The sequence below is a fragment of the Leiobunum rupestre genome, chromosome 6 (genome assembly GCF_980474605.1).
Source record: "Leiobunum rupestre chromosome 6, qqLeiRupe1.1.hap1, whole genome shotgun sequence".
NCBI lineage: Eukaryota > Metazoa > Arthropoda > Arachnida > Opiliones > Sclerosomatidae > Leiobunum > Leiobunum rupestre.
The window spans coordinates 37,100,713-37,244,891 of record NC_143389.1 but is presented as its reverse complement, the minus strand read 5'-3'; the positions used below and the strand labels follow the sequence as shown (position 1 = coordinate 37,244,891).

At 37.8% G+C, this 144,179-nt stretch overlaps 4 protein-coding genes across 5 annotated transcripts in view; 2 read left to right on the top strand and 2 right to left on the bottom strand.

Moving 5' to 3' along the window:
* The window catches only part of Uqcc1 (Ubiquinol-cytochrome c reductase complex assembly factor 1), a 2,945-nt gene extending 1,676 nt beyond the window's left edge, over positions 1–1,269 (top strand). For both annotated transcript variants that reach the window (XM_090178356.1, XM_090178357.1), the window contains exons 4-9: positions 35–107; positions 194–251; positions 326–434; positions 509–589; positions 707–820; positions 1,131–1,269. In XM_090178356.1, the coding sequence (XP_090034482.1) occupies positions 35–107; positions 194–251; positions 326–434; positions 509–589; positions 707–820; positions 1,131–1,220 (525 nt within the window). In that variant the 3' untranslated portion in view covers positions 1,221–1,269. The remainder of the gene's footprint in view (positions 1–34; positions 108–193; positions 252–325; positions 435–508; positions 590–706; positions 821–1,130) is intronic.
* A 1,138-nt stretch (positions 1,270–2,407) lies between these two features.
* On the bottom strand, positions 2,408–8,078 carry eIF2Bdelta (eukaryotic translation initiation factor 2B subunit delta). Its single transcript, XM_090178190.1, has 11 exons — positions 7,971–8,078; positions 6,865–7,578; positions 6,713–6,752; positions 6,011–6,187; positions 5,801–5,933; positions 5,437–5,731; positions 5,239–5,366; positions 4,051–4,142; positions 3,187–3,272; positions 2,917–3,097; positions 2,408–2,793 (listed from the first exon to the last, which is right to left on the bottom strand). Exons 1-11 carry the CDS (start codon positions 7,980–7,982, stop codon positions 2,555–2,557), a joined length of 2,097 nt encoding a protein of 698 aa, XP_090034316.1. The 5' UTR covers positions 7,983–8,078; the 3' UTR covers positions 2,408–2,554.
* A 19,440-nt stretch (positions 8,079–27,518) lies between these two features.
* LOC149940800 (cell adhesion molecule Dscam1-like) lies at positions 27,519–91,320 on the bottom strand. The gene is made up of 24 exons (XM_090179372.1): positions 91,317–91,320; positions 90,637–90,699; positions 78,809–79,141; positions 46,789–46,947; positions 43,766–43,933; positions 39,569–39,862; positions 37,939–38,208; positions 36,799–37,206; positions 35,779–35,940; positions 35,415–35,696; positions 35,224–35,343; positions 34,932–35,105; positions 34,585–34,729; positions 34,374–34,522; positions 34,006–34,140; positions 33,780–33,935; positions 33,596–33,666; positions 33,270–33,510; positions 33,087–33,185; positions 32,763–32,948; positions 32,412–32,705; positions 31,043–31,375; positions 28,290–28,513; positions 27,519–28,140 (listed from the first exon to the last, which is right to left on the bottom strand). The coding sequence occupies exons 1-24, from the start codon at positions 91,318–91,320 to the stop codon at positions 28,042–28,044; spliced, it is 4,569 nt and encodes a 1,522-aa protein (XP_090035498.1). The 3' UTR covers positions 27,519–28,041.
* A 45,904-nt stretch (positions 91,321–137,224) lies between these two features.
* LOC149940799 (alpha-mannosidase 2C1-like) overlaps positions 137,225–144,179 on the top strand; it is a 7,530-nt gene continuing 575 nt past the window's right edge. The window contains exons 1-15 of the mRNA XM_090178704.1: positions 137,225–137,605; positions 139,910–140,024; positions 140,108–140,295; positions 140,364–140,494; positions 140,733–140,949; positions 141,011–141,138; positions 141,556–141,684; positions 141,754–141,913; positions 141,978–142,123; positions 142,300–142,694; positions 142,971–143,195; positions 143,299–143,525; positions 143,591–143,764; positions 143,837–143,947; positions 144,052–144,179. The exon at positions 144,052–144,179 is cut by the window's right edge and continues 62 nt beyond it. Coding sequence (XP_090034830.1) covers positions 137,336–137,605; positions 139,910–140,024; positions 140,108–140,295; positions 140,364–140,494; positions 140,733–140,949; positions 141,011–141,138; positions 141,556–141,684; positions 141,754–141,913; positions 141,978–142,123; positions 142,300–142,694; positions 142,971–143,195; positions 143,299–143,525; positions 143,591–143,764; positions 143,837–143,947; positions 144,052–144,179 — 2,744 coding nt within the window. The 5' untranslated portion in view covers positions 137,225–137,335. The remainder of the gene's footprint in view (positions 137,606–139,909; positions 140,025–140,107; positions 140,296–140,363; positions 140,495–140,732; positions 140,950–141,010; positions 141,139–141,555; positions 141,685–141,753; positions 141,914–141,977; positions 142,124–142,299; positions 142,695–142,970; positions 143,196–143,298; positions 143,526–143,590; positions 143,765–143,836; positions 143,948–144,051) is intronic.

Sequence of the window (144,179 nt, the reverse complement as noted above, 5' to 3'; positions counted from 1 at the left end):
AGAATTTTCTTTGAAATTTAATTTTTACTTGTAGAAAATGCTTAGAGCTTCATATTTACTTTACTCTGACTGCACTGATTCAGTTGATACTATACAATTTTTTAAAGGTGAGATGGAAGTTAATATTAATCTCCACCCTTGTGCTATATAGCTTTATTACTTCACATGATGTATTTGTGTTTTTAAATTATAGAGTTTAATCTACCAGATACATTTTTTTCATGGTTTCTTGTAACCGAGTTACATATTTGGTGAGTCAAACTTTGTACGACATCAGTAACTAATAAAACTTCTGCATAAAAATCAAAGTATTTTTGGATAAAAGGATGTGCCAAGTGCGTTTGGCTAAGGAAGGTGATGGGGGTCGTTTCATGAGAAACAGAATGATGGATGCCTTATGGAAAGATGTGGAGTTCAGATTAAAAAAACTTGGGGTGTATATTTTTTATTCTACCCCTGAATAGTAGTTTTTATTGAATCATTTGTTTAAAAATGTATGTTCTACTAGGAAATTTCAGCCAGTGTCAAGAAAGAAGGGGTAAATCAACTCTTAGAACATTATCAAGGAGCTCTGTTTTCTTATGATGAGGTAAAATTTGACATTTTGAACTGAGCTACTAGCTGATTGAATTTCGGTTTTTCTCAAATCTCTCGGTTGACTCATATTTTACCATAATGAAGAATATAATTTATATATTATATTTAGGGCCTTCTGTCTGATGACAGAACCCTGGCTGGTGCTGTGTGGCGCACATTTTTTTGTTACCAATGTGACAAAGCATGTGATATTGAAAGGCTCGTTCATTACATCAGAGCTCAGGTAATTGAATTTTAATACAACAAATTTAGCCAATATTTATCACATTTCCCACAACAAAATTAAAAACTAGAGATATAATTAATGGGCTACATTCTCTCTTAAACATTAAATGCCTTCCGAACCTAATCTTTAAAGCAACATTAGTATAGAATTTCAAATGAATCACATCTACAGTTTGGTCTTGTCGTTTCAATCTCCATAGCAGTATGATACGACTAATCTAGAGAAACCAATTACATTGTCTATCTGTAGATGGAGAAAAAATCAAATGCTAATCTGAAAAATTTACTAATTATAGAAAATTTTTCAGATTTCAAATTTGGAGTCAACGTCAACGAATCAAATTACAATTAACGGAAAAATTGAGTGGGTACCGCTCAATAAAATTTCAATTTCGTGAATGTATATTGTAGTTATGTTCAAAATGTAGGAAAAATATATAGTATCAGAAAGGGTAAATTTTTTTGAAAAAACATTTTATTAATAAAACTGACACCTAGTTTGTACAGGCAGTAATTATTTTTTTTTAGTTGAAAAACTCAAATTGTTTGAGCCTCAAATCGAGGCCTAGGCTTATCTTTCGAGTACTCGAAACTATTACTCATATCAAGGCACTACTTAAAAATGGCGGGAAAAGCTACTAAAAAATTCCCTTTGGTACCACCGTAAGATCTCTTATTGGGTGAGGTACAAAATCTAGTGGTTTCTGATTGCTCACTGATTTTAAATACAGAAAATGAAACCAAAACCTTAAGTTACATAACGTAGGGTACCCTAGCTGTTTTTTGTCAGTTGTTTGGTGGTTCATCAGTCAACAATTTTTTTATTGTAATCCCTTGTATGGCCAGTTATTAATTTAAACTTCACAAATATGGCTTCAAAGAAACGTAAAAGTAGCTCTGGAAGTAAATATTCTTTTAATGAAAAAATAGTAGCGCCTAGTGATGAAAGTGAAGATTCTAGTTTAAATGATTCCTCATCTGATGAAAGTACAAGTTCTGATGAAATACAGCCCAGTGGCTAATTATTCCAGTACTTGAAACCACTTTTTAATCTAAGCCTAAAAGCTCGATAAAATTTTAAAGCTCGGCTTGAAACCCAAATCATAATTAAAATTATTAAATGGATTAGAACATGATTAACTGCATGAAAAGCTTAACCAGCACAATCCCTTAACTTATCAATTCCGAAAAGTTTAGCCAGCATGTATCGACTTAGCCGGGAGTAGTGGCGTACTCCTGTAATCCCAAGCGTCTGGGAGGCAGAGTTTGTGGATGGCCGTTTGAGGAAGACCACCAATCCCCCAACGGGTGGTCGGAATACTTCCGCCACGGGTGTCCTCACCCCTGTCCCCACGTATCCCCCCATTGGCGTGACCTTTACACATATCTCGCCCTGATTATTCAAATGGACGAGAGGACTGAATTGTCCCACACGTTACAATCAACTAAAAAAAAAAATCTATCGACTTAAGTTTGTGGATAATTTCAATTGTCATTATAATTAGACTCCACCCAAAGTATTGTGACCCATTTTTCTCAGTGAAAACACATGAAACACGAGTAATAAATAATTGTAGGGCCATACTTAAGCATATGGAAGAAACATTTTATTAGAGCTTACAAATATTAGTTTTTCAACAAGCCTTTTTTGTATAATGTACTGATCCAGAACTATAATTCCTACAAAATAACAACTTATGAAATTGGAACATACCATGTTATTTTCACAACATTATCCACGGACAATTCGTTGCTTTTCATTAATTTCGTGAGTCGTAACGTGTTTAACTCTTAACACCACAGGAACCGAAGTACAAGGCAACATTTCCAGCTCAGTGATTACTGATGTCACTAAATGCGCAGGCATAACATCGTAAGTCAAGCTAACAACGCTCAATGAAGAAATGTCTTTCCAATTTCCCAGACAAGACTTGCGAGATGGTGTACTAGTAACCAACTTTTCGGGATCCCCTATTGAACGTAAAATATTGAATTTTTATTACTTAAGTTTTTCTAGATAGGGTTAGACTCTACCATAGAGTTCCATTGTTTACAGCGGGTCTAATAAATTTAAAGGAAAAATAAATATCTTACCTAATTCATTACATATGAACGAATCAGTGTGAACTCTTTCACAAAACTTGTACGTTTCGCAGCAAACTAAAACAGGAACATTATTGGAATGTGCGACAAGAGCTACTTGCGAGCTTCCAACACGCGACATCACATATCCATTAGCTTGCAGAGAATGACATCCCAAAATAACCTTTGTCACCTACAAAATGAAACAAATATAAACTCAAAAATGTTCCACAGAATTTGAAAAATATTGGCCAGCACTCTAATAATATGAAACGTTCATACCTCTTTAATTACATATGAAACGGCATTTATCCAAACATAAGTGCAACAAACTCCGTGATTTGCCAAAAACCTCAACATTTCGCAGCCTAAATAACATAAAGAAATAAAAAATAGGGTTATGTTGCGAATAAAAGTAATATGTACACTCCGTATCTGTCTGTAGACCAGAGTTAAAGGTTAAACAGTCATCAGCAGAGTATTTTTACTTAATTTAGGGAATTTTGTGAAGATAGCTCTATTTCTTGCGAAGCTATCTTGTATTCAATCCCCATTATTATGGAGAAAAGAAAATTTGAGTCGTATAAACATATTCATAGCTTTCCCTTGCAATCAACATATCATTTAAGTTTGTAACATTGAACTAAAGGTGCTAAACAAGGTCGAAAGATAAATAATGACAGGGGGCTGCGGGTGGCGTAAGCTTGTCATGCTTTTTTGCCCAATTTATACAACAGCTTCAGGCACCTATTAAAAAAAATATTTGGCATACAGATAGTTTTATAATGAAACATTTCCCTTTTTTAAAGATAATTAATAGTGTTTCCATATCTTCAGATTTTTTGATTTATGCAATTCTCTGTTTTGACGTTACACGAAACACAACATGGTTGAAACAGACTGACCTCACTCATAATCCCCCCGAAAATACTCCCCAAAAATTGAAAAAACCCACAAATATATCTTAAAGAAAATAACACATGTAGATAATATGGTTAGGTTAGGTTTCGATAGCAAAAACCCAGTTTCTTCCTCGTCGTCATAATACCCATTTTCACCTAAATGTAACTGACCTAACCCATCAAAAATATTTTTAAATTCTAATGCTAATATTTAATAGTAACAAATGAAGAAGCCTTAGAATACCTTCTAATCCTGGCCTAGAATCAACTACAATGACTCTGAATCTCTTTCCACTAGCATGGGCATCGTAAAGAACTTGTTTCACAAGAGAAGAACTGCAAAACATAATTAAAAGTAAACTAAAAACTAAGGCTGGGTGAATAACCAAATTAACTAAATAATTCGACCAAATAAACTTCTCGATATGAGTTTCACGCCTCTTTTGGTATTTGATCGAATTAGTGATCCTACAGGGACCCGGACCCCAACCCGGTAAGTCAGGGATCCCCGGGTTTTCAACCGAGACTGACACAAGAGTCAGGTCAGGTTGTTAAGTTTTCTGGTTAGGGTTTCCAAATCCAAAAAAAATATGGCAGAGCTAGCGCTTAGCCACAATAAAAACGGGGAAGGAGGTTACGAACCAGCCTATTCTCTCAGCAACTTATCTCGTTCGAAGATATATGGTCGCGTCACACTCTCCTTTCATTCGTCGTGGTTTTCTTTTACATTTTACTTTTATATAGTCAGCTGTTGAAGCGACTACTCTCGTAGAAATTTCTATGGTGGAGCTTTCACTTGGAGGTTGTTGAGTAAAATTCAAATAAAATAATCTATAGGGCAATTCTATATAAAAGAATGTATGTCTTTGGTCAGTTGGCTATCAGCAGATACTTTTATAGTTTTGTTTTTTATTTACGTCAAAGGTCACGTATAACGTCATTAAATAATTCAGTTCTACCATTTAGACATTTAAATTGAAAATATTTAGACTATTACACCCTTTATTAATCAACTAATATTTGGGCCTGTTATTCGACTAATATTTGGGATTGTTTTTCGACTAATTTTAGGTCTGTTTTTCGACTAATATTTAGGCCTGTTATTCGACTAATATTTAGGCCTGTTATTCGACTAATATTTAGGCCTGTTTTTCAAATAATATTTAGGGCTGTTTTTCAACTAATATTTAGGGCTGTTTTTCAACAAATATTTAGGGCTGTTTTTTTTACTAACATTCGGGCCTATTATTTGATGAATATTCCATAAGGTATTTTCATTAAGCCTAACTATTTGGTATTTGATTCGAAAACTACTATTCGATTAGAAAATGTTTGGGTATTCGATATTCATTTCGATAGGCTAAAAGTGCTATTCAGCTAGCCTTACTAATAACTCACTATCTCCAAATTAATTTTTTTTAAATCTGTTTACCAAGCGTATGTCAAAATGACATCACCGTCCATAATTTTTTTCCCAGCAATCTGAGAAATGGCTTGTTTGGCTAAGAGAATATCTTCCTCGATGAAAGTGTCAATGACTTGATTTAATTTAGTTTTAGCCTAAAATGGGAAAAAGTTCTTATAGCAATAGACATATGGATATTAATAATATAAAATAACCAAAACTTACTTTTAAATCGCTGAAAGAACTGTCTAACTGAGTAACTTCCCATTTCAATCTTTTAACAGCATTGGCTGTGCTTGCAGCCAATGGACGGCATTTTTTCAAAAACCCAACATGAATAGTTATGATTGCATCTAATTCCCTCGACAATTCTTTTTGAGGTGGTGTTGAGTAGTCTTGAATTACATTTTTCAATGCAGCTAATGATGCAACGCAACGAGCGTTTGACCCAATAACTAAACCTTGGGCCATTTGAAGGCCAACTCTTATCACGGATGGATGAATTTTAATACCAGACATTCTGGAAAAAAAGGTCTCATTGTAGATATATCACAGACATGTCACATGAAAAGTGGTTACAATGGCATACCCAAGAGTTGATGTTGTTTTAGAGCTCCAAACATGTTGAGGCAAGTGTGAAAACAACCTCAATTTTCGTTGAATGACTTTAGTCACTTTGTCCAGAGAAACAGTTTTGGCTTTTTGAGATATTCCTGATTTATCTGATTTTCCAAAGAAATAAATTAACAAAAACATTTGGCTAAATATTTTTTTAAATGCAATGCTTGCATCAACTGACCAATATTTACAGTTAACTTTTCCTTTAAGACATTGGTATTTTTTACACCGGTACCATCATTTAAACTTTCGTCTGTTTTTGTTGGCATTGGCTCTTGGGGATTTTTCTTAGCTCTTTGAGCTTCTTGTAGAATTCTTCTTTCCGCTCTTAGCTCAGCTTTGCTCTTCCCTTGTTTATCTTCAAGAACAAGAAATTTATTTCAACAACATCAGCTATCATTCAATTGAATGGTAACTTTAGGTGGGGTGGTGGAATGGTTAGCACTTTCGCCTCGCAAGAAGAGCTGGGTTCAATCCCAGCTTGTGGCACTGAGTGAAAACTCGGAACAACTCCTTGTGCGTTGAGTTTGCAAGTTCTTTCCCTACTGGTCTAGGGGTTTCCACCCCCCCCCCCCCACCCAAGCTCTTTGGTTTCTCCTTCCATAAAAACTTGTTGAGCTTAACGTTAATAGTTAGTGTAGGGAGTTGTTGGCTCGCGTGGCATGAACAGCTTGCCACCATAACCCTCCTACTCCTTGTAACCCAGCCACCTGTTTAAGGCCTAAGGTGGTGCATTGGGTATTAGCCTAGCTGATTATTATTTCTTAAATTTTGAATCATAAAGATTAGAGTACTTTTTCAGACCCAAAATATTACTATTAAGTGTAATAAATTTTTAAACTGAAAAGTTATACAAAACAATTTTCAAGAATTAAATACTAACCTTGCTCATTGCCAGCAAGTTGAGAAGCTCTTTCAGTTTCCTATTAAAAAAAATAATTATATTTTATTTAACATAAACAGAAAAATTAGGCTACCAGTAAAAAAATATATCTTAGCATTAGATATGTAATGAAAAATGAACTTTGAACTTACAAAGGCAGCTTTTCTCTCTGCTTTAAGTTGAGCTTTGGTTTTTCCTTGAGATGGTGGAGCTTTTTCTCCCACTTTCATATTAGTATTGGGTACTACCTCACCTTTATTATCACCAGACAACTTTGATACAAACTTTACACCACTCTCTTTATCTACACTATTTGTAACAGGGCATTGGTTTCTATTAACTAAGTCCGATGTATTATTCTGAACTGCGCGATTGGTATTTCTATCAAAATGTTGAGAGGTAGTTTCTACTATTAAATTATTATGATTTTCTTCCACAGCCAAATTTAAATTATTCTCTTTTCGAGACCACTGAAATAGAGGAGTTGCTACATGCACAGTATTTTGCTGGGATCTTGATGATTGAGTTTTATCAACATCAGGGAAGCTTCGTTCATTTGAAGTACATTTATCTCGCAAAACTGGTTTATTTTTGCTTGTAGCACCATTATTCGACATATTCAGAGATGCATTCGTTGAAATACTGGCGATGGTATCTGTGACTGTATTTATTCCCTTTTGTAAAGGCGAAGTACCAGTAGAAGGAACATCAGCATTGGCTTTACAGGAATCGGAGCTGCTTTTTAAATTTTCTGTCTCTTTCTTTCCCTGATCACTTGATGCAGCTCCAGAATCTGGCTGTTGACTGTTGGTAGTGTTCTTTTTCTTTCGACGCCTTTTTTTAGAATGATCCAATGAATGTTCCTTCTGAAAAAATATTAATATTATTATTTATTACAGCTAATATGATTATTTCGAGTTAGATCAATAATTAAAACTTTCAGTTTAACCTGTCGCACAGAGTTTAGAGACAATAAAGAAACTACCTTTAAAAATATTTTTAAAACACTGAGTCATTTACTAAGAGAATATTTGGCTAGATCACAACTTTAGCACGTTATTAAATAAACTATAATTTTGGAGTGACATGAATGCAGTTATTCAGGATTTGTAACAACGCAAAAAACGTCACGATGGATGAAGTGATCATAATGACCAGACCAAGGCTAAATAATCAGAAACTATTAACTAAATATATAAATGCAGGCATAGAAACGGTAAAAAGTAAAAGAATGAATTTAGATAATATATAAACTTACAGAATTGTCCATCTTGATTTTTTGAAATACCAGTAACTAAAATTTTTAAAAGAACAGATATTGTTCTTTCCCCAAATTCGTCGGACAAATTAATTTGCAATATGTCACTTAACCGTTGTACTAGTTTCCCAACCAAAATGGTACATAGATATAATCACTAATTTGTGTATGTCATAACCATAGAAATCTCATAGGTAACTAGAATGCTGCCGTGTAACCACGGACTGTAAATTTTAGAGGACCGGTATTCCAGAGGTATTTTACGCCCCGTTCACCGATCAGGCTGACGGGAGTCGCTCAAGGTCATAAAAAAAAACTAAAGCGCGTGTCTTTCGGTCGGCCAGATCAAAGAATATAGACCCCAGGAATCGAAGAAAAACCGTTAATGTCTCACCTCTCAAGTTGACGGGAGAGCTTCCGGCTAGGCGAATCAATAGAACCGGAAATAAGCCCGTCAACCTAGGTTTGCCTTTGGAGGCTAGGGACAATTAAATTATACTAGATAGAGCTGCAGTTTCCATTCCTGGGGTCTAAATTCTTTGGCCAGATTTCCAGATAACATGCGGGGGGGGGGGGGGGGTCTATCTCTATGCGTGGTACAAATGACCTTGACGGACTCTCTCTCTCTAGTTCGCAGTGATTGATGCTCGGGGAAAATAAAATTCTACAGGGGAAGGCTACGCTTTACTCGTCCTCTAAAATTTACAGTCCATGGTGTAACTGGCAAATGGACCAAACGCCGTGGCAGAATATAGCCAGATCTCAGCCAATCAGAGCTCAAATAGTGGTTCTCCTATCTCTCACGATAGTAGCGGAACCAAAGAGGATTATTATCCTCCTTGGCGGAATCACTCTACGGCCTCTCATTGGCTGAAGGTTCAAAATGAACTGGCGACAAGCTCGGCCGTAGCTTTCTTTTTGGTTAGTGTTTTGGTCATTGTATCTCGCAAGGCATTGGTAAAATCCTCGTAGGAACTTAGACCAGAGCTAGCCTTGTTTTCCATAATATCCCTCAATAATTTTAATCCATCAGGATCGTCAAAATTCCAGAAGACCTTAGGCTGTGTCGTTGAGTCAGATGTTGATTGTACCGCATTTAGTGGCTGTTGGGCCGTAGTTGGAGGTGAGAGCTCAAGAAATATAGCATTGTGGTCACTATCTACACTGGAAGTACCTTGCTCATCAATAATCATACTAGTACGAAAGTCATTTCCGAAATTTCTGAGATGTGACTGGTTTTCAGCTTACGGACTTTCTCTAAAATTCTTGATCGACTCTCAATCGTACTGAAAGTCAGTTATACTGGCCTTTCCCTCAGAGTTGTCCTGTTCCCTTTCTACTTTGGTAATCGAAACATCAGCTTTTGGCCCCAGCATTTGTTGGAACCACTTTTCCGCTGAGTCAGTTATGTCAAATATGTCTGAGGTCACACCAAAGGCAATAATATTCAACTGTGAGTCGCCGTCATCGATATCATTTCGACTGGGGGCCTCAGATTTATCATTTATATTGTCCAACATCATGGCCTTGGTTGTAATTTTGTCATTCAGTCGTTGGACCTCCGCCCTCAACTCTAATAAGGCTGCCTTATCCGGTGCAGTGAGTCGGTTTTCTAAATCACCAATCTCATCTTTATACGTCTGAACATGCGTCTGTAGACTGGTCACCGCTTTATCAATATTTGACAAACGGGACGACATGGCCAAGTTTTCTGATCGAATTTGGTCTTGTTCTGTCTTAACATCCTCATGGCTTTATGAATAACCTTTTTACCCCGGGAGCTTGATGCCAACTCCCACAGGGTAGGAGAGTGGGGGCTGACAAAAAAGGGGATCAGCATCCGTCAACTCTCACGGCCTGGCTGCGCGTTCTCTAGTTGGCTCCCTCTATTTTTGTTGAAATTGTTGCCCGTTGTGAAATTACACCGAGTACGCCTAAACACTAAAAGAGGGCGCCAAATAGGGAACGCGTGAGACGACACGAAAACCGACGGATGCTGATCCCCTTTTTTGTCAGCCCCCACTCTCCTACCCTGTGGGAGTTGGCATCAAGCTCCCGGGGTAAAAAGGTTATTCATAAAGCCTCCTCTCTCTCTTCCTCCATGCTACGGCCGAGCTTGTCGCCAGTTAGTAGAGCCTTTAGGAGATACGGTGAAAAAAACTTGGAAGTGCAGTGTTTGTAATACCCAACCTAAGGAGAGCTCTCAAGATGAAAAGAAAATATTCGGGCTGCGTAGTCAAAAAAATTTTACATTGGGTTCAAACACGGGGCTGGATATTATCGCCAAACACGAAATTCAAGGGGTAGAGGTAGATGGGATAATGGAAAATTTGGCTCAGTTATGCAAACCCAAATGGCCAAGTTTTCTGATCGAATTTGGTCTTGTTCTGTCTTAACATCCTGGATCTTACTGGCAGTGGTTATTTCCCGTAGATCAATCTCTCGGAGTAAATCGGTGCGGATAGTATCAAATTTCTTATCCATTTGAGTTGACATAGAGTTGAAAAACATTGCCATTTGGGTTTGCATAACTGAGCCAAATTTTTCCATTATCCCATCTACCTCTACCCCTTGAATTTCGTGTTTGGCGATAATATCCAGCCCCGTGTTTGAACCCAATGTAAAATTTTTTTGACTACGCAGCCCGAATATTTTCTTTTCATCTTGAGAGCTCTCCTTAGGTTGGGTATTACAAACACTGCACTTCCAAGTTTTTTTCACCGTATCTCCTAAAGGCTCCACTAACTGGCGACAAGCTCGGCCGTAGCATGGAGGAAGAGAGAGAGGAAGCTTTATGAATAACCTTTTTACCCCGGGAGCTTGATGCCAACTCCCACAAGGTAGGAGAGTGGGGGCTGACAAAAAAGGGGATCAGCATCCGTCGGTTTTCGTGTCGTCTCACGCGTTCGCTATTTGGCGCCCTCTTTTAGTGTTTAGGCGTACTCGGTGTAATTTCACAACGGGCAACAATTTCAACAAAAATAGAGGGAGCCAACTAGAGAACGCGCAGCCAGGCCGTGAGAGTTGACGGATGCTGATCCCCTTTTTTGTCAGCCCCCACTCTCCTACCCTGTGGGAGTTGGCATCAAGCTCCCGGGGTAAAAAGGTTATTCATAAAGCCATGAGGATGTTAAGACAGAACAAGACCAAATTCGATCAGAAAACTTGGCCATGTCGTCCCGTTTGTCAAATATTGATAAAGCGGTGACCAGTCTACAGACGCATGTTCAGACGTATAAAGATGAGATTGGTGATTTAGAAAACAGACTCACTGCACCGGATAAGGCAGCCTTATTAGAGTTGAGGGCGGAGGTCCAACGACTGAATGACAAAATTACAACCAAGGCCATGATGTTGGACAATATAAATGATAAATCTGAGGCCCCCAGTCGAAATGATATCGATGACGGCGACTCACAGTTGAATATTATTGCCTTTGGTGTGACCTCAGACATATTTGACACAACTAACTCAGCGGAAAAGTGGTTCCAACAAATGCTGGGGCCAAAAGCTGATGTTTCGATTACCAAAGTAGAAAGGGAACAGGACAACTCTGAGGGAAAGGCCAGTATAACTGACTTTCAGTACGATTGAGAGTCGATCAAGAATTTTAGAGAAAGTCCGTAAGCTGAAAACCAGTCACATCTCAGAAATTTCGGAAATGACTTTCGTACTAGTATGATTATTGATGAGCAAGGTACTTCCAGTGTAGATAGTGACCACAATGCTATATTTCTTGAGCTCTCACCTCCAACTACGGCCCAACAGCCACTAAATGCGGTACAATCAACATCTGACTCAACGACACAGCCTAAGGTCTTCTGGAATTTTGACGATCCTGATGGATTAAAATTATTGAGGGATATTATGGAAAACAAGGCTAGCTCTGGTCTAAGTTCCTACGAGGATTTTACCAATGCCTCGCGAGATACAATGACCAAAACACTAACCAAAAAGAAAGCGTCCAAAACCAAAATAAATGGCTATAGCCCAAAGAGGTGGTGGGACAAGAAGGTCTCCCACGCTGTAACCCAACGTAAGATAGCAAACAAAGCACACCGAGAGGCGTTGCGCTCTAAACAAAAACCTGAAGTAATAAAAATAAAATGGATTACCTACCAAAAAACTAAGATGACAGCTAAGGCCATTGTAGATAAAAAGATAAATTTGTAAATAAAAAAATAGAACTAGACATACAATCAGCTGGTAAAGAAAAAGGGAAAAAGTTCTGGAGATATGTCCCCAGGTAGCAAAAGCACGTGTTAAACACGAGTAATATGATAGTGCGGTACACGTGTGGAGTTCACGTGGGGAAAACGGCGAGCCTGTCACCCTCAAACACGTGTTTCAGCACGATTTTATAACGTTTTTCGCATGTGTGCATACACCGACCGTCCACGTGTATATACACCGACCGTCCACGTGTATATACACCGACCGTCCACGTGTGCATACACCGACCGTCCACGTGTGTATAAACCAACCGTCCACGTGTATATTCATCAATAGCTACGTGTGTAAATACGTACCATGCACGTGTTTAAAATCGAACCATGCACGTGCTTACACACCCATTTTTACGTGTTTAAACACGAATCGTTCACGTGATCATATACTGAATTAAAATCTCGTGGATCAATAGCATGTCAGGTTAATGGCCACCATAGACTTGACGTAAGACAGCCTACGACAATACCCGGCTAAGGAAAAACCAGCTCCGGAGATGTTTTATGACGGAACAAAGAGCAGCAGTTTGCTGTTACAGGCCCGATCTGGGTCACTGTTGACAGCGGGGCGTCAGAGTCAGCTGACAGACTGCTCACCTGAATGTCCTTTGTGCGGGTGGTATTATGAAGATATTGAACATGTTTTGGCGGAGTGTCCTACTGTGGGTACGAGTACCACGAGTAATGACTGGAGGGCTGAATGGTTTGACTCGTCTCTCAAAGATATGGTTGGCTTTGGGCGCTCTGATTGGAACCCTGTAGGAGTTAAATGAATCTTGTTGGAATGGCACAATGCCAGGGAGCAATGGCGCCGCGATAAGATGCACTGACCCTTTTACGTTTCTTGTTTTTGTCAGAGGATGCTAGGGATGATAGGAATTAAGTTATAAAAGACATTGGTCAACTTGAAGTAAGGGTGGCTGAGATGTGTAAAGGAAAAGAAGTTGAGCCGCCTAATAAGGCTAATAAGACTAATAAGACTAATAAGACTTTTAATACGACTTATATTTGTATTTTATTTTTTATTGTTTTGCGTTTGTAGAGTGTTTATGGTATGAGGACGTTATAGTTTTAAATGTTGTTATAATTTTCGTAACTTTAAAACGCTAAAATTGTAGGCTGTGCTCCGGCCCTGTATCGGAGCCGCCCTGTTATAAAAGGGTGTATAACTACGGCTACCAATAAACCTGTAAATTAGAAACAGAGAGGTATTATCTGCACACGTTGATGTCATAATTTTATGTTCTCAACAAGATTTAGCACTTCAGGGGAATACATCTGCCGATAAAAATGGAAACAAAGGAAATTTTATTGAAATTTTAGAACTTCTGAAAAGAAAATGTCCTGATTTGAAAGCCAAATGCGAGAGTATGCCCAATAATGCAAAATATATTCACAGCACTGTACAAAATGAAATAATTGACATTTGTGCAAATTTAGTAAGGAAAATGATTGTCGAAGAGGTCATCGAATCCGGTGGGCTTTACTCTGTAATTGCCGATGAAACCCGAGACAATGCAGGGGTGGAGCAGCTAAGCGTTTGTATTCGATATACTAGAATAGAAATAGGTGTCGTAGAAAGATTTCTAGGTTTCACTGATTTACATAAGTTCGATTCTGAGAATATCAGCTTGGCAATTATAAATCTTTTGACAGAGGGTGGTTTAAAACTGGAGAATTGCGTTGGACACACATATGACGGGGCAAGTGTAATGAGCGGACATGTAAAAGGAGTGAGGGTGAAAGTAGAAGAGGCAGTAGGCGGATATTGTCCGTACGTGCATTGCTACGCGCACCGCTTAAATTTAGTTTTAGTTGACTGTTGCTCCAAAATATTGGCAGTTAGGGAACTACTTGGTTTGGTTCAGGCCATATACAATTTTCAAAGCAATTCGGTTATTAGAAGCGAATATTTTGAAAACTCCCAAAAAGATCGGGGCTATGAGATACTTAAAATGCCACAAAGCTGCGACACTCGGTGGTGAAGTAAAAAAAGTGTTAGTTATTTTAGAAATAGACTCGATTCCGTAGTTTTAATTGAAAACGGAAAACCAGAGAAAGCTGCTGAGTGTCGTGGGTATATATCCCAATTACATAACTTTAACAACTTAATATTAATTGTCGCACTAGACGAAGTATTAGGCGTAACGAATTCCCTGTCGGAATACTTGCAAAGTTCGAAAGTTATTTTAACGGAAGCCGTTGCCATTTGCCAAGCTACCGTTAAGACCTTAGAAGAATGTAGGAACTCGGAACGTTTTTATTTAATTTGGGTAGAAGCTACTAAAATCGCAGAATCTGCTTTTATTGCAATACCTGATCGTAACAGCGAACCGATAGCTTTACGGAAACGTAAAATAATCCCTAACAAGAGATTAAAACATAGTGTGGTAACGAGTACAACGGGTAGCAGGGAAACGGAAGCAAAAACCCTGATTGACCAGTTGAGGTCCACCTATTTCGAATTAGTTGATAAATTTATTTCAGAAATGAAAATTCGACTATTGGAAAACTCTGGCTTATTCAAAGGTATAATGGCGTCTGACCCTAACTCGGAAAACTTTCTTAACGAAAACGATATCGTAACCCATTGTAACTCTTATAATCGGTTTCAATTCGACCTGAATTCGTTAAAAAGCCAAATTAAAAAAGCCAGAAATTTAATTATCCCCAAGAAATTTACCAGCGTAATCGGCTGCTTCCACTATTTAATTAAAATGGCAGATGGGTTCCCCGACCTAGTGAAATACTACAAAATTGTTTCTTGCATTCCTGTGGCAAATACAATCTCAGAAAGAAGTTTCAGTTCACAACTATGGGAGAATTTAGGCTTTCAAATCTGGCTACACTGTCGATAAATCGTGATTTGTCGAATTGTTTAAAAGCAAACCCAAAGTTAGTAGTCGACGAATTTGGAAAAAACAAGTTGGCAAGCCAAAATATACCTCTCCTCGGTAGAATTGTCCCTAGTGGTATTAATTTCTCGAGATAACCCTTAAAGATATATCTCCGCAATTTAGAGTTATTTGTTAAAAATATTAACCCATTTCTATCCCGCCCGGTATAAAATTTTAATTATAATTAAAATAATTGAGACGAAACGACCAATTTTAATTTATTCAGAATATCATAAGTTAAGTAGTTACAACAGTACGTTAGACGTACTATAACAATGCACAATTGAATTAAACCCTTTTACAGAACAAGTTTATCAGTTAAATATAATACGACGCAAATTTTAATGAAAGAAATATCTACAGAGGCTTTTTGGAATTACTCGCTTACGAAATACTTGCCGCATCTTTAACGCTCATTTTATTTCAACACTCGCCCTTGATGAAGATACCGTAGATATCTGGTAGTGGACGACTCGTTCACTTCCTGTTGACGTTGTGACGCATACCACATGAAAAAGACCAATGCCGTCCAATTTCCAATATCATATAATGACTCGCACACCCAAGAAATCGTAGATATCCAAATATCCACACCAAATGTATTTACAAGAAGCAAAAACCTTACCATCAACAAAGCACAGAGAGCCACTTGACTAACCGCCAGCTTTTAAAGCAATTAACGTTAAATTATCTCCTTTGAATTAACAGAACTATATATAGGTCGTTAAGAAAGTGGACTACCCACAGGGTCTACCCTTTAACCCTCTAATCTCGGCTGACTGCGCTAAAACAAGATTTAACCTTTAAAAAATACCAGATTAGGCCTTCATAAATTCATTAATAAAAAAAGACTTTATTACCTATTATGCTTACGATGCCTGTCTTAATTTCAGTGAATCTAAGCAGCTATCGGTGGTTCTGTGGTAGAGCGCTCGACTGCCAAGCCGAATGGTCTGGGTTCGAAACCTGGGTGGCGCATTTGTTTTTAATCAATAGAGAAACGCTAAATTAGAATTTCTTCGATGCAATAATTTCAATTTCAATTCTATTTCAATTAAACCAAAATTTCGTACTCTATTAAATACGCTTCCGATAAAGCTGAAGGTCTAATTTTTAATAAGGCGTAACAAGTGTCGGTGGTTCTGTGGTAGAACGTCCGCCTGTCAATCAGGAGGTCTCGGGTTCAAATCCCGCCCGATGCGATCGCAAATTGATACTAAGACGAATACCGTGTACAACTGGTGGAAACCCTGCCATTGAACGTTGAGAGGTAGCATTACACTCAGCACTCGGTCCGTCCCAAAGTCATTAAGAAGAAGTTGGAGAGAAAACGCCCATATAAACACAACAGACTCAACATGCACATCCATCAGAACACAAACACAACAAATTCAACACTCACAACCTACGCATAAACATTACAAAAACGTAATACACCAAACCGTCACGACGGTGAGCGAAAAAACACCATCCAAACCAAACCGCAAATGCATCCGTTAACGCTCACCGTCGCACGGTGGTTTTGCCAACCCTTTGAGAAACTGCGTACGCAGTGATTACACTTTGCACCGAAAATGCGAACGCGTTCGCAGTCCTGACAGACAGACACACCCACAGACCCACCCACAGACCCACCCACAGACCCACAGACAGACACGGTCGTTGTATAACCCCTCCTAGGGGACTTTGTCCCCTCGGAGAGGTAAAAACTAATCGAAGAGTGTCATTCCTTGATTAAAATGCCTTTAAAAAATGCAATGGGAAAATAGAAATCATGTCAAAATTTAAAACATTTAAATAAAAAAAATTCTTGAAACTCGGGAATTTTTTAAATAAACATTATAGATGGGGCCTCTAATTCAGGCTGGGCCTACGTGCATAAAATCCCTGTCGGGGCTACTGAAACCTGTGTTCACTATTCAACGATATCCGTAGGGGTAAATGTATTCCGAACGACTGGTATGAAACCCGAGTTACCTTAATTTTCAAGGGCAAGGGTAAAGATGAAACTGACCTAAGTGCCTATAGACCAATCGCTATAACATCAGTTCTTTATAAGGTTTATGCAATTCTATTGAAACTAATGGCGCATTAAGTGAAGCACAAGCGGGTTTTAGGAATGATCGGCGTATCGCGGACAATTTGTTTATTTTAACTAGTTGAATTGAACTATCACGAAATTATAACAAACCACTATTGCTAGCGTTTCTAGATTTGAAAAAGGCATACGGTAGCGTTAACCGAGAACTGTTGTGACAATCGCTATTAAATAAGGGCCTTCCAAAACAATTTATTCTTCTGATCCCAAATCTATACTCTTCTTGTAATTATGTATATAGTTTAAGAGATTTTTATTCTGACTCCGTTCCCAGTAGAATTGGCCTTCGCCAAGGCTGCCCTCTGTCCTCTATACTTTTTGTGATATTTATTGATGACCTACCACGTAATATTGAAAAGCTTCACCTATAGGTGCCAGTTTACCAGGAACCCAACTACCAATGTCTAACCTAAATCTCTTGTGTCTGCTGTACGCAGATGACATTATCATCTTAGTAAATTCTTCCAAAGATCTACAAAGCATATTAGATGCATGCTCGCAGTTTGCAATTTCCAAAGGTATGACTTTTAGTATGGAAAAATCCAACGCGATGATTCTCAATGGCTCTTTCCCAACTAATGAGGAGTATGATTTTAAACTTTGCGGGGAAGCGGTGTCTGTTGTTGATAAGTACACTTATTTAGGTATTGTAATAATATCTAAAGGGGAGCACTTTCTCAGTGAAATGTGGAGAATAGTTAAGGGCAAGAGTAGTGGGCTACGTTGGGCAATCAGCAATATGGCCTCGTTTTCCTACAATAGATACTCGGTGGGTCGGACGCTGTGGAAGACTGTAGCTGTACCAGCCCTCACGTATGCTAATGAGGTACTTTGCCTTGCAGGGGATACGAATGCGTGTCTAGAGAGGGCTCAGAAAGATGTGGGTAAAATGCTGTTAAATGGTGGCCCTTTCGCCGCTAATGCGGCTATACAAGAGGAAATGGGCTGGTCTTCCGTGGCCTTCCGGGAGTGTAGAAGTAAAGTCAAATACCTGGGACGTCTAAAGTTCTTGGACCAAAACCGTCTAGTCAAACAGGTATATGACTTTATCAGAAATAATGGTCACGACACCGATTGGACTAAAAGGGTGGCTCAGTTAGATAGGATATATAGTGTTGGAACTAGTAGGGGCACATGCTCAAACTACAGGGAGTGGTTAAGGTGTACTGAGACTGAAATGCAAGATGCAGCGGAGGTATTTTGGAGGGGCCAGGTCAAAGCCAAATCCAGTCTAAAAACGTATATGTCTAAAGGCAAACCCCGTGTAGAGAACTGCTATAACAACAGCTATAGCAGTGGGCTCCTTTTCCAAGCTAGGACAGGGTCGCTGCTGACTGGAGAAAGGCAGGCCGAACTCGGCCCATATAGTCCGGTATGCAAACTATGTGAGGCAGACAAGGAAAATATATGGCATGTGTTGATAGAATGTTGACAGAGGCAGATGAGGATATTCGCATCTGGAGGGTCAAAAATAAAGGAAAACCCCTGGAATCTCCACTCGGTTTAAAGGAGGACCCTTGGGACCATGGTGTAGTCTCCCATATACTGTGCTCCTGGAACAGACTAAAACTAGCTTGGCGAAGGACAAACTTGAGTTGCAATGCTAGTCAGTAACCCCCCTACTACAGTACAGTGCTATATTTGTGATTTTTTAAAAGTTTATTTACATGTGTTTTTTATTTTGTTGTTTTAATTCTCGCTGAGCTCCGCAAGGAGCCGCTCTGTTCAAAAAGAGTGTAGTTCAACTACGCCAATAAAAACCTTTAAACCTTTAAACCTTTATTAGCCTATTAGGTGTTTCCATAAAATAAAACAATAAAAAATAAAAGTTTAAAACGTTTTCTCTGCGCCACGAGCTTAAGCTTTTAAGCACTTTATTTGCACACGCGAAATCACACGTGTACTTCAAATTCAAAAAAAAAATCTAACTCCAGATCTCCAGCGCGCGCTCTCTATCTTCAATAACAGGAATCCATACCCAGTCATCTACTTGGAATGCTTAATATCCTGCCGTATCACGTATGGTAAGGTCACTCTGACCGATTTGACCCCGCCTACGAGAGAAAAAATCCCCTCTGTGCACGCTCCTTTCTCACGTAGTTGTTTATTAAGTTAACATGGTGACGTCAAAAAACCATCAGCCACATCGAGACGAAAATCTGCCGCGATAAACATTTCAAGTAGAGGCATGGATTCCTGTCAATAATAATAGAAACACCTATTTGTAGATCCTATAAAATACGGGAGGTCACCTGTTTATGTTAGTTTTATTATATTGTTAAAAATAAGTGCGTGCTATTTTTAATTTTATAAACATCGTGCAAAATTGCGTGGGTCAAGCTTCCACTATTGTGAAGTCGGTTTTTGAAAAACTCGAGACTGTTCTTCAACAAAGAGAACTGAACTATTTTAATAAGATTGAAGAATCCTTTTGCTCCTCTGCTAAAGTTGAAGAACTTCTCCCTGCAACAAAATCTTCTATTACCGCCAATATTGAGACTGCCTGTGCAGAATCTCTCTCTATCTCTTGGCGTAACAATGTACTACTATTTTGACTTGAAGAATCTTCTACCGAGGACGAGCATAAAGCTGTTTCAAACTTTCTTTCTGCAAGTGGCATTCTCACCTTCGTTATTCTCTCGTTTGGGCACAGTTTTACCTCCTAGTTGGTGCTCACCAACGGCCCATCAAAATCTTAATGCAATTTCCCCATCACAAATCAAAACTTTTCAACTTATCCGGCAACAACGCCTCATAGATCACGACTTTCCCTCCTCCGCACGTGATTACTGAACTACTTTGCAACGTGATCGTTTTGCCAAAGCTAAAGAGGAACTTAACGCTAAAATCAATTCTGGTGACCATGATTGGGTTATTCACAACTTTCAAGTCGTAAAAAAAACGGAAACCACCGCCTTCACACAGTGCTCATCCGCCTTTGGTGAATACTTTCCATCCTCCATTCTCCACACAGCATCTTCTCTCTCCTCTGGAGATGCTCGTGTTAATAATCCGGACCGCCGTCATATTCCTTCTCCGGCCTTGTCTTCAAAATCGTTGAATTTCAACGGTGCCATCGGTGCCATCTCCAAGACTTTTGCTCCCCTTACGCCTCGCTTTCGTGGCCCCCCACCTCGTTTGAACTCTAGTGCTCCAGACCTTTCTCATCACTACCGTTTTCCCTCTCTGGACATTTGCACCTTAACACTCATGGAGCCAACTATACTCCCCGGTGCTAATACTCTTCCCGATTCAGCCTTTCGTGATCCTCCCAACAACTCTAACCATTTGAACTTTCCTCTCAACTCTACCATCATCCGCCCTTTCAATAGTGATCACTCTTTTAACGTGCTTTTCAAACATTTTCGTCCATCTCGTGCCATCTATACTCGCTCTGTTATCGCGAAACTTTTTCCTAGTTCCCTCACGACTGCTATTCCAGACACTCAACCACCTACTGTATTATTGGTATAGATTGTCTGGCCGGATCCGACCTTCATGCTATTGAATCTGTCACAGTAAAAATTACTACCCCAAAAACCCTAAGTACAATTGTCAGTGTATTAACCTGCTCCAACAATGTCAACTATACAAACAATCCTTATGTTATCTCCTTAATGCTCTTTGCTCCCACTGTGATATTCAACGCCTTGCCCTCCTGCTCCTCGGCGATTTTAATTACCCATTTATTGACTGGTTTAACTCCTCTCGGAAGTCGGTGCCAATACTCAAACCCACCGTTTTCTTGACTGTATTAATGAAAATTTCATCTCTCAAGTTATCTTATATCCCACTAGAAATGGCAGTACAATGTGTCGCGACTTAATGTGGACTTAATATTCTCATATCAGACCCTAATCTTGTCTCTAATTTGAAAACCCTGCCCCCTGTAGGCTCTGGTGACCATGTTATTCTTAGTTTTTCCTTTGCCCTTGCTTGTGACTCCCCAATTTGTCACCCTAAGCTGAATTTTTTTAAACGTGATTACTCTTCACTAATTAATTAATGCATTTTTCTCTGAAATTGACTTGCCACTCGTGATATCAAATAATTCTATAAATATTGGACCTCTTTTATCTCTTTTCTCCAAACTGCCATTTGTTCCTTTAGCCCGGTTACCAGTCCCAATTGTAGGCCCATTCTCCCGCGTGGTACCGCTTTAAGCCTTAGGACTAAAACCCAAGCTTGGAATCGTTTATCTCTATCAAAAAAACGCTAAGCTACCCTTCCTGTTATCTCTCTTCACCTCGACACATATCGCCAAGCCCCCAATGGTCATTCAAATCATTTGCGCACTCTAAGACGGAAGTCTGACTCTGTCTGAGGCGGCTCTGTCCAATCTCATCGCTAGCAACCCCAAGCCATTTTTATCCCGCATAAATAAATTCCGTGTGACACGTTATAAACTTTTTGAGGTCCAAAAACCTGACGGTTCCTTTACAGTTACTCCTAAGGAGGCTGCTATTGTTCTTAATAACTGCTTGGCGTCAGCAGTTCAAACCCAACTGTTCGTCCCTAGCCCCAATCCCATTTCCCTTTCGCGTCACCTTCGATAAATTTAGTTGTGAGCCGTCGGATATCCTTTATCTATTAAACAAACTTAAAACTGATAAATCTCCCGGCTCTGATGCTGTCCATCCACTCTTCCTTCGCAACTCTACTGAATATCTCTAACTTCCCCCTTTACCTACTTATCTCCCTTTCCTTCTCGTGTTGTACCCGGCCCCCTTCCTGGAAGGATGCCAATGTGACGCCTATTCAAAAAAAGGTTCACGTTCTCTTCCCTCTAACTTTCGCCTATAGTGTCCTGAACCATGTGCCTAAACTTTCTGAATCTCTAGCCCACGACCAGTTAAGTACTTTTTGCAATCCTTCAACTTCTTTTCCACTGCCCAACATGGCTTTCTCCCGAAACGCTCTTGCCTTACCAACCTCTTGTCCGCCACTAATCATCAGTCGATCTGGCTGGACCAAGGCTTTAGCGTTGACGATATTTTTCTGGACTTCGCCAAGGCCTTTGATTCCCTCTCCCACCCTGCTATTCTCTCCACCCTTCGTGATGCTGGTGTTTGTGGCGACGCGCTTGCTTGGCTTACTTCCTACCTCTCCCACGGCTAACAGCGCATTGTTGTTCATGGCGAGGAATCTGACTGGTCTGACGTTCTATCCGGGGTCCCTCCGGGGTTCTATTCTTGCGCCCCTTCTCTTCAATGTTTTAATAAACTCGCTCCCTGATGCCATTCGTGAGGCCTTTGCTGCACTTTGTTGATGACACCAATTATACCTTTGTATTAAAACTACTGCTGATTGCCTTAGGCTACAGTCTGATCTTGTCGCCGTAGTTTCCTGGGCTTCCTCTAAGGGTCTCTCTTTCAACTCTGACAAATGTTCTGTCCTGCACCTTGGTAATAAAAACCCTAACCATATCTACACCATTGCCGACGTCCCCATTAAAACCACGTTATCTGAACGGGACCTTGGTGTACTGGTCAACCCTGCTCTAAAATTCTCTAGCCATGTCAATAAAGTGTCTAAAAAGATTCGCTCAACCACTGGTATTATCCGACGCAACCTCCTTTTTCGTTCCCTCAAAATAATCCAAACTCTCTACAACTCCCTTATTCTTCCCCACTTAGATTATTGCTCTCCAAACTGGAAAACCTCCCTTCTATCTGACATCACTGCCTCCAAAATGCTCAAAATTCTTTCACAAATTATCTCATTAGCCTGCCCCCACCCGCTTACGCCTTCTTCATATCGACCCTGTCCACCTTCGTCTTCGCGTTAACAACCTCTACTTACTCTATGATTTTTCCATAACAATTAAACCCTTAACTTTTATGATTTTTTTCTCCATCAATAACTCCTCTACTCATGGTCACTCCCTAAAATTAGCTAAACCAAGGGTCTCCTCTGCCCAGCGCCAAAACCCCTTTTCTTCCGGGGTCATTAATGACTGGAATTATCTCCCACAGGACAGTTTCAATTGCCAATCCCCACACATTTCACCGCCATATGCATCGGATTATCTACATAGCAAATGTCCCCCTTAGTTTGCTTTTAACTTGTATTCTTTATTCCTTCATTGCATTAAACACTCCTTAATCGCCACCAGACTGGTATTAGCGGCAGTCCAGCACATATAAATCTTATACTCCTACCTAGAATGCTCCGGTCTACGGGAGAACCTGACGCCAAGACATTTTGTAGCAACGACTAATGATTATATAGTCTTTGCTTAAGCTTCAGCCAATCAGCGGCCATTCATTGACTACGGAAATCCGCTAGCGCCATAACATATCGGTTAAAAATAGTAGAAGCTCAGACCAGGGGCGGCTCCAGACAAATATTAGGGGGGGGGGGGGGTAGATTTTTTCAAGACATAAAAAACAGACTCTTGTGGATTTGTATACCCATGCACCGTAATACTGCTTACAGTACTAGAAAAGTGGTGTAGGGGAAAGAGGAATACTGGGCCTTGATTTAGGTCAAGAGATTCCACTCATGGAACTGTAGGTATTAGTGCGCCATAGGCATTCTATAAAACCATAAAACTATAAAGCTTTTTAGACATTTTTAGAATGTTTTTTATAAGAAAGCACTTGCATTTGATATTCCAAAGTTCCCATAAAACTTATCGTTTGTCCCTTATATATACTAGGTTTAGTTTCGACGAAAATTACGACGCCATCGTTGAACGGTTGCACTATAACCGTAATTTCATAAATAGTCTTACTAAAATAATTTTATCACTAAGATACTTGTGACTTACCATAATCGCATACGTGCACCCAAACAAGTTGAAGCAGCGACAAAAACGAGGTTTTTGTGTAGTTATAAATTGTAATTATAAAGTAACAATAACATTTCCTGAAGTTTAATAAAAAAAAACACCATGTATCGACAGTATCGTACATTTTCCATTGGCCTGGCTCGCGCCCTTGCCTCCTCTAGAACATGGGCCAAATAACGATAAATCCTTATTTGGCCCATGTCTAGAAGAAGGAACGGAAACCAGTGTTGCCAATGTTCGAAAGTTAAAAATCCCACAGTTTTGGTGGAAAACCGCCCAAAAGCCACAACCCCTATATATTCACGAAAACTCCTCGGAAAACAGGTACAATTTTTTGGTACCGAATTAAATAAGTTTTTTTTTGTTTTGTATTTTATTTATTTTTGTTTTTTGGAAAAATTATTAATGTCATATTTAAAGAACTAGTTTACTTTATCCTCCTTGCTTATCCATAGGTAGCAACTTTACCATTTTATTCATTATACATTTTTGAATTGTGAAGATTGAAATGTCGGGGTTCTGGCTTAAAGTTATAGCGATTTCCACTGGGAAGCTCCGAGAGCGCCCTGAAATCGATTTCGACGTCACAGCTCGTGTCGAGATTTCCAAGGATCGCGGTCGAGCGAGTTTCCCAGTGAAATACAACCTCGTTTTAAAAGCAACTCTCGGGGCGAGCATTTTCCAGTGAAATACGCGGAAAGTCATGGCGGACAATAATATTGTATTCGATACACTTTATTAATCATCCATGGTTAGGCCTAGGCGTAAAGGAGAACTTACTTCATTTTCGGAGTAGGAATATACCACATCCTCTATATATCTTATTATTTTAGGCCTTTATACTATTTCCGGCGTTTGCCTTAATAGAATTGCCTTTATTTCTTCGTCGGAACTATCCGAAGACGATTCTATAAACAAATAAGCAGCCCGAATATTTATTGTCCTATCTAGTTCCGCCATTTTTAAAAATCACGAAAACCGCTCGAAATCTGTCGATCCGTCGAATTTCTCGGATCAAAATTTTCGCTTTCAGAGCGCTCGCTGTGAGAGCGAGATTGCCAGTGGAAGACACGGATCTCGTCACGAGCTGCTCTCGATTTCCCAGTGGAGGACGAAATCTCATCACGAGCGCTCCCGGAGCGCCCGAAATCCCCCAGTGGAAATCGCTATTAGTGCAATTGATATAATTAGCCTTTTCAGTTGACATAGATCTATGAGCCACGTAGTGGCAAATGCGAGAAGCTCATGAACTGCTGCTGGATTTTCAATAAAGCGTCTCCACTCTTCCGGGGAAAAGAGAAGAGCGCGAGCGCGAGCTCCACTCTTCGGGAAAAAAGAGAAGAGTGCGAGCGCGAGCTCCACTCTTCCGGAGAAAAGAGAAAAGCGCGAGCGCGAGCTCCACTCTTCGGGGAAAAAGAGAAGAGCGCGAGCGCGAGCTCCATCCTTTGGGAAAAAAGAGAAGAGCGCGAAATCAGCCTCTGAAAAAAAAAAGAGAAGACCACGAGCTTCAGCTTCTGAGATAAAAGAGAAGAGCGCCGCCCTTAGAGAGCGAAATTTAAAACAATTGATTCCCGCCTTTCTTCACGAATCACATCACGTGGTGCTTTTTCTGAATGTGAATTTCCCAGAATCTATCGGCCTCTGAGAGAGGGCGCTTCTCATTACGAGCAGACCGTGAGCTCTAGCTCTTCCTCTTAAAAGAGCGCGAGCGTGGGCTACCCCTCTTGTACTAAAAGAGATGAGCGTGAGCGTGGGCTCGCCCTCTTGTACTAAAAGAGATGAGCGCGAGCGCGGGCTTGCCCTCTTGTACTAAAAGAGATGAGCGTGAGCGTGGGCTCGCCCTCTTGTACTAAAAGAGATGAGCGCGAGCGCGGGCTTGCCCTCTTGTACTAAAAGAGATGAGCGCGAGCGCGGGCTCGCCCTCTTGTAGTAAAAGAGATGAGCGCGAGCGTGGGCTCGCCCTCTTGTAGTAAAAGAGATGAGCGCGAGCGCGGGCTCGCCCTCTTGTAGTAAAAGAGATGAGCGCGAGCGCGGGCTCGCCCTCTTGTAGTAAAAGAGATGAGCGTGAGCGCGGGCTCGCCCTCTTGTACTAAAAGAGATGAGCGCGAGCGCGGGCTCGCCCTCTTGTACTAAAAGAGATGAGCGCGAGCGCGGGCTTGGCCTCTTGTACTAAAAGAGATGAGCGCGAGCGCGGGCTCGCCCTCTTGTAGTAAAAGAGATGAGCGCGAGCGTGGGCTCGCCCTCTTGTAGTAAAAGAGATGAGCGCGAGCGCGGGCTCGCCCTCTTGTAGTAAAAGAGATGAGCGCGAGCGCGGGCTCGCCCTCTTGTACTAAAAGAGATGAGCGCGAGCGTGGGCTCGCCCTCTTGTAGTAAAAGAGATGAGCGCGAGCGCGGGCTCGCCCTCTTGTAGTAAAAGAGATGAGCGCGAGCGCGGGCTCGCCCTCTTGTACTAAAAGAGATGAGCGCGAGCGTGGGCTCGAACTACTCACTGTGAAAAAGAAGAGCGCGACCTCGGAAATTTAGTTTTTGCCTATCTCTGCTCCCAAGTTGTTTAGGAGATAAGACTGTGGACGAATTCCAAGAAATGCGAAGGCCAGCATCAGACTTTTGGATATGTCAGATTCGGCTGCGGCGGCTACGTGGTACGTGATCTTAGTACTGTAAAGCCCGCATTTGCATCCGCAAATGTAGGCTTTGTCCCTAACAGCCCTTCCCTTTACTTCAGAGAGTTATCTCGTTGTTTTGGGCCATCGCTGCTGGGGAAGGTAGGGATGACTCATCCTCGCTCGCGCCGTCCACCTTTGGAATTCTCCGAAAGTGGCGACCTCTGACCCGAAGGGTTAAGAGCGGGGTAAAGTTACCGGTGACGCTTACTATTGCACCACAGTGAGTCCGCTAAGATTTCTTGGCGGGCTTTCTTCTCCAGCCAATTAGGTTGGAGACCGGTAGCGTCATCCGAGGGGCCCGCTATATAAGGGACGTCGGGACAATGGATTAACTCTCTCTTGGTTACGGACTCCGACCTAACCAGTCATATCTTTTGTATTCTCTCTTCTAGAGAAAGTTTAGTTGTTTGCCATGCCTTGTAATATTTGGTAAATATATATATATATATATATATATATATATATATATATATATATATATATATATATATTATTAATAATAAAGAGTATTCTATAGTTTGACTCTCGTACATGGTTTAAACATAAGCCGACAATTTTCAGGCTTCACAGTACACACAAATCCCCTGGCGATTGTATGAAAAAACGGGACCCCAAAATAAAATACTGACACAGAACCTGTGAAAATCTGGTTACGCCACTGTCTCGATGTTTTGATGTAATTATTATTATTACTCAACCACAGTGTTTAATTAATGTTCTTTGACGAAGGAAAAATATATCAAACACGTTAATAATTTTCAAATTTTATTTTAACATGACGTGAAACTCAATTAAAATGTTTTAAACATTTGGGTAACTTTATTTATAAAATTTTGCGTTTCTTTACAATAATTTTAACGTGATTTTTCGTTCATAAGCAGTATTATTACGTTACGTTAACAGCTACATTAACATCCTCAAATTTTACGCTGAAATAGCGTAAGTAACACAAACGGCTGTTACTTATGACAATAAAAAAAAGACAAAAAATAAACAGTAAAAAACTGGAAAATAATTAGTCATTCTATCAAGTATTATATACTTTTTACAATAAATAATGAAACATCATGGAAACATGAATCAGATTGTTCAATGTAACGAGACAGAACAGATGTTTGTCGAAACGTCGTTGACTCCGCGTTTCCGCGACAGTCGTAATTTCTTTTGACGCGTTTTGTTGACAACTAGACTTGCCTTCAAAATTGAACTCGAAAGGATTTCGCTGAAGTAATTCATAAGACAATCTCATAGATTAATTCTTTCTGGTAGTAGATATTATAAGATATTATAATTCTTTCGATAAGACTTTGTTTTCGAGCAAATTTTTGCGTTTCTATAAACACGAAACCACGATAGTTCAAATTCAACGATTCGTGCCAGTTTCAGGTTTGTCACCTTCTCTGAAGTGGCTCGAAAACGGAGTATGACAAGCTTCCAGACCTACTATGACTGGGCTTCAGCGCTTCGTAGGACTGCTCCGGACGGAAAGTCTAACAAAAATTAACGCGAATCATCGCAGAACGTTATTATCATTTGAATGAGCCGATCTTTTTTTGTACATCTTTTCAAATTTTATAAAGTGTATACATTTTCCATTAAAAATACCCGCCTTGTTTTAAGAAGTGTCAATTGGAAATACCTCTTTATTACTGACGTATATGTGTTCCCCGTCGAACGAGTCCTTTATGTGTTTCCGCCTGTTGAGAGTTGACTGGTGCAATCCTTGGTGCTGTTTGTAAGCTCGAGACGCGGGTGAATTGAACGAACTGTCTAATTCGTTGGGTATGCCTATTTTAGGCTCTTTATTGTCCGCGGTGTCATACGGTGTCGAGTAATGAGTCACATCTTCACTCGCTCTCCTAGCTGCGGGAAATTGGAACTGATTAGCAGGATCTGTTTATGGAGAGGTCAGCGTACTCTCGTTTTTTTATTTGCGCAATTCGTTCGTCAGTTTCAGGCCAGGAAAAAATCCCATTGCGCCGTTTTGCGACACATATACTGGTACCCCAAACTCCATAAGACATTATTTAAACAAATTATTTTATAATAAAATTTGGTCGTCTATACCAGTGTTGGGCACCGCTCATCTCATTGTGAGCGGATTTGTTATTATGAGCGAAAATGAGCGGTAAAATATCTTTTTAAAAGAGCGCAAAACAAAAATGAGAGGAGCGAAAATTTTACCGCTCAAAAAAGAGCGGAAAAAAAGAGCGACAATTTTACCGCTCAAAAAAGAGCGGGGAAAAAAGAGCGAAAATTTTACCGCTCAAAAGAGAGCGAAAAAAAAGAGTGAAAATTTTACCCCTCAAAAAAAGAGCGAAAAGAGAGGAGCGAAAATTTTACCCCTCAAAAAAAAGAGCGAAAATTTTACCCCTCAAAAAAAAGAGCGAAAATTTTACCCCTAAAAAAAAGAGCGAAAAGAGAGGAGCGAAAATTTTACCCTAAAAAAAAGAGCGAAAAGAGAGGAGCGAAAATTTTACCGCTCAAAAAAGAGCGAAAAGAGAGGAGCGAAAATTTTACCCCTCAAAAAAAGAGCGGAAAGAGAGGAGCGCCGATTTAACCGCTCAAAAAAAGAGCGGAAAAATGAGAGTGAAAATTTTACCGCTCAAAAAAGAGCGGAAAGAGAGGAGCGAAAATTTTCCGCTTAAACTTCTGTCTTCTGAGTGTCCGATTTCAAAATAATTAGCAATGGCGACGAGGGTTTTCGATACAATCGCTATACAGTGGCGTAACTAAACTTACGGTCACCCGGGGCGGAAAACAAAACCTTAGCCCCCTCTCATACAATTAATATTAATTAATTAATAATAATTTGAATGACTTCAAGTATTGATTAATTAATTGACGAATTAATTAATTATTATGGCAAATGAACTACAAATATTATTTGCTTTGGTAATAAACATTGAAATTAAACTTAAGACTTTACTGAAAGTCTGAAATACAAGGAATAAAAATGTACACGTGAAAATCTGCGACCGACCATTCAAAACGCGCCCTCCGCTCTTATTAGTTTGCACCTGGGGCCCCTTTCGCCCTCCTGGTAGATACGCTACTGCCCCTACATACCTAGGGATTGTGTGTAGAAAGTAGATGAAGATGTAGTTATAGCTTCATAAGTTAATTGTATGCTAGAAATGAGCGCAATTATTATCGCTCAAAAAGAGCGAAGAGAGGAGCGAAAATTTTACCGCTCAAAAAAGAGCGGAAAGAGAGGAGCGAAAATTTTACCCCTCAAAAAAGAGCGGAAAGAGAGGAGCGAAAATTTTACCGCTCAAAAAAGAGCGGAAAAAAAAGAGCGAAAATTTTACCGCTCAAAAAAGAGCGAAAATTTTACCCCTCAAAAAAGAGCGAAAAGAGAGGAGCGAAAATTTTACCCCTCAAAAAAAGAGCGAAAAGAGAGGAGCGAAAATTTTACCCCTCAAAAAAAGAGCGAAAAGAGAGGAGCGAAAATTTTACCCCTCAAAAAAAGAGCGAAAAGAGAGGAGCGAAAATTTTACCGCTCAAAAAAGAGCGAAAAGAGAGGAGCGAAAATTTTACCGCTCAAAAAAGAGCGAAAAGAGAGGAGCGAAAATTTTACCGCTCAATAAGACGTGAGCGTGAGCGGCTCTTTGACGAAAATGCCCAACACTGGTCTATACTAATATTTAATATTATATAATATATTAAAATTATATACATGGTGTTTCAAAGGATTATGCAAAAAAAGTAAGGAGTTGTAGGGGGTGAGTTGCGAAGTATGCCTGTTTTTTTTTCATTTTCCTACGATGAGTTAAAAGAGCGCCGTAGAGCTTCAAAGTGTGGACTACAGTAACTATCTCCTGGAAGTAGGCTGCAACAAGCGCAAAACCAAGCAGCAGGGAAATATTAAGGTTTCGGTTCGTGTGATAGGTAAAAAGTACTTTGTAAACAAATCGAGGTAACTAACGTAAAAAAGTAAACTTAAACAGTATTTAAAGTCACTGCTGCTTGGTTTTGAGCTTGTTGCAGCCTACTTCCAGGGGCTAGTAGGTCACACTTTGAAGCTCTCTGGCGCTTTTTTAACTAATCGTAGGAAAATGGGAGAAACAGGCATACTTCTCAACTCACCCCTACAACTCCTTCAAATATGTGCATAACCTTTTGAAACATCCTGTATATTATATATAGTGTATCGAGTGTAGAGTATTTATTCTGTCTACTATGTTTTTTAAGTAATAAAAATAATATTACTTCCACTAGCGGCCATTAGATGGCGTGAAGAGACACTGATATTGTTCCCTCTACACCTATAGGAATAATAAGCTTAATTTGTGACGAACGATTGTGAATTCGTTATACGGCGGAGATAGACCCCCGCGCTTACTTCTCCATAAATGACCAAGTTATTAGTCCTAGTTTCGCGTATCATACCTCTGGAATGACTGAATCTCCTCGTATCGTCGTCATTGTTGATTTCGCACGAAAGGTGTTGCAAAAGCTGACTATCCATTTCTTTCATCGGCATCGTTTCGAACAAGTACCTCCCTTTCGCGTTCAGGTCACTTTCCAACTGTGATGGGACGTCAGTCATGTCTTGATTCGTGACACCATTAGGGTTAACCCTTTTTTGGCACAAGTAGCACCCAACAATCACGATAACCAGAATAATCACTAGAGTAGTGATTACGGGAATGAGAACGGTAACCTCCAGCAGCGAGCCATTCCATTGCTCGTGAGCGATGCTAGGGTTGCTCAGTCGAACTTCTAATTTGAAATAAACATCGTTTATTCAACCATTTCAATCTTAACATAAAGAATTTGATATTGGGAATATAAATAACATTTAAAATATAATTTATAATTGATATGTTAAAATGTTTCAGCTGAATTTGGTTTTCGATAGGGACTATTGTAAATTTATGCTTAATCTATCCTTAATTTTAAGTGGTGCCTAGGGTGAAGTTAACTTTCAGGAGTTATCGATGGTTTTACAATAATCAAGGTAATTTAAAAGAATTGTTACCGGCTCGCTTGTACATACAATTAAAATAGTTTCCACTATTGTACAATTAAAAATATTTATTTACAAACACTACAACCGTTTCGAGACGACCCTCGCGTCTCTTCGTCAGGTGTATACTAAAAACGGTCTTAGAAATCGCAGCGACAAACAATATTTTTCAAACTTTAAACAAACCCGACAACAAATGCATATTGAAAAAATATATACAAAGGCACTCGATCAATGTAGATGTCTAAAAAACAGATTTATATGGTATTATTTGATGGTGTAGAGGGCCCTCTTCCCGATTAATTAGTAGATCGTTGTTTTTTAACTTAATTATATCTATTGATTCCCTTAGGTTGAGTTTAATACGATTTTTTAGGCTTCTCATAAGCTCGACCTCTTCTGTTTTTATGTCAAGGTGTACAATATTATTGAACGATCTCAAAATAGGCTATTGATTCCAAATCACCGAATTAAAGGCTGGTTTACACTAGAGCAAAAACGCCACAACGATGACAGTCGACGCAAAAATATTGCATTAGGCCTAACGGGAAATTTTCGCGTCGAGGTTCACCGTCGTGGTGTTTTTGCCCTAGTGTAAACCAGCCTTTACGCGCATCACCTAGAAAATTAACCAACAATAGGTTTACAACTATGCATTGTTTTAATTCTGTAAATAAAGCTCGCAGCGACTGACTCTCTCTACAGTTGTTAAAATAATGAGTTACCTTTACTGAGTTCGTAGATAATATTTAAGTTTACTAATTTAAGGAAATAAATAAAATCGGTTACCTTCACTGATGTTGAGCGTTAGAAATTCGTACTGAGACTCCGTGGAACCGGCCGAGCTGAGAGCGATAACTTGAATCTCGTGCCACTGTCCCGGAGTAAGTCCTTGCAAGACGTGGCTAGTTTGATTTGCGGAAATATTGTCGCTGATTGTCGACCAATACGAACGATGCTTCCTCCGCCATTTTACGGAAAACGTTAAAATAGGACAACCACCATTTTGCCAAGCCAAGAAATTCAACGTAACGGAAGTCGATTCCACCGTCAAGAAATCTTCCTTGGACGGCGACAGAGGGGCTAGCAAAGGGAAAAAGTTGGACAACCAAGGATGGTCGTTGGGGAAAAATGTCTTACCAGCTCCGTTGGTGCGAACATTGATAATTTCACTGGGTTCACTTCTGCCGACGCTGTTGAAAGACACCATGTACAATTGATATCTCGTCCCACAAGCCAGGCTTCGTAGGATGTAAGAGTTGTTCGTAGAAGCTATTTTCGTCTCTTTCCAGTCGCCGTACTCTTGACGATGATATAAATAACATTCTGAAAGACAGATACGTACGTAACTAAACTATTTGAACTTTAATATCGAGAAATCAAAGAATAGCGAGAAAAAGGCGGAGCTGAATGGGATTCTGTTGAAGACGATGGAAGACATTTAGAGCATTAGGTTGTACCTACCTATTGCCGGACTTCCGAATGGCCTATTTTGCGTCCATTGTATGGTTACTGACATAGCGGTGACCGATACGATACTTAAACTTGGTACCGTTGGAGGAACTAAATAAGAAAAACTAATTAAATAAAGGGTTGAACTACAGTATATCCACGTCAAAGCTAGATTTGAAAAGAATTATCGCTTACCATCTTCCAAAGTTTGAATGATTATTTCGGACGATTTGGGACCGGCTCCTTGACTATTGAAGGCTTGAACTGTGACTTCGTAGAAGGTGGACCTCTTCAAGTTGGTCAAATGCACTTCCGTTTCGTTGCGATCGAAGATCTCCACAGTTTTGAATACTAAACTGTCGTCGGTGGACGATGATGGCTTGAAACCCACGTAATAGCCTTTGATATCTCCGTGCAAGTATTTCCGTTGAGGGGCCTATACGGATCACACAAAATATACCTCGTAAGTACTTGTAAGTAGTCGAGAATTCATTTAAATAACCAAATCTAATAATACGTACTTTCCAAGATACTTTAATAGAATTGGGTCCCGTAGCGACGGCCTTCACGTTCGACGGAGGGCCATCTGGAGCTACGAAAAAAAAAAGTCCACTCATCACTAAACCATAAACGTGACTGCGCGTTTGAAAATAGACATTGGCGTTACCGCTTTCATAATTCTTAATGCAATGGAAATAAAGTTACCTTCTTCTAGCGTTCGTGACAAAATTTCATCCGTGAAGGGGCTGAGACCCACCGCGTTCGTCGCTGCTAAGCGGAAAGAATACTCCGTAGCGGGGGAGAGATCTTTTACTTCGAACATTTTGAACGTTGACGGAAAGCTGAGGTTTGTCCACGTTCCTATAAACGTCAATAGTATTAAATCCGACCGAACAACGTTTGAAGCTACATAAAGGTGGCTCGTACGTACCGTAGTCCTTGGACGTGACTTGCATGACGTACGATACAATTGGACTGTGTCCGTCGAAATTGTCCTTCCACTTGAGAGTAATGGATCGGCTTCCGAAATCTTCGACTTCCAAGTTCTTGGGCGTCCATGGCGCTTCTACCAAAACACTGTCATTTCGATCACGGTATTGATCTTTAAGCCTAATATGCGAATAATCTAATTCGCGTAATATATTCGACAATCACTTCTAACATTTTTTTAAGCCTACGTGTTTGAATATAGTAGCCAAAATGCTAATTTGGCGTAATTAAAGGGGCGTGGTACGGTTTTTATCCGCGTTTTGAATTTGGAAGTACTTTGCGCTACGAAATTGGTTTCAACGAAATTACCTTGAACATACACTTTCATCGTTACTTCCGAAAACCCGTAAGAATTGGAAACTCGACACGTGAAGAATGAACTGTCGTTCCGGGTCAACTCGTTTACCGTTAACGTGGACATAATGCCTCTCATTTCCGGAATTGACTTTATAGAAAACCTGGCCAAAGAATGTTCATCAATTTAATTTTAAAACGGTGGTAAATTCAAAGAATGGATTACCTAAGATGGTGCGGTTCGATGGCTTTACTCTCCACGTACCAAGAGACGTCTAATGGCGAGTCCCCCTTCGCTCTGCAGCTGAGCTTCACGTTGGAACCCATTTGCACGTTATGTACCTTTTCGTCAGTTTCAACAAAAGGAGGTGCTGTAATATTGTTTTACATTTTAAATTTAGAGTTTAAATAATGCTTTTATTTCAACTCGAGAATTATCAACGTCGCGGCGTTTAAAACAAATTGTTCAATTAGGCTTTTTATAATATTTAAACATTATCAAATATAAACATTCATTTAGAATCGCGTATATATGCTTAATATATTTTAACGCGAAGAAGAGTATTCGCTTACCATGGACTGTTAAATAAATTAGTTTATTTAAGCCTGCTCCAACGTTGTTCTGAGCTTCGCAAAGATAGAAACCAGACGTCGCTTCATCGGCATCTCTGATCACGAGCGTCCCATTTGCGTATATGACGTAATTGAAGCTGTTGTACACAGGCACAAAGTCTCGAGGAGATTTACCTGGAAAGGATAAGTAAAGTTATTGCGAGTAGAATCCGGATCACCTTAAGAATAAATGTTGCTACCCATTCCCTGTCGAAAATAAATTAAGAGAAGGAGCTACAACGTGAATACGAACCTTCGGACTTTTTCCAGTTAATCATGGGAGTCGGGGACCCTTCCGCGGAGCAGTGAATCGAAACTGAGCTTCCCATCACGACGGAAGAGTTAGTTGGCTCCTGGAACCACCGTGGTGGCACTGAAACATATCGCGGCGTATATAGATAGAATTTGTAGGCTTACAATTTGGCGCGAGTCACTTGAACTCACCTTCGACGGTGAGTATCGAGCTGTGGCTGGATATACCGCCGGAGTTGGTCACTTTACAGGTATAATTTCCCGAATGCCTATACCGAACGGAGGAAATGACCAGTATTGAGAAGCTATCGTGGACTTGAATGGTCACTCCGGTGTCGGACGTAAATGGCTTTCCGTTTTTTAGCCACTGAATACTAAAAGGAGAATCACCTTGACTGACAGAACAGGTAATAACGGCAGTGGTTCGTTCTCTTACTCGGCTTGGAAAGTCAAACGGAATTATTTTTGGCGGAGCTAAAAATGTAAAATTATCCCACCTGAAAACATATTCGGAGTATAAGCTCGAAAACCTGCTCGTCAAAATCTTCGGACTTACTGCTGACCAGAACAAAAAGGCTCTGCCGACCGCTGGCCTCTCTGCCGTTGGACACGCTGCACAAGTACCGGCCTTCGTCGTTATCGCGGTGGACATTTTCGATTACTAGCGTGCCGTTTTGAAAGACGTTTTGGCGTCTGCTGATTGGTAACTGAATGCCGCCTAAAAATTATTTGTCGCCTTTAAGAACGATATATCTAAGGAACTCTCACGGGGAATCTTCGGTGGAAAGGGACTGGGTGCGGGTCAGACCAGGAGTTCTATGTCCAACTGCGCCTCATTTCCGCTACTTACAAGGAGACGACCCAAGGTGTTACACACCGATTTCGTTCAAACTCGGGGGATTGGTAGACCTTCATATAACTTGAGAGGAATTTATTCAATGGGCGACGGCTTTGCCATGGCAACGAAAAATGTTTTTGACAACATAAAATTGAAATTTTTCCTAATTAAGCCATATTGGTTCATTTTCACCCATTTGGTTCAAATTGATCCAAATGTGATCAATTTAGATTTTTTCCGTCAATTTTTTATTTTTTTTTTATAATTTTGGTATTTTAAATCTTTTTTCAATTTTTTAAAATCTTTCTTGGAATCGGTCAAAATCCCATGTTATTTTCAATGGCAAAATTTCCTTTTATGTTGTCAAAAACATTTTTCGTTGCCATGGTAAAACCGTTGCCCATTGAATAAATTCCCTTTAGGATTTTTCAAGTTACATGAAGGTCTACCAATCCCCCGAGTTTGGTCAAAATCGGTGTGTAACACCTCGGTTCGTCTCCTTTGTTAGTAAAGCGGAAAATGTAACGTCGTTATGACTAAATTTCCAATGGTGTTGACCGTATTAAATTAAGCTGAATTTGAAAGTTTAACCTATTATTTTAAATCGAAAATGTGGATTGTTTTATCACAAAGAGATAAGATAAGTAGAATCCTCAAATACAACCCGTAAGTGATAAATTCCCTTTAGAATACCGAAGGCGAAAAGGCTAAAAGACGAATATTTGAAGGCGTACCAACCTTTTTCCCAAGTGGGCGTTTCGACGGGATAGCCTCCGTAAGGACACGAAACTGAAAGGCGCTCGCCTTCGACTACAGTCACATTTTCCATGGCTCTAATGAACGGAGGCCCGTAAACGTTCAGTCTCGCGTAATGATCCACTTTGCCGACGTTATTCTCGGCCGAGCACCCGTAAACGCCGCTGTCTTCTTCCTTGATATTCGATATGTTGAGTCCGCTGTAGAAACGGCCGTTGCGCGAGTCCGAATGCTCCAAGAAGATTCGGCTGCTTTTTCTTACCGCGTAGCCGTCAATCGTCCATCGGAAAACCGGAAGCGGATGCCCGGAAAAGATGCAGACGAACGACACCGAACTTCCGGGCTTCACCGTCTTGTCAGGGAACCATTCGTGAATGCTAGGAGCGACATCTATAACAATGGAACGCGAATAATCTCTTCAAAATCGCTAAACTCGCGATTTGGTCTAATACATTTATTTTTTAATACTAGAAAATCTATTTTGGATCGTTTCTTGTTCATTTGTGTCAGGAGCCGTTCACAAATTGCGTAACGCACTATTTTTTTCGATGTAGAACAATAACAAGTTGGCAAGCCAAAATATACCTATCCTCGGAAGAGTTTTTAATTTTCCGTGAGGCGCAACTGTATCCGTGGTTCTGCGGTAGAACGCTCACCTGTCGTTCAAGAGGGCTCGGGTTCGAATCCCAGCCGATTAAAAAATTATACTTCACCCAATGACAAAAAGAGGGCGCTTTTGGAAAAACCTTTTCCCTGATTCTAAGAAACTGCGTACGCAGTGATTACCCTTTGCCCCGAAAATGCGAACGCGTTCGCAGGCCTGACCCACAGACAGACTCGGTGGTTGTATAACCCCTCCTAGGATACAAAGTCCCCTCGGAGAGGTAAAAAAGAGACAATTTTTAATGTAATTTAATAATATTAATAACAATGCTATTATAATTGAGATGAGTCAGAGTATTTTCTGATCAATTGTTACTCTTTGATACGAGGAGCGGATTCAAAAAAGTATTTTTTTTTGCGTTAAGTAATTTGTGAACGACCACCTTATCAGTTTTACAAAAATGGGTGAAATTATTTATTAATATTATTTTATTTATTATTATTACTGATCATCCTTACCGGCCACCGTTATTTGAGCGTAGGCTTGGGCGGACTCCAATCCTCGATGTACCAAACACTGGTACATCCCTTGGTCTTCCCTGTACACGGGCGATATTTGTATGGTTTTGGAATTATCTATTTCAATCCGCTGACTATTCTGAAGCATTTGGAAATCTTTCATCCACGTTATACTGTCGACCGGAAGTCCTTGCACCACGCAATTCAACCTGGCTTCACCACCGGTCAGAACGACTAACAGATGCGGTTCTATGAGGACGTCTAATTGGCCTATACGTACAAATATACGCGATCCTTACTATTAGCGTAAATAACATGTTAGACAGACATTGATTTATGCTCATGATAGTCTGTCACAGAGTGATCACGTAATCTCGAAGTTTTCATTGGCAAAAATACTGTCAGGTTAGTTTGGTAGCGATAACTAACAAGGAGACATCCCGAAGTGTAACCCACCGATTTTGTTCAAACTCGGGGGATTGGTAGACCTTCATGTATAATGAAAAATCCTAAAGGGAATTTATTAAATGGGCAACCGTTTTGCCATGGCGACGAAAAATGTTTTTGACAACATCAAATGGAAATTTTCCCATTGAAAATAACATGGGATTTTGACCGATTCCTAGGGCCCCCCCTGTGAAACATTTCAACAAATTTTAAAATTTCGAAAATGCCAAAAAAAGAAAAAAGAAATGAAAATTGACAATAAAAACATCAAAATTGATCAACTTTTGATCAATTTGGGATCAAAATCCCATGTTATTTTCAATGGGAAAATTTAATATTTTGTATTGTCAAAAACATTTTTCGTTGCCATGGCAAAACGGTTGCCCATTGAATAAATTCCCTTTAGGATTTTTCAAGTTACATGAACGTCTACCAAAACCCCGAGTTTGAACCAAATCGGTGGGTTACACTTCGGGATGTCTCCTTTAAGAGCGAAAACGTGTTAATACCTCAAATTCGGGAACAGCTAATTATAAAAACAAACTGGGTGTTTACAATAGTCATTTTACGTCAAAAATTCATAATTAAATTTTCACTTTTGAAGACGTTGCAATTTTTGATAGGCCTTGGCTGATCTGTAAAAAAAGGTTGGCGGCAACGTTGTATGACAGTTTCAAAGACTAGTAACGACTATTGGAAAGTTGCCAGCTAGGAGCAACAAACACAAGGAGAACGCAGCTAGCCTTTAAACACGCTAACGAAGGGTTGTGTACGAATTTCATTGGACGAGCGTCACGAGCCTTTATGCTGAACGTTTTACGGGCGGGGGGGGGGAAGACAATTTCCGAATTTTCCCCTTCCGACGACAGCATTTGCTAAAGCGTCTAGCCAATGAAAAACGTACACAAGAAAATCCACGACTTTTGACGGGTTGCGTTCTCCTTGTGTGGGGTGTTGTGTTTGTTGCTCCTAGTTGCCAGTCACTCGCCAAGCTATAATTTAAAAGGTCATTGGCGAAACAGACTATAATTAAAATAATTTGCGTTGGCAGAATAGTAGTTACGTTTGGAGAATAGGAAGTGCCATATTAATTATTATTATACTACTTATGCTATTAGCGCTTTTAATTAGTATGCCTTACTCCGCGGCGCTACGGTTCAAATTTCTTGTAATAAGAGCTTACTTTTGATAATTAACTCTGACTCGAATCTGTCTTTGCCTTCGGTATTTTGGGCGGCGCATTCGAATTTCCCGGCGTCATCCGGGGTGACATTTCGGATGACTAATATCCCTTGAATCTGTCCGAATCGAGATGACTTCTTAATCGATCTGGATTTATCCTTCCCGATCTTGTGCCACGTTATCGACGGTGGCGGTTTCCCTTGCGCGGCGCAGGGCAAAATCACCGTATTCCCCACAAATTCCGTCACTTTGGTTCGAGCGTCTATTACTTTTGGCAATATTCTTCCCGGAGGATCTAAACAAAGTAATTCAAAATTAATTATTAGGGTTAACATCATCTATTTCAAAATTAATTATTAGGGTTAACATCATCTATTTCAAAATTAATTATTAGGGTTAACATCATCTATTTCAAAATTAATTATTAGGGTTAACATCATCTATTTCAAAATTAATTATTAGGGTTAACATCATCTATTTCAAAATTAATTATTAGGGTTAACATCATCTATTTCAAAATTAATTATTAGGGTTAACATCATCTATTTCAAAATTAATTATTAGGGTTAACATCATCTATTTCAAAATTAATTATTAGGGTTAACATCATCTATTTCAAAATTAATTATTAGGGTTAACATCATCTATTTCAAAATTAATTATTAGGGTTAACATCATCTATTTCAAAATTAATTATTAGGGTTAACATCATCTATTTCAAAATTAATTATTAGGGTTAACATCATCTATTTCAAAATTAATTATTAGGATTAACATCATCTATTTAAAAATTAATTATTAGGGTTAACATCATCTATTTCAAATTTAATTATTAGGGTTAACATCATCTATTTCAAATTTAATTATTAGGGTTAACATCTTCTCTTTCAAAATTAAATAAATACGTATCATCTCTTTCAAAATTAAATAAATACGTATCATCTCTTTCAAAATTAAATAAATACGTATCATCTCTTTCAAAATTAAATAAATACGTATCATCTCTTTCAAAATTAAATAAATACGTATCATCGCTTTCAAAATTAAATAAATACGTATCATCGCTTTCAAAATTAAATAAATACGTATCATCGCTTTCAAAATTAAATAAATACGTATCATCTCTTACTCATCAATTAACTCGAGTCGAAAATTAACTCGAGTCGAAAATTAACTCGAGTCGAAAATTAACTCGAGTCGAAAATTAACTCGAGTCGAAAATTAACTCGAGTCGAAAATTAACTCGAGTCGAAAATTAACTCGAGTCGAAAATTAACTCGAGTCGAAAATTAACTCGAGTCGAAAATTAACTCGAGTCGAAAATTAACTCGAGTCGAAAATTAACTCGAGTCGAAAATTAACTCGAGTCGAAAATTAACTCGAGTCGAAAATTAACTCGAGTCGAAAATTAACTCGAGTCGAAAATTAACTCGAGTCGAAAATTAACTCGAGTCGAAAATTAACTCGAGTCGAAAATTAACTCGAGTCGAAAATTAACTCGAGTCGAAAATTAACTCGAGTCGAAAATTAACTCGAGTCGAAAATTAACTCGAGTCGAAAATTAACTCGAGTCGAAAATTAACTCGAGTCGAAAATTAACTCGAGTCGAAAATTAACTCGAGTCGAAAATTAACTCGAGTCGAAAATTAACTCGAGTCGAAAATTAACTCGAGTCGAAAATTAACTCGAGTCGAAAATTAACTCGAGTCGAAAATTAACTCGAGTCGAAAATTAACTCGAGTCGAAAATTAACTCGAGTCGAAAATTAACTCGAGTCGAAAATTAACTCGAGTCGAAAATTAACTCGAGTCGAAAATTAACTCGAGTCGAAAATTAACTCGAGTCGAAAATTAACTCGAGTCGAAAATTAACTCGAGTCGAAAATTAACTCGAGTCGAAAATTAACTCGAGTCGAAAATTAACTCGAGTCGAAAATTAACTCGAGTCGAAAATTAACTCGAGTCGAAAATTAACTCGAGTCGAAAATTAACTCGAGTCGAAAATTAACTCGAGTCGAAAATTAACTCGAGTCGAAAATTAACTCGAGTCGAAAATTAACTCGAGTCGAAAATTAACTCGAGTCGAAAATTAACTCGAGTCGAAAATTAACTCGAGTCGAAAATTAACTCGAGTCGAAAATTAACTCGAGTCGAAAATTAACTCGAGTCGAAAATTAACTCGAGTCGAAAATTAACTCGAGTCGAAAATTAACTCGAGTCGAAAATTAACTCGAGTCGAAAATTAACTCGAGTCGAAAAATAACTCGAGTCGAAAATTAACTCGAGTCGAAAATTAACTCGAGTCGAAAATTAACTCGAGTCGAAAATTAACTCGAGTCGAAAATTAACTCGAGTCGAAAATTAACTCGAGTCGAAAATTAACTCGAGTCGAAAATTAACTCGAGTCGAAAATTAACTCGAGTCGAAAATTAACTCGAGTCGAAAATTAACTCGAGTCGAAAATTAACTCGAGTCGAAAATTAACTCGAGTCGAAAATTAACTCGAGTCGAAAATTAACTCGAGTCGAAAATTAACTCGAGTCGAAAATTAACTCGAGTCGAAAATTAACTCGAGTCGAAAATTAACTCGAGTCGAAAATTAACTCGAGTCGAAAATTAACTCGAGTCGAAAATTAACTCGAGTCGAAAATTAACTCGAGTCGAAAATTAACTCGAGTCGAAAATTAACTCGAGTCGAAAATTAACTCGAGTCGAAAATTAACTCGAGTCGAAAATTAACTCGAGTCGAAAATTAACTCGAGTCGAAAATTAACTCGAGTCGAAAATTAACTCGAGTCGAAAATTAACTCGAGTCGAAAATTAACTCGAGTCGAAAATTAACTCGAGTCGAAAAATAACTCGAGTCGAAAAATAAATTAATTTTATTGATATTCACTCTTTTAAACGAATTAAATGAAATACCATCTTTTAACATCGAATCGTCTTTCCGAAAATATGAAACTGAAACTAAATATTCAGGAAAATTCATTTCAATTTGCAATTTTGCAGACGTCAGTGATATATTAATTTTCGTCAAAATACAAAATAAAGTGGATTAATTTAAACTTTACATAGGAGCGATACGATTTTTTTTTGGGAATATAATGGCATTCATAATAGATTTGCATCAGACACGCTGTTTCTCGAAGAAAAAGAAGGCGCGCTAATTAAAATCTCCTTTTTTGAACAGGGTTAAATTGATAGGTCAGAAAAAGATTTCGCACCAAAAGAAAGGAAAGCAAAAAAAGCGGGTGGAAAAGGGCGCGACAAAGGAAGGATATTAATAATTTTCGATCTTAAAATCCATGAAGGGTAATTGCCATGCCAGCAAAGCCCTTCGCGCGGCACAGCTGCCCGTGACAAGTTGCACTTCGCCTTTTGAAAAGAGAAAGTTGGAGCCTGGCTAGCCAGAACCAAACTCCAAGATTTCGACGGAGCTTCGTAACTTTAAACGTTTAAAGTAAAAATCAATAAAACTAACGCCACATACAAATCATTAGCAGTACGGAATAAGGCCGCGGCTTATCTTATGGTACAAACGCGGGTCACATTTGCAGAAATTCATTTGTTAAAGAAGCTTATTTTTCCTCCCCAAAAACTATTTTAGAGAGAAAAAAGACTTTACGAAATTTCGCGTTTTCTTTCACGGAGAAAATTCAAGATAATAATTATTAAAGAATTCTTTAAATTTTTTATTTCGTATAAAGCGAGTCTAAATTTATAATTAATTTTCATTTCTTTCGTTTAGCTTTCCTTTAATTATGACAAACTTCTTTGAAAGTTTCACGTGGAGTATCACGTTTTATTATATTATAGCTGACAAACTGAAATTTCTACTCCAACTTTAAGGAGGTATGTTTTGCAACGAGCTTTAAAGGCGGTGAACTAGTTTCTATAAATACGTTTCGCTCGACTGGTTTACGCTTATGGATTTTAGTACAGAGAAACAGAGGTAATTTGGACCAAAACACTTTTTTTAATATATAAAATATTAAAATGGCTAAAGTTTATTTATGGGGAAATTTTAGAGGTTTGGAACATTTATCTTCTCCAACAAGATATAAATTGATAAAATATTTTAAACCAGTAGTTTCCTCGCGGCCTTATACGCTAAATGATCCAGAGTATGTACATTATTGATATTCCTGCCGAAACATTTTGTAAACTTCCCCTTTGAAAATATATACGTAATCATTTACCAGTCAGTATGATTTTGCCTGCCGTCGAACTCTGTCGTTCCTCGGCGCTCAATCGGTGCCTGGTCCGGCAGTGGAAGGTCCTTTTCGAGTCTTCGATGGAAACGTCAAACACGTACAATTCTCCCGTTGATAAAGCCAAATATTTATCTTTCCGTTTATAATCCAAAACTGCAACGAAAAGTGAGACACGAGTGGTTGAAAGTCAGCCCCGACGAGGTAAGGCTGTTTTCGTTAGTACAATAATGCCACAGCGTAGACGAAAATTATTCGTGTACAGCTTGGTTTCCACTAGCGTGCTTAATAAAGTATTTTTCTTTACGAGCGTAAAAACTTTTGTACTTGCCAAATTTGAGTGACGCGCCTTTACGCGCTGATGGAAACTTCGACTAATACATTTTTTGGAATCTACGCCCAAAATTTCCGTTAGGCCTAAAACTTTTTTTTCTGTGCCTACGCCCAAAATTTCCGTTAGGCCTAAAACATTTTTCTGTGCCTACGCCCAAAATTTCCGTTAGGCCTAGTATATTTTTTATTCGTTGACGCCAAAAAATTCCGTTAGACCCAATGAGGTAGAATAAATAGAGATCCAAACAAATCTGGGATTCACGGGACACGATTTATTTGAGTAGGAGAATTAGGGTTAAATTTCAACTTTATCCAATCGCGTTGGCACCAACTGTTTGTATAAGCAGACACTTTTGCAACATATATTAAGGTTTAGTTTTTTAATAACACGATAGATGGCGCCAACACGATTTGATTAAGTTCATTTACTAGGCCTAACTCTCCAACTCAACAAATTGACGGATTTTGAAATGACGTTTTAGCGCGCGACACTACATGTCTTGGGCACACAGCCTTCTTTGCGTGCTTTTTTGACCATAACATATAGAGGTATTTTCACGCGCAAAATTAATATTAAAATCCGTCAATTGACGTATGTGTGCAATGTCTCTTTGATTTGCTGCAATATCAACCGCCACAGTTATGTTGTGGGAGCTGCTTCTACCAAGTCGGTATTGATCAAGTGTTTCTACGTATATAACCCATTTTTATTTCGTGGATCAAATGATTCAAATCTGGAAAATAACCATAAGCTGTATAGCCCTTTGATACCTTGATAATTGATATTCTAAACATTTGATAATCTTGAAAACTGGATTGCACTTTAAAATATCTTGAAATTTGAAATGAACTAAATTTTGTGGCGCCAAATGTTTTAAGCACGCCTTTAATTGTTCTGGAAGCGGGCCTTGGTCGCCACGCTGCTGCGTATCTTGAGTTTGTGATTTGACTTCTCCTTCCTTTCAGTGTCTTTTCACTCGGGGATATTACTTTTTAGCGTCCACCATATCCGTCGCCATTTGTTGGGGTTTGTGTTGGGTAAATCATGACGCTTTGTTGGTTAACTAACTAACTGTTTAATGAGTGATAACAATAGAGTAATGGCAGTGCTGCGTCACACGACGTCACCCATGCATTTTCCTATTAATAAAGAATTCGCGACCACAATGGCGGCCATGGCCAAAGCTACGGAGTGCTACTACTCTATAAACTAGGTGCTATTTCTCAACTAATTTTAGATCAAAACACCCAAATAATGTAATAGAGCTGCCAGTAGTTTAAATTTAAAGTATTTAAAATGAAAAATCTAATATTCTGAATCAAAAAGTTTTGAACATTAAAATGTGTTCAAAACCTTAACACGTTATGCCTGTGTAATATGAAAAACTAGAGACATCTCAAGATCACTTTGAAAGAATAGTGTTCTTGATATGCGAACCAAACGTTCTTGAAATGTAAAGTGTTCTGAAAATTTTAATTCTACAATTTTAGAACACTTGAACACTTTAATAACACCATGGTTTACAAGAAGAACACATAATGATTTTTAAGAACATTTTAAGTTCACATAGACACATTACAAGATCACATGGGAGCACATAAGTGTTCTCGACATGTTCTCTAAATGTACCTCAAATTTGCAGTGTAGGATCTTTACATAATAGCCATCCTCTGAGAAGTGCCTCCTGCGCCCCCAGCTGGCTTATACAATGTTTACTATCTGTTGCACCCCCGTGTGGGAAATATGTAAACTAACATGCAAATATCTTACTCCCTAACCAGGGTTAACACAATTTTGCCAATGGTGGAAAAAACTAGATTTTTCCGCGGTTTTTTCCACCTACTGTTTTCCTGTTAAAAACCGCGTAGAAAATCGTACTTCCGTGGTTTTTTCCACCTCTAGTGGCAAAATTCAATAAAAAAAAATAATAAAAGCAGTATATTCTTCTATTCTATTCACTCTTTTTTCATCTCTCCTATTTGCAATGACCAAATTAGTCACTTAATAGATATATCAATGATCAATTTAGCATGAAAAGAGTTTTTTCCACTTTTTCCCACACGTTTCGGCAATAACAGGTTTTTGCCAAACCGGTCCCTAACAGATGGTTTCTTTCTTCTGAACCGGTTTTTGTACAATCAACGGGAGCCTGCTCAAGTACATGTTTCAAGCGAATAACATTAGCAAGATAGGTTTAAAATTACTTCTCTCGTACGAGATTTATTATACGCTTCTGATATAACATATCATGGTTGAAAGCACTAAACGGGGACAATGGATTGTTGAAAACGCTATTCGGATGAATCAGATGTGCGTGACTAAATATTTATTTGAGCGTAAAAGTTGAATTTAAAAGATTCAGACAATTTGACCTTTCTGATTTCAAGATTCAAATTGTAATATTCGTTTTACGATCGTTTTCAAAAACAATATTTTTGTTTCGCACCCGGTGGAAAATTCAGGGCTTCAAGTTAAACGACAGCGGTCAAAAGGAAACTTCCGCCAAGTTTGAAAGAAAATGTAATTCTAAAAATAAAAAAACTTCCCTGAATCGCGTCGGAATAAAAACTAAATAGGAAGAATGGTTTTTAAATATTCGGAATTATAGCTAAACCAATTCGAAGCATTGTTTAATATGAAACTGAAACAGGATCTAAAAGAACTTATTTAGACTTACCATTGTTTTGTACGAGAATGATTATCGTTTCATCCATAACCCAAGAAATGACTTTGACAAATTCTCTGGCGGACATGGAAACGTGACAACGAAAGACTGCTTGGTTCCCAAATATGGCGTACTGATCTTGAGCCTTCACCTCGTAGTTCTGTTCCAATACTGAACAATAATAGAAAAATAATAATTAGAAAAATATTTGGTTCGTATCTCCACTAAAACAGGAAAAATAAAACAGTAAAGGCCTTTTCACACGAGCCAGCTTTTTGATCCAACTAGATTAGTCAACTTGAGTTGAGTCAACTAGTTGGTTCGTGTGAATAAAAGTTCGATGAGTTGATCCACCAAAAATGTACGCGAGAAAAAAATGGATCACTGATCCATTTTTGCTGACTCAACATTTTGATTTAAAAAGTTGGCTCGTGTGAAAAGGTCTTCAAAATATATAATATTATATTAGCGGGTGTAGTAGATTGAGAAACTGAGGTTACCGAAATTTCGGGTTCAAAAACCAATTTTTTGCGAAGCTACTTCTTTATTTTTTAGGTAATTTTGATTTAAAAAAATTAATTTGGTGATTCTCCCATATCTTGGGTTTTCTTCAAGATAAATCGATGAAATAGTACATTAAATCGGTGAATATAGTGCTGAATCCGAATTTAAAGTAGAAATTGCGCTAGCTTTAGGGTTTAAAAAATATTTTATTATTTGAGGGGTCACAAAAAGTGCCAAATTAAAACATGATCATCGGCTTTGAAATTTTTAAAAAATTTTAATTTTGATCCCAACAGTCTAGTTACCTTACGTTGTAAATGGCATAAATGATGAATGATTTTAAAGCAAAAATTAAAAACAAATTTGAAAACTTTTAGTTACATAGAAAGGAAATTATTTACTGATTAAGCGTGTGTATTATACTTTGGAAATACTATTTAAAGAAAAATTACCCTTTTTGCGAATTTTTATTTATTTAGAAACAAAAATTGGTACCCAAGCGTTTATGGTAGAAACGTAGATCTGAACAATGCTTTGATTTAACGGTGTAAATTGGGTGACTTATTGATATTAGTAAATTATTAAACATAAAATCAAGGTCACACTTACCTGGACATTAAAAATGTTTCCGCGCGAGATTAATAACCTCTACGCGTATAACCATATTTTCTTCGTGAGAAAAGTAACAGCTTTAGTTAGTTATGCGCTGTCATGTTTGATCATTTCGTTAGAAAATAAAGGTATAGCTTAAATTTTCATATAACATTTTCTTGTAATTTATTTAAGTGAGTCCTATGCAAAGAATATGTATTAACTGCCATATATGTCTCAGTAATAATCATTTATTTATAACGTATTTATAATGTTTTTGTATATATAACAAAATAGATTTAAACCAGAAATTAAAATATGTTCTACCCAAGTTCTTTTCGCTGATGGAAAAATAATAATCAGCTAGGCTAATACCCAAGGCACCACCATAGGCCTAAGTCATCAAGCGACTTTTGGCAAGCCCTGCATGCCACGCGATCGAGCCAACAGCTCCCTACACTAACTATTACCGTTAACCTCAACAAGTTTTTATGGAAGGGGAAACCGAAGAACTCGGGGAAAAACTCCTTAAACCAGTGAGAAGCAAACTCAACGCAGAAGGAGTTTTTCTGAGTTTTCACCCAGTGCCACAAGTTGGGATCGAACCCGGCTCCTCTTGCTGCGAGGCGAAAGTGCTAACCACTCCGCCACCCCACCATTGAAGCCCACTGTGACTTTCCCTTTAGAAATTTTCAAGTATTATATTATTCCTATATTCCTTTATTTTGTAACGAACTGACTAAAACATAATAGCACATAACTTTCAATTAACTTCAGCTGTTATTTTTCTCACGAAGAAAATAGAATTAACGTAAATGTTTGGGGCTGAGCATTTATAGAAGGACAACTGTATCAAATATTTTCATAGTTATTAATAGTCTAGAATAAACATTAAAATTTTAAAAATTGAAATTATCTAAAACTAAAAATAAAATGTAACTTCGCAAATAAATTGTTTTTGAGCCCGGAATTTCAGTCATCTAACGGAAATATTTAGGCTATTTCCATGAGCGCACCCAGAGCGTCCTTTCGGTGTCGACGCATCTGAACGGTCATGGACGCGATATCCCCGCCTGTTTCCATTGTCGAATCCAACCCCCGCTGATGAGTAGATCGCTCCATTTGGCCCTTTGAAGCATTTATCCTAATATCGTTTTTCTGGCCCAATGCGGTGGCTTAAGTCAAACTCGACTTTCACCCAAACTAATCTGACTTACGCTTACGCCACAAATTTATACGTTCATATAAATGTAAATTTGACGATGAAATTAGTGAAGCAGTTTAGAAATATAATTCAGATTGTACCTGATCATGTAAATTAAGGAGCAGGTAACCAGATATATCCATTTTTATGTCCGATTATCATTTCATTGCGAGAAAAAGATAATGGATTGATCTATTCAGATAGAAATTAGAAGCACTAGATTTACCAGTTGTTTTTAAATTCGGAAATTGGCTAAGAGGCACACCGTGAATAGAAGGAATAAAGAGAGAAACACCCAAAATGTAGTGAGGCGATGACTGTTTCCAAGAAACAAAAAGGAGCGATCTTTTGACCCCGGAACACCTCTTTTGTCGTGCCAAGAAAGTCGACCACTGTTATCGCACTAACCCGTTTCTATGATCGTGCAAGTGCGTCGATACCGAAAGATCGCTCAGAGTGCGTTCATGGAATGAGGCTCATTCTAGAATAACCAAATTAAAATGTTAAAATCTAATTAAACAAAAATTTTAAAAATGTATCTTTGCAAATAATTTGTTTTTGAGCCCGAAATTTCGGTAATCTCTCTACTACGCCCGTTAAAAAATATAATATAAAAATTAAAAATAAGTATTTTTTCGTCAATTAGATTTCGCATAGAATGACGCAAACATGAATATTTTTATTTAAAGCGGTTTAATACCAAGAAGTATAGAGGTAGAGATTTCTTTTCCTGGGAATATTTTTTGTTGTTAATTGCGCTACCTTTAATGGCGCGAACCTTTTCATTTCGCGGGAGAAGGTTTTATTACGGACTCTTAATTATTTTCTCGACGCCATTCTTTATTGCGGGGAGGAGTGGCTCGAGAACATCATTATTTAAGAAAGTCCTCCGTGTAGTCAAGTGGAAAAAAGACAATTTAGCGAGAGACGTGCCGCTGGCTGCAGTCGGAATTTCACTAAGGCGCGATTCCATTAATCATACCAGCGACTCCAATAAAACAATAGTTAAAACGATAACGTTACGGAAGATTTTAATTAATGAAATTCCGGAATCGGCTCGTATTTAAAAGTCCAAAGATTCTTCTAACCTTACAATTGTTAGTGGGTACGCCATAAATGAAATTTGATAAAATCCATTTAAATTTATTGACTAACATTATTACCATAAGTAACGTACTGCCGTGCAAAGCACAAAAGCATTAACGACCAAATTTTCGATTTACAGATTTTGGTTTTATTTCACCTTATTTTATACGTTAAATTAAATTTTGAACTAATTTTAGAATTTAAAATTTTTGTTCTTAGAGAAATGACTTGTTGCAAAACGCATTATTTTAGGTTTTTGCATTATTTTCAAACCAAAAACGCATTAATGTGTTTATTTTCTTTAAAAGTCAAATCAAGACGCATTTTTTCGCGTTTTAAGACATAAATAGTCCGACATATACGTGGTAAAAGCATTTTTTTAATGATATTTCTGAAATATCGTTTGGCCTGTAATTTGTTTAGTACCAGAATATAATTTGAGTTGAAAAATCCAAGTCTACTATATAAACTTGAAAGAAGTAAGTTGGGGTATCTTAAGGCAAAGAAAGTTTGAATTTCGCGGGTTTTCTCCATATTTTGGTTTTGGTCGTTAATGCTTTTGCGCTTTGCACGGCAGCGTAATATACACGAGTTTGACACGGAACGATTTATGATATAGTTTTCAAACTGGAAATTCGCTAAAGTTACTGTAGTTTAGTTTCAGATGGCGCTTATGAGTGAAAACGCGTTAAGGTCTCAATTTCGAAAATATACACCTACAGAAACGAAGGGTCAAATATAATAATATTCAAAAAATCCAAAGTAAGTTTAATTTTTAAAGAGCTTCAATTTTCGATAAGTCTCGACTGATTTGTAAAAAAAGCTGATGGTGGCGATTTCCCGGGCATCGTTACCTGACAGATCCAAAGATTAGTAACGACTAGCGGAAAGCTGACAATCTTTTGTCTCGTTATGATTAATCTGGTCATTGGAAAAACAGGTTGTCATTGCAAAATTAGCGTTTTAGGAATCGGAAGGGTTAGACTTCGTTATATTACGATACTTATTATATTACGATACTTAAGATATTACGATACTTATGATATTACGATATTACGATACTTATGATATCATGATATTACGATACTTATGATATTAAGATATTACGATTCTTATAATATTACGATATTACGATACTTTTGATATTACGTTACTTGTGATATTATGATATTACGATACTTATGATATTACGATATTACGTTACTTATGATATTACGATATTACGATGCTTATGATATTACGATACTTATGATATTACGATATTACGTTACTTGCGTTATTACGATATTACGTTACTTATGATATTCCGATATTACGATACTTGTGATATTACGTTACTTATGATATTACGATACTTGTGATATTACGTTACTTATGATATTACGATATTACGATACTACGATATTACTATACTTAAGATATTACGATATTACGTTACTTTGATATTACGATATTACGTTACTTAAGATATTACGATATTACGATACTTTTGATATTACGATATTACGATACTTATGATATTATGATATTACGTTACTTATGATATTACGATATTACGATACTTATGATATTATGATATTACGTTGCTGATGATATTAGGTGGGGTGGCGGAGTGGTTAGCACTGTCGCCTCGCAGTAAGAGGAGCCGGGTTTGATTCCAGCTTGTGGCACTGGGTGAAAAACTCGGAACCACTCTTTCTGCGTAGAGTTAGCAATTTATCTCCCCACTGGTTAAAGAGGTTTTCCCCCGAGTTCTTCCCCTTTCCATTAAAGCTTGTTGAGGTTAACGGTAATAGTTAGTGTAGGGAGCTGTTGGTTCGCGTGGCATGCTGGGTTTGCCACCACCCTCCTATGCATTGTAACCTGGCCACCTGTTTAAGGCATTAAAAAAGATGCTAGAAGACTTAATTGGGCCTAAGGTGGTGCATTGGATATTAGCTTAGCTGATTGTTATTTTATATTACGACAGTTTTTTTTAAAATTGGGGATAATGGCATAAATAAAGATATCATTTTCTTTATAAAAAAAAGACAAAATCTACTTTAAATCGAGTTAGCAGATTTTGGGAATAAAGTGTAGAAGTTGGAGACTCTTCCGAGTCATTGAAAAATACTAACGTGCCGCGACGCCATTAAAAAGAGAAGCTTTCCGGAACGGATAAAATCTACAAAAAAATCGCCTTTGGACATTTCTTCGGGGTGTAAACAATTTCCAACTCAATTACATAAAGGACAAGTCGCGAATTGGGTGATATTAAAACAGTAACTTCTAACTGGCCATAATCGTATATCAGCGAACTTAATTCGTGTTCGGAATTTAACGCGACCCTTTATTGCCGTAGAAGCGCTTTCTTAAAAGGGGTCAATTTCTCAAGAAGCCTCTATAAAAGTGTGGTGGAAAATATTCCCGAGGAGAGAGACAGTCACTGTTATAGAGAAAGTTCGTTATTGATGGACGCCGAAGGAAAGGGGTGTCAATTTAACGGCAGCTCCTAAACTTCAGTTCGAAGCGTCCTCATTTTGTCACGGCCGAGAGCTTTTTCTAGTGTCTTCCCTTTTGAGGAAGATTTAAACGTATGCCAAGGCTTAGTATTGTCTATCCTAAAACTTTCCAACCTATCTTTTCTTCTCGGGCCCAACTGCGCGACGAACTTGTTCGTAAAGGGCAAACTCCTTTAGTTTCGTTGGGCCTTTCGCTAAATTCGGGAGGTCGTCACCGCGATTCGTTATCGTCCCTTCTCGAATGTCTTTCGCGCTTCGGAACAAATGCAAACTTTTGTACCGTACGAAACGCTTTCCAGGAATCGATGCGCGCGTCCGGAATGAAGCCAGCCTGGGGAATTTCCGCATCGACTTACATATCGCGACGATATTGCCTCAGTCCTTTATCTCCCATCGAAAGCTCGATTTTTGTTAGCTTTTTTCCTCGTTGCCATTTTAGGGTTTTGTCGTTTTAATGCAAATGTTCGACCCTTAAACACACCTTCGACACGCTGATAATTTGAAATTGAATCTCCAAATACGGGGTTCCCTACGGTTACGTATACAACACGCGGAGTCGCCCATTCCAATATCGGAAATTTTATTCAAGGTTTTTTTTTCTTTCTTTCGGCTTTTCCATTATGAGCTGCTATACCCTTTCATTCTGTAGAAATACGTCCTTCAATTCATTCAAAAATAAGATGCTTCTTTATGTGTAATATATATATATTCTTTTTTGGTAACGAAAAACCAATGTATGCAGTTTCAGTCGCAAATATTTGAACAAACTTTTCAAGTCAACTAAAAAAAATGTATGAATTATTAAAATAATACTTAGTTGAATATAATTTCGTTAAACCAATGCAAATATTTAGTCAAAAGAAGTATTCAAATCGTCGAAAAGTTAAGTCAACTCTCAAGCTCAAAACCATTTACATTGGGGTTTCAAAATCTCGAGGAAGTTCCGTAAATTAACTTCGCTCTGAACACGAGTGTATTGCGTGTTGAACACTTCTACAGGCGTTTGTAGATCAAAAATAGATCTAATCTCAGGCGACTAAATAAGTGGTTTTTAAGATTGAATTCGTTAATAAAGATATTAATTTTGAAAAAAGACTTTATTTTAAAAGTGAAATTAAAGCGGCAATTAATATTAATAACATCAATATCGTAGTTAAATTGACTCGTTATAAGCGTTCTCGGTACGCGTTTTATAGTACACACTTAACCTCACTATTACCAACACCAGTACAAAAACAAAATTGCCGCATCAAATCACGCGAAATCCCCTAATTTAACGAAAGATGGGACCATCATTACGGATTTCTATTCTCCAACATTTTCTGTACAGATAGATAAGAGGAGGTCAAGACGGAGCCAATCCTTTGTCATCGATGGAAAAAAGAGATATAAATAAAAATAAAAAGCAGTGGCGAAATCCCGTCATAATGATTCCCGTCGGAAGCCTCTCTAGAACAAATCGGAGGAATACAGCCGCTCCAAGTCGCCGAGCGATAAATTTAAAGGATTTAATTGGCTCAGTAGCGCGGCCGACCGATCGAAGTGAAAGGGAATTTTAGTAGCTTTCAATAGAGTCGATTACGGCGGAAGATATATATCAGGATGTAGGTCGATAAAGAAAGTGCGGAGCGCGCGTGAATTGCTGCCGGGGGAAATTAAGAGAAGCTACTTCTCCAACTGTCCTTTCGTTTAGCGACACAATTTTATATGTCTAAGAGAAAAATCGATTCCGATAGGGAACAGACGGCTATGTTTGCCATTCAATTTTTCTTGTCGCGTAGCGCGCCGTCTTCCTTAGAGCGAAGAAAAGAGAGTTGGAAACTAGAGAGTTACCGCGAAGTTTACGGCTGCGTGAACATTTCCAAAAGAAATAAAAGTGGACTTTAGGTCCCCCTTCAGAATTTTTACAGCGAAGCTCCCCCCCTCCCCCTCTCTTGGCGTAGAAGGAAAATAAAAGTCCAGATAACCGCGACAGAAAATTAGGTGTATAAAACTCTGTGAACGGGAAAGTTGATACATTATATGTTAACTCGAGTAAGTTCCGCCGCCACGAGACTAAATTAGATTGAAGCGCCCCCTCCCGCCCACCCTGCCTTCTTGCTAGGCCTTCCACGATACGAGGGAACGGCTAGGAACCGCTACAGGGACGGAGCGGGGAAAAAAAGGGTCAAACCTATTCGGGGGGCGCCAAATTCGGCGGCCGAGAACGCTTGGCTCTTCTTTGCAGGGCCGCGTCCGCGCGCGCTTCAATTCATTAGAGCGGCAATATAACCTCTTTAGTTTGGCCATTTTGTTTTATCGACGTGCAAAACAAAATAACTGTTCTTTCTTTTATTTCTTTGGAGCGTTTCTCAACGGTGCCTTACGTTTCCTCTAGTAAATTCTTCAACGTCTAAGAAATTACAAACTCGCAAATTGAAGAGTATCATAGGTATCGGAAGTAACGTAACTCTCCGTAAGTATGAAAACTGTAGCCTGATATTCGACCATGAATAAACTCGGGTTAAAAGTCTATGAATCGTTTGAAATTTTGAGGATGGGGTTATTGAATCACCTTTTTGGGAAACGGGAAGGTATATGTGAGACACGTGATGGAATGGGAGGAACTGCCTGAAATACGTCCCGAATTTTGCAAGCGATTCCGTGGCCCTTTAAATACATTCACGATATCGATACTACCTATTTTCCCCACTAACAATTATTTTCCTTTTGTCTATCGGTCAGTCAAAAAACCCGAAATTCAAATTCGGACAATCGGTGTTACCATGTGACAGGAATTCATACCTCTACTTGGAATTCTTATCCTTCCGTATCGCGTATGGTAAGATCACTCTGACGGCTTTGGCCCCACCTACGAAATAAAAAATTCCCTTTGAGCGCGCTCCTCTCTCACGTTGTTGTTTGTTAAGTTAACATAGTGACGTCAAAAAAACTGTCAAGATTATCAGTTAAATATAATACGAAGCAAATTTTAATGAAAGAAATATATACAACGGGTATTTGTATTTTTCTCGCTTACGACCTACTCGCCGCATCTTTAACGCGCATTTTAATTCAACACTCGCCCTTGAATATACCGTCAATAGCTATATTCGACATCTGATAGTGGACGACTCGTAAACTTCCTGTTGACGTTGTGACACATACCGCGTGAAAAAGACCAAAACCGTCCAATTTCCAATATCATATAATGACTCGCACACCCAGGAAATCAATTATATCCAAATATCCACACCAATAAAAAATTAATTAACAAGAAATGAAAAACTTACCATTCACAAAGCACAGAAAGCCCCTTGACTAAATAAAAAATTACCGTAGACGGAATAGTTAGGGCCTTTTATCAATAAAACAAACCCGATTGATGAACTGCATTAAACATCATAATCAGTCGAGAAAACGTTTAAAATAAATTACGAATGACGGACGACCCAGTTAAAAACCCAGACCACTATGTAAACAACTCGATATTTTCTTCATAAACGAACTATTACCCTTGAAAACTAATACGCTAGATAAAAAAGACTGAAAAAACGAAATAAATTACAAAAAACTAACCCTTTAACCTTTTTATCTGCTGACTGCGCTAAAACAAGATTTGACCTTTAAATTTTCAAACGTAAAATATTAATATAATATAAATTAAAAAACAAAGTTCAATAAACAATATATACAGATATTGTATTCATCTGTTAGTAAAAAAAACCCGCCTTCTCATAATGTTTCCTTTACATTAATATTTTCCCTAAGGAAGTCAATGGCTCGGCGGTGAACTATCTGCATTGTACCAATGCGACCCGAGTTCAATTCGTGATAACGATCAGATTTTACATTAAAATACTAATATATTTAATTAAATATAAGATTAATATAATTTATAAATATTTAATTAAATAAAAGATTAATATAATTTATAAATATAAGATTAATATAATTTATAAATATTTAATTAAATATTTATAAATTATATTAATTTATAAATATTTAATTAAATATAAGATTAATATAATTTAAAAATATTTAATTAAATATAAGATTAATATAATTTATAAATATTTAATTAAATATAAGATTAATATAATTTATAAATATTTAATTAAATATAAGATTAATATAATTTATAAATATTTAATTAAATATAAGATTAATGTAATTTATAAATATTTAATTAAATATAAGATTAATGTAATTTATAAATATTTAATTAAATATAAGATTAATGTAATTTATAAATATTTAATTAAATATAAGATTAATATAATTTATAAATATTTAAAATGATGTAGAATAAATTATAGTACCTAACGTTATAACTTTGTAAAGGACATTCGCCAAAGCTGTTTTTTAGAAAAACACCGTAACTTAACAAGCGTTGGTGGCTGAGTGGTTAGAGTACATCTCTCCCAGCCGGTGCCAATAAATCGCAAGTTGATACTAAGACGAATACCGTGTACAATTGGTGGAAACCCTGCCATTCGACGTTGAGAGGTTGCATAACACTCAGCACTCGGTCCGTCCCAAAGTCATTAAGAAGATGTTGGAGAGAAAACACCCGTACAAACACAACAGACTCAACATCCACAACCATCATAACACAAACACAACAGACTCAACATCCACAACCATCATAATACAAACGCAACAGACGCAACAAACTCAACACCCACAACCCTCATTTCATAAACTCAACATTCACACCCTACACATAAACATTACAATAACGAAATATCCAATCAAACTGAGTTAAGACCGTCGCGACGGTGAGCGTTAACGAAAAAAAACCATCGAAACCAAACCCAATCGCAAATTAAACGCTCACCGTCACACGGTGGTTTTGCCAACCCTTCGAGAAACTGCGTTCGCAATGATTAACCTTTGCACGGATAATGCGAACGCGTTCGCAGGACAGACACGGTGATTGTATAACCCCTCCTAGGGGACAAAGTCCCCTCGGAGAGGTATAAATAATAAAAAATATAATAAAACTTTTGGTTAATTCTATACGAACTCTCATTATCACTTCACACGCAAAAAGACTCATTAATCATTAATGTATAAAAAGTTTGTTTGTACTGTCCTGGTAACCACCACGTACAAGCTTGCCTCTGTGGTTGCCTGCAAAGTTTGTCTTTTTGCGAAATAAATATTTTTATTATTACTATTTAGCTACACCGTTGATTTCTGGAACCTTAAAAATTGATTAAGATCTGGAGCGAAGCAATTTCTTTTCACAAGCACTTTTAAATTGTTCGTACTACGTTGAGTCTTGAATATTCAGACGTACACTTAAATGTTTTCCGGATTCTTGCATTGCTCTGAATCAATAGGATCAGATTACAGACAGGGAAAATATATAAAATATATTTGTCGATACCGATATGAAAGACTTTAATATTAAAATCTGGTATTATAATTCAGAATTTGTACTAAAATCCGTACGACGAGGGTATATTTCAACGAAAATAAAAATAGTATGGGCTACTATTTCTGAGTTGTCCAGGGCGGAGTTTGTAAGGGCATAAAATCGGATCAAAGGGCTGCAAAATTAATACTTTTGAAAAGGTAAAAAGGCGATTTTCAAATACATATGGGACATTAATATTATTTATTTTACATACAATACCATGGATCATTGAAAGTCTATATTATTATATAGTTTAAATGCTATCCTTCGCACGGTGTCAAGCAGCTAGTCCTCTCTTATCTTATTTCATACTTATTAATCAGAATTAAATGAACTTCCCACAACCAATATTTCTTCCAGGTATCAACAGTATTTCAACTATTTCAACAATTTCAATTCATTTACTTTTGACATAATATAAAAAGAGACCATATTTTTTCAATTCGATTACGTTTCATTTCAAAAAGGCAAATCTTAGAAAATAATTTCGCTTGTTTTTACACACAATCCTAAGGATTTATGTGTATTAGTCTCACGTACAGTGTAGCCGTTGCCCCGATGCCGCCGATGCAGCCGATGCCGCCGTGTCACGCATATCTCATCAACGATTAGGGCTAGAAGAGTCAATGATATCTCGTTCGAGTGTACATATATCGCCATTGATAGCCTTTCGTAAAGTTTTCAAATCGGAGCCCTGGAAGTTGGGCATTTGTCCAATTTACTATTTTCGGTGGTTTCGCTTTACGTGGTAGATATTTTATTTAAAATTAAGTCCGATAACGTTAAAAAAATATTATTGGATAGGTAAGGATTCAGCGGACCTACAACTTTGGTTATATCAGTAAATATTAAATTTAAGTATAGTTTTCAGGGTAGTTTACGGGTCCCCAATTTTCGTGGTTTTATATTTTCGCCTAAAAATCTACCTACAGTTCCCTAATTTAAGTCCGATTTTCATGAAAGTTATATTTTTGAATAGCAGTGGTTTACATATAACCTATAGTTGCAAATACGTTCCTTAATTTTAATTCTAAGTAAGGTTTTTTGGGCAGCCTATACGAACCCCTGCAATTTCCAACATTGTAAATCCGCGTGTTTATAGAGGTCTACGCACCCGTTTCCCTCTAGCGTTTTTCAAGGCCGTTCAGAGTGCGCCGCGCTTTCAACGTATGACCAGAAGTAACAATTAAGTATGACACTGATCGACCTAGTTTTCGGCGTATGACCAGAAGTAATAAGTGTGATATTCAACGTAACAAATAAGTGTGATCAGAAGTAACAAATAAGTATGAAACTGATCGAACTAGTCTTTGTCGTAGAACCAGAAGAAATAAGTGTGACACTCAACGGCTGACTAGTAGTAACAAATAAGTGTGATCAGAAGTAAAAAATAAGAGTGACACCGATCGAAGGAATCTTCGATGCTTTCAAAGTATGACTAGAAGTAACAATTAGGTGTAAATACAATTATGTGTGACCATGGATTGGTTGTTATACCGGCGTTACAAGTTACTGCAAATAGCTCAAACAAACTTAACACATCAGGGGGATTGTGTGTATTCCGAACGTCGTACGTCTTGTTTAATTCTACAGCCCTTACAAGTATACACTATAGTTTAACCATATCAAAAACCTCAAAACACTTCACAAAATAGTCATCTTAATTCATACAAATGTAAGATCGGTATAAGCATAGAATTCTATGTCACGAGGCGGAGTTCATCAATATACGTATAAAATATGACGTTGGAATATTTTATATTGATGACCGTCGAATGGGTATTGAAAATCTATGTCTCCTAACTTTAACCATTTCCATTCGAAATTTATTTATTTATGAGATCTTTTATACAACCGCTAAGCTGAGTTAATCTTCAGTCACGAAATGAAAAATAGGCTGGTATGTAATACTAAATCGAAAGAATACCAAAATTCCATTGACATAATCTATGATTATGTTAACGATAGATAATTATTGGTTTAAAATATGAATGAAATTAAAAGGGTAAATTTAGGTAGCACTAAAAACAAGTTAGAAGCGAATTAGAACGGGTATGGGGGAAATGAAGAACAAGAACATAGTAAAAATAAAAATAATTAAATAAGATCACAATAATAAAAATCAGCACCACCCTAGTAATCTATCGACTTTTAATGACTTTAGATCAGATGGTCAAGCTACAAAGCGTATTAGGGTGGTGGAAAGCCCTCATGTCACACGAGCCAACAGCTCCGTACACTCACTATTAACGTTAACCTCAACAAATGTTTATGGAAAGGGGAATCTGAAGACCTCGGGGAAACTCCTTAAGCCAGTGTGGACAGATAATTAAAACTTCACCCGCAGTGCCATAAGCTGGGATCAAACCCTGTTCCTCTTGCTACGAGGGGAAAGTGCTAACCATTCCGCCACCCTACCCAATGATACGGGGAATTAAATAATTTTGATAGATAGAAAATGTTTACCAACGTTAATTCTTTCGTACTCTATAGGACTGAAATTTCGTACCTAAAACAACTTATGGAAATGCGTAACGAGCAGAGCTTAAACTACGTCGAATGTATTTTGAAATTATTTAGCTGGTCACCGTCTCTAACAAAACACCGCCACGGAAAAAAATGAAAGGCGCTCACTCGGAATTTAAGCATACCAGAAACGCCGATTAATAATCTGAAGTTCTTGGTGAATTTATAATGTTCTTCACGAAATGGTTCTAGTTCCTCGTAAGTTCAGGTATTTACATGCTTAAAATAACAAATTAGGTAAGGGAATTTCTATTCGAGACAAGGCTTATCGTACCACGGTTTGACCAAAAATATCCGCTATAAACCACACCCGTTTATATGGGAACCATTAGGACCAAAAAAAAGTACACTTTTAAGGCTCCCGTGGCTTACAACCATTGCCTTCATACGGAACAACCATATATACAAAACATTGACTTTAAAATGCTTTTAAAGTGTCTTATTTCATTTTCTGTTTTGAAATATGATATGTTTCGGTCCGCTAAACCTACGTGAAGAAAGTAATTTCCGAACAGACTTCCTAACCGGACTCCGCGTAAAACCTCTCCAGTTACGATCCGTAAGGTTAATTCATTTCTCAGTCTGTGGTATCCTTCAGGATGACAGTGTTAGCAGTCGAGCAGTGTCTTAATCCTAACGAGAGAACACCCAAATCTGTGGAAGGAATTGAAAAACTGCACACTAAAATGAAAATCCCTGAATCTAAAACCAAATTTACTATAAATACACAACTGGCTGAACGAGCAAATTGGCGAGACAACCCCTGCCTGTCATCTAACGCCGTAAATAAGCTTGTTGCATCAAGACTTCGAAATGTTATTCCAAACGAGTTTTAATTACCACGAGGAGACGACCGGGGCTGTTTCAAAGACAATTATCATTTGTTATGCAAAATTTGTAATTTTCAAGAAGGAGCCTCGGAAGGTGAAGAATCAACTCAGCGGGAGCCTGGATAGCGACAATGACGGCGAAAATTAAATTTAGCCGAAGCAAAAGTGAAAGGGTTCGTGAACTACGCTAAGCGTGTCTAAGTTCCTTTACGAGACTGCGTAGCGTCAAAGTTCGCGGGAAGAATAATTATGTAATTGTCATATTCTACTAAGTGCTTTATTCGCGAACTAACTTTCAAGACTGAAAAATATACGCACTCGGATATTATACAGACTTAAAAATGGGGAATAGGCGCTTCAATAAAACCATAAGCCTATGGAAAATTATCATGGAGTAAAGTTCGAAAATGCTTACGCCGCGCGTAACTCTTCCGGGTAAAAATGACTACCTTTTAAGAGATTAGGCAAGGGTTATTGAAAATTGAAAAGTTTTCAAAGTTAACGAAAAAATAACTCTTAGTTCGGCCAAGACTAATTGTCTTTTACAAATAGTCGCAACGTTTCTGAAGGTGGTTATTTTCAAATTTGAGACCTATAAGCACCTTTTGTGTGGCTTTTATCAGCCTCTACTTAATTTAAATCTGGTTGTTCGGAAAAATAAGATAAATTATATGTAGATTAGACATTTTTAAACCTACAATGGCGCCACTATGCTATCAATGTGCGTTTAATTTCTTCTCACATGGATAGTTTCATACCTTTACTTATCATATTTTTTAGGATAAATAAAACAAAGCCTAAAGCAGTAACGAAAAGTCGGGGAAACTATAGTTCGCATCATTGCTGGCATTTTACTGGAGCTACACCTCCAAAGAGGGGCGCAAACGCTTCTCGCGCCACCTCTATCCACTGAAGATAACTAACAAAGGCAAATAAGAATAAGGCTGTATTCGACGGATAGAGTAGCGTTAAGGGCGCTTAGCGATACCGGCTATCCCGAAGGTTTTACAGGTGAACGTAGATTATTTTATATCTCTCCGACTGCCGATGCTACCCCTCTCGTTGTCTAGACCCCCCCCTCTGCGATACCAAGAGATTCAGAGGTGGTTGTGAACTAGTAATTATCCTTTTAGTGGTTTAATAATTAAAATTAACTGGTAATGGAATCACTTGTTAGTTTTAGAATTTATTGTAGAATCTTCACTAGAGCACTTGGAAGCAGGGCCCTAGGCTTCAAGCTTCTTTGGGCCCCTCAACCCCTCAACATCGCCCACCCTCTTGTGATGCATGGGCCCGTGTTTGTCCCCTGCTCTTGGTGGACATGCCCCGACACAGTGTGCAATAACTGGTGACTTTTCCAAAGAGTCGGGGTCTGGCTCTTACACTCTTAAAAACGTTGGGTTAAATGATTTTGGTTATTTCATTTTTAACTACTATTTGAGTAAAAAATAACCCAAATGTAGTTGAAAATCTTGAAACGCAAAATTTGGGTTAAACAAAATTAGGTGATTCTTAAGCTAATATAGTAGCAACCCAAAATTGGGTGATACTATGGAATTTAAAGTTCCCACGCGCCAAAGACGATATGAGCATCGAAAATGTGTCCATCGAACTTGTAGTCTTTGGAAGACTGGAAATTAAAAATTTGGCGCCATTCTTGCATCGTTTTCACGAGTGCTTGAAAGGATTCTTAATTTTTGACTTTAAAGGTATAGAATATTTTTAATTTTATTTACTATTTCTAATTAAAATTTTTTCAATATTTTAAATTTATTTTTATCTTGTGTTGATATTTCAGCGGAAGAACGTAGTGAGCTCCCATGTTTAAATTTATTGCTAATTGCCAAGGCCTTACGATATTCTTCAAGTGTGATCAAATTGATAAATGGATGTTTTTGTGGAAACAAAATTGAATGAGTGGGCAATTTATAGGCATCTTTATATCCCCATAGAAAAAAATCTTAACAGGACATGCAGGTACAAAGAATAAAATTGGAAGGCTTATAATTTCAAGACATACTTTTATAACCCAAAATTGAGTCATATATTAACCATATTTTGGAAACTTATAAATTTAACCCAAAATATCGTTATTAAAATAACCCATTTTGGGTGAAAACGAAAACCACCCAATATTTTGTGTGGTTAAATACTGAATCAACAATGGGTAAAGAAAACAACCCAATTAATTGTTAAATTATAACCAAAAATTTAGTCATATATTAACCATATTTTGGGCTAATGTTCAATCCATATTTGGGTAACTTATAAATTTAACCCAAAATAGCGTTATGAAAATAACCATTTTTGGGTGAAAACTTAAATAACCCAATATTTTGTTTGGTTAAATACTGACCCAATAATGGGTAAAAAAACCACCCAATTTGGGTCAAAAACAACCCAATATTTTTAAGAGTGTATTACCCTTAAGGGCGGTGGCGCACTGGAATATCTCCACTCCCGACTTCGGTCAGGTAGGGGCTGGAAACTGGCCGTGTTTCGGCTCAGGCTAACGGAGAGGTTTAAGGCATCCTGGTGCCTCGATGGACTTGGAAGCCAGCTGAGCGGTGGCGGGTTTCCGAATGAAGCGCTGTGACCCTTATTTCCCAGCCTTTTGGAGTTACACCGGGGCTCCGGTTCCAGTTGTGCTGGGTTGCAGTGTGCTCGTTGCTCACCGTTTGGAGCCATTTCTGAAGGGCTGGCTCTCTACCTATGTAGGTAAGGTGTCGACTGGAGATGCTAGAGAATCCGCTCTTACTCCCACAGCTGTCCTCGAAGTGAGAGGTTGGTCGTAACATTGTTGCGCCTTTTGCTGGATTGAGTGGCTTGCAAACAGGGCCGTCTTAAGGCATGGGCTAAGTGGGCTACAGCTCAGGGCCCACAGCCAGTTTAGAGGGCCCGGAAAGGCCAAATGTACAGCCTCTACTCTAGTGATACGGTTTTAGTTGGTTAAATATTATTTATGCTCATTTAATATTATGTATATTTTAGTTACGTCTGAAGTAATTAACTCATCGCCACATCGCGTATCATACGGTACCAACAATTTCTAAAAGCTAACAGCGAGACACTGTCAGTAAAAATCTTATTTTCAGTAGGCCTATGTTAAACTTTTGAAATGAAAAGTTTTGGTTTGATTATTGTGTAGTTGAATTTTGACAACGGACATACAAAGGCTGACCGTTGGGGGATCGCAAGGGTCTTAAGAAATAATTTAGTCCAGGGCCCCAAAAGGTCTTAAGACGGCCCTGCTTGCAAACTGTCAGCAGTCACTCTAGTCAGTCTTATTGATAATGCGCCACTGCTTGGAAGGGTCTAATGTTGATTGTTCTCGATTTTTTATTCCCAATCTAAAGGTGCAATGCACAGTTCTAACAATGAGACTACCCAAGGTGGTTATGAAAATTGCCAAAGGGAAAATTTTCAATGGGCTTTAGTGTTCGTATGGCAACCGAAAATGTTTTTGACCTCTCCATTTTAAAAAGCATGGGATTTTTTTTTAACCAAAATTGATAAATTTTACCCATAATCCTTGATCAATTTTACCCGAAATAGGTCAAATTCATCTTTTTGGGTAAGTTTTGAAAAATTTTTAACCGAGAAAATCCCATGCTTTTTTGTTTGAGTGGTCAGAAACATTTTCGGTTGCCATGTGAAAACTAAAACCCATTGCAACTTTTCCCTTTGACAATTTTCATACTACCATAAGGTCTACCTAACCCCCGAGTTTCAACAAAATCGGTGATAAACATCTCGGGTAGTCTCCTTGTAAGTTAGTAGGATGTTCTAGGTTTGCGAATCCCAAGACTGGTAAGGGAACGCCACAAATATATCACTCTTGCCGAAACGTAGATAACAATAATGAATAGTTTCGCTTACGCTACACTGCTCATAAAAATCAACCAAACAATTAGTTAAGAACTATTATTAAGAGCCTGGATTTGCCAGGCATAACTTTGTATGGTCATTGCCGCTTAGGCTTAAGACGGTACGAGATATAAGGGATGGTTTTCACTAGGGCAAAACGTCGAGGCAGGTTTTAACTATATGGGTTTCCACTAACGCGTGTAACGGCGCGTTTCTCAACTTTTACAAGTACAAAGTTTTTCCGCGCGGAAAAAAAAAACATTATTTATTTCGCTAGTAGAAAGTTTGATTCAGGACTAAGCCACACTTTCATGGTCGCTAGAAGCGTGTCAAAAACCCAAAAACCCGTTTCCGGTACTAGCTAGATCGTGAAATTTTAAAGCTAGGCTAAGTAGCGGACAATTTCCAATTTCACGGGTTTTCCAAGCGGAAGCGGAAAATATCTGTTGGAAACAGATCGACGCGGAAATTAAGTATTTTTACCTGAGCATACTAGCGAGCGTGAAAATGGGGCAAGCTTGGTTTCAACTTTGGCACGTATTAAACTTTAAGTGCCGTGAAAAAAATAGCATTATGACGCGCGCTAGTGGAAACTAAGCTTAAAGCAATTTTTTATTGGCCTATTTGGCCTGCTTATTCTCGGAACCGGCCACCGGAAATATTTTGTTAAGTGATCCCGTTTTAAACTAGGCTGCCCTAAAAACCACAAAAAAGGCTGAACACCAATTACGAAACGCGGTAAAGAGTATAGGGAAGGGGTGTTTGAAATGTTAGGTAACATATATTTTTATACTTAACCCTAAATTAGCAATTATTTTATGGTTAGTCACAATTTAATATTGGTTTTTCTCATTTATAATTAGTTTTAATAGAGGTTAAAAGAATAAACATGCATTTTGAAAGTAATTTAAAAATTTGAAGGCGTTATTATAATTGAGGGGTCGGAGTACGTGTTATGTGATCGATAAACGGCCACAAAGCATTTAACGACTTAAGAGTATATTTGAGATAATCGCCAATCATTCTTAATTTGTTTGCCTTACAGCTTCAGTGACATCAAAAATTTCGCATCCCTTTTTGATGTGAACAGCGGTTTAACTTATAAATGCGTTTTTTAATAAAGTAAATTATCTTTTTTTAATTAAACTATAATGCTTGTAAATTGCATATTTTTACAAGAAATGCAAAGTAGAAAGCTTCTAGGGAAAGGATTTTTTCCATTTCCCACTGTAAACTGAACCAAGAGGCGTATAAGATTAAAAAACTAATTTCGAGCCCCTCCCAAATTTACATGTATAAGACAAAATTCCTTTTTTAGTCTTATACGCCGTTTGGCTCAGATTTGAAGGTTAATTTAGCGATATATTTGGTAAGAGCACGCTGAGACCAATCGAATGATACCGATATCAGGTCATATCAATTTTCAAGGTCACCGGAAGTGACGTCACGTGGTTCGTATTTCCACTTTGACCCGTAAGACAAACAGTTTTTGTTACAAATCACTAACCTAATTAAAAAATACCTTGACCCATAGTGTACCTTATCACGTGCTTATTTTGTCTTATGAAACTATTACAACCTTAAAATATGCTTCATAGATAAGTACATATCCCAATCCGTGGTTTGGAAGCCCATTGGTATACATGCTTCATTTTAATGGTCTAGATTTAAACGTATTTCGTAAGAGATATATTTTAAACTTATACTATTAGTTCGCAAACGTTCTGTATAATGATTATTAATTCAAATTAATATCCATATCATAGTGGCAAGCTATCCCTGGAAATAGGTAGAGGCGAGAGAGACTTAAATCTGGTGTATATTGAGACGGGCGGCTTACACTGAGACCGCCCCGGGTGGCAAAAGATCTAGCTACGCCACTGCCTTATCATATTTTGAAATTCGTAAATCTTAAATTCAAAATAGTGTAATTTATTTGAATTTCGCATTTTATATCTATATATATATATATGATTAATCGGGAAATATTCAAATGTATACATTGCAAGTTGCCGCCAGCATAATAAAAATAGCGTAATTGTACACAAACAACATTACGAATCAGGATCCTTTAAAATTTCATACGAACCATTTTATCCGAACCAAATCCTGAGCCGTTAGCTTCGTAGATATATCGTTTCACCTCTTTCGCGTCGATCATATAATAGACCGTTAAGCAAAGCCCTCTAGAAAGCGAACTTCAGAACGCATTGAATGAACTGCTAAATTAGCTTGACAAAACGTCTGGAGAACCTTGCTGAAAAGTCTCCATAATGGAGAAGTTAAACAAAGCTCTAGAAGTTGTCATTAGGGCGTTTATACTACGGAGTCGAATATTTTTTTTATTAACTTATATCGCATTTCATATAATACTTATAGTGTTTAAATAAATATGCTGAATATTACAATTTCCTAGTTCAACAAATCCAGAGATAATTGTGGTATGTTGTACTTTTTTCTTCTACCTTGTTAAAAAGCGTAAATGCACGTATAAATTGAAATGAGCCTATTAGCCCTGTATTGTTCAAACTTTTTCGTTTCGTCGTGTACCCAGGTTTAGCAAAAATGTCTAAAATGTGTAAATTTTTATAGGAACAGTAGTTATTTCCGTTATAACCCGAAATTAAACCGTTTTAAAGATTTTTCTTCGTCCAACGTTGTTCAAACAGAACGCTTTGCTTAATCTCTCTATTACCGAAACTACCGGAACATATATCAACATTTAGCTAGCTTAGCTTGGTTAAACCCATTTCTATTTGATAGGTAGATCTTGAAGAATAAACATCGCTCTCGAAGACCAAGTTAGTAAAACTGAACCAGCGAAAAACGCGCTCTCGAAGAAGGCACAAATTATAACGCCATTCCATTAATTATGCGCTGGAACTAGCTAGATTTAAAACCAACATTTACCTTCAAACGTTTTCCTCGTTCGTTTTTTTAATATTTCACTCGGAAGGGGAGGAGGGGAGTTCCTTATATAAACGGTAACCGAAACCGTATTTAATCAGCGCCAGCATCCGCCGCTGCGCTTGTGTAAACAGGCGAAAGCGGTTCTCTCTCGAATAACAAGCAGATGTCGCCAATATTTTTCTTCCAGCGGGAGATATTAAAACGACGAGATTTCGCTAAAGCGGCTCTCTCTCTTCTTTTTTGTTTTACAATTCAGGCCCAAATGGATATTTAATGAATACGGTAATTGATCGAGCAGAAAAACGAAAGGTTCTCGGGGAAAAAAGGAAACGAGAATTCCGGAGAGGGAGAGAACACGCGGAAAACGAAAAACGCTATTTGTTGGGGGTCTTAAAGCGTCTTCAATAAGATTTCTTAAAACTTGAGTCGGCCTCGACCGTAAAAGATATCTTTTTTTTCCCTGTCGTTGTGGAGGAGGCAATCTTTTTGCGAACGAACTTTCAAAGTGCGTACGTCTACCGTTTGAATTTTTAAGGCTTCGATGGAAAAAAATTCCTCTCTAACAAGCGTCCTAAAATGTTCTAAAAAAGCTAAATGACAAAATGATGCGTCTCGTTCTCTCTGGCAAAGAGAAAAGTTTTTTCCAGAGGTTTCCGATGTTTTACAGCCCGAAATAAAAACCCGGCTATAGAAAACGGAGGATGAGGATGAAGAGGAGAAAAGCGTGAAAGGGCAGCGTTGGAGAAAAGTACCTATAGTCCGGGGATAAAACGCGGAAAGCTGTTGTCGAACAAATTTACATCACGTTGCTGCGAATTTTTATTCCGGGCACAACTGGCCTTTATTTCTCTCCGTTCTTCTTATTTTATTCCTTCGGGATTTTCTTTTGGCAAAAATGTTTTCTAACAAACTCCATTTGGAATTTCAAACTACATTATTTTGTTCCGCATAACGGTTTTTAGCGTTGCGCCGACGAAATGTACCGAGGGTTTCGCTTCCACCAGCGAGATTTTTACGCAATCGAATATCGGATCTATATTTCTCTATCCGAAGCCGCGAGTTTTAGGGAGGGCTTAGCTTCGCGTTTCGAGGATGATTTTGTTTATTCCGAAAAATATACAATTTTCGAAACTGACTTTTCATTCAAATAAAAAATGACTTTCGACCCTCCCAGGAGCTATATAAGCGAGAAGGAATTGTTAGCCGCGGTTTGCGACACTTTTCGGATGTCCCCAACACTTTTCGCACCATTAAATTTCCCTCTACATATTTAAAGAAAATATTGTTACCGTAGTTTCGTAATTAGCTTATATTACTCTACGCTTCGCTCCAACTAAAATGTTTGAAACTGAAGGAGAGTTCAGACTATGCAAAGTCTTTTAAAAAATTTCTAACCAATTAGCAGTGTGAAAAGCAAACGTGGGTACATATTTTGAGGGATCAACACGCAACCTTTTTTCGGGTCGAGCGTTTCGGGTAGGTGACCGATTTTTCGAAGCGCAACTATTGGAAAGTCAATGAAATTAAAGGGGAACGGCCAAGCTTTTCCAAATATGGCCTTATTTCCGAATCAAAAGATTAACAAGACGTTCAATATACTAACACGTACCTTTTTTTGTCTTGAAAAAATAGCTTTAGGCCCAAAAAATTGTAACGAAAAATAACGCCAGGTGTTTGGGTTTGAATTTTCGCCGCCATCGTAGGGGCTGCCGCCAGCGCCCCTAAACTCCATATGAGCGATTTGCGAACTATCCTAACTTTTAAAATCGCGCAATTTAGGCTTAATAAGTCTCTTATAACTGGAACGCGCCGCGCGTGCAAAACAATTTTTTCGCATCTTCAGCAGCGCGCGCTTTTACGTTGTTTTTATGTCTCACCCACTTCTCACCAGGTGTCGCGGCAGACGCGCGCTTTTCGATTTCCCGAAATTTCTTTATTTTATTAAAAATTAAGCACTCAATATTTTTTGACGCGGTTTTCGTCATAAATTTTAGTTTTTAATGAGCTATAAGGCTATCTAACTGGTTAAAGCTTGACCGTTCCCCTTTAATACTATTCCGTAACGTCACTGACGAGGGAACTCTGAACCCGGTCGTCTGCTTACTTTAAATATTGTTATTATCGAAATAGAAAACTTAGGGTACGTTCAGTAACTAGTAAACGTGAAATCAACGTTGAATTAAAAATAAATCAACGCTACAGCGTTGAGAATCATGACACCCTAAATTCTTATTATCATGCCATTTATTATTATTGATTAGACACTTTGACAGACGACAAAACCCAATTGAAAATCAAGCTCAACGCTCTTTCAACGCTTAACTGCGACTTTAAATTTGTTGACCAACCGTTGAGAATCGTGACGTCAATACCGGAGTACAAAAAGTCGTTCAACATCTTTCAACGGTTCAACGCTGACTCCGTCGACTAGTTACTGAACGTACCCATAATTTAGACAGGCTAAATCCTATTTATAAATTTCATACCGGAAATATTAGAGCATAGGCAGACGATAATACAAAAACTCGAATAATACCATTGGCGGACCCGAAAATGTTAGCCCTCGTGTGGACAGTTGGTTGTACTATTGCGACCCAACAAACTCACAAAAATTTCATAAAAACGCATTTTTTGGTGGAAAGGTGTGAACAGCAAAGGGTGATAAATTAAAAAAAATTTAACGGAGGAAACACATGGATGTAAAAATTGTTTTATTTAAATTTTTAAAACATCGATTTTATACAAAGAGACGGATTATTTCAAAAGAAAATTCATAGAGGGTATCTATATTAACGACATAGGGAAATTAAATTTGGACGATGGTTGTTTAACTGCGAAATCGTAGGGTGCGTTCGATAGGAATTTATTGTACCCTGTAAGAAAGACCAATCAATGATTGTGTCGCTTTGCTAACTATATCTACCCTATTTGGTATATATATGTATTGTTATCAAATGTGTTTCCTTAGTTTTGACAAAGACCCTCGGGTCGAAAGCTCAACCTATGAATGAGTTAGTTTTAATTAATTTTTAATGTTTTAAAAATTGAAATAAAACAATTTTTTTAAATTATTATTTTCCATGGATTCTAAAAAATCTTTCAACATTTGTGGTAAATTAGTTGGTACATCAGACGTGATAAAATAAATGGCACCAATAAAATTTAAAAATCTTAACATTTAATTAAGTCAGAGATACGGTAAGTAACCAAATAACAATAAGTATGAAAATTAGCACCGAACTATTTATCACAGTTATTTCTCAATCAAGGTTTAGTTGAGCACAGAGCACCATAGGGTCTAAATATACTACTACCAAGGACGATAGTATACCCAGTTCGATTGCGAGTCCAAGTTGGAGTTGGGCGAGAGCAGGGTTGGCGAAAACCAGGCAAAAAAAGGTTTTTGCCGGGACAGGTGGGAAAAACTGGTAAAAACAGGAAAAAATGGAAAAAAACTCTTTTCATGCTAAATTAATCATTGATATATCTATTAAGTGACTAATTTGGTCATTGCAAATAGGAGATATGAAAAAAGGCCAGAAGAAGAGTGAATAGAATAGAAGAATATACTGATTTTATTATTTATTTTTTATTGAATTTTGCCACTATAGAGGTGGAAAAAACCACGGAAGTACGATTTTCCACACGGTTTTTAACAGAAAAACAATAGGTAGAAAAAACCGCGGAAAAATCTAGTTTTTTCCACCCGGCTTTTTGCCACCCTTGTCAAAATTGTGCCAACCCTGGGCGAGAGTGTCAGTGTCGAAAAAGGTTTTGGTAACTTGGTAAGAAACTATAAGAAGTGCCATACTTATGGAGATATCGAGCGGTATATTTCGTACGATATTAAAACGCGTTAGAAAAAAAACCGATATTCCAATCTGTCTTGATCCCTTTAACCGACATAGTAAGAAATCCAGACTAAATTCTATTCCGTATTCAAAGTAAAATAGACAGAGATTTCGCCTAGTAAGGCCAACCCTGTGAGTTAGCCCAATCAATCACCTCAAACCAGATTGGTTTTGGCAGCGCCGGTTTTCTGAATGGTCGTTATAGATTTTTGATTTTTTCTTGATTTCTTGTATTTGGGTGAAAACTCTCTAAATTCAGAGAATTCGCCAAAAGCCTCTCAATACGTCTATTAAAACTTGAAATAGCGAGTAAACGCGTAGAAAATATAGAGGAGGAATAGAAACTCAGCAGAGTTTATCTTCTCGGGGCACTTTAGACCTATCAACTTCGAAGTACCCCGCGAAAACCCCTAGCTAAATTGGAATGTCTAGATACATTTCAAAACAAAGCTAAAGTTGATATTCCTCTACTGCCGCATTACCTTAATTAGGAAAGCGATAGACTTCGCCGCTGTCGTAGAAACGCCCATCAAAACATTGATTAATTTCTACGCGAAGAATATCATGTTTGTACACGCGACTTAAAAGTACGAAACGCATTTAGCTGCTCGTTACAAATTGCTATACTGGTATACATTTACGATACCTTCGTACATTTTTTTAACGATTAAAAGAACAAAGAACATTTTCAAACCCCAAAAACTTTATAGAACCGCGAGACTAATTTAGAAATTTCCGCATAAATATTTCCTCGAAAAAGATATTAGGTCGACAATAACTAAACGAATATCAAAATCGTTGTAGTTCGTTTAATTGGCTGGCGTTAAAAGCCTTCTACATTTGTATAAGAAAAGAGGGGTAGGACAATGTAATATATCCGGCCGGTCCGGAGGACATCCCGCGATATTGATCAGAAACGGAGAGACACTAGGTGTAAAAGGCCGTATGGAACACGAAAAATAACTATCAAAAGAGATAGCCTCGTGTATTTGAGCGATTAACTTAATGGCGTACGAAATTTATAGTTATGGAACTAGTAGTTCCACATGACAGACTCCAACGGAACGCGACCGACTTTTCCAGAACATACATACCGGTAAGCCAGCAACCGACCGCCGGGGACGAAAAATACAAGCGGCTATAAATAGTTTTCGCGTGTGTCCTTCGAATATATATATATTCCGTTCCCGTTTTCGTGAAGCGTGCGTTTTAGTGGTAACCTGTAAAAACGGGTCCCGCCCAACTGAGAGGGCATATGTTAGATAACGACAATTGTATCGGTTCGAAGGTCCGGCCATTCCAACTCGCGAGGCGCCTACCGAGAGACGCCTGTTCGTATTTGTTGCCGAGAAAATCACTTTCTCCTTTTTTTCCCTTTCTCTAGATTCGGTTTAAAATCCCGCCACCCACACCTTAATGGCGTTCTATTTCGCCAACGTCTGTCCCCCCAAAAAATAACATTTTTCTAACGATCTTCCCAGTTATAATATTTGAATATACATTTACCCCTTACCGTAAGCATTATGTAAATCAATTTAAATGGCCCTCGCTAGACGTTTTGCACGCTAATAGAATATAAATAAGATGGGCTACCCGGCCCGTTACTTTCTCGATGCGAACAGCGCATTTGTTTAACTTCACTCGCCTTTTTATCCTAGACGAATATTTTGATATTCAGATGTTCTAGAGCGGCTATAAAGCCTTAAATTTGGTGCCCTATATAACTCCCATCCCTAACAACAAAATATAGCCTATTATTGAATGAATTAACTATCGACCATAGTTTAAAATCGTTCGTGTCACGAAGCCATATTTTACCGTAGTAAAAAAAAATATGGTCTTCTCTACTTAATTTAATAATAATATTGATAATATTTATTTCGCAAAAAAAGGAAGCTTTGCTGACTGCATACTAAAACAAATCCTATTCGGTATGACTACTGAGACTACACAAGCGCCAATTATAAATAATTTTTTAACTTTAAAAAATATTGAAGTAAAATATAAACAAAGTATTTCCGAATAAATATAAAATAATTAAATAAAATGATGTAAAAAATTAACTGAAAAATTTTGAAAATAAATTTCTGACCAAATAAACCAATATAATTATTTATAATACTTTGACCTCAAGAATATATTTATTTATGCTTAGTAAAATTAAATAAATAATCAGCTAAATTAGTGTACCAAGGAACCACACAGGTCTAAGTCAACAAGTAGAAGGGAGGTTACCACTTTCAAGCGATATGTTGAGACTATATTGATACGATTTTTTCTATCAAATTGCATTGGCTACCTCAAATGTACGTAGTCCGACGCCACTGAGGGGCTAATTAATATCCGTAATCGGTGTACAAGCCTGTAGCTTTGATCTTACCCCGAATCCTTCTGTTTCCCCTTTTCATAAAAAAACCTTTAAAGGTTAACGGCTATAGTAAGTGTAGGGCATGAAAGGCTTGCCACCAGCCGCCTACGCATTGTAACCCGGCCACATGTTTAAAGGCATTATAAGTCGCTAGATGACTTGGGCCTAAGGTGGTACCTTGGGTATTAGCCTAGCTGATTATTATTACTGTGCTAAAGTGATTACGAAATCGATTACAGATTTAGCACTATCAAAGGCTGTACTCGCTGTAATCGGTGTACAGAATTTAAAGAAGTGGTTAGCCCCTTAGACGAGATCAAAGCATACACCGATAACGTTTTTCGTTCATCCCTCTCTTTATGGTGTAAATAAATTGCGAATTATTATTTTATTTACCAAGATTGGCTGTTGCGCTCTAATTTCAAAACTATCACCTTTGTAGAAATTAATTTATGAGAACAAAACGATTTAGGTCAGGAAGGTTACTGTTTAATTTTGTGGAATCTGTCCATCACGTTTACCGAAGAGAGACACAATTTACGCGTTACTGCCTTCTACTCTTTTGTCTCCTATCATTTGTTTAAAATTTAGAAAAAGGATTTTCGCTTCTCATCTAATGCCATTTTAATGTTCGTTTTTAAGTGTCTGAGAAAATGTTTACCCAGATTGTTCATCGCGTCGCTCAGACTTAACGAAAAAAAAAGGAAGTTCATATTTTTAGAAAGTGAACGATAAAATATTAGAATTTTGTTTCTAATTTTTAGTTGTTGTTTATAAACGAAGATGGTTTTGGACATTCAAAATCCATCACTTTGTTTTTCTGTTATTCGGGCAAAAAATATCATTGTATCGTACCAAGAACTCGTAGAAGTAACTAGGAACTATATAGGATAACATTACCCCACGCTGCCATAATCTTGTACTTCTCAGAATGGTAACGCCCTAAAATTCGGTCTGTAGCGCCATCTGAAAAATGCAAGGTGCGATATATATTTTCCCGATTGAAGTACTATAATTTATAATTACAAAAATAATAGTAATAACTAAAAATTATAATTTAAAGACTCAATTCTCTACGACAATATGAAAATGTAGGCAATATAGAAGACGCGAGTCAATTTCCTGAGTTTGAGAAGTATTACTTGGTATGGTGCCAGAATTTAACTTTTGCATACGTCTTATTTACTTATACGCGTTCTTGGTTGTACAAATATAAAGTATCACGATAAATTTAGCCATGATGGAGGCAAGGCTAATTGAATAACACATACTGGGTGTTAACTAAAAAACAGGGCCAATAACTCAAAAGTGTATTAGTTAGTAATTTGAAATTTTCTGGACACACAGAACGTTGAAAACGGATGGTTCCAATTTGAAAAGTGTGTTAATTGAAATTTTAAGTCTAAATGAATTTAACCCGATGCAAAACACCATTATGAAAACCTTTCAATTTGGAACCATTTCTCTAAACCCATTGGTTTTCGAGATAAACTTTGAATGACCTTGAACCATGTTGTTAAAGGCATTCCGAGTTTAAAAATTCTAAAGACCCCTTACCAGATGAGTATGTCCAGCAAATTTTGATACTCTAGAATTAGTACTTTTCGAGTTATTAGCCCTTCAACCTGGTCTCTGGTAAATTATTCTCAGAATTTTTTTCCCTCGATTTGTTATTAGTCAAATTAGGTGGGCCCAAAACTATTTAGCCCTAACATTTGACGGGGAACACGTTTCTAATTGAAACCAACTTTGTATCTCTAATGCTTCCCGAGAAAAAATTGGAATGATCTTGAAGACACGGTTCAAGGTCATGGAAATTTTCGTTGTCTAGTGACCCTCTGCACGTTCTATGTGCCCTGAAAATTTCAAATTCCCAAGTAAAACACATTTTAAGTTATTGGCTCTGTATCGTTTATTAATTAACACCCTGTATAATAACTATATAAGCATAACATTTCCATAGAAAATATTTAATGAGACCTTGTTTCACATTGAAAGTGCAATTAGTGAACCGTAAATGGAAAATTTTAGTAATATATTCTTGGCGCTATTGAAAAGGTTACCATGACAATAAAATCTCCCGATGGCGACACGGGAGCTAAACTATAGATTGTCAAAAGCAGAAGTCCTGCGCGTTTCCAAAATGCGCTTCACTAACTTCCTTTTCCCATCTGTAAAGTTGATGGCGCTTTCTTTTGGTCAAGGGTTGGAAGTGACGTAATTTATCGTTATATTCCGTGTATAAGGTTTCATTAAAGAAGAAATTTTTATGGCATACTTACGTTACATATATTCCTTCATATTGACGACGCCGTCGCGGGAAAGCTACCTTAAACTGGACGTTCTTATTATTAATACGACAAAACTTCGCAGACACCGGTATAGCAATCTTAGATGACAATTACGTAGAAAGCGCGAGCGTTTGTAATGACTTTCTTTTTTTAAAACAAAGCAATTTCTCGGCTGGGGTGATGCTTTTTTCTCTCTTTATTATAAACGTCGGTGAAGAAAGAGGTGACGTTTCTGGCTTTTGATATTAATCATCGGGCAATGTTTGGCGCTCGCAGTCTCTTTTCCAAATTGGTACCAGGGGAAATTAAGTAAAACCACGAATTTCGAGTCTGAGTTTCCCTCTTTATTTCGGTACAGTTTCGCGTTATACTCGTTCCTTATTAATCGATGGATGGGCCATTCCAGCAGCTTGACACCGCGAGTTTGCTTTTTGCCCTCGAGCCGGAACGTTTTCAGCCTGATAAGGGTCCAGAAAGAGTTCGGGAAACGAAGCGTCGAAAAATTGGACTGACTTTCTATAACAGGGTCGTATCCAGAAGTTTAGCTACATAGGCCTCCCAGTCCGTCCATTTCGGAGTATCGTTTCCCCCGTTCTGTCGGATGCTACGAGATGTCAACTAGTAAATCTACCACGCGGAATTTTATGGAGACGCGCTTAAACGAATACGTTATTTATGGACGGAATATATTCGTACAAAGACAAGAATACTGGCTCAAAACGTCCTTTAATACTACTCATTTCAAAAGGGACCGGCTTTTGCGATGTTTGACTAAACTCCCGGTTTGCTCCCGTTTTTGTTTTGACGCTAGTCGAAATTTATCTCTCTTCTTTTCATTAAAATAAAATATCACCAAGGATTTGATAATAGACGCTTAAATAAAACCTGTTCAGGGATTTGCCTGGAAGTAGTAATCTAGAGAGTCGGAACATACTTGTAAAAGCGTTATATTTTAAAGCGCGCGCTGCTTAATATTTTCAAAAAGAAGGGCTCGTTCAATTTCGCAGACGCGCCTCCTGAAAGAAAAAATGCGCTTTTGACTTACAAAATATTAAAACTAATAGCGTTTTCCATTTGATTGCTCGAGATTCGCTCCGAATTTGTCTCTGACGTCATAGATCTCGCCCCAATCGACTAGAGTAAAACCGCTAATGGAACATAACATTAACATATTCCCGCGCTTTGTTGTTTTTCATCTGCTAGTATTATTAATTTTCGCGTCTTGGTCTGCCATTTTGCCAACAAAACTAAAAGGAACACGCAAAAATTTGCTCCGATCTCGATCTCGATCCGTTGATCTGTCAAAATCGGCAGGTCAGTTTTGTGCGATCTTGGAGCACCCGAGAGCGAGAAATGGAACACGCGAAACTTGATCGGAGCAGATCCGAGCACGCAAATGGAACATAAAATGTTGATCAGAGCGATCTAGAGCGCTCGAGAGCAGTCAAATGAAAACGCTATAACATAAACACGTCACTATTTTATTATGTGACCCACGCACGCGTCTTGATCGAGGACAGGAAAAGAGAGCGGCATTTATTAAAGCGCCTATTGAACAGGGCCGTGCAACGGGGCTGAGAATTTGCAGTCGCGATTTTAGAGAATATTTTAGTGTAGCCATGGTAGGAAATGGTAGGTAAGTTTATAACATGCTCCGTGCGGCGGTGGGTAACCCCTTCGAACCACGCCTGACCCATTGAGTATCACTGGTCATTATTTACCGCGTGCTTAAAACACTTTTCTAGGCGCGGTGCACTAGGCATTCACAAACGTTGTACCTCTAGGCTTGAGCATTATTAGGGGCCCCTTGACCTCACTTTAGAGTCTATCTTTTAGAAAGGCATTGGAATTGTTAATTTTGGTAGCTCAGGTGATTGAAAAATAAAATGGTCATGGTAGTTAGCTTCGGATAAATATAACTTTAAATTTACAATAGAAAAGCCAGTTTCCAAAGGTTTGTGAAAAATAAAAAAATCCGGACTTGGGCGGTTTGACGAACTTATTTTAAGGAGATTTTGTATAGCGCCAGCTCGCGTTTTTCGTAATTCTAGCGCCTTTGGAAAACTATAGCTTTAGAGTGGAAAACGTTTCTAACTCACCAGCTCGAACGACGATCTCTTTACTGGCGACGGTGCCCACAGCGTTGCTGGCTAAGCATCTGTAAACGGTATCGTGGACATCTGGCCGAAACTCGTGCTCGGAGAAAGGATGAAAGACCAAGGTGCCGTCGTCCCGGGCCTCGCGCAGCCTTTTATTTGGGCTGACGGGCCCGCCGTCGTTTGTTACCCAGCTTATCTCGGGCTGAGGCGATCCCGCCGCGGAACAGGTGATTTCCGTTCCAGTTGAATTCAAAAACTCGATACGGCTTTCGGGTTCCACCACAAAGCGCGGTCCAATAAAGTTCGAAGAGCCGCTTGTCTCCGATAGCGCCACTGCGAAAGAAACAAATACGTGGATATAGAATTATTCTCATTTTTTTCAGGCGATACTAAAATTATCTCAACGTCTAAAGCGTCAAATAACGAAACCTCCTCTGATTAGAGAACACACTCCTTCGCCTCGAGGCTAGCGCTCGGAAAATTGACACTATACAAGCGTGGAACTAATTAATGTACTTTTTCCGAACTTCGAACCACCTCGGAAATAGGTCGATTCTAGCAAAGGCAGCCATATTTTAGTATTACGAGAGATTAGAGGCAAAATCTAGTTTCGACCTGAAATGTTTACCCGGGTAATTCGCTGGGTACACTAGGCAAATATAAATTGACGTAAAAGAAATGCAATTTCACCCAGTAAATTAAAATTGATTCAAATATCACGTTTATTCATTTAAATTTCAATGTTTTGGAGGCGCTACTCATTCTTATTCAGAGATATTTATGCACGTACGAGCTTAATTTATCGCTTTTCCCTCCATATATATTTCTTAACCCAATGACCTCGCTACCCTCTCCCGTTGAATGTACATTCCGCAAGAGCAGCTACGGCAATAAGGTTGACGTTTTAAAGAGCCATTCGCCGTTTATAAAGATTTGGAAATTCCTTAATAATATGAGCCCAAGTCCACCCCCCCCCCCCCCGCAGCTTTATCAAAGTTGGCTCCCTCTCTCGGTCTAGTTTGCATATTACCCGGGTTTACTTCGCGAAAAGTGCAATTTTTCTTGAAACTGTATATATGTTTATTACTTTCTAAGTTGAAAAATGAGGCAATTCGAACTCAACTGCGATACAAGCCCCCCCCCTCCCCCGTATGCAAGGGGGGGGGGGCAGAAGGGTTCGATATAGAAAGCGGCTTAAGTGACATTACGGCGCATGCAAATTTTCGAGATATATTCGTGGACGGGTGCCTGGGCTTCTTTCATACTGATTAACGGTAATCCCCTTCTCATAAATTACGCTTCCTACTCAGACTTCGTGACAAATTGACACTGAGGCGCACCGGCCCTATAACAACGAGAAACCCGCGTCTAAGATGGCCTAAAATTATCCGCCAGAGAAGGACGAACCGATGTATGGATTTTCTCCACGCTTCATGAACGTGATGGAACCGTAGTATCTATCTTCGGCTAAAATCTGCGCTGGAAAGTTGGCTCCGAGTATTAAATTTCCGAATTATCCATACGTGATACTATAAATTAAAATAACCAGTCAATATTTCACGTTTCGCGAAAGCGCCTCTTTCGAGAGACTGCGGCTAGGTCAGATAAATATATGTACGGATGACATCCTAAAAGGGAATAGACCATCTTAGATTCGTCCGGAAATTTGTGAATCCTATATTCTGTTCCGTTCAAACTTAATGCATCGTGAAGTGGATAACTTTGTCTGGAAAGTCTAACGACTACTAACCCTTTGTTTAAAGTGCCTCGATTTAATTAGGTTGGTTTTTTATTATACATAATTTTCTAGGAACCTTGTCTCTTTGTAAAGTGGCCCGTGCTATTTTAAAGTTGGAATCAATTCCATTTAGGGAATTATGTTTGCAAAAACCATCCGAACGTGTGACTCCATTAAACTGTACGGTAAAAGACGGGGTAAATGAGTATCTTTATTTTTGGTCTGTCCTGAATTTCGTATTCTGGATTTTATCAAGAATGTATTTATTGAGACGGTTTTTAGCGTTGCTGCCAATCCCCCTCATACTTGAAAAAAAAAAGCTCCTCACTAAAAAAAATCAAATATGTTCGTATCTCATTAGTTGCCTAAACCGACGCGAGGGGGAAATTGGATCGTCTCAATTTAAATATCCTCCTATGCATAACTACCTTCTTGATGATATCATATTTTTAAAATAAAAATTTATTAATAAATAAAATGTATTAATTTTTATATTTTGTTTGTAAATGCTCATTTTTACGAAATCAGTTTGGAAAATTAAACGATAAAAGCTTTCGAGGTTTATATTAAAATTCTAAAATAACAGTAGTATTAATTCCAGTTGAAAGCTTTCTAATTTTCCGTCCGGTTGAAAGCTTCCCAATTTTCCCAATAAACCTCAGCGAGTTATTCATCCGTTGTTGACACACGATTGCCAACAAATTTAAGCAACGGCCATGGAAACTCGTCGTCGTCATTCGAGACATTTAAAATGAACGCGTATAGTTTATCAATTTTGAAGAGGTTGCCTTATCAGATTCCCGAATAGGTAGAACCGTATACTATTTGGTCAAAAGCGATCTAATACGCGTATTCGATAAAATTCTTTTCACGTCGTCGGAGAAAGATAAAAGTCAAGTCAATATACGCCGCGCCGAATAAGTTCTCCTCGGAAACTCGCTTCTAGCAAACATGTTTAATTTAAGGATATCTTCTCTTGGATAATGTAAACGCGTATCCCTCCCCATATCCATAAACTCTAGTTATTCCTACCGGGTTTTGATATATCACTTTGAAACGCGACGCGTTTTCAAAACTCACCTCAAAACCAGATTACGAATTCAGTATGTTTCCCCATTTCCATTCGATTTGCAAAGACCTCCAGCCCACCACTAAAATGTTATCTAAACATGACAAAGCCCGAGTTTCCTAAGACCGAGCGAGTATTGTAAATAATTAGGTCCCCGCGGAACTTTGTCGAAGTTGGAAAGAGAGAGAGAGATTCGAAATCGGCTTTGCGAAGTTTGCATCTTTGCCATAAAGCTCTTCGTATGAGACTTATCCATATATCAAGCGGGGGCATTTGACCAAAGTTATGGATTTTCTTGTCTTTCTCTAAGTGCCTGGCGACTATTCTGCATTTGCGAGATAGCGTTCGCTTCGAGGGCTTAGTAGCGCCGCTTCGGTTTTGTTTCCCTCCGACGGAATGGTGGATGGCCTTTTTTAACAGAAGCCTCGTAACAGTTGTTCTTCCCCTCCACGGACTATAATCTTACTTCTGGCTAAGATTGCGCTTTGTTATTAAATTTAACTTCGCCGAGGATCGTATATACGCGAGAGGCATTTAAATCTGTAGCATTCGCGTATGGCGGGAGACGAGGATAGCTTTTGTCTCGTATTTTAGTGGTGCCTCTCAGAAAGAAAACACGAGAATCCGATCTGAATATATCTTTTTTTTGGAGGGAAGCTATAGTATAAGATTTCTCTTATCACAAAAAGAGTGTTTTTTTCTTTTCTTAACTGCTTCTACAAACTGGCCCTTATCTCTCTTTGTGTCCGCTATAGAACCATTTCGCAAGTATCTTTTAAGCTCTTTCTTCTCTATAGGTGTTCTTCTTTACGTTAGATTTGCTTTACTGGAAAACGTCTATAGTAGACGCGCGAAAGGTTGTCTCGGGTCAAACGTGGGAATATCTCGCTAAATCTAATTACGGCATCCCGCGAGACAACGCGAAAATCGTTTTAGGATGTGATGTAATAAAGAAGTTCGTATCGGTTGTCTCTTTCGCGACTATGGCGTTGGTGTCGTAAAAATCTGCGTGTTGAGCTCAAATATAGACGAGTAAAAAGATCATAGAACAAACTTAGAACTATCGTAAGTCTCTAACGGTATCGACGTACTACACGGACTTAATGGCGATATCTTTAGACAAACAAGCTCCGGGAAGTCGGCGCGTTTCGATTTAGCAAATAGTGGTTTTATTATACGGAGCAACTTTCATTCGCGAAACGTTAACGGATTCTCGGTCGGAAGATGTTAGGTCTAATTATCCGCCCTTTGGAGTTTTAAATAATTGATAAGATGGACGTTCCAAACGGAACGCGGTAGGAAAACACGCGCATTATTAATCAGCCCGTGATCTTTGGAAAGCCTCGTGGGATATACTTACATCATCATTACTCGATCATTCTTAACACGAACAAATGTTTCGAGAAATACCCGAGCAAACCGTAGTTTGGTAATCACGGCGACGGTAATTAACTTGGTGACTAACAACCGTGTAGCTCATTCCATAAATTTTCCACCAATTGACAATATACTAGAAAGCTTGTTAAATATTGGATTTAATCGATACGCTTAAGAAATGTACGAACGCGCGGAAATGGCGTCTACCGAGGGAAATAGAGGTTCCCGGGGAAAGTATATTAATTCGTGGCAGTGGATTAATCCGTCGTACGCTCGGAATGTTAGTTAGAGTCGTCTAGAACATGATAGAGTCTTATAAACGCTTATTGATAGAATTAGCTAGATAATGTAAGGAGCTCCTCCGCAAGATGCAAATCTCGCGAAACAGGCTTATTTAGATTCAGCATCATTCGGCTAGTATTAAGTTAAACAGCAGTTTGTATGCGCCGCTAATTCGCGGCGCTGATTAGGTTGTAAATATTTAAATCCAACGCGCCATCCATTAATGAGAGTTCCTTCCGCCGTCATTGCGCCGGAGTTAACGCCGCTTTAGCACCGTCTAAATAGAGCTCTAGGAAATTCTGCGCTTGTACGCCACTGCTCGCTTTGCATACGCGACTCGCTTTCTTAATGAGATATATAGATTCCAACAACGGTAGTTCGATTTAATTCGGCGAGACGAATTATTTGTCGATTCTACCCTCGCGTACGAAGCCGATTAACGTATTATAGAATCGATTAACGTTGGTTTCCGATCTATTCGTGATCGAAAAAGTTTTCCAAGTTATTAAACTCAAATAAAAGTGCCCGGAAGCGAATACGGAGCTTCGGGCGACTATATAGAATCAACATTGGGGATCGAACTTCGGAATAGTTCAGTCTTAAGTTTGAGCAAAGCGGGACGACGCTCGCTAAAAATTAAATGCACGTTCGTTTGTTTACCGTAATTAAAATAATTGGACAGTCGCTTATATCTGAAAGGAGCTTGACGTGATTAACAAAGAGACGTTATTTACACTGTTTAAAAAATAAGAAGAACTAAACGCTGTTGCGCCCAGTTTCTTTCGACATCTATTCGACTTATTTTAAAATGCAATTACACCATTTTAAGCTATTTAGTAATTACTCAGAGTACGGGACCGAACTAAATTCGCGAGCGTCTAGTCATTCTTGTTTTCAAAAATTGCAAGTGGTTAAATGCTGATCTATTTGAACTATAATTTAAAATTCGAAAGATTTAATTTAAAAAAGTAATCTTCAAACACCAAAAAATAATTTTTTTTTTGGGAATGAATTATTATTCACAGTTTCAGTCTTGACTCTTTTGGGGTTTATTTTAGTTTCGTAATTAGGATTTGCGTCAAGTACAACATTCCAGCAGAACTCAAAGCTAGAGTAGCTTTCTCGCAATCGATTTAAAAGATATATTAATAATTTACAGCAACAGCATGTACACAACGAGCTCTTTCTAGGTAATTACCCGCAAAAACTCGGAGAAATGGTTTCTTTTCTCGAAAGTTTCCAGAAATAGTCTGAATTTCCGAAAAGTTTTAAGTAAATTGCTTTAGAGGAAGACCAGGAAAAAGTACATTAAAAACAACTTTAAATATAAATAAGAATTTTGTACCTTCCTTATAAATTATAAATCAGAGTTTAATGAATTTAAGTAAAATAAATGTATATTTGTTTTGAGCGTCAAAAAAAACCTTTTGCCTTTCGCCGAGCTACCGTCCGCCGGTTTGCCTCATTAGATAGTCAGATAGAAATCCGATGGAAAAGTGAACAAAAAAAGTCTTATGGGAATATCACGAAAACCATAAATGCTACGCAAATGAGTTTTTTTTATAAACCAAAACCTCAAGGGGTTTATCTATCGCGATGTTTTCTGGGATACGTCAAACGTCAACCCTTATTAGGAAACTTATTTTTACAGAATTGATGCTCGGGTTTCCCTCGCGCATAAAATATTTTAATTTTTTGATCTATCGTGGTGCACTTTTTTCTTCGATATATTGAACATCTAGAAGAGAGGTTGAGTTCTCGTTACAGATAAGTTCTTAACTCGATTAAGAATCGTTTATTAGTTTATATAAAATTAAAAAAAAATTCATAATTATTTACAGCTTTGCAGCGAATAAATTTCTACAATAGTTTTTTGACGCGTTGTCACAAATTTACGAAGAAGAAATTCAAATTAGAACTTTCAAGCATGGTTCAGTTTTTAGTCTTTGACAATCATACGCGAGGGTGTCTCTAAGCGAATCGTCAGAAAATTTTAAGTATTTGTAATCAAATAAATAATCCGCCGAAATTTATTTCCTAACGTCAAAGTTTCTTATAAACATCGCCTAATTTCATTTAAAAGTTTAAAGTAACTCGAAGGAAACTAGCTAGATAATAATTTTTTAACCCAAAAGTTAATGAGCGAAAGTTCGCGAGAAACTTTAAAAGTATATACCGTCAATAATCTTTGTAAATTGTACGAACCCAAAATAGAGGCAGCCAAAATAACAATTCTCCTCCGGTGGAATGGCATATCTCCGCTACGGTTTCGCTTCCGGCGCCGCTTTTCTCTAGCTAAACTTAAAGCCGGGTAATATTGACAGATATGACGCTGGGAATTAACTTTGGCTATTCGTCCGGGAAGGGGCAGAGGCGAGATAAGACGGGACGAGGTCTAAGGCGCGTATCCCCCTTAATAGCGAACTTCCGCCTGAGCACATCTCCGCCACGAGACTGAAAGTGACTGGAGAAAACACGCGCTTCCCGAACGCGGCTACCGATCGTTTCATCCTTGGACTGACGCCATTGGCCGATGAGCAGCGTGACGTAGGCCGACGTCGGATAGTTTACTGGCGCGAAACCTCGGAGGGCCTATTGCCGGGAACAAAGCGTTTAGGCAAAAGCCGCTTTAGCCTTATAGCCTAATAATTATTCTCCGCCGGGGAATGGTTTTTCTTTCAGCCGCAAAAAGCTCAACGGCGTGAAAATATCGGGAGCCGTATCGGTAATGAGTTATCGACTGCAGTTCTCCAGCGGCTAGATTAGCGCCCCCCGCCGCGTCCAGGCCCACCCTCCGATCTCTAATATGCTAATGAATAAACATTAGCCCGAACCTATATTTAAGGAAATTAGATACTTTGTCTAATGAAGAACAAACTAGGCGCGCGTACCGAAATCATTTTTTTGCCATCGCCGAAGTTGGCCGCTTTTAACTCGGCGTCGTCGCCTAATGATCAAAATAATATCTGGTTGCATCTCTGGCGTTACGCATTTTTATCGCCGCCATTGCCGCGCTAGTAATTAGCTCCGAAGCGCTGACTATATCGTCTAAACACGCGAGCAAAGTGGCCTAAACTAAAGAAATTAACCCGTATCAGCGGTAGCCTAATTGAAAGGGGTTTTGCCGCGCCGTAAACGCTTTACGTAATTTATTGGGATGGCTCGCGTAATCAATTAGCTTGGCCGAGCGACGGCTAGTGACGATTGGCCGCGCTAATGAATTAAACTTATTACCCTGAAAAAAAGGTTACGCGTACCGTTAAAAGAAACGCGATGAGTTCTAAAAATGATCTCGGACGTTGACTTCTTTCAAATGATAAAATTAATCAGCCGCAACACGTAGTGCGGAGACCAAATCTACGGCTGGTCCACTGTCGTCCGCCGTCTACAGCGACGACGCGCTTAAAAAGAATTCTAGATGACGTCATACAATTGGGAAAAAATTGAAGGTTTCCGTTTGAACGAGAAGCTTAGCTAGCGGATGACGTTAGGTAGACTCGTCAGTTCTCAGTTAAAACTAAAAACGTTCTTGGTTATATTATTGATATACATGTATAGTTACTCTTCTTCACTCTCAAAATGCGTTCGGTTCCCCAGCTATTCTTTTCAAAAAAAAACGTTTGAATTAATGTAATATAGAGCTGTTAATTTACTGGAATAATTTTCCAGAACATTTTCCACTAGTCGGAAAAATACAAAATTGAAATAAATATTAATATTTTTAAGGGTTTTTAGTCTAGCCTAGTCTAGAGGTTTAGTTTTACTTTTGGATTCGACAAGTGAGGCTAAAATGTCGCGAAATTTAAATTTGCGAACAACATTTGGCTAATCATGGAATTAAAAAAAAAATTGGAAAAATACCGACGATTTTCCGAAAAAAAGGCTTTAGTAATTTTCCGGAAAAATATTCCGACTTACAACTCTGTGTGATATGGAAAAAATAAAAATTATTGACAACATATTGTTAGCTGGGGTTTCTTTTGGCGTTGACTTGGTAAGTTGTATTCAAGTTAAAAGGAACCACCTATGGACTGCATTGCAAAGGATGATAAAATTAGCGAATAAGTAGATTAGTCCATTATGAAAAGGGATCCAAAAGCTAAACCCTAAACAAATTGAAGAAATTTAAAAACTTACAAATAGATCTATTTGGTCCGAGTTTCACGTATTTATGTTTGCTCGAAGACCTATCGGTACGAGCTATTTGTAAGTTTTAAAATTTCTTCAAATTTGTTTAGGGTTTAGCTTTTTGATCCCTTTTCATAATGTACTAATCTACGGTTTGAGTCTATTTGATCGATTCCCAAATGATGGAACGGGTCCCATTTGATCGAATTTCATTTGATCGAATTGCATTTGATCGAATGGCATTTGATCGAACGAAATTTGATCGAAAGCTACTGTAGGGTAAAACTACTAGTTTTTGGGAGTAAATCGAAAAGGCAACATCTAGTCAGAATGAGATACAGTAGACTCTATGAATAATAATTATTTCTTTAAACTGTACTAAAGAAAAATAATATACAGAAAAAAACCTGAGCGCAGTGACGTAGAAAACAAAATATTCTTAATTAATAGAAAGACCTATTAAAAAAACGAACTCTGTACCTAATTTTTAGCAATAGAAGGGCCGTGAACGTGGTCAGACCCCCTCGTATACAACGGTGCATACGCTCCTACGGCGCGCGTACATCAACCTAACCTAACCTAACCTAACCTAACCTAACCCTATTTATATATATCAAAAACAACGGGCCGTTATCGTCGATGTCATAAAAAATTCTATCATATAGTGTATAAAGTAAAAATCTCTTCATCTTTGTGGCTTAATACAGTTAAAGCAATGAATTATTCCATCATTATTCCTTCTGCACTTAAGCAATGAATTATTCCATCATTATTCCTTCTGCACTTATTGACATTCGGTAAAATAAAAACATACCAACTGGTACTATAAATACTTTTGAATTCGATCAAATAGTATTCGATCATTTGAAGGTTCGATCTTATGAAACAAATGACAAATGGGATTCGATCAAATGGAATTTCGATCAATTGCAACGTATAATGATCGACTGTCGATCACATATTTTTCGATCAAATGGACCAACACCTAATCTACTTATTCGCTAATTTTATCAAGTTGTATTCAAATCGACTAATAGTAAAACACGAACAACATAAATATAATTTTCTTTGTAAATTTTGTGATATTACGCTATTAAATTTGAAAATAATTCTTGATACATTTTTTTCATAATCGAATGTAATGCGAATAGAAAATTGTTCGTAGCAAAGTAAAGTTACATGACCAGTAAATGCGCCAGAAAATCGTGTGTAGTGTGAACGTAAAACCTTTATTTTAATTAAATTTCTACAATGCATTTTACGCAAATTATCAATAAAATAAAGAAAAATCCTCAGGGACTGAAGCCCTTATCTCTCACCTTTATGAAATCACGACGCGGAAACTGAAATCCCTACCGATTCGTTTCTCCGAAAGGAAATGAAGGAATTCATTATATAAGGAATATCCTTGATATAATTTTGACTCGCTTGGCTGTGGAAACCACATTTTATCAGTCGCCAGAGGGTGGGGTGGCTGCGAATCGCACCTGCGGACCACCTCAATTTGGGTGACGTAGTCTCGAGTGCTTTAAAATTTTCACGAAGAAATCAAATTTTGGTAATGGGATTCGATAGTTGTGTGCATTTTTTAAAACGCAAGAAAGCCTTAAAGTTTCGAAACTTCCTTTAAATTTAACCTCAAGCTGAAATACCTTAAAGTCGTAGCCCCAGATTTAATATTCGCTTGGGTTGATTTGAGGGGTAGATCACTTTGTTACAGGGTGTCCTAATAATCATGATGAAATTTTTAATCATGATTTTATCATTTTTAATCTTTGTACAGATTTAATTTTAATCTAATCTAATCATGATTTAATCATTCGAGGGTGTCCTAATAATCATTGGAGTGAGCTGGCCCTCGGGTTGATTATACTTTTTGGGTTTTGTTCAATATTAAAATTTTTTTTTTATTATTATTTTTTTTTTTTATTTATTTATTTATTCTATTCTATTCTATTTTCTTTTCTTTTTATTTAGTTTTTTTAATTTTAACTGTTTATCACTGTTGACATTTTTTTTGTGGTCAATGACGTTATAAAGAGTTTTATGTTACTTAACTGGAATTGTTTTTCACTTGTTTAGGCGGACTTTGAAGGTTTTTTTTTATTTTTTTGCCTCTTTTCGCCTTTTTGACTTTTGAGCAGTTTTAATTACGTAAGCGAAGACACGGCATAGAGGAAAGGTTGGATTTCAAAAGCTCTTCTTAAAGGTACTTAATAGGAGCAGCTACTTGATTTTCACCCAGATTTCTCCAAAGACGGTGTAACCCTTTAAATATTACACCAAAATACTACAAGGAAAACATAATGCATCACTTGATCTATGCATTTAAGCTACTAGAGATATGTCAATAGATGATTACAAAACCTTTCGTTAGAAGAGAGTACGTAATAAAATGCTTTTGAGGACTCCCACAGGGGCTATAGGCGTATATTAAAAGGTGGGTATAAATGCCGATCTACCCTGAACAATTTGAATTTATATGAGAGACCAATAAGAAACTGCTATTTCGTGACACGTCGTCGGAAACGCAGAAGATTTTAAACCGAAAACACGATACTGCGCAAGACAGGGAATTCATCTCCATATAAATTCAAATTTCGCAGGGTGGGTCGACATTTTTACCCACCTTTTAATATACGCCTATCGCATAATGACACCTAGTTTAGCTCCACCACGGAATTTTCCAAACTTAATGGTCTACGTCATGGAGGAAACTAAAGTAAGTAAACTCAGTTAATTTCTTGAAAAATGTCTACTAATAGTCTAATACAATTTTAACCTTAAGATAGCGAGTTTATTTATTATTGTAGTTTTAATCTGCTTTTCCAATTTACAGCCAATTCACTTATAGGCGTCGTTAAAGAAAGTTGGCAGTAACGAGAGTATATCTGTAAGACCATAAGATAATAATATTTGTACATAAGTGTGACACTTCGTATTCTTCACGTGCAAAAGTTTTAAAGATAGCTATTCACAAGTCAGACTGCATTACGAGCTTCGTCCCCGTTTTGCGTCTGCATGCTTGCGAACGCGTCACACGTATCCTTTTACAGCGCCTCGCTAGGGGAGATTTTCTTCTTGTGATGACGTCACTCCGTTACTAGCTCTCAGTAAAATATTCCCCAAAGTGACAAACTTATGGAACAATAGACTTATAGTAGATAAGTTGGCTCTCCTTATCTCGTCCATGGTATAGCGAATATGAAATGATTCATTTTATTGTCAACTTACTTGAGCCACGGAGTTGCTTTTCACTACAGTGGGCTCCACATTGAAATTCAGAATTGGTGTAGGCTGAAATGCATATGAAAAATTACTAAGAAACGTGCTAAAATTTAGGACAGTCAAAGTTAGTGTAGGGAGCTGTTAGCACGAAGGGCTTGCCACCACCCTCCTAAGCATTGTAACCGGCTACCTGAATTAATGGCTTTAAGAGTCACTTGATGACTTAGACCTGTGTGTTAGCCTAGCTGATTAGTATTAGAAAAATTTCAAAATAGGATGCATGGGGCGAGGGTTGACACTTAATTCCTTGTCTAGACTACTTTTAATCATACATTTTTTTTAATTTCTCGAACTTCTGTCGAGTTTTTAGAGATGTGAAAAAAATATAGTTTTTGGATATGCCTGAAGAAGGATATTTGCGTTAACAGGCTTGTAATTGATATTAGCGGTCATATTGGGTAATTCGATAGCATGTCGAAATGAAAATAGTTAATAGTTCAGATTGATAAAATTTAAGAATACCCGAGGAATGTCTCACCATAATTTAAGAAATCTTAGGCAAAAAAGCTAAGATTACGTAGAAAAATGTAATTCGTACGAAAACGTATAGAATTCTGAAAATAACACTACACGGACTACGCTCTCAAAAGAAACTTGACAGGAATGACCCTACGAGATCAAATCACCCATAATGTTGCTTGGATATAGGAGCTGTTCCCAAAATACATCACGCACGCAAAAGGTTTTGGTTTCATATAAGTCTTACTTATTTTCGATTTTCTTTGTGCTTCTCCGAATGCTCTGTAGATGTCAGTAGATGTCTCAAAGGATTAATTGCGTTTTCAATTAGATCATTACTCTGTGAGGGAGCAGCTAATTTCTCGCTCCCTGTTGCTACGAGATCGGCTACTAAACAACGGAATTTGGAACCAGTTTTGATTATAAAAGAGATCTTAGAGACAAAATGGAGGCGAATGATTCATTGCTTTTATTATATCAGAATCTTCATCATCATTCGGACAGTTCAGAGGCAGATTATTTGGATCTTATTAATGTTAAAAATGATGGATCTATGGAAAAATGTATTTTAGTGATTTTTTGATGAAGTACCTCTAGCGAATGATTTTAATAGATCGCTATGGCTCTATTTACTTTTTTAACTTAAAGTTACTTATTGGGAAATCGCTCTAGCTTGCTCTGCAACGAAGTGATGACGTTACGCTTAAAATTTACTTAATCCCAAAGACAGTTGAGAGCCTAATAAAATGTAAAATACAGAAAGGAGGAAGTGATATCATAATAATACCGGGACATAAATTTACATTATTTAATTTTAGAAAACTGTTTAAAACCTGTTTTTCTTATATATTTTACATAATTTAACTAGGATCAACAAACACAGCACTCTACACAAGGAGAACGCAACCCGTCAAAAGTCGTGCATTTTCTAAAGTGTACAGTTTTCATTAGTTAGACGCTTTATCGCCTGCTGTCGTCGGAAGGGAAAAAGTCGTAAATTGCCTTCCCCCTTTCCGTAAAACGTTCAGCGTAAAGGCTCGTCCAATGAAATTTGTACACAACACTGCGTTAGCGTGTTTAAAGGCTAGCGGCGTTCTCCTTGTGTTTGTTGCTCCTAGGTTTTAGTATAGACTTAATTATAAGTTAATCATATTAATGTTAATAATAATAATAATTGAGAGAGGTCAGATTTATTCGTTACATAAGTAATAATCAGCTAGACTATACAAAGGTGGTCTAGTCATACGGCGTAGAATGGTGGTGGCAAGCTCTTCGTACCACGTAGGTCAACAGCTCCCTACACTTGCTATTACCGTTAACCTCAACCAGTTTTTATGCAAAGGGAAAAACGAATAACTTATAATATAACCACTTTTACCAGTGGGGAGAGAACTCAACACGAAAGGAGTTATTCCGAGTTTTCACCCAGTGTGAACATGAAATGGTCTAATCTTGGATTAGTATTAGAACTATTATTAATCCAAGGCCTAATTAAGCTACCCTCTGCGACTTGATTTATAGCTGCTAACACCCTATAAAGACTTGATACTTCAATGTTACGGCTGTTTTAAAATTTTGGATGTCGTAGCTGCAACCTCAATAGAGGCCAACATTTTACGTGAAAACTTGGAAACCATGATGACGTTTCATTACGATTATGTAATGTTTGATTAAGTTTGGAGTTGTTTATTTTTTGATTTTCGGGTTTACGGTGATGGTCCACATCTAAATTACTTACTGTTTTATTCTGATTTAAGATTTCAGTTTTTATATCTTGTATTAGAGACGTCAAGCCACTCCTTGAAAACGAGAATTTGTAGGAGTGTAGATTACACACTGCAAAACTACGTCTACACCCAGCTACAAGTTTTCCCCACACGAATTCTAACGCGGGCTTAACTCGTCTATTGCTCTGGGTGATAGAGAGAACACAATTCGCTCTTGTATCCTTCGTCATTATATCATAGTTTTATCATTTTCATAAACTTTGAGCTGCCTTTAAGCCTTATTTTCCAGACCGATTTTTCACTATAAAAACAGAGCAGAAGCGGATTTAGATTTTTTTCCCACTTCTTTTTCCAATTTTTTTTATTTTCATTGTATTGAGATCTCAGAAAGCGAATTTTCGTTGCTTAAGGGCAAAATTGCTTTCCGCGATAGTCGGTTAAATATTCATAACAAAATAATCCACGGAAATAAAATCCAAAACAAAAATGAATTTCAGAAATAAATCAACGGCAAAATATGCAAAATAAAAACCTCTCATAAAAAATTGTGAAACGCTAAACACCAGTTCTACACTTCTAAGTGGAAGACACCTTATCACGTTAATTCAAAGACACTTAATTGACGTAATTAAACATAACAAAGGTAAATTGTGATGGGAAGGGCATACGTACGTTGTTCGTGTTTTGAGGTCGTAGCCAAATACGCTAGTGTGGCGCTAGAGCCCTCTCTTTAGAATGTAGAGCAATTGCGTAAACAATTGAATGTCCCAGAAGCCGAAGTATGTCAAAACCGCAATTAAACTTCGAAGAAAGAAGTCTAATTTATTTCATTTTAAACCATTTATGTTAATTGCTCATTCTGTCTCTCAACTCGACATTTTTAATTACTAATCCCTCTCTTGTCCGGAGAAAAAATATAAATACATGTATATGCATTCTTGTTTCAAGTAAGAAAAATTTTACTACCATTGTGTATTGCTGCTTAAATCGAAATCGGAAATGAAAATTACGAAGAAATTTGGGAAACCACTCTCGTCGCTTGTGCCACGAAAGACAAATAACCTAATCCGATTTCCATTAACGTCAATTTTAGAAGAAAAAAAACAGCTATCTAAGCAGCAAAAACAGTACTTGGAGAAGTAATCGAAGTCTGCTTATATCATCTTATGTAAACGTACATGTTCAAAAAAAATTAATAAATTTTAATACTGGACGGATAAATTTACCTTGGGTTATTTTTCCTTCAAGGTTTTTCTTAAATTCGCTTTCGGCGCCGATCAAAATGAATTTTATATTTTCAGCCTTCTCTGATTTTACGCTTGACGTCGTGTCACGTGAGCTGCAAATAGCCAATAGTATGACGGTAAATAGGGTCCGCTACATATTCATCAACAATAAAAGTCGTATTGAAGTAATCGCCCAAAATTTGTTTGGTTTTACTCGAAAATAAAGACTTTTGTTTAAACCAGGGAACACGACGAATAAATAAAATTTGAACAATCGTAAAACAAGCTTTCGGAATTTAGTGGAGAAAAAGCACTTTCGTTTGCCGTCGTGTTCCCATTTTTAAACCAAATGTCTAAAACGTGTTAAATTGGCAAAATCAGTAGTAATTACACTGACTTGAGTATTCTCTAAACAATAATTTACCTGATATGTATCTCCTTTTACACTATTCCCTTGTATATATTAGGGCTTTACTAATGGGGTAGATAATTTGAAAAATCAGGGATATTAATTCTGTTGCTACCTAACGGCAAAATTCAAGCGAGTCTAAAATCAGGTTTTCGTTTTAAATCTGCAGTAATGAGATTAGTAAACTAAAGTGCACGAAAATGAGACTAAAAAATACTTAGAAAAACATCAAGTAACGAGTCGGCTTAATTTATAAACTAAAAACACCTAAGTGTTTCGAATTTGTTTTCATAAGTCTCGACTTGCTTTACTCTTGATCTCCTGTATTATAACGCTTTAAAATATAAAACGGCTATTTCCCGCTTTTCTAGTAAATGAGATTCGTATACCTATAGGATTCAGTGGATTACGATTGACGAAAAGTGTTTCGTGTAATGATAATTCGATCCAATGGTAATCTATTAAATATAAGCTAGAGAACGAAAATCACGCTTCGCAATTGCCTCCTTGTTTCGTGATATTCAAAAACGGCTTTATGGGTTGCGAGGCCCCAGGCAAACATGAAAAGTTCTAAAACCGCGAGGCCATATTGTAACAGAACTTTCATAATATAGTTCTTTACTACAATGACTTCATACAATTTTGGACATAGGATTAATATTGGATACAATCACATCTGGAAAGGATCAAATATTTGTAGATCAAACTTTAAAGATCTATAATAGTTTTAATCTAGAAAGATTTAGCAAATTTGGAATCAAAATATTTGATACAGTGCGATTTGTTCAAATTTTTATCCAAAATATTGTAATCAGGACAATAAGATTTGATGAAGTTTCGTGCAAGATTTAATACAATTATTTTGCAAGAGTTAATTTAACTTGTACTTCATCCCCATTTAATCTGTTAAATTTTGATCATATCTGGACTAAATTTTGTTAAATCATACTGGAAATTAAGCAGTATCGGCCTTGCGAGGCAGGCCCATATAAGCGGGAGGCCCTAGGCATTTGCCGAGACTGTCTATGCATAAAATACACCACTGGCGATATTTTCTAAAAACCGAACTTTATCAAATCGTGCTGGCGACTCTCGAAAATAAAATATTTTTCATAACGTATTTTATGAAAACGCAGATCCAAGGAAGCAGGACTATGATTGTTTTTCGTTAAAATTTCAAAGTTAGGTATTCTAAGGCTTAAAGTTTTCAATGGATTGGGTATAGTTTTTATCTATTTTAATGGGATACTCAGATTGCGATGACGTACAACGAAAGCTTAAAAAATGTTATAGGCTTTACTTAGCAGTAATTATAGGCAGTGTATAGCCATTTTTCAAGTTTTTGCTAAAGTTATTTTCACAACTTTTTCATTTATTGGTGAAAATTATAAAACCAACTTTTTTTAACATAATAAAATAACGATACCTCAATATTGTGTTAGTATTACACTTATATTATTGTTATATTTAACTAGGTGCAAAGAATTATACTACCTACTTTTCTATAATAATAATAATAATAATCAGCTAGGCTAATACCCAAGTCATCTAGCGACTTTTATTGCCTTTTAATTCGGGTGGCTGGGTTACAATGCGTAGGAGGGTGGTGGCAAGACTTTCATGCAACGCGAGCCAACAGCTCCCTACACTTACTATTACCGCTAACCTCCGTTAACAACCGCGTAATAGTAATGATTTATACAAAATGGTATAACAACAAAGTCTATTTGCTAAACTCTAATATCTTTACTTTATTTTCCTGAAAATCACAAGCAAATATGCAAAAAATAAATCCAAACAAATCTGTAGTTTTTTTCGTGCAATATATCTTGATTTTCGGAGCGCGGGCGTTCGTACCCCTCACCCCCAATACCTCCCGCTGAAAATGAACTGACTCCTTAGTCGAAATATATTTGCCCGATAAAGATATTATCAACGCGAGAGATTTTCACTCGTATCTGCCACCTTGGCGAGTGGATATCGACTTTCCAACTACAAATCAAACTACAGGTTTTGCCATTCAGCGTATGCGAAAGGTAAACTTCCCGTTGAAGAAGAGTTTTGTGGTTAGTTAATTTCCTGTTTGAAAGAAGCCTTTGTGCTAAGTTGTGTGATTAAAGGAGACCGACAAACCTGTTAGTGTCCCACGATTGTTGGGAATTGTTCTTTATCCCCGCCCCTCATACAATACATTAAGCTGATAATTTAGCAACATCATAGATGGCGCCGGAATTATACTCTGATAAAAGGACAAATTTTACAAATTTAATATTGGTTGTCATCATTGCCATAGGTTGAGTGGCCCTTAGTTATCTCCAAACTGGCTCCCAGCAGATTATATAGACAACTCCTAAGGGATTTTTGCGTACTATTTTCACCTGGTCCAACGATAACAGATTATTTTAAGACAGTTCAGATATCGGATTCGGATTTTGACGTCATCATATGCGCAGATCAGATTTCCTTTTTACTTTGAAAGTCGGATCAATATCTATACGTGATGAATGTTTTTTTTTTTAATTTATCAGATCAGCGATCCAAGTATCTGTGGAACTATCGGATGAGATCTAGAATATGGTTGTAATAGGGTTCAATCAATCAACATAGATCAACATAGACCTCTACGTTTTTCGGCAATTTATCGAAAACTTAGTTTTTGAAAGAAACCTGGTATTAATTTATCTATACCTGCAGTAGTTAAAAAAAATCCTTTTATAAAAAATATATAAAAACAGTTGTCTGTTCAGATATATTTTTAATGCGCAGATAACAGCTGCAAAGAATGTCTATGATTCTATCAGTTATCGCTAACGGATATTTAAAAGTTACCGGATCAGATCAGATCTATTTTCTAAATCGAAGCCTTAGAAGTTCGTCATTTGAACCATTTTAGTGATCTTTGGACGATTTTCGACTTTAAATATTCATACGTTTTTTAAATTAAGACCTACTTGGTTGAAAATTATATTTTTAGTTAGTGCTTATCTTTTACGAACCACGTTTACGGTTGCATTCAGAAGTTTTAATTTTAAGTGAGATCTCTGGCCCATTGTCATATTTGAATTCCGTACCAATTCAAGATTCAGAATACAAGCGCAATCTGTCTCGAAATATTTGATCTTCAACCTTGGTCACCCCTACGGGCAGTGTCCATTGTCTTCTATAGGACGTTGAATACTTTCGGAGTTCTTTTTAAGGCACCACCCGTTTGTTATACAGGGCGTTGACTATGCTACGTTATTATAGAACGTTTATTAAGTTTAAGTACAATTTGTTTGAAAATGGTTGTTGAAATAAATTTTAAATACTAGGGTAGTCTCTTGATCGTTATTCCATTAACGACCATCTTGGTACCAAATTTCTCAGGTTTCCATTGGTAATATTACGTGGGGTTTAAGCTATTTCAACATAAATTGTGATGAGGAACACTTCACTAATTGGAACTAAGTTTCTATCTTTAATAGTTTTCAAGATACATTTTGAATGACCTTGAAGATATGGATCAAGGCGAGGGGCAGGTCACTTCCTTGATTAACGACGTACCCCTCAAAAGATTTAATCGTGATTATTTTGATTAAATTCAATTTAATCACGATTAAGTTGATTAAATCACGTTTAATCATGATTAGAATGTTTAAATCTGATTTAATAATGATTAAATGATTAAATCTGATTAAAAAATTATATCGTGATTAGTATGATTAAACCGTACTTTATTTTTGATTTTAATGATAAATTCTCGATTCGACCGATTCTATTGATTAAATCGTGATTAAAATGATTAAATCTAATTAAAATGATTAAATCTAGTTAAAATGATTAAATCTAATTAAAATGATTAAACCTAATTAAAAAGATTAGATTTATGATTAGAATGAGTATATATCGTTTAAATGATTAAATCCTGATTAAAAAGATTAGATCATGATTAGAATGATTAAATCTCGTTTAAATCGTGATTTGATTTTCTAATTTTGATTAGATTTTTTAATCTTGATTACCCTGATTTAATCACGATTACCCTGATTTAATCATTTTACTATGATTAAGACGCACCCAAAACGGAAGTGACCTGCCCCTCGGATCAAGGTCATTGAAATTTTCATTGGCGAATGACCCCTCACACGCTTTATACACCCTTAAAATTTCCAATTCGAACCAAAAACACATTTTGAGTTATTAGCTTGAAACGTTTTCTAGTTAACACCCTATGTATATAAATATGTATAAATAGCATAATACCATTTTTATAATTACAGGCTGTCAAGTACCTGTTAATTATAGTTGACTTTGAAATGTTACGGCACAGTCAACAACGGGTGAAAATGTAACCCGTCAAACAAGCTAACCCAATTGTGTCAATCATAATTTGGATGTCCGAGACCTGTTTACTCGTGGCCTCTGTAGTCCAATGGGATGGTAACCCAGAGGTTGTAGGTTCGATTCCTTCCCGAGGTGAAATTATTTTTCTCAGTCACCCTGGTATGGAAACTTTTTTATTCCTTTGTTTAAAAAACCTTCTATAAATGATTGAAAATTTGTTCAAATTTAATATTAAAAAATATTTAATACAGCGGGGAGGAATTGTGTGTACATAAATGTCCGTAACATCTTGTTTGGTGTTTTTCCGGTAATTATTTTAGGTTTTTTCGATGGGTTTATATCTGTACAGGTTTTTTTTTATTTTCCTCTGGCGCCATTTCACCAAACCTTATTGCAAAGCTTAAAGCTTAATTCCGAAATAATTGCAAATAAATTGAGTTGAAATCAAGTTTTTTGTTAGATTTTTAAGTAGCGTTTTTACAGCGTTGTTTGAGTGAAAGGAAAGGACCAACAACTAAGAACAAAAAGTAAAGTTCTATCTCACACTGAAACTTATATTGGGTTTTGTTGGCGTGTATCGGAACCACAAAAACGCAATCTGACAACCAAATTTGACCTTCGCGTGTTTCGAAGCTGACGTTTGTTTTCTCGAGAGATTTGTATAAGGCTTATATTCAGCCAAACTGTTTGTCTAACTTGGAAGTCAAAGGCCGAACAAAAGAGATAACTCACATTTTTTGCTGTATATTTTATTTCATTTTTCAAACCGTCAGGAAACCCGTTTTCGTTTGCTTGTACGGAAATGCGTGTTCCTGATTGTAATTTTCCCCTCTTGTAACAACTTTCTCAGTCGCCTTATATGATCGTATCCTAAATAACAAAAAAATAGCTTCTATCAGAAGTGTATCTAGGCCATTAAAATTAGACCATAATTTGATTACTTATTACTTCGCAAAAGATGTAAAAGTTACACTGCATAGGGATATTTACCTATTGATAAACCACTTTTTCACGATGAAACAGTACTAGAAAATCAGTATATGACGGTCTACGCGCCGCACTATTTTTTTTTTCCCAAAAATCAAAGAGGCCTACGCAGGTACATGTTTCAAGCAAATATCATTAATAAGATAGGTTGATGAATACTTCTTTCGTAAGATATGTTATATACCTATGCTTCTAAAAATTTGATTCGTGAGTATATTAGTAATTTTGCAGTAATTATTATTTAAAGGGGAACGGCCAAGCTTTTCCAAATATGGCCTTATTTCCGTATCAAAAGATTAACAAGACGTTCAATATACTAACACGTACCTTTTTTTGTCTCGAAAAAATAGCTTTTGGCCCAAAAAGTTGAAACGAAAAATAACGCCGGGTGTTTGGGTTTAAATTTTCGCCGCCATCTTAGGGGCTGCCGCCAGCGCCCCTAACCCCGTATGAGCGATTCGCGAACTATCCTAAATTTAGGCTTAGGTCTCTTATAACTGGAACGCGCCGCGTGTGCAAAACAAATTTTTTGCATCTTCAGCAGCGCGCGCTTTTACGGTGTTTTTCTGTCTCACTGACTTCTCACCAGGTGTCGGGGCGGTTTTCGATTTCCCGAAATTTCTTTATTTTATTAAAAATTAACCATTCAATATTTTTTTACGCGGTTTTCGCCATAAATTTTAGTTTTTAATGGGCTATAGGGCTATCTAACGGGTTAAAGCTTGACCGTTCCCCTTTAATACCACATAATATAATATTTTTTTAATCATTATTTTATCAACACGAAAGTAGTAAAGAAAGAAACAGGGATGTCAGAAGAAACTTTCACCGCTAGTGGCGTGGCCGAGCTAGAGGTCCTCTAAGCAGATGCCTTTTTATTTCATTGGTAGTCCTGACAAAACATGTATTAATTCCATTAGTAGTCTTGATGACGCGTACTTTTAAAACAAAAAACAGGCGTCGTCTATTTAGAGAACCTTTAGCTCGGTTACGCTACTATCGGCGAAAGTTTAATCTTACATCCCCATTGCCATTGGCTATTTAAAGGGCCACAGAAACGTTTGAATTTTGAGGATGGGCTACATAGTCACGTGTTTACGGAAGCAGAAAGTTACGTCCGAGTCACGTGATCTCAAGCGAGGAGCGGCCTAAAATTCGGTAAAGAATTTTCAACGATCTTGTGGGTCTTTAATGTCTTTGACATGGAATACGTATTCGTTGGTATCAGGAAATATTAAGGAGTATAGAGAATAAGGGACGAGTTGAATAGATCAGTCAATGCCACCGCCTGTTTTCCGCCTTGAAGAATGCCATCTGGTGACAGTGGCGAATACGTCTAAGCCCCTCCCCCTTTCTCTACCCCGCGTGAAAAGTTATAGTGAACGAAAGCAAAAATAAGGGAAAAATATAGCTATCCCATTAATATTTGGCACACGAAATGAGAATTTTATTCAGCGAATGTTTTCGTTTCTTTCGCGCGCTGTTTCGAGACAAGGACGATCATATTTCTCAATTAGTTCACGTCAGAATGATACACGGCCAATTCCGCCTCGAATGAATAGGAGACAAAACCGATCAATACTTAGATTTCGAAGATGACCCTACCAACAATGAGGAATTCTGACGAAATAGAAAATGTAAAAGAGGAATACAGAATACATTGAACGCAATACGATGATGCTATGGCGTAAAACCCCAGAAAGGCTATTTGTATGAAACGGCAATCAATATATTATTTTCTCGCTGTTCGCCGCTATATTTTATTAAAAATGCTTAAGAGTTTTGGAATTTCGATACTTTCCTTATTTAAATATATTTAAATTTGGAGCTTTGGCACTTATGAGGGTAACTCTATACGAACCGGCGTTAACGGTGTTGGAAACAGTTTGAAAATTCCTTTTGAAAATTGATGTGTAAATCGTTGTATTTATTATAGCGCGCTTTATCGACACTTTCTAAAAATGACTTTAAAAATATAATATTCTTACGTAAAGTTAATGTTATTTATGTTAAGTAATATATTTTATATTGGATTTAAACTGCTAGAACATAGCATTTAAATTTATAATTCAAAGGCGAAATTCGGATGCGCTTTGGTTTAATAGTTCAACTGAAAATTACTTTTTCACTCCCGAAATCAGTAAAGCCCTATTTACACGAGCTATCATTTTTTCGCACCACAAAAGATTGCAGAGATTTCACGCGTTAACCAGCGAAGAAAATTACTCTTTATTCTTTAAATATACTTCTACGAATACAAAATCTGTCAATCTGTCAATAATAAATGTGGGCCACGATAAATTTTTCCATTTAGTTCAGTAAAAAATAATGTATACGAAAAGTATGAAATTTAAATATTTTTAGATGTTCTTAAAAACTTGGTCAACAATAGCGTTTGCGTCAGGGGCGTACAGGAACTGAGGGGGACAATGCCCCTCTCAAATATTTTGCTAGAGGTGGCAATTAATGAATAAATAATCAGCTAGGCTAATACCCAAGTCATCTAGCGACTTTTAATGTCCTTAAACCGTTGGCCGGGTTACAATGCGTAGGAGGGTCGTGGCAAGTCCTTCACGCCACGCGAGCCATCAGCTCCATACACTTTCTATTAAACCTCTACTAGTCTTCATGGGAAGGGTAAATCGATTAACTCGGTATGAAACCCCTTTAACCAGGAGATAACTTGCAGACTCAATGCTGAAGGAGTTGTTCCGAGTTTGCACCTAGTGCCTGCCATAAGCTGGAATTGAACCCGGTTCTTCTTGCTGCGAGGCGAAAGGGCTAACCACTCCACCACCCCAACTTTTAGGTCGGATAATAACTACAAAATTAACTAATTAAAATTATTAGAGGCTAAATAGAGATAATATTAACCTACGTTCCTTAATTTTTTGAAGAAACATTGGTTTTGTATAATGATACACTTGAAACTTACTGAAATCGTTCCTAATTTTGTGTTAAAGATCAACTTAAATCCATCTATTAAATTCCGAAACACAGAAGGTACTAAATCTTTTACGTTTTTTGGTTTTTTTAAAAATATTTACGGATCAACACTGGACCGTCACCCCTCCCAGACCACAGGGCTTGAATGACTTTGCCCCTCCCAACTTCTCAAATGTTCTTACGCCACTGGTTTTTATTTTCTCAATTGGCGACTCGTGTTGCTCAACAATATTCGAGACAGCGTTAGCTCGTGCGAACAGGTCTGAAAAGTTAAATTCACACTGGGAATAGGTCTAATTAAAAATTTAAATCGAACAGTTCCTGAAAGCCGATAGTTTTCCGCGAGTATAAATCTTTGAAATGTTTTTGGCGATTTCGTTTCTATTATTTAAAGTTAGTTTCCGTTTTAAAGGCGCATCGTGGTTTTTGGGATTTCTGGTTTTATATTATTTAGCACAGCCGCGGGCGAAGTTATTTCGCGTGGACACACATGGATAATTTCGGTCGGGTTTTCGCTTTAAGCCTGGTTTTCACTTGGCGGAAAATCACCGACAGAAAGTTCGACGTCGGTGATATGGTTTTCGACGTTTCGCTCACTGTCGGCATTTTAGCATTTTCACTTGGCGTATTTTAGGGCGGAAATAAAGCGTTTTTTTTCTGGCAGCGAGTACGTCGTTTTTCGTCTGATAATGGAGATTTAAGCCTAGGCCTAAAAATGGATGATTTATCTGATCATAATAGTGAACTATTGATTAAAGCTCATGTAAGCATTTTAAATTTAATGTTATTTTACATGATCTATCGTGTTCAAAGAAATATGAGTTATGAAAGATCGGTTTGTGTGAAAGAAACATACTGGAAAAGAAGGCAACAAGGGTATCAAGAAAAAAAAACACGGTCCAAAATTCACAGAAAAGCACGTGGCCGAGTTCCGGATGCAAGAAGCGGGAAATTAACCATCCCCCCTGACGTCACAGTCACCTTTCGAAAATGGTTTTTGATTGGTTGAAAAAGAGCGAAATCGCCCAACTGAGCGAAAAAAATAGAAATTAAAATCGCCACACAAAACCGAAAACCGACGGAGTTTTCGCCCATTTTCCGTCGACGCCGGGCTTTTTCGCCCAAAAACCGCCAAGTGAAAACCAGGCTTACTCATTCAAGCTTCATCTCGCTCGCGTAATGTGGGGAGAGCGAGAGAGAGCATGATGTGATGAGCTGACTCCCAAATATTCATACGACCGCGGCAGACCTAAAATATTCATCAGCCAGAACTGACGTGTTATAAGACGCGTCGAGAGAATGGGAATATAAGGTTGGAACGTCCAACGATGCGACTAAACCACTTTATAGCTGGACACTATCCGTGACATACCGCACTCGACGCTATCGTACCTGGAAACTGCACCCGAGACATTCTCCATTAATTCCATTTGAACGTGGAAATAGTTGCTAATATACAAACACGAATGTCAACCGCAAATGGAAATATAAATATGAAAAATTTAATTTTACGTTTCTACAGCGGAAAGTTACACTTCGACCAATATATTTTACTAAGGTTTGTATGAAAAGTTTGTAAGCACCATTTAGCGTTGTTCCTATTGAACTATTGATATCAATTATATTAATAACAGGGGATCGGGTGTTCATTTTTCTTTGGTATATGAATTTGAACCAATTTTATGGTCTCTTGCGTTTGTCCAGTTTTCTTGAATTTTCGACGAATATTTATTTTCTAGTAGTTTTCTTGAAATAATGATTTGTCTGATTTAAAGTTTTTTCGTTGATTTTGAAAAGTTTATTGAATTTCTGATTTATTTTTAGAACGAATTTAATTTGGGTTATTCATCGTATTTTGAAAGTATTAAATCTAGATTGAAATGATCAAATCGAGATTGATATGATTTAATTGCGGTTGAAATGATTTAATTGTGGTTGAACTTATTTAATTGCGGTAGAAATGATTATATCATGATTAAATTTTAAAATTTAATCATCAATATTAGAACACCCTAAAGCCCCTAGTTATCATTTTATTATTTTTTGTGGCTGTGCAGAGCCGGCGATCGCGAAAAAACTTGTACGATTACCAAGGGTCAATATTTTAAATCGAATTTTTATTTGCCTACAACATACCAGCAATAAACACAAAGACACGATCACAGAAGTCCTTAAAACCAGGTTTAAGTCGGTTCGAATGCCAGTTGACTAATAAAGCTGAAAAAAGCTCGCCACGTAGGATCCCCATCAACTGATATTTTTAGAACTCCAAGGCTTAGAAATTTATCTGGGTGGATTTGAATTAAGCGATAAAATAAAAAAAACTGCACGAATCCAATTTGTTTTTCCAACGAGTTCATATTTTTTTTCTTCGATGGTGAGTAATCCGATAATCGACGCTCAGAAATACGATCGCCGCGCCATTTGGGGGAAAGTGTCGCCTTGCCGCCTCCAAAGGTCATCGGACCATTTTTATAGATGTCGAATACATTCTAGTAGTAGGGATGTAAGATTATAAACCGAAAATCCGCTAAAATAAAACTGAGAAAAAAAAACCCAAAAAACCGCCAATCCTTATTTTGAAAAGCAGCCCAAAAACTTTCGATTTTCCCAAAAACAAGCCAAGAAACTATATCGTTGGTGGTGCCGGACCCAAGAGTTAATTATAGAACTGATAAATAGATCGGTTTTGGGCGCAAAAGGGACAAACTCCTCAGACGCCAGACTCGAAAGCGCAGGAGCCTTGCTTGACGAAGACGAGTGGATTATTTTATTTATTTATTTAAAATTTTAAAGGTTTTTGGCTCTTGGTGGTATTCTCAGTACATAATTCCATTTTTTACATTATATTTTCTCTTGCGCAACATTGAGGAGTGTGTATTATGCTTTAGTAGATTCTTATCTGAAATACGGTATTGTATCTTGGGACAGTGATTTTAAATCAAACTTGCTACCATTGATAAAGATTCAATACAGAATAATTAGAATATGTATGAATGAACCAATAGACTACCCTCCTTTCTATTATACAGGGTTTCCACTAAAAAATTAACCAGGGCGAATATCTCAAAATCTGTTTTAGGTACGATTTTGAAATTTTCAAGTCTTATACAAGATGTAGAGGGAAACCTAATGCGAAAATGTTGATGACCTTGAACCATGTTTTCAAGGTCATCCAAAAACTAACTCGAGAACCGTAAGTGTTAGAAAGTTGGTTCCAATTAGAAAATGTTCCACGTGACTTTTTACGTACACGTAGGTTTGACTTGATCGGATTTGACCAATAGGAAGCCGAGAAATGCTAGATGAAAAATAAGAAGGTCGCTAAGTTTATAACGTGTCGAAAGCGAGGTTCGGGAGCTGATAACTCTAAAGATACTCGTGTTAGAGTACTGAAATTTGCTACACATCCTCATCAGGGTTGAGGGTCTTTAGTTTAAAAGTTTCAATGACCTTGAATCACGTCTTCAAGGTCATCCAAAAACTAACGCGAGAACCGTATCAACGCGAGAACCGTAAGTGTTAGAAAATTGGTTCCAATTAGACAAGTGTTCCGCGTCACATCGTAGGAATAACTAGCTTTGAATCGATCGAATTTGACCAATAGGAAGTCGAGGAACTGTTTTTCAAAATCACAAAGGTCGTTAAAATGAAAATTGAAAGAAAACGCACATAACTCGAAACCAATTCGTGTTACATCGAAATATGCTAGACAAACTCATTATGGTGGGAGTTCTTAAAGTTTGAAAAATTGGATGCGAACACTTTTCTAATTGGAACCAACTTTCTAACACTTACGGTTCTCGCGTTAGTTTTGTATGACCTTGAAGACTTAGTGCAAGGTTATCGACATTTTCGCAGTAGGTTTCCCCCTAGATCTTGTATACGACTTGAAACTTTCAAAATCGTACCTAAAACAGATTTTGAGATATTTGCCCTGGTTCATTTTTTAGTGGACACCCTGTATAAAGAATATAATGTCTTGTCTATTGAACTTACTAGTCTTTTATATGATTTTTAAATAAAGAATAATTACAGTAATAGTGTTCATAACTATTCCACACGCTTTAAGTTTGGTAATAGTTCCACCAAATGTGTCCAGCTATCACTCACACAATCAAGCGTTCTCACAAGGTGTATATTTGTTTAATAAGTTACGAGATGCCGTCAGAAATGAAACTTCATTTACATAATATGTTAGAAATTGGTTGTTCGATAATTGATATTATGTGTTTTGTATTTTTTATTTTTAACTTCTATATTTGTCGAGGGGCTAACCACTCTCTGAAAATCTGTACACCGATTACATAAATGTGAAAATGAGTACAGCCTTTGGTAGTGCTAAATCTGTACTCACTTACGTACTAATTTTAGTGCAGTCAAAGCTACAGGCTTGTACACCGATTACGGGGAGTGATCAGGCCCTCGATATTTGTTTTGTTAAAGGGATATAGTTTAAGCTTTTCTAGCCAAACGACCCATACACAAGATTTCTTACTTGGGTTGAATAATTAAAAAAATTATTTCAATTATAATAAGTTACCAGATGCCGTCAGAAATTATAATTATAATTATAATTATAATCAGCTAGGCTAATACCCAAGGCACCACCTTAGGCCTAAGTCATCAAGCGACTTTTGAAGCCATTAATGCAGGTGGCCGGGTTACAATGCGTAGGAGGGTGGTGGCAAGCCCTGCATGCCACGAGATCGAGCCAACAGCTCCCTACACTAACTATTACCGTTAACCTCAATAAGTCTTTATGGAAGGGGAAACCGAAGATCTCGGGGGAAAAACCCCTTTAACCAGTGGGGAGAGAACTTGCAAACTCGACGCAGAAGGAGTTGTTCCGAGTTTTCACCCAGTGCCACAAGCTGGGATCGAACCCAGCTCCTCTTGCTGCGAGGCGAAAGTGCTAACCACTCCGCCACCCCACCTTCATTTACTTAACACAAGTAATATGTTAAAAATTGGTCGTTCGAAAATTTATTTTAAGTTTTTTGTAATTTTTTTAATTATAGAGATATAGTTTAAACTTTTCTAACCAAATAACGTCTACACGGCGGGAGTAGTGGGGTACTCCTGTAATCCCATGCGTCTGGGAGACAGAGTTTGTGGATGGCCGCGTGAGGACGACCACCAATCCCCCAACGGGTGGTGGGAATACTTCCGCCTCGGGTGTCCCCACCCCTGTCCCCACGTATCCCCCCTTTGTCGTGACCGTTACACATATCTCGCCCTGATTAATCAGGTGGACGAGCGGACTACATTTGTCCCGCAAGTCCCACTTACGCCTCAAAATCTTCGCCGGGCTCGCGGTCTTCTCAGACTCAATCAGCCCTTGTTTCTTCCATCTTTGAATAAATAAAAACGATCCATACACAATATTTATTACTTGCGTAATTAAAAAATGTATTTAAATTATAATTATAATAAAAAAAACCGGAAAGCCCAATTTCCCGCCAACAACCAGTTTTCTTGAAAAAAAGCCCAATTTGCTTCTTTCCAGCCAAATATGGCATCCCTGTCTAAAAGGGACTGATATTAATATTTTAAATTTATTTTTATTAGTCTCTAAAACATTGAGTGAAGCGCTTTTGGTGTAGTGCAGACACGGCGAACGGAATAAATATTTCGTAAAGAACTTGTACGGGGCCGTTATGAAGGTAGTGGTTTTCAATTCATCCCCGGGGGCTCAGAGTCCATATTTGTTTATCCGTGAGCTTGTTCACCCGGAATCGGGGTCACTGATGTGGAATAAATCGTAAACCTACTGTTACTGTACGTTAACCACTTAAATTTATTCAGTTTTATGATCGCTTCACTAGTACGGGAAGTTGGGTTTGAAATCGATCGCAGCGACACCATGTCTTTCCGAAATAATCTGAAAGTTTCCCGATTCTCCTTATTAATTCGTGCTTTTTAGAGCGAAAGTTGCTAGTCCTTCTATAATCCGGATCCATGGTTGGTATTCACCCTCTTGAGACTATGTTTTGCACTTTATCTCCCCCCCTCGATGGGTGTACTGCGTAGACAAGGGGAGGGCTTCCTTGTCCAAACCATAGAAATAGAAATGAGACTAGAAGCACGATTAGATTGTAGTGAGATGTACGAGTTAGAAGGCTGCCATGAGAGTGGAATTGCCAGAACTCTTTGTGGGAGCATGCCATCTATTTTAAAATATTTAAAGTTGAAATTTTTTTAGTAGATGGCGCACTCCTGCGTGGATTAGTAGCGATTCCACTCTCATGGAAGCCTTCTAGCCTGTCCATTTTCTTGAGATTTATACCGGATAGCGCAGTGGTTCTAGTCTTATTTCTATTTCTATGATCCAAACCCCCCTTGAGTGTAACTTTGGCTGTACTTAAATTTAACCCTCTCCTCGACCCCTCTCCGGTATTTTACATAGTTTGAACCCCTCCCTTGAAGGATTTCTGGCTACGCCACTGGAGTACTGAAGCTAACTGAACTTCTGCACCCCCTTGAGTGACTCTTTGGATCCCTAAGCATGGGATACGTTTGCCTAAGTGGTAATCAGCTACTGTCTAGAGTAGAAAGCTTACTGATATCCGCTATCTTGAATCGCGGTGCCAACCCCGAATACAAAATAATTAGTGTCGTTGGATTTTTTTTGTAATTTAAATCGCATCTCGCTTTGACAAACAGTGTTACAAATGTGTATGTGTAGGATTTAGTTCGGTTTATGAAGCGGGACAGAAGGTTTCCTAATTGTTTGTCCTCTGTCGGGGATTGGCCGCCCTCGAACTGGAAATGCCAAACATTCCACGATGCCCCGAGAGAAAGGGTTTAAGCCCAAGGATCCGCAAACAGAGTGGCGGGGATCTCGGAAGTGTTTGCCGTCGTTCTAGCTGGATAATAATGATTCAAATTCTTCTTTATTAATTAAGTCAGCCTGATAAGAAACGATCTGGATTTCGCGATTAGAATCGCCTGAGTTTTCGAGTTATAGAAAAACAGACGCTTTCCGAGACTAAAAGGCGAAATAACCGTTTTCGAGTGAGAAAAACATCCTCGCTTGACGTACGCGCGGGGGTTGGACTCGGTCTAAGGACCGTTTCCAGAACTGGAAGCGAGTTATTTACTCCGCGGGTAACGAGCACCTGCCAGAACCCTGGAGGCGCTCTTTTTCCGCCAAATGGATGTACGTATGGAAAGCGCGCTGGCGAGAAAGGCCGCGAACCGATCAATGGAAATGCTCTTCTAAATTATCCGCAAACTATATTACACGAACTGACGCTTATGTTTTTCGGCTATTCTTGGAGGCCTTTATTGCCAGTAGTTTACTTCCAGGGCCTCGCGCGCGCCGCTGCTTATGACGCCTATAGTATTTTGAATTCGCCAAGCACCTCATCAGTTAGGCTGTTAAGCTGCGGGATCACCCAGTCTTAAAAGCAAAGTACGGCTTTCGCGAAAAGCGACGATTTCCAAAACAGCTGCGCCTATTAAATAATTCGGGCCAAAAGTCTAGGATTATTTATTACGAAACCATTTCATTCAATTTTCTTGAAAAATTAAAATCATAAGGGAAAGTAGTTTAGAAGCCACGTGGTGTCTGCGTATGAAAATGAGGTGATTTTTAATATTAATATTTATCTCTTAATAGGCGCTTAAATAAACCCCTCTCTGACCGGTTGATAAATGCTTCCAGATCTATGCATAGAAAATTCTCAGCTTTGGCAGTATGAAGAGATAAAAAAGACAAACCAGTTTTATGTCCAGTCGTAGCAGCACAAACTCTATAATCGGCTATGAATGATCTTTTATTTAAAGGAATATTGAGTTTTTTTTGTTTCTAATTTAAAATCCGTTCTGTCGATATTCTACTATTTTGCAACTGTACTGACCTTAACTTCCTCGAGGTCAACGGAACTATTATCGTCGAAAATGATATGATTTTTAAAATTCATATTTATCTCGTAATTACGTTTTTTTGCTTCTAATTGAAAATCCGTTCGTCGATATTCTACTATTTTGCAACTAGTGATCTTAACTTCCCCGGGGTCAACGGAACTATTATCGTCTATTCAATATACATTCTACGGAAGTTTTCGATTTCCTCGCAAATCCAAGCGGCTAAGACATTTTAATTCGTTGGTTCATTTCCGACACCTTGTACGAGGTATTTCGTAAATTATATAATTTCGCGAAATGCCTCATCAATTTCGTTTGGACTTTCGCCGCGGCCTCATTGCCTAGCGGGCGTTTCGGCAAAAGGGTCAACTGTATAGAAGACCATTACCGACTTTAGCAATAAAATCCATCCGGACTTTGTACGTTTAATATATTACGGGCCACAGCGCCTGCCGCCGTAAGCCGACACGCGAAGGCGTAAATAGCCGGGCCCGAATCAAGGCGCGTAATAATTACGACTTAAATTATAACATTTCAAAACCTTACGTGCCAGTTTAAAGCACCCCTACTCCGAGTACATTGTTAGATATATATTTTTATCTCGTTTCTATATACACTTACTGTCGCTGCGTCTAAATATAGAGAGCTTACATCAAATAAATATATAGGTCTCCAACTCTCGGCGCGAAAGTGACGCTAGCGGCCGGCTTTCCTTAGAATCTAGAAAACCGCTTTCAAACATAATATTATTGCGAACGGAGAGAGTGTATCTGTCCTAAAAGGACGTATTCTCTTGATACGTATATATAGTGAAATTCTACGAAAGCTTTGTCCTTTCGGGCTTAGCGCGAGCCGAAATTTCAGGGAGCGGAAAATATATTTTCAAAAAGCCGTCTTAAAAACTCCAGAGAAAAAAAGCTTGAAGATAGCGTAGAGAGACCAAGGGAGGGAGACAAATTTAAGAACTTATTTTTAAAACTGCTTCGCTGGTACAGTGTGCCGAGTTGTACGCGCCCGTTTCATTCTTTATCGTATATAAGATCTCTTTCAGAAGAGCTGGGCTTTGAAATGTTTCCGCTTTTATAAGGAAAGGCGCGTAGTATTCATTTTGATGTGTTTATTGAATTCCCTCGAAGGGACGAACCCCGCGCGAAGAGAAAAGGCGTTGCCCATCTCTCTCTCTCTCTCTGGATATATGCGTGTAAAATGTCCTTGCGCGCTCAGTCTAAATTGATTATACACACTGTGAGAAAGCGCCGGAGAAATGAGGCGTGTCAGATTATTCGAGATGCGTCAAATGCGTGCATTTCCCTCTAATCTCATCTTCTGAAAGCGACCCAATACATCATCTTTCCCCTTCTCTCTCTCTCTCTCTCACTCTTCTTCGTCGGCCTATACCTAATGAGGTCATTTCGCAGAAAGGATTCAGACGTACTTTGGATGAATTTTATTATATCTTAATTTTATTCCTAGATGAACGCGACGAAAAGGATAAAAAAATGGTTCCCAACTAAAGACGCTTTTTCAGAAATACCTATATCATCGTGATAAGTGAGCCTAGTTAACGAGAAATTCCTAGATTCCCAGATTGGGGAAAATCCTTTTCGGTAGCTTTGTCATCCTTGAAGAACCGCCGCGACTCTGGGTTTTTAGATTAATGTAGATTTTATTTTCGGAGAGCGTACGTGTTGGGAAATTAGGACACTGGGAATTAAATTCATCCTGATCATCCAAATATATCCGAAACATAAATTTGCTTGTTTCAAACAAACGCTTGGTTTTAATTAAGAATTTGCTCTGATGTTATTTTAAAATCCGCATCCAGAAAACCTAAATCGATCCAGAAATATGTTAGAGTTTGCTTGTTTTGACAGCAAAATAACTCTGACAAATCAATTCTCAAAAATAGGTTACGCGTTACTTTCAATGTTTGATATCAAATAAACCCTGAAAGCTCTCTACCACTTTAAGCTCTGAAATTAAAAATCTATCTAAAAATGCCTTGATGTCAAAATTAAGCTTAAGCCTAAATCTACCCTGTTTCAAAAATTATATTTGATAACAAAAAAATTGTGAAACACTAAATCTGTACTTAAAAATATTTCACACAGTTGTTCCCATTGATAGAAACGTAACACCAAAGCCCGAGTTACACCATAAGTCTATAAACGTTCTCTATACTCTAAGCCTTTTTGCGAAATATTTTGCAGATAACCCCTTAGAGATGCGCTCTCAAAGGTTACTCGGAAGCGAACGGACGCGGTAGAGTCCACGTTGCGAATATATAGCTATCGGTACATGTTGAAATAAATGAAGAAAAGGAAGCGACATACTTTACAGTAACATGAAAATAGAAAGTAACCGCTCTGACTACAGCGAGTGGAATGACTGAGTTACCCCGTTTCAGCATTTGGACATAACGGAGAAAACTCTATAATATTCTCAAGAACAGAAACGACTTAAGTGGCGTAAGATGTCGAAATTGAATCTCCCGGAAAAGGTATAAGCAATTTTGAACTTGTTCATAACGCCCACACCGAGCCGAACCAGATCTCTCTGCCCAAAAAAAGTAACGCGTTCGCATCAGGCAAAAAGGTAATACAATTTCCTTCTTTTTAGAAGCGCTTTTCGTTTCTGTACGAAGGGAAGGGACTTCGAACCAACTTTATATATTTGATCGATTTTCCGGCGGACCCGCTGCAGGCTGGTAAATTGTGTCGCTAAACGGGGCCAACGAAAAGAAGGAGTGACTTCGGTAATTTCCCCAGTCGACAATTCGCGAGAACTTTCCAACGACTATTCTTCCCCCGGTATCCCATCCGCCACTGCGTCGGACGACGTTTAAACCGAACGATTTACCTCAAACACAATGTCCTTTCATTAGTCCCTATCGCGCCTTGCTTTTAATCAAACGCAACTTTAGAACCTTCAAGGTGTCCGATTGAATTTCAAACCGTCTTTATTAAAATACTTTTCGAGTCACAAACGTATAAAGATTTAAGAACAAAATTAATCAAAAAAGTAGTAGCCGCGTATATTTATGACTATGTTGAGACTATCCGTGGCCATCATGCAGTTTTCCTCCATAAGTGTGCCTCTGCGTAACATTTCCATATAAAAAATTTCAATGAGACCTTGTTTCAAGCGAAAAATCCAATAAGGGGACCCAAAAAAAACAAAATATTCTTATAATCTTTGGGCAATTGAAAAGGTTACTATGGAAACGAAATCACGTTATCGTGAGGCACAATCTAAACTATTCGCGACCGAAACGAGTCTAGGTGGCGTAACGGCGCTAGCTTCACCGAGGTAGCGCTTATGATCCAGCGTCAGCTACAGACAAATTAAAAATTTTGATTAAATAAACTTATAAAAATATAAGCAAACGATGCCAAAATTATATTAAAATGCAAGTATTATTATTTATAAAGTCAAATTTACGATTAACGATGAGGAAAAACTAATAGCGTCTGCTTTAGCCGCTACCTATGTTACTATGTAGGTTTCAATGGCGAACCAAAGGGGGCGTTACGATAGTTTTCGGTCGCGAATAGATTGTTAAAGTTAGCAACGTACGAAGTATTTCAAAATTCGCTTCACGCGTTTTTCGTTACGGAGTTGGAAGTGACGTAATTTGCGTGAACAAGGTCTCATTAAAGAAAATGCTTTTATGGCATACTTACGAGTTATTATGTTACATATGATAATATGAAGCTAGGCGTTTCTGTTCATGACGCCTAGTGCTTAACTTCATTATTGTTGTTTCATGTTTGTTGGCACTTGTAAGAAGATTGTATTCATGTTTGTTGGCACTTGTAAAAAGATTGTATTCATGTTTGTTGGCACTTGTAAGAAGATTGCATTCATGTTTGTTGGCACTTGTAAGAAGATTTTATTCATGTTTGTTGGCACTTGTAAGAAGATTGTATTCATGTTTGTTGGAACTTGTAAGAAGATTGTATTCATGTTTGTTGGCACTTGTAAGAAGATTGTATTCATGTTTGTTGGCACTTGTAAGAAGATTGCATTCATGTTTGTTGGCACTTGTAAGAAGATTTTATTCATGTTTGTTGGCACTTGTAAGAAGATTGTATTCATGTTTGTTGGCACTTGTAAGAAGATTGTATTCATGTTTGTTGGCACTTGTAAGAAGATTGTATTCATGTTTGTTGGCACCATATAGACATAATAAAGAAATAGACCCAAGATTGTACGGGTGGTTAATACGGAGGTGACGACTAGCAGACAGCCGGTAATTGCTCCGTATTCCTGTCGATTAGGCAGGGCTGGCGCTAGGATTTTCGGGCCCCAGGTAATTTTTACTCCAAAATTTGTTTTTTTTTTGGAAATGGTCAGATAGTTTTAGTTAGGCACCCGTTCCGGCGGCCCCTTTCGGAGGCCCGGGCCCGGGGTACTTTTGCCCCGCTTACCCCCCTTAACGCCGGCCCTGCGATTAGGTGAGAAAATAAAAAATCTTCACGTGTTCGTGTTTGTAATCTTTTAGGTACTCTGACGTGATTCGCGAATATTTCGGCTGTGAGAATTTAAAATAAGGTTAATTTTAATTATATTTGTAAATAAGTCAATTAATTCTTTCGAAACCCAAATAAAAAGCAGCAGATGATCTTTTAATTAAAAATAAAACAAATTCTAATTGACGAAATGATATTTTGTCAAAGGCTTAAGTAACTCGTGTACTATACAGGTGTTGTGGTTATGGCTTGTTATGGGAATATTCTGAGATTATAAATTGTAAACAAAAGTAAATGAAAATTTGATGAAATGGATGATTCTACTAAAGGTATGTAGCTATTGTCCTTGAAATAAGATGAGCTTTGACAATTTAAGTCTGATGGCTTGACCATTCATTTTTAGATTTTTTCCTTCGCTAATTTGTGGAGTCTGAGCTAGCAATATAAATTAATAACTTTCTTAATCAAACTGATGCGATGATGTTCGATTCCAACTTCAACATCAAACATATGCTGGTGGAGATCTGGGAAGATGTCCATGCCAACAATATTTCGTAATACAACAAGTTCTAGTTCTTAGACTACATTTCTTTTATAGAGAGAGGAATATCTCTTCATAACAACTTAACAAAGTTGGCTAAAAACCAAGGAGATCTCGCTCAAATTATAATTACATAATTAAACCTACACGAAATGATCCTTGGTCAAAATTTAAAGGTGATAAGTTAGCATCACCGGTTTTTTCTATTTTACTTTCAAGTTGATGTAATTTCTTTACATTAAATAAAAAAAAATTAGGCTATTTTTACTTGCTTTAATTCTATGGAAACAAAACCGGAGTTGGAATGGCTTTTGTCTTGACTCACCTTTTGCCATTTACAATTTGGATATCCCTTTCTAAAAAGTGATCATTACAAATTAAATCATGATTTGAAGGTGTCCAGTTGTCGCGATTTACAGCAATTGACGGATTTTGAAATGACGCTTTAGCGCGCGACCATAACATGTAGCGGTATTTTCACGAGCAAAATGAATTTTTAAAGCCGTCAATTATCCATTGAGAAAGTATTGTAGCTTTAGATAAGGGAAACCTATAGTTATGTAAAAAATTTAAATAAGAATGAATATTTAAATAAATAATATAATAATTTAATCCTACTTATGGAATGAAACCTTTTCCGGTATTGTTTTATTTGTTGAAAAGTTATTGCAATGCGTAAAAGCACAAATATTAACCATTTTTACCAAATAAAAACAGATTTTTAGTAGAAAACCCTTTTACTACTACATTTTAGTTCCACATCGATAAATATATATCGAAGTGGGACTATTGCTATGGACGGAATAGTTTGTATAGTTGGTCCAGAGATTTTCCGCCCCCTCCAACCAGCCCCCTTAAAGGGAGAGTGACCGAAAAAACAAGTTGGTCTCATTCGATAGAACTCTTTGACGCGCACGCAGTGCCGTTAATTTCCGCCCCCTCCGACCAACCCCCTTAAAGGGAGAGTGACCGAAAAAAACAAGTTGGTTTCATTCGATAGAACTCTTTGACGCACACACAGTGCCGTTAATTTCCGCCCCCTCCGACCAACCTCCTTAAAGGGAGAGTAACCGAAAAAAAAGTTGGTCTCATTCGATAGAACAATAAAAGCAAAAGATTGGAATCGTCTACGCGGTCAAACTTAGGGTCTGTTGCAAAACTCTGCTTTGCTAGAATCGCACATGTTAAATTCAATGGACAAGCACTTTTTCTAGGGCTTTTGCAACAGGCCCTTAAGCTGCAAAGTATGCGATCATGGGGACAGAATCTCCGTCTTGCCATATTCTTAGTACATAAATACATTCTTGCAATAATATGATTCATGCAGTTGTTAATAATCCAAGTTAAATATCTGCTCTAAGAAAATACCAATTTAATCACCGATATAATATAAAATTCGAGAATGACAGATTCTATTAATTTCTGTTCTGCAAAATTACATTAATCTGTATTTTTTTTTATTAATTTCCAAATTTACATGACTTTTGGTGCCTAAACTACCCAAATGTCTGATATAAATTTCCTAAAATAAACACATTTGAATCCCAGTTTAAGAATTTCTTTAAATCATATTTCCACTAATTTCAATAATTTAAAAGAATTATGTTAGTCGTGTTTTGCTTACCTATTTCACCTTTGATACTTTCCGTCTATCTAACGATAGGAAATCACATGGCCTCAACAGATTTTGTATTGGTTTGCCCACCCGCGTATCCTGAGGGTGGGCGGTGCCCACTCTATAACATAGGATGGTAAATTCTATATCAAACAATAGGAAATCACATGGGCTTAACAGCTTTTGTGTTGCTTTGCCCACCAGCGTATCCTGAAGGTGGGTGGCGCCCAAGTTTTAATCCTTCAACTTAGGATGGTATTTTGTATATCTAACTATAGGAAATCACATGGCCTCAACAGCTTTTGTATTGCTTTGCCCACCCGCGTATCCTGAAGGTGGATGGTGCCCAAGTTTTAATTCTTCAACTTAGGATGGTATTTTATATGTCTAACTATAGGAAAATGGAATCTCTGTTCTCGGCTTTTAACTTAGGATAGCAATTTATATATCAAACGATAAGAAATCACGTAGCCTCAACAGTTTTTGTATTAGTTTGCCTACCTGTGTCTACTAAGGGTGTATGGGTTTGCCCACTCGAATACACTGATGTGGAACTAATATTTCGGCCTGGGCCGACTTGTTTAATTTAAAAATCACAAAAAATATGGTATTTAATTATAAAACATGTTAGCTAACATAAACGTACTACCCGTTTTTCATATTAACCGCTAAAGTTTTTGCGTCTGATTTTAAACCCGATAAATATTCTTAAGCGTTAGGTTCTACGTGGCCTAGGCCAAGCGCTCACTGCTCTTCGTAACGTCTACGTACTACCTTCCACAAGCCTTTGTCTCGTAACGGAGACAATGCCCTGTAGAAGGCAGGACGGATACGAAACGGAGAGCCAGTGGGCGCCTAGCCTAAAGCGCCACCTAACTTAAGTGGCGCTTTACACGTAGTACCCCAGGAATACGGAGCAACTGTCGGTTGTCTGCTAGTTATCGCTTCCGTATTTTTTGGTCAAATCATACTCCGCGTAAGGTGTCTATTTCTTTATTATGTCTATGGTTGCACTTGTAAGAAGATTGTATTCATGTTTGTTGGCACTTGTAAGAAGAGTGTATTCATGTTTGTTGGCACTTGTAAGAAGATTGTATTCATGTTGGTTGACACTTGTAAGAAGATTGTATTCATGTTTGTTGGCACTTGTAAGAAGATTGTATTCATGTTGATTGACACTTGTAAGAAGATTGTATTCATGTTTATTGGCATTTGTAAGAAGATTGTATTCATGTTTGTTGGCACTTGTAAGAAGATTGTATTCATGTTTGTTGGCACTTGTAAGAAGATTGTTTTCATGTTTGTTGGCACTTGTAAGAAGATTGTATTCATGTTGGTTGGCACTTGTAAGAAGATTGTATTCATGTTTGTTGGCACTTGTAAGAAGATTGTATTCATGTTGGTTGGCACTTGTAAGAAGATTGTATTCATGTTTGTTGGCACTTGTAAGAAGATTGTATTCATGTTTGTTGGCACTTGTAAGAAGATTGTAGTAATGATTGTTGGCACTTGTAAGAAGATTGTAGTAATGTTTGTTGGCACTTGTAAGAAGATTGTAGTAATGTTTGTTGGCACTTGTAAGAAGATTGTAGTAATGTTTGTTGGCACTTGTAAGAAGATTGTAGTAATGTTTGTTGGCACTTGTAAGAAGATTGTAGTAATGTTTGTTGGCACTTGTAAGAAGATTGTATTCAATTCCCGTAAGAAAACCCACGCTAGGATATCCTATGGATATCATAAAAACAAAGCCTATAGTCGAAACTACATACTTTCTGTTGCCCTTGTACGAAATGAAAAGCTAACGTTCTCCAATTTATATTTCATGACCAGATGTTGAGAATAGAAGAGACTAAATTTGACATTTCCTATTTCGCCTCGTTTACTTGATATAAAAACTTGATCATGTCATTTAATACTTTCGCTCTGATTTATAGTCTGAGTAGTCTCCCAAACATTTATAGTTCCAAAATTAATTAAATTAGTTGGATGGGTTTTTTTCTGCAAAACGTTTCCAGCAGATAACTGCGACGCTCATTAAACTTCAATGGCAATTCTGAAATTGCCCAAGGACTACGTGAATAAAAAAAATTGTTGTATTTATAAAAAATGTAATAGCTACAAACGTGACTAGAGCACGAAATTTATTTTGCCATCTACTGTCGTAGCGCGCGAAAATTCGTTATTTCATTAAAGCTAACTATTTAGCAGACGAATGTTTCTAGAATTCCGAGATATTTTTAAAATTAATGTCGCAGCGCCATCTGGTGACATTAAAGTGGAAATGAACCAAGGTAGAATGGGTCGAGAATGGAGGCCGGTGAACAGAGAATATCTGGGCAGCATTGCAGCAGCTTGTCTGCCTCGATAATAGACTGTAAAACCTGTTCGGCGATTTGCCTAAAAATAGTAATACAGAGAGCCAGGACTTACTTGTAAAAGCGTTATATTTTAAAGCGCGCTGCTTAATATTTACATATTAGGTGGTTTTTTTTTCGCCTGTCCGAGGACAAAAAGTGTAAACTTTTTACCCTAAAACATTTTATTCCCCTGTTTTCTGGGTAATATTTACCCTGTCCCGAATTTTGTTCCCTCCTCGAGGAGGAGTAGAGGGAGTAATCTAGCTTATATAGAAAATTCGTCTGCTTAAATTTGGTTTCACGAAAACAGGACGGGCTTTGAACATCTTCATATATGGCAAGCTTTTAATAACGAAAATCCAATTGTTAAATGCTATTTAATGACTTTAAAAGTTGCTTGATGACTTAGGCCTAAAGTGGTGTCTTGGGTATTAGCCTAGCTAATTATTATTACTATTAAATAAATAAGAAAAATGAGTCATATATTGATGACCTCACCACCGGTCGCCATCTTAAAAACAAAACAAATAAATAACCATTAACCTTTAACTACTCCCTTCTTACTCCAACTCGTTTTTTTCGTCAAGATAGAATTGGAGTAAAATGACGTCATAGGGCTACACTTTTTAACGTGCTCAAAAAACCGAGAACAGGCGGGGAAAAAACCACCTATAGAAGGGCTCCTTCAATTTCGCCCGCGACCCCTAAAAGAAAAAAATGCGCACGCGCTCTCAACTTTAACCTTTCGAATAAAATTAATATAAACACGTGACTATTTTATTCAGTCGCGCGTAGAAAAGGACAGCGGCATTTATTGAAACGCCTATTCCCGGAAGGAAAACCACGCCCTTTCGTCGAAGGCGAACACTCAGTTCCGAATTAGGGACTAGGCCTATGGGCCCCCACCAACAGAAGGCCCCCTACAATGTGTACTGAAAAATCAGTGGACTTTTACCAGGCCCGTCTTTAAGGCTGGTTCACACGGGCAGTGTTTTCCTGATTTTCTCTATTTTCTCGTTTTACCACCTTTTCCCGTTGTTCTGGCTCACGGGAAAACGACTGTACACACGGACCAAATTAAACGGATTTTTCCGCCGTCAGCGCTGCCGGTAAACGGGAAAACGGAGAAAAAAATGTTGAAATATCTCTACTTTTTTCCCCGGTTTTCTGAAGCACTTTGAGCTCGACTAATCAGCGAGCGTTTCGCTGTCATGGGATTTTGAAATTCTTTAAAAGTAGGCTTAAGAATTTTTGCGTCTACCACGTGACGGCATAACGCTCGCTGACTGGTCGAGCCCAACGCCCCTCAAAAAAAGGTTATCCGATTTCTCATTCCCCGGCAGCGCTCGCTGTGATAAAATCCGGCAAATTTTGTCCGTGTGTACAGTTGTGCTCCCGTGCGCCAGAACAACGGGAAAAGGTGGTAAAACGAGAAAATAGAGAAAATCAGGAAAACACTGCCCGTGTGAACCAGCCTTAAGACCTTTTCGAGCCCTGGGCTAAATTATTTCTCAAGACCTTTGCGATCGCCAACGGTCAACCATTCTACCTCCGTTGTCTAAATTCAACTACACAATAATCAAACCAAATTTTTTAATTTCAAAAGTATAACCAAGAATGTATTTATTTATACCTAGGAAGAATGTCTATGTCGAGACGGTTTTTAGCCTTTCTCTCAATCCACCCGTTGGTCCCCCCAGTACGCTCCTCCGCTTAAAATAAAACGAATAGTCCCGGTATTTCATTGGCTGCTTTAAATATACGTCACCTAACGCGAGGGTAAATAAACGCCGGTGACGTTTTGTCTTCCCCCCCGCGCGAGACGGGGGAAAGGCGTTCAACGTGCCCGGCGATTGTCGCAACATAATCATTCTTCCTAAATATAAATAAATACATTCTTGGTATAAAATAAGATTTTTACTGACAATGACTCGCTGTTAGGTTTTAGAAATTGTTGGTACCGTATGATACGCGATGTGGCGATGAGTCAAATTACTTTAGACGTAACTAAAAGATACATAATTTTGAAAGAGCGTAAATAATATTTAACCAACTAAACCCTTATCCCAAGAGTATAGAGGCTGTATGGCCGGCCTTTCCGGGGCCCCAAAACCGGCTGGGGGTCCTGGGCTGTAGCTCATTTAGCCCATCCCTTAAGACGGCCCTGACTTTTACTGTTTCACTGGTTTGGCACTGATGAGATCAATGAATTTTTCACTGATTCGGTTTAAGAGACAAACATATCAGGCTTGTTGCTTTATTATTTGAAAAATAATTATTCTCGTGACATCAGCTCAGCTTCGGGACACGCGAGTTTTGCATTTTTATGATTTCCTTACATTGACCCCCACCAACCTTTAGTGTTCCCAGTGCCTAGGCACTAACAACAGTAGTGTCAAGTTTGAATCAATATTGCAAATCCAATGGTTATTAGTTATTTTAAATTATTCTACGAAGAATGACTGTCGGTCCATTATATTCTCGTAGTTTCTCAAACTTTTTCCCTTTCCCATTATTGCGGCATAGGGGTTTTCGTAGAAGTTTTTTAAGTTAATGAAACGCGTAAGAAACTAAACGTACGAATCACGTTAGAATGACGAGAAAAAAAACGATTCGTGAGGCCGAAACCGAAATCATCCGTGATAATCATTCTTAGGTCGCGTTATGGATTCCCGCTTGAATACATTATCGCATAGGTATATTAACTCAAGTATGGAAACATCTTACTCGAATTTCTACTTTTGGGAGGTTACCGGACTTGTACAGTTTGTACAAACGCAACTAGGAATTAGCGTAAAAGCGTCGGAAATAATATACGAATAACTGGTATACGGCGCAAATTTATGGCTTTCTCGGCGATCTAATTCGCCAGTCCAATAAATCTAAGGAAATTCGTATGATTATAAATGGCCGGAAATCGGGCCAAAACGTTAAGTCGCGTGATTTGGGCGAAATAATAACCTTCTGGAAGCAGCCCTTCCGTCCGTCCGTCCGTCCGTCCGTCCGTGAACTAACAAGATCGCTGGCTACTGGCGCTTCGGCAAGTAACGTAGCAGCCGCCGACCTGGGGTTCGGTGATTAATTCGCGGAGCGGTCATAGGCGTACTCTCTCAATAATCTGGCGACTGTCAACCTAATCAATGGTTCAATCTCTCGCGCGCGAGGAGGGAGCCCTACCCTTTTATACGGGACCCGTATAGACTTTATATAAGGTAGATTGATTCCGCATTCAAGACTTTTCTCCATTCAGCGAGAAAGGAGAGAAGAATTTTAGCCGGAGTCCCGAAAGAATCTGGCATTCGCGCGCCGAGGTAAAGCCTGTCAAAAATACCAAGATAAATGGTTCGAATAAAATTCCGGGGAGCCCCTTTTCCGCTACGAAGGGCGCCTTTGTACGAGTTAGGCCCAAGTTTTCCGCTTAATAAACCGCATTTTTCCTCAGCTTTCTAATAGAGAAGGAAGGAAAATTATTAGCGAGTGAGCGGGCTTCTTTCCCAGCCCGAGAGCCCCGCCGTAAAGAGCGGAAAGTGGTTCGCCAGAAGTCACCTTGCGCCCATCCTTCCGGAAAATTACGAAAATAATTATGAAGAACGGAACAAACACTTTATTTATTATATCGCGCGCGTTTTGTTGTAGATGGCGTCGGAGCTGTCACGGTCTTTACGGATCTAAGTAGAATATATTTACCGATTGCCAGGAATCCAAGGCGCTCTGATTGTATCTCTTCTTTAGAAAGTCATTCTTGGAAATTACTTTTGTTTTGTCTTAGATTTGGTATATTAGATTGTTTTTAAAGCTCGTCGCAACGACCCTTTTATCAAAAATTGGAGACCTGAAATATGCTTTTTAACGAGAATCATATACAGAGATGTAGTTTGGAGTTTGTAGTATGAAAATTTAACTCTGGGATCCAGCTAGTAGTCTCTTGTCTGAGGTCAACTAACACTACACTGTCTGGTTTGTAGTACTTGTAATAGAATGAACTCAAATTTAGTAATTGTTTTCAATTGTTTTTTTTTTTAAATACGCAAAGTACATTTGTTGATAGTTTCCCTCGATGGATTACAATGCGGAATAGTAGCTTAAATAAACCCCTGTCTGACTGTCTTGCCCCCCTGTTGAACAATGCTGCCAGATCTATGAGTAGAAAATTATCAGCTTAGGCAGTATAAAGAGAAACCATAGACCAAATCTGTTATATGTCCAGTCGCAGCAGCACAAACAGTATAATAGGCTATGAATGATCTGTTATTTAAAGGACTATTGCCCAAACTAGTGCTTCCAACAGCTATCTGTTATCTGTTATTTATCTGAATAGTCCTGGTTTTTTCCATCGATTTCCTAATCGGATGAACCCTCTTTTTTAATCATGCGCAGATAACAGTTGGTCCGATGACACTTATCCGAATAGAAATATCCGATTTAACCTATATCTGGTTTACCTAACCGCCTTTACAATCTGATTTTTTAATCCGAGCAATCAGATAAGAACGTTACGTATCCTTCAAAAAAGATACTTCTTTGACAAAAAATATAGCTTCCGACTAAAAACGTATATAAATACTTGTTTATTAGCTGTCATTGATATAAACAATTTAGTCAACAAGCTAGTCGAGTTTATTTTGGAATTGACAAAATGCTTTTCAAATGGAAATATTAGTTGGTTAAACCCAATTTTATTCAATTTTAAACATTTTAGGTCATTTTACCCAATTTTGGTCTTTTTACCCAATTTTTGTCGATTTAAAAAAAAATTATTTGACAATACCTATTTAGGTAAAATTTGCAAATATTCCTTTATTTATCAAATTCAATGAACTTTTCTCAATTTTACCCAAATTTGGTTTAAGTTTACCCAAACTTGATGAATTTCACCCAAAATTGATCAAATTTAGCATTTTAGTTGAAATTTTAATTTTTAATTTTTTTTCACAGGGTACCCCCCTGTAAAACCGAGAAAATCCCATGCTTTTTTAAATGTAGATTTTTTCATTTTAAGTTGTCAAAAACATTTTTGGTTGCCATAGCAAAACGGAAGCCCCGCGTAACTTTTCCCTTGGTGAAAATTCATGTTTCCAAGGTCTACATTCCCCCGAGTTTCGTCAAAATCGGTGATTTACACCTCGGGTAGACTCCTCGTGATTGAACTCATGTTGTCACATGTTTTTTTATGTAATTTGATAAAGGATTATGGAAGGTTGTGTAGGGTCCTAGGAAGGAGTTCTATCATGGCCCAACGAGTAGGTATAACAACTGAACTACAAATAAAGCTCCTGTCATTAAGTTTGTGCACCCTGAGCTATACTAAGCTTGAGCCTTTCTCTAAAAATATTCATTTACTTATAATATTATTCTATAATCTGTAGCAGATAACTGGTTTGATTATCGTTTTTCTTAAATAAAAACTAACCAGTTAAAATATTCAGATAAGACTAACAGATTTTATCTGAGCAGATAAAATAAAGGGGGACGAAATTTTTTTATCTGCTCGGTTATCTGTTTACAACAAGTGTAGAAGAACCAGATACCAGATATACCTTTACAGATAGAAATTGGAACCACTAGCCCAAACGCAAATATATTTTGTCGATTCAGTCCAAATAAATAAATTGAACTATGCAGCTGTTATTAAAGAAAGACTTTATACCCCATTTCATTAAATTTAATATTTCACGCTTCTATATATGAAATTCTATTAATATATATATATATATAAAAGTCTGAATTATTTAGCTCAGTACCGTCAAATATGAGATTTCTTCGGAAAATCCCCCGGCATTTTGTTTGGAAATAGATGGATTATTCATAAACGCTTCTGACAGCCATTGTTGAAGCTTACCAAACGACAAAATAAGATTTCTACGAGTTATACGGCGCATAGTGGGGATTATTATATAGACATATATCTATCTCAGATAAGGAGCTATTGGCATTAACTCACGTGCCAAAGACACTAGTAGAGTCAGGTATATACTGGCGGCCGGTATAGACCTGTAATTTAACTTTATCGATTGGTGCTCCTAATTAGGCAAATCTATCGGAGTACAAAGGAGCTTTGCTGGAAGCCATTAGACGGCTTAGCCCTCTTGCCGTAATGTTCAAGCCATTAGAAATCTTCTTATCTCTTCGGGCGATGTTTACCTTTCCACATTTCCACGCGCCACCGTTTCTTCTTTTCAAACTAGTGTGTTTGGATAATCTATATTATTTGTAAAAGTACAAGTTAAACAAACATCGCAACTAATTAAAAAGTACTTGTTTGTGTTTACTCTTTTTACCTACTATGTATGCAAAAACGGCTCGTGGCCATTATGATGTCTTCCCCTTACTCCCCCTGGAGGCGACGAATAACGTCATTAGATGAAAAAAATACTTTCTTATCCGCTTGTCACCGTTATTAGTTTTATAGAACTTCATTATCTCCTTCGAAATTGGCTACTCCGCGGTGCTGCGGTAATGGCGTCATTGTTTGCCAACAAAAGGCTATCCTATGATATCGAAAGCGACTTAACATACCGTGTTCATACCCAATCTAGCAAATCCATGTTCAACGAAACCCAACCGTACTTTTCCCAACTAAAGCTTTGTCCGCGCTATTAGACGAAACCAAGAATGTTTGGGGGTTAACGGAGAATATGTGACTCTGTTTTTACGATTCCCGGAAGATATACTCCGCCTACACGGATAGAGTGCCAGCTATCGTATACCGTAGTGTCTACCCCGTCACCAACAGTTTTCCGCTCGCGTATTATCCGTTTACCGGAATACATTCTTGAAGGAATTCTGTCTACTTAGGAAATATTTTCTCTATAGCGGAATGTTTTACGTTTCAATATATTGAAGCTTACAATGGCTCTCAAATATTTACTCTTCGACGTAACGCGGGGAGCCATCGGGGACCAAAGGCGTATTTATTTACGTGATAAATACGTACTTGTTACGCGAAACTTTTATTTATTCTTTAACGATCGAAGAAGCGTGCCTATGTATTTCTGAAAACGAAACGAGGAATTTCTTTAGACTCGTAATAAGACTTTGCGGCACCGGATTTTTTTCTATACTAGAGGGAAATGGGTAGATTTCGTCGGGGGTAGGGGCCATTGTATTCGTAGCCAATCTAGATAAAGAAAAGAAATAGAAATGGTTCCGCGGCGAATCTGATCCACCTCCGTATCAACTAGTTCGAGACGGAAAATGTCCGCGAAAAACTAGCTCATTGAACCAGAAAAAGGATGTAAAAACACAAGTGACAAGCCCGCGACATCACGTTCCACTTTATTGATTTCTCGGGCTCACACTGTGTCTGTGCGCGCGCCCGCAGTAAGTTATTCATGAATGCGTTTCTTCTTCTCCACTTTTTTCTCTCGTTCCTTCTCCTTTAAAGAAACCTTCCTCGCAGACCAATGGAGATATATATGTATTTAGATGTATATAGCTTATACCCGTTGATCTATACCAAAAGAGCGCGCTCCACTGGCCACTGCTTTGCAGCCTTCTTTTCGAGGCGTAGAATATACGAGCGTATAGAGAGAAACTTCCCATAGAAGGAAAATATGCCATTAGTTCCCGAAACTCGCTTTCTTCTAAAAAAAAAATAAAAGGAATTCCCAAGAAATCATTTCAATTTTTTTTTTGTAAATTTTTGTTTGTTTAATAACAATCTGAAATATTTAACGTGTGTCGAGTTTATTACATCATAGGGTGTCTAATTTCCGTAGCGTCATTTCTAATGCTTTATGGTATATCATATGTCACATAATCATTCATAAGTATGCCGTAAAGGTCTTTTCTTGTTAGATGGATATGACTTGAATTACGTAACTTTGAAAAGACGGGTCGGACATTCACCGAAAATGTCTTATTTAACGGTGGATTTCAAGATTTCATGTTGGATTTCGGATTTTCTTAGCTTGTATCCCGGATTTCAGGATTTCTCGTTGGAATTCTCGTTGGAATTCGAGATTTATCGTTGGATTTCAGGATTTCTCGTTGGATTTCAGGATTTTTCGTTGGTTTTCGAGATTTCTCGTTGGATTTCAGGATTTATCGTTGGAATTCTCGTTAGATTTCGGGATTTCTCGTTGGATTTCAGGATTTCTCGTTGGATTTCGAGATTTCTCGTTGGATTTCAGGATTTATCGTTGGAATTCTCGTTGGATTTCGGGATTTCTCGTTGGATTTCAGGATTTCTCGTTGGATTTCGAGATTTATAGTTCGATTTCAGGATTTCTCGTTGGATTTCAGGACTTATCATCGGATTTCAGGATTTATCGTCGGATTTTGGGATTTCTTGCCGTACTTTGAGATTTCCCGTGGGATTTCGAGTTTTTTTTAAAAAAGCGTCATCAACTTAATAAATGGGAAAAGGAAGGGTTTCGAAAACGTGGAGAGTGACTCACGCGTTTATCGTTTGGACAATTTATAGGTTAGCTCGTGCCTCGCGATCACCAGATTTTGATTCAAAAGCGCCAGGATTATAAGAATTTAACATTTGCGGTCCGCTAATTGTATGTACCGCCTGAAAAAAGGTCTATATGGTATACAAATAGTGAAAGGTTAAAAATTCAGAATCAAACTCTAAGCATTTACAAGTTAGAATTTATTTTGTTTCGCCGCCCGCTTATTTACATATATATTTAATTTTTAACGATTTCTTTTGGAGTCCGCATCGACGGCGTTGTAAGATGGGTACTCTTATCTTGATGAACTCCAGGTATTTCCCTCGTTTCCTGGTTTATTCGGTTTAGTCCTTTTCGTTCGTGCACTGCTCGAATAAATATAGGAATCGAATAAAGAAATATTACGAGTACGAAATTCGGAGATATCTAAAAATTCCCTTCCAGCTACGCGTACTCTACATTAATATACGGTTTACGGTATATCATTGGGAATAGGGGAAACTTACGAAAACGCGAACGCCTTGCTTTGAATCAAAACATTCCATCTATATGCAAATTAAGTAAATTCCAATTGATTTTTCTTCACTTCAACCCGAAAACTAAAAAAACGGCATTTTTCAACATTTCGCGGTAAAGTTGGAAAATAAATATCATCTAGTTTTAAATACGTTACCACATAAGATAGTAATTTTTTTTAATTATTATCATAGGCGTAAGTAACATAATTCAAATAAGTATGGCACTTCTTATTATCTTGTCGTTAATTTTTCTTAAGAAAGTCTGTAATGACAATATAAATCATTACGTAGCTATAAGGACTCAGAACCTTTCGTTAATATCAGCGGCGGCGCTTAGACTTTATTCAGGGTAGGCTATAGAATATTTTGGGGCCCCCCATAAATAGGTCAGGGGCGAGCGATTCTACACTAATTGAAATTGTCTTTTTATTTTCGTTAAAATTTTTACGATAAGAGTAGAATCACACCCCAGATGAAATTAATTCAAACATAGATTAAAAAAAATTATTTTAAAAGTTATTATAATTAGGCTAGAAAAGTTTAGAAAATATATAGGGGCTATTTATTTTACAGCTTAAATTGAAGCCTGCGATTGAGGGGGCCAGATAATATTTATAATTTTAAAGTATCCTGAGAATCATTTTTGGGCCACCTTTTCATGAAATAGGGGCCCCCTATTATAGACTACATAGGCTACAAAAAATTTGACATAGGCTATAGCCTACTTAGCCTGGGTGTAGCGCCGCCACTGGTTAATATAGTCTTTGTTCAAATCGCTCCCGGCAGCCTAGTTGAAGTATCAGTCAATCATTATTGAAAACGCTTTCAACAGTAAACATAACGTTTCCTTGGGCAATATAATGAGAAATTATTGAATCGGAACATAAAATTGACATTTATAAACATCCCCTTCGTTTCGGAAGGTAGTTGTTTTCGCTCACACATTATGGGAGTAATAAGGACTTGGCATCATGACGTAGATCAGTGTTTCCCAAACTGTCATGGTTCCAGGGGTTTCGCGGAACTATTTGAGGAAAAAATATAAAGTGCTAATAACCTATAGGGCTTAAATTTGTAGCTCGTAAAATGTATACTGTTTATTTAAGCTTTATTTTAATGCTATTTTTTGTTGTAGTTAGACGGCGGGCACATACTATCTTCGTTATAAATTATCTTCCGTTTTCGTGGGAGCTTAAGCATTTTAGATAAATCTAAATTTTTTTTCCATTTTTCGCGAGTCCTGCTGCACAAAATTATTTTAAAAATTAAACCAAAACACCCCCCATTAAGGCTTCCGGGGATTTTTTTCATTATCGAAATGGTTCCGGCATGAAGTGGCAGATTTTGTTCCTTTGATGTCCTAGGCTCAATTTTCCCATAAGGCGCTTTAAAGTAAAAGTGGTTTTTATATTTTTATATAAATTTTTTTCTATGTAATTTTTGGGGCCCCAGAGGCCATGGGGACCTAGGCGTGCACCTATTGGATAATCCGCCAATGCTGCCATTCGAAAGGTTTAGGAATCACTGACGTAGATAGTACGTCACGAATACTTTTAGGTGCTTCCATAAAATCCCCATCAAAGTCAAATATGGAGTTCGTGCTACCGCGATATTTCATGAGAAGTTTTTTAAAGGTGGTGCCTTGGGTATTAGCCTAGCTGATTATTATATATGTAAAAGAATGCTCCCACGAACAGTTTTAATAGAACTATACTACGTACTATTTCATTCGACACTATAATATGGTTTATGTATCAAAGGAAATACATCAAAAGCCAATATGAGCCGATTAGGAACACTACAAAAGATAATAATACGTTCGATCTATAACGCTTCGTTTTTAACCCACACAGAACAAAAATTGTAGAAAGTAAAATCTTAAAGTGTTGGTTGCACGCAATTTTAGCTATGGCTAATTAATGGTTCATTAGAAAGAGCAAACATTTTATAGCAAGTACAGAAAATTTCATCAAAATCGGTTAAGTGGTCTATGAATTATTATAAAAAGAAGTCGAAATGGTGGAAATCGAGTTTTTCGGCGAATTTCCAGACTTCTCGGCACCCATGACGTCAGAAAATGCGAAGCGTATCATTGGCTAATTGTCTGTAATACATTTCTTTACATCTGGGATTAAAAACAGGTTGATTTAACACCCAGGAAAAAGTCCTACGCTGTAGTAATTGAAATAGGCATACACAAAGCTACGTAGTAGAAAAACGATATGAAACCGAAGGCTCCTTGTAAATTCTTCTTAGTCTGAACTCATATCAGCGAATAAGGAACGGTAATCTTAATAGGGAAGACGGAAAGATTAGAGCAACGCGTGACGCTAGCGCTGCCGTGGCGACTTTGGGAATCTTATCTACGCAAACAAAACCACGTTTGAAAATTTTGTAATAATTCGCGGCTTTTGATAGTCGTGTCGTCGTGGGTCAGTGATGGCCACCCTGGAGTTTGTTAATTTGGTTTCATCTAGGAGCAACAAACACAACACCCCACACAAGGAGAACGCAACCCGTCAAAAGTCGTGGATTTTCTCGCGTACAGTTTTCATTGCGAGACGCTTTCGCGCCTGCTGCCGTCGGAAGGGGAAAATTGTCTTCCCCCCCCGCCCCGTAAAACGTTCAGCGTAAAGGCTCGTGACGCTCGTCCAATGAAATTCGTACACAACCCTTCGTTAGCGTGTTTAAAGGCTAGCTGCGTTCTCCTTGTGTTTGTTGCTCCTAGGTTTCATGAGGTATATAAATAGATAATGATAATAATAATGGTAATGACGATTTTACTTGAAAAATAAATATTTACTAGAAAATTGAAGGTTATGCTTCCTGGCATTTCTTGGGTGTCATTGGCGGGTAGATGTTTATATTGCGAGCCAAGAGGTAGTATTTAAATATAAACCAGAGAGAAAATAGTACGACAGGGTGTCAAAAAATATTATCAATTAGATATAACTACTAAAACTGCGCCAACACTAAATAATTTAAAAAAAAATTAATAAATCAATTTTGAGTGACCAAACTTTATATATCTATCTTTTTTTAATATTATTTTAATAAGATTTCCGTTTTCTCCGATACATTGCAAAAGTACTTGTTTATTTTTACCTCTTAATGTACACTGTTGCGAGGGCTTACAGGTCGCTAGTGGACCTAGTCCTTTAAGTTAAATTGTAAAAATTAGTATTGAACTCAAAGCTGTCATCAAAGTTCTGGCAGCAATGTTCGGCACGGGGGCAAGACAGTTGCGAATGATTTTATATAAAGAAGTATTGGAAATAAAATCATACCTGCATGGCGGCATGCTGTAAAGTCCCTATTTTGTCAACGAAGTGAGTAGGGTGTGAGGTGTTTCTACTTCCAAAATTTACGATCGTTCAGTTTCATATTTATCATTATCACGTTACTTATGTCAGAAGTATTTACCAATATAGTTAGACCTAAGCTTCGAAAAGTAAGGTGGAATAAAATAAGAAAATACAATTGATTCGTTTGGAGAAAACATCATTATTAAACGGAGCTTCAATCTTTTAGACGAAGGATTTTACTTTCGAAGTTAAAAATGTCAAACTAAAAATAAAACACGAGCAAATACCGAGATTGAGAAAAACGGGGAAGACTGCAATGTTCCGTTTCGTCTCGCAAGGTGGCGCTGGCGTATTGCGAAAGATGTAAAAAGGGTCATTTATCAAAGCCGGGAAATATGACACGCATCATTTCGGAAGCCGTTTCTTCGCGTCCGGCATAATCTTTTCTTTCGCGCGCGACACATTTTTCGACAGCCCGCGTAACTAGTTTTCGACGTCTTCTCTCTTTGGTCGCCCTCCTCGGAATCAGATACAAATACATTGAATAATGTAATTCGTCGCGTATAAGAATGGCTTTCCTAGTCTCCTACATATACCGTCTATTGATATTGAGAGCTTTTTTTCCGGTTGTTATTCTTATTTTACTCCGATATTGGACGGTGAAATATTACAGCGAATTTCTTCAGAATACTCTCCTCGTACTGTATGGAATAGCTTCCTAAATATTTATGTATCCGCCGGTGAAAGCTTTCGAAATTGTTTGAATGACACTTGTCCACCGACTAGGCTCGAAATAGGCCTATTGTTAGACAAGTTAAGCCGAGCTACGTGGACGTTTTAACAGGAAATAGGGAATCTTTACGCAACACTGCTCTATTAGCTTGTCGAAACGTCTACCAAGCACCGCGATACCTAAACTTTGCAGTTCAAAACGTCGGGCACCTAATCTATCTAGTATAGAAATATACATAAGGTATAATATAAAATAAGACTTTTCTGTAATATATATTATTCAGATTCGGCTCGAACTCTGTAAAATAAATATGTGTAAATTAAAATATTAAAACTTTATTATTTTTTTTTTAATGGCGTACATATACTACTATTTACTTCTGATACGGCTTTCTAGTATTTTTCGGTTTTAACATGAGTTTTTGATGGTTTTATAACTAATGGTAAAATTATGAAAATTGTAATTTTGCAAATAACTGAGTCATCGAAAAGGTCAAAACAGGGTTATTTAACTTTTAGGAGGTTAAATTAAGACTATATCAGTAATAGAAACGTGTGTCCCACAATAAGCAGGACGAAAATAGCGATTTCATGTTGATTTATCAACAGCTCCGTTTATAACAAATAAATTGAAACTCGTGAAGTAAAATAAAATACAGTATTAATTATGAAAATAATAAAATTTATCTTTTTATAACTTTGCAAGTAAATAAATATTTTAAGTTTATTTTTATATTTAAAATTATGACTAGTTTTAGTAAACTAACAATGTTAATACATAGGTTAACCAGATGGCACTCTCGTGTTATAACCTTAAAAGAGAGGATTTCTGTCCTATGGGCGCCATCCGAAAGCTTCCGTAAATGAACCTCCTAAAGTTGAATAACCCTGGTCAAAACATAGGCAGGACATCGTCAAATTCATTTATTTCACGAGATGGCGCCACTAGTTCTACAATTATAAGTCTAGAGTCGCTATAGATAAGAGAGATTTCTCTAGCGGGAGTTCGTATTATAAGGTAAGTATACGTCCCTTTTGGCATTATACAAATCTTTGTTTCATTTAAATATTTTTACGAATAAAACTTTATTAATTTGTGTATTTTTACGATTAATTTGAATATTAAATACATTTTAAAACACCGCCACCGCCGGCGATGTCAGTTTCATTATTATAATACTTTTCACGTAATTATTGTTCCCGATATGAAGAGGCTCAGTATTTCGTCCAAGTACCGAACGAGCTAAGAAAAGGGGTCTCTCGCTATTTGTTCTCCGCTTATTTTTCGTTGTTATTATATATGGAAGGGGAGGCACACGTGCTTGTAATGTCGATCTTTAGTTTTGGGACGCGGCAAATGGAAAAATCTTAACACTCGAATCAATTTTTTCCGTTACTCTCTTCTTGTGGCCGAAACAGCTGGCGCGCCGCCGGGTGGAGAATGATGAGTGTGTGTGTGAGAGCCAAGCAAAGCGAACGCGAAAGAAGACTTCTACGCCCCAATGTCTTCTTTGTTCTAGGGTACTTTTATAAGTCGCCGGCCATTCTCCGCCTCTCCAGACAATCGGTAACCGCTGCTATTTTATCAATATATTCAGCTTCTTATAGATTTCGACGGCAGCGGCCCAAACCGCAACCGATAAAGCGCCATTCCGACAAAAGCTGTTTCTTCCGCAGAGTGCGTTTGCCCTACATGTACCCGGACATTTTTGTACTTACGTAAGCTTATAATTATGTTTCACAAATGTGTTGAATTTTTACCGCGAACCAGTTCTAGAATGACCATACTTTTTTAGTGAACTTCAGGCTAAGTCATTAGGCGTAATACGAGCTCTTTAATTGTTTCGTCGTTATGGTGAACTTTGTCGGGATGTTGGATACTCACGTGACAATTTGTTTTTAAATTACCTATTTTTATCGTTAGAGGCATTTGTCGTTTTGGGTTACGACGTAATTTCTACGTCACTTCACATATAGCTATCACCGAAAGTGACATAATTACCGAAAGAGTGCAATTTCCTATATACTCTTTTATATCCTTATTTGTGAGAGCTGCCATTTTATTTCAGGTCTGATTTCAAATAGTGCATGCAAGGCCGCTTCACGCGGTCAAGTGCACGCGACGTCTCGAGCTGATGAGCTGGTGCAGGCAGTAGCGGCGCTAAGGTTTTTTCACAGGTGGGCTTATTATTTTGTGGCCCCTAAGAATTTTGTGGCCCTTAGCGGGAACCTTGGGTTGGCCATATTTCGCAAAAGTGGTGAAATCGAAAAAACCCAGTATTTTCCAGCAAGCGAGAAGTGCAAGGTCGTTTTATATTGTTGCGGCTCTCGTAGCGTTTACTGGACCCCTACTGACCTTGTATCCGACCTGGAGGGGACACGTGCATGCCCGGCGTATTTCCCTAAATTCCCTTAAGCCGCTTTCTTTTCTTTCTATTGGACATTCAACTTTCTCTCAATTTCCGCTCCCTTCCTCCCGAATCTGTCTGTTAATGGTCTACTATCTTCTTGAGTAAACAAATTGATTTTGAAAGATTTGTTTTCCAGAAATACGTTTCTTAGCAATAATACAAATTTCTAGAGATAAAAAAATTCATAAATTCAAATATGTGGCCCTTTTAATATAAATATGTGGCCCCTCTCAGAAATGCAGGGGGGCTAAAGCCCACTTCAGCCCACCCTTAGCGCCGCTACTGGGTGCAGGCGCCCTTGCCTGTACTATTTTAAATTCGGCCTGTAATGAAATGGCCGACTTCGTAAAAGAGTGTATACTTTCCAATGCTAAAGATTTACTGAATCGAGATAGACCACATAGAAGGTTAGGCTAGGATGGACGATGCACAGTATTCGGGTTTTTTTCTTTCGTGTTCTGTATTAAAACGTAGATAGATGGCAGTAGCGTTTCCGTCGAGTGGCAAAAAATCAAAACGCTTCCTAGCCTTCCAGTCCTTCCTTAGATCTCGAAGCCCTCACTAGGTGGCATTATTTCTACTTTTTATTTTCTTTCCCTCCCCAATGTATACCTTGCCCTCTCCACTCCCATTTTTATTTCATAACATTCATTAAAAAAACGATCACACATTTGGTAATTATGTCACTTTCGCCATCATATGTCATTTTTGCTATCACACAGATAAACTTATTATTTTCATCTACTACATCCTTCCCTGGCTAAGCTTCCGAGCGTGATTCCAAAGATATTCAGTATATGACCTAAAATAATCTATGGCATAGATGTGTGATGTTATTGAATTAAATTCATGAGCCTACTAAACAGTTGTGACTGCTTGAATTTAAAATAAATTTATGTGAAATTTTACGAAACCCACCGAGAAAACAACCACGCTGTTAAATTTAACCATAAATTACATTGATTTATAGAAGGTGGTCATCAAGATAAGAGTATTCATCTCTGAACTGCGTCTATCGGATACGCTTATACCAACACGAGACGTCATTGCTAAAAATTAAAAATATGCAAATAAGGGGGTGGATAATAAAAGGGGCCGAACTTATAGTGTTGCGATAGACCTGTTTTGTTGGCTTTTGGGTCAAATTTAAAGGTTACTGATTAAATGTTTGGACACTTTTCCCAAGTTTCTCCCCTAAAACGAATAGTTATTTTAAGTAATAACGACTCTCTTGGGGCTCTTATTTATTGTTTTAACTGGGACAGGGAACACTATCCGAAGCCCGGCTCCTGCTAAGCTAGTATTGAAAAATATTACTTCAATATTCGGGATTACCAAAATAAACATATATATGTATTACACCTAGATTATTTTTCAAAAGAAATTTGGTTTTTAAGAGAAAACTTATAGTAATATAGGAACTCTCGGTCAATTTTCGTGGCACATAACGAAGAAAGAGAAAGTAGTATTAGCTCCGAGAGAGAGAGATAGAAAACTCATTTCCATGCAAATTAACCTGGCCAGCTATTGTCGCAGTGGAGTAAGCATTTGAATATTAATTCCATTACCGAACATTTCCTGTCCCTTGGAGACTTCCAAACAGAATCTTCGTCAAGTGTGCTGGAAGCAGGTAGTTGAGAGAGAGAGAGAAGAACTACCACCGTCAGATTCCCATTAGGATTCAGACCGTATGAGGTGTACTCCCTCTCCTTCCAGAACGCCGAGAACTTCGAAGAGTTTTTCGTCGTTTGTGGATTCTTCTCCTTCGAACAGCTGCGGCGGCGACTCGTGCTATAGATTTATAGCCTAACGCTTATTTCGATGGCTAGTAATAAGCGCGATTTAATTAACTCCCTTAAAAGTGGTGGGATACCAATGAGAGATTATATGTCACGAAGTATTTTTTAACATAAAATATTAAGGAGGCTAATAATTAAAAAAATTCTTACGCAGTGGCCCATCGAAGCATTTTCTTAATAACTTTTAAATATTTTAAACTTTAGAAAAAAGACGATACATTTAAAAGCTAAATATTTCGGAAAACAACCGAATTTCAGTCCTTGGCGCTTTATTATGACTTTAGCAGAATTATGGGCGAAATAGTTTATTATATAAACGTACAACGTATAACGTCATATTGATCGTTCTCCTAGTAGAATCTTCCGTATGTACAGTCCTGTTGGTAGAAAAAATTGTCTGCCTGAGCGTCTGATTTTTCGTCAGTGCGGCTTTCTGCTGTAGATTCTTCCTCTCTCTTTTATAAGGGAAAAAACATTTTGCGCGGTTGTTTGGAAACCGATTGCCGGATACTGAACGGTCGATTATTTTGTACTCAAAGAAAATATCATGTTTAAACATAAAAGAACAACGCTAGAAAGAATTGAAAAGTTCGTGTCTCCGCTGTATTTTAAAGATGTCAATCTCTACGGGCAACTTTATGGTGAATCGAAACCGTTGGATGTGTTGCAACATATCAATTGCGGTCTCGATAGACCGTCTTTCAAAGATGTCGTTGAACCAACAAAAAATTCGAATTTACCTTCAAAATACGGTGCATTTTCTACAACTTCGATTGGACAATCATTTGGACCAACTTGGGCTACTCATTGGTTTCAGGTAGACCGCCTATTATACTAAGTTTGGTTCTATTAAAATAATTCGAAGTGAGACCCTGATAAGTTATAGCTGTACAATTTCCAGACAATTGTTGAAAACAAAGTTTTGGTTTTTTATGGAACGCCAAACCGGAAAAAACTCTTATATTATAGTATAAATTTCATCTATAATATAGTAGAAAATTCATTTATAATATGGTAGAAAATTCAACCATAATATAGTAGAAAAATTGCTTCTATAATATAGTAGAAAAATTGCTTCTATAATATAGTAGAAAAATTGCTTCTATAATATAGTAGAAAAATGCTTCTATAATGTAGTACTAAAATGCTTCTATAATGTAGTACTAAAATGCTTCTATAATATAGTAGAAAAATGCTTCTATAATGTAGTACTAAAATGCTTCTATAATATAGTAGAAAAATGCTTCTATAATATAGTACTAAAATTCATCTATAATATAGTAGAAACTTATTATGAAGTGAAAACCTTTCATTCAAAATAAGAATGCATTCAGGTACCTGATTGCATTTTTGCTAAAATATATTAGAACAAAGAAAATTTTCAGCGAAACAGAACGCATGGGATTACCGATATTATAGAAGCATTTTAGTACTATATTATAGAAGCATTTTTTCTACTTTATTATGGATGAAGTTCTTATCATATTATAGATGAATTTCCTATCATATTATAGATGAATTTTCTACTATAATAAAAGAGAGCATGTCTCTACTATATTATAGAATCATTTTTCCTACTATATTTTAGAAGCATTTTTTTCTACTTTATTATGGATGAATTTCCTATCATATTATAGGTGAATTTTTTAGATGAGTTTTTTTCCGGAGTACGCGAGTATATCTAAGTTGGCCGTGACTTGGCTCACCATATTTTTCAAATTAAAGAAACTGTTATGGTGCCAAATTTTGGAAATTGATGGTGCTAATGGTGCATAATTGGTTCCAAGCGTTAGGCTACTTCAATCTTTGAATTTGAGAAATGGGTGAGCTACCATTAACTTGCCGCGGATAGTTTCAAATTTAAATACCTCCAAAACCGTTGTGGTGCACAAATTTTAAAAAGGTGGTGCTAAATGGATGCCATATTATCTGATATGATTTTTTTAATTCGAAAAATATGGTGAGCCAAGCTAATGGAGCCCCAACAGCAGCAATTTTTTATAGGTAGGATGCATATTTCATGGCCCTTTTAATATTTTACAATCTCTTTTGTCATTCATATTCAGACTAATTTTTCACTTAAAGATAGATAAATTAAATATAAATTTTGATTATAATACGGTACTTTCATCGTGTGTTAACTATTTTTAAATTGGTTTTTATGTACCTATGTAAATATCAAAACCAAATGTGGCCGTGTTTCATCAAATCCGCGGCCTTTTTGGAAGTTGTAATTCAGTGACATATTATTAACTCATAAGTGGTCCGATCTTCGTTCGAAATCCCCTTGTCCTTGTGATGCATGGGCACATGCTCTTGAGGGGCCCCTAGTCTTCAGCCTAGGCAGCCTTATGGATAATTCAGCACAGTAGCTTACATCCTATTTCCGCCTACCTTTAGTGCCGATACTGCTGACCAAAATATGGCAAAATTTGCAATTAACAGATCGAAACTCATTTGTGGCTCCCGTCACCAAGTTATGTCTGTGAATTTAGACAATGCCTCGTTTTTTACACACAATGCTAAAGGATTAGTGTGTATTAGTTTCACGTATGGTGTCCGCAGCCGCCATTGCCGCCGGTGTTCGCACAATTTCTCGCGGTACGTTAGAGGTACAAAGACTCATAATACGTCAATCAATTGCAAATATCATGTCCTGGGCCAGCAATGCTAACATTTGTGAGATCGGGGCCCAGGAAGTGGGGTATTTGCCAAATTTAATTAATTGTTGGCGATTTAATAACTTTTTTAAATTAAGACCGACTTTGTTGTAATTTATATTTTTAGTTAGTATTGATTATTTGTGAACTACGGTTTCGGTAGCATCAACAAATTTTAATTTTAAGTGAGATTTATGGCCAATCCGCGGTGATATTTGAATCTCGTACGAATTGATACAGGCGCCACCTAACTCCAAAAAAATTCGTTCGCGTGTCGCTACCTCATTCCCAAAACCAGGTAACTCGAAAAATTAACTTTTCGATAAAATTCCTCTTGGGTTTTTAAGTTAATGTACAAGATGATTGAAAAATTGTTCAAATTTAAATTTAATATTTAAAGTATATTATTACATCGGGGGATTGTGTGTACTTAAATATCCGTGACACTTGTTTTATTTCAGGTGAAAGCGACCATTCCCAAAGAATGGCTGGGCAAAGAAGTTCATCTTAGATTTGACGCCGGATGTGAGGCGCTTATTTTCAGTGAAGATGGTGTGCCTCTACAAGGACTTTCGGGTATTTTTCCCCGTCAATGTTTTTACTTCGTCTAGCACTTATACATGTATAATAGAACTCAATAGATTGAATAATATTTTTAGGCGCTGTTCACGAAAGAACCGATTTCATTCTATCGCCATTGACTCCCAACAAAGACAGCCATTTGTTGTATATTGAAATGGCTTGCAATACGGCTTTTGGGGCGGGAGCGAATAGTATGATCGGTCCTCCTGATCCAAACAAGTCCTTTACACTCAAGACGGCCGAAATTGCGATTTTTAACAGGGATGTACGTACATTCGTATTTATTGAACGACTAAATAGCGCTGCCAATATCATTCTTCAAATGTTTGATAGGTGTTTCATTTACTTCTGTCTCTAAACTGCTTGTACGAATTTGGCAATGAAATACCCGAAACTAATCCGAGATGTTTCGACGCGTTATTCGCTGGAAATGACATGATCAATTGTCTACAAAGAAATCCGGGGTGTGTATTGTTACCGAAATCTATATAAAGAACAGGTTTTAAGATGGTTTTTAAACTACTCGAAAAGGTAGAAAAAGTCCATAATATTGGTCTGAGTATTTTGTACTTTTTAAAGGTTAGCTTTTTTGCCTCGTTTTTATTATGAACTTTTCTACCTTTTCACGTAATTTAACTGCATTTCAGTCCATAGGTGGTTTTTATTAACTTTAACTTAAGAAGATGGTTTGCCGGATTATAGGGGAAAGGGCATTGAGGAAGCCAAAAAAATTTCGGACACTTTCTTTTCCAAAAAGAATGGCGAAACGCAACATCAGATTGTGGCAGTTGGTCATTGTCACATTGATTGCGCTTGGTTGTGGCCTTATAGCGAAACTATCCGGAAATGCGCTCGCAGTTGGTCGTCCACGATTCAACTTATGGAGAGATTCCCTAACTTCAAATTCGCTTGCTCTCAGGTAATTCTCGATCGGTTGGTTAGTCTTATTTCCAAATGGTAAAATACTTACCTTCTTGTAGGCTCAGCAATTTGAATGGGTAAAAGTAAATTACCCGCCACTTTATGATAAAATTAAAACGTACGTTAAGGAAGGCAGGTTCATTCCAGTGGGTGGAACTTGGGTGGAAATGGACGGGAATATCCCAAGGTGAATCTCCTATTTTATTACTATGGTGGAAATGACGCTATTACCAGGATCTTTTTATTGGGAGGACAGCGGACGGGCTTTATCGTATAACCTGTTCGTCACAAACTCCTGATTTGGAGAAGGGGTACATAGATGGAAAAAGCACAATTGTTTCGTAGCTCCATCTAACAACTGAAGTTAGAACTAATAAGCTTTTTAATGAAAACGACCAAATAATTATAATAGTTGGTACCCTAAATTTTTTTTATATAATTAATTATATGTCGTTTGGGGTACCAGTATAGATGGCGCAAAACGGCGCAGTTATATTGTTTCCTTGACAAATGAGCTAATTAATAACCGAGAGTGTGCTGACCTCTTCATAAAGAGGTCTTGCTTTTAATATTTTTTTATTGTGTGCAATAATTAATTGTATAGTGGGGAATCGTTTATACGACAATTTCTGTATGGGCAACGTTATTTCCGGGAGGAATTTGGAACAACGTGTCACGAATTTTGGCTCCCAGATACATTCGGCTATTCGGCGCAGTTACCGCAAATTATGAAGTACGAATTCTTCGATATTAATATATAGTCTCAGTTTTCCGCGATAACCATAGCGTATTTTCACCGCAGAGAATGCGCAATAGATCGCTTTCTAACGCAGAAACTGAGTTGGAGTCTCGTCAATAAATTCCCGCACCATAACTTTCTGTGGGAAGGAATCGACGGAACTAAAGTCATAACTCATTTTCCTCCGGGCGATTCGTACGAGATGAAAGTTGAGGTTAAAGAGGTGAGAGCAGTGACATAACACGGTGGGTCGGTACCAGTTATAATTCCATTGGGAATTCTTATAGGCAATTAAACAAGTGTCTAATCTCAAAGATAAAGGAAGGGTATCTCAAAGTTTAATGTTATTCGGATACGGCGATGGCGGAGGTGGTCCCATTGAAGACATGATTCTAAGGCAAGAGATTTTGCAAGATGTCGATGGAATTGCCAAGTATGTGGGTATTACTAGAAGAATATAATATATCTTTTACGAGAGAAGTATCCGCTGAAGTTATTCGCTGCCGTGTTTCATTTTAATGCCCTAAGTGGATACTTCCCTCGCGAGAGATTTATAATAAACTTCCGGTAGTCGTCTAATGGGAGTACCTCAAGGTTCTAATTGTGTAGGATTAAAATGGGAACACCCTCCGAAGTGTTTGAACACTTGAGCTCCAGAGTCGATAAACTTTGTACTTGGAAAGGGGAACTTTACTTGGAGCTTCATAATGGGACGTACACTACCCAAGCCCAAATGAAGGATTTGAATAGAAAGTGCGAATTTCTGATGAGAGAAGTCGAATTTCTATTGGCAATTGGTTACGCCGACTGTCGAATTGATACCGTTACTGCAAACGACGTAAAAGCTGAACTCTACGCCATTTGGAAAGATATACTGCTCAATCAATTCCACGATGTCTTACCCGGAACGTCCATTGGCGAAGTACACCGAAATGCCGTTGATTTATATACGTATAGCCTCAGTAAACTCGCTGCTATCAAACTGAGGGTACTGAATTTCACGAGTACGTTACGGTAAATTGTCTACTTGTTAGAGTCGTAGGCGTTCGTCGTAGCGAAGCCCCGCCTTTAAATGGCCACCATGAAATGATGAAAAGTCACGAGTAACGAGTCAAAACACCACACGATGCCACGTAATAATCACGTGATCACCATGAGTGTCTTAATGTCATGTCCGACCTAAACGCGTTACTACGATAACGAAAGAGGCCTCACCTATACGAGCGAGCTACGAATATTTATCAATGGTACAAAAGTAATCCATTTCCTTCCGATTTCAGGCAAAGACGTGAAGAACAAAGATTTTGGGAACCTGGTTTTAAATACCCTTCCGTGGGATCGAGAAAGCGTGATAAAGGTTCCTTTTTCTCGCTTAACCCAGAAACAACTAGAAAACGCGCATTTGATCAACAGCGGACGAGAAGTTTTGCTTCCAATTCGGCTCCTTTCGATGGGATACACGTCCCTTATGAATTCCATTGACGGACCCTGCGTCGTGACCTTAGGTAAATTTCGGAATATGAATCTCGTTTCCGACACATGATGATGGATGAGATTGTTCATTATTTCGGAAGCAATAATATTGTTTTTGTTTCGTTTTTGGGAAAGAGCGTCGCGAAGGCGAAGCGCCGTCTTTCGTTTTAAAAAATCAATACATTGAAGCCGTGATTGATAATTGCGGGAAACTTCTCAGTTTGAAGTTATCTAACGATGATCGAGAGGCGGTGTCTAGTCCCGGCAATTATTTATCTCTCTTCGACGATGTACCCCTCTATTGGGATGCCTGGGACGTTATGGACTACCATCTAGAAACCAGGAAGGACGCCATTACCCAAGTTAGACGCGCAAAATAAAGAAAGTATATCTCGTTAAATTAAGGACGCTTCAACGTCGTTTCTAGGTTATTGAGACAGTAAGGGTTGTTGAAACGGGACCTCATCGCGTCACTCTAATGTACGCCGTACGGATTGGCCGAAAGAGCAAATTAACGCAAAGTATATCGTTAGATTCTACCAGCCCATACTTGAAATTTGACACTGAGGTTGACTGGCTTGAAAGTCATCAATTTTTGAAGGTCAGTGCTCGCCTCCCGATAATAATCCTTAGTCAGTTTACTTGAGGCTTTGGCGAATTATTCATGATACAGGTGGAGTTTCCAGTTTCCGTTCATTCCCAAAACGCCACGTACGAAATACAGTTCGGCCATTTGGAGAGACCGACACATCGCAACACTTCTTGGGACTGGGCTCGTTTTGAAGTGAGTGACCATTTCTCAAATAAATAATCTCCACTCGCCCTCAAAGGTTGCAGTGTTTGGTCTTTCGACGCCACCCGTTCTTAAAACGACAAGACTGTTTTTAGGTTTGCGGCCATAAGTGGGTCGACTTGTCGGAGTTCGGTTATGGCGTAGCTCTTTTAAACACCAGTAAATACGGTCATTCTGTCCTGGGCAATGTTCTGACGCTTTCACTGTTACGCGCTCCCAAAAG

Excerpts from the sequence above, each read along its gene's own strand:
- eIF2Bdelta (XM_090178190.1), bottom strand. Across the intron at positions 5,732-5,800 it reads AAAACAACATCAACTCTTGG|AATGTCTGGTATTAAAATTC; the intron begins GTATGCCATTGT and ends CTTTTTTTCCAG. Across the intron at positions 3,098-3,186 it reads TTTCATATGTAATTAAAGAG|GTGACAAAGGTTATTTTGGG; the intron begins GTATGAACGTTT and ends TTCATTTTGTAG.
- LOC149940800 (XM_090179372.1), bottom strand. Across the intron at positions 38,209-39,568 it reads GTCAGAGTTAATTATCAAAA|GCCAATTAGACGTCCTCATA; the intron begins GTAAGCTCTTAT and ends TTGTACGTATAG. Across the intron at positions 33,667-33,779 it reads GTCACGAACGCTAGAAGAAG|CTCCAGATGGCCCTCCGTCG; the intron begins GTAACTTTATTT and ends TTTTTTTCGTAG.